Consider the following 144,179-nt stretch of genomic DNA (forward strand, 5'->3'; position numbering starts at 1 on the left):
CCAACCCAGAAAAGGCACATCTGGAAGATGCGCCTATTCTGGCACTTGGCCACTCTCTTCCCACTCCCGTGTAGCGGTGGGATATGGGGTAATGAAGGGTTAATGCCACCTTGCTATTGTAAGGTGACATTAAGCCAGATTAATAATGGAAAGGCGTCAATTATGACACCTATCCATTATTAATCCAATAGTACGAAATGGTTAATAAAACATACACACATTATTACAAAGTATTTTAATGAAATAAAGACACAGGTTGTTGGAATATTTTATTATACTGGTAATCCACCTGAAGACCCTCGTTCTGTAACAAAGGAAAAATAAAAAAACAACAATATCTCATACCTTCTGTCGCTCAGGACAAGTCCCACGAAGTAAATCCATCTGAAGGGGTTAAATCATTTTACAGCCAGGAGCTGTGCTAAAGCAGTGCTCCTGGCTGTAAAACCTGTTGTGAATTCCGTTCTCAGACTCCCTCCTGTGGTCATGAATGGTACTTTGGTTAGTTCTGCTCTTGGACTCCCTCTGGTGGCTTCGAGCGGAACTGCTGGTCACTGAGGTTGGCTTTATCAGCTGCCCTCGTTTATTGCTATGTTGGTTTCCCTATTTAACTCCACTCAGATCGTTACTTCATGCCAGATGTCAATGTTTCAGTATTGGTTCAGTTCTCTCTTGGACTTCTCTGAGGACCTGTCTACTCCAGCAGAAGCTAAGTCTTTGCTAGTTCATTTGTTGTTACTACTTCCTGAATATATTTCTTAGTACTGCTAAATTCTAGTCCAGCTTGCTATCATGACATTCCCTTGCTAGCTGGTAGCTCTGGGGGTGCAGAGTGGCACCTCCACACCGTGAGTCGGTGTGGGGAGTCTTTTTGCTACTCTGCGTGGCTTTTTGTAGATTTTTGTGCTGACCGCATAGTTCCCTTTTCTTTCCTCTGACTATTTAGTTAAGTCTGGCCTCCTTTGCTAAAACCTGTCTCATTCCTGTGTTTGTGACCTTCCTCTTAACTCACAGTCAATATATGTGGGGGGCTGCCTTTACCTTTGGGGAATTTCTCTGAGGCAAGGTAAGGCTTCTATTTCTATCTTTAGGGGTAGTTAGCTCTTAGGCTGTGAAGAGGCGTCTAGGGAGAGTTAGGTACGCTCCACGGCTATTTCTAGTGTGTGTGATAGGAGTAGGGTTTGCGGTCAGCAGAGTTCCCACTTTCCCAGAGCTAGTTCCGATTTTTGAGTTTACTCATCAGGTCATTCCGGGTGCTCCTAACCACCAGGTCCATAACAAAAACCCCCGGGAATGAATGGATTGCAGGGGAATGACCTGTACTTACCTTGAGTTGTGGTGAGGCGACCTCTGCTGGATGTCCTCATATGAACTCGAGCGTGGGAACTTTTCCAAGGCTCCAGTTCATGAGGACATCCAGCAGAGGGCGCCTCACCGCAACTCAAGGTAACTACAGGTCACCCTGCATTTCATTCATTACAATTACAATAGCAAGGTGACATTAACCCTTCATTACCCCATATCCCACCGCTACACGGGAATGGGAAGAGAGTGGCCAAGTGCCAGAATAGGCGCATCTTCCAGATGTGCCTTTTCTGGGGTGGCTGGGGGCAGATGTTTGTAGCCAGGGGGGCCAATAACCATGGACCCTCTCTAGGCTATTAATATCTGCCCTCAGTCACTGGCTTTACCACTCTGGCGGAGAAAATTGAGCGGGAGCCCACGCCAATTTTTTCCACCATTTAACCCTTTATTTTACAAGCTACAGCGCCCAAATTTTACACATACACACTACTAACATTAGTAGTGTGGAATATGCAAAAAAAAAAAAGGGATATGAGATGGTTTACTGTATGTAAACCATGTCTCATATCATGTCGGGTTTGGGAAGGAGAAATGAAAAGCCGGCAATTGAATTACCGGCTTTTCACATATCTTGCGCTGAATTAAATATAAATACAGTATATATATATATATATATATATATATATATATATATATATATATATATATATATATATATATATTATATATATATATATATATATTATATATATATATATATTATATATATATTATATATATATATATATATTATATATATATATATGTATGTGTGTGTGTCTCAATGACATATATATATATATATATATATATATATATATATATATATATATATATATATAAATATATATATACTGTATATATGTTTTTCCGAACATTTGAGCACATAAATCCATTAGATGTCGGTTTTGCAAGCCTGCGAGAAAATATCGCAGTACGGATGCCATACGGATTACATACGGAGGATGCCATGCGCAAAATAAGCTGACACACCCTGCCTACGGATGACATACGGATCACTATTTTTGGAACATTTCTGCGTATTACAGCCGTAAAATACGGACCATATTTTAATACGCTGAGTGTGATGCCGGCCTTAGTGGTAAAATTTCTTCAATATGACTTGCATTTATTTATGGAAAAAAATGAAATTTGGCAAAAATTTTGAAAATGTAGCAATTTTCAAACTTTTAATTTTGGTGCCCTTAAATCACAGAGATATGTCACACAAAATAGATAATAAGTAACATTTCCCACATGTCTACTTTACATCAGCACAATTTTGGAAAAAAAATTTTTTTGTTAGGAAGTTATAAGGGTTAAAAGTTGACCAACAATTTCTCATTTTTTCAACAAAATTTACAAAACCATTTTTTTAGGGACCATCTCACATTTGAAGTGAGTTTTGGGAAGGTGGGGGCAATATGACAGAAAATAACCAAAAGTGACACTATTCTAAAAACTGCACCCCTCAAGGTGCACAAAACCACATTCAATAAGTTTATTAACCCTTCAGGTGCTTCATGTGAACTAAAGCAATATGGAAGGAAAAAATGAACATTTTATTTTTTGCACAAAAAATTAACTTTAGACCCAAACTTTATTTTCACAATGGACCACAAAATCTATTGTGCAATTTCTCCTGAGTACGTAGCTACCCCGTAAGTGGGGGAAAGACACTGTTTGGGCACATGGCAGGGCTCAGAAGGGAGGGAGCACCGTTTGACTTTTTGAAAGCAAAATTGGCTGGAATCAATGGTGGCGCCATGTCGCATTTGGAGACCCTCTGATGTACCTAAACAGTGGAAACTATACTAACAATAACTCCAACCCTAACACAGCCCTAACCATAACCCCAACACCACAACCCTAGCTCTAACTCCAAACCTAACCCTAAGACCTCTTTCACACGTCCGTTTAATTCCAGTACTGGAAAAACCGGTACTGGAGATATCCGTGTTCGTGTGTGTAATACTTGCGGCACACGTGTGGCAACCGTGTGCCGCACCAGTACCACATGGACGGACACCGGGGAAGAAGCGCTACAGTAAGCGCTGTTTCCTGGTGGCGGGTGCTGAAGACAGCTCTCATCATTCTCCCCTGCTCTGCCAGCGATTGGCGTGAGCAGAAGAGAATGATGAGAGTTCTATTCAAATCAGAACAATGACAGCAGGTGGGGGCTTTTGGGAATATTACTCCCATCATCTGACACCTGCTGCCGCTAATAACAGTGACCGCAGGAGCAGATGATAGGGATATTCCTCACCCGCCGCCTGCATAAATAAATAAATGAAAATCCCGGCGTGGGTTCCCCCCTGTTTTCTATAATCATCCAGGCTAAACTCACAGCTGTCAGCTTCAGCAAGGTTGGTTATCAAGCATAGAGGGGTCCTAACATGTTTTTTTTTTTTTTTTTTAATCATTCACAAGCGGCGGGTGAGGAATACCCCGATCATCCGCTCCTGCTGTCACTGTTATTAGCCACAGCAGGTGTCGGATGATGGGAGTAAGGGCCCCTTTCCACTTGCGAGAGAAAAAACGGTCCGATTTCCGGACCGAAAAAACGGAGGCAAATCATGCGAGTGTCATGCGATTGTCATGCGAGTGTCATGCGATTTTTTTTTTTTATCGCAACATCCGTATGACATCCGTATTGCTGTCCGATTTTTACGCACCGGTGTCCTTTGAAAAGCTGGCAATTCAGCGCGGTGTACAGTAAAATCACACTGACAGGTTAGAATAGAGTAGATATATATACATAGAATAGGTATATGTACATATATATATGTCAGTGAGACATCTATATATGTATATCTATATTTAATGCAGCGCTAGATTGCATAAAAGCCGGTAATTCAATTGCCGGCTTTTTCTTTCTCCTTCCCAAACCCGACAGGATATGAGACATGGTTTACATACAGTAAACCATCTCATATCCCTTCTTTTATTACATATTCCTCTTCACTAATGTAAGAAGTGTCTGTGTGTCAAATTTGGGGCCTCTAGCTATTAAATTAAAGGGTAAAATCACGGAAAAAATTGGCGTGGGCTCCCGTGCGATTTTCTCCGCCAGAGTGGTAAAGCCAGTGACTGAGGGCAGATATTAATAGCCTAGAGAGGGTCCATGGTTATTGGCCCCCCCTGGCTACAAACATCTGCCCCCAGCCACCCCAGAAAAGGCACATCTGGAAGATGCGCCTATTCTGGCACTTGGCCTCTCTCTTCCCATTCCCGTGTAGCGGTGAGATATGGGGTAATGAAGGGTTAATGTCACCTTGCTATTGTAAGGTGACATTAAGCCAGATTAATAATGGAGAGGCGTCAATTATGACACCTATCCATTATTAATCCAATAGTACGAAATGGTTAATAAAACACACACACACACACACACGATTACAAAGTATTTTAATGAAATAAAGACACAGGTTGTTGTAATATTTTATTAGACTCTTAATCCACCTGAAGACCATCGTCCTGAAACAAAGTTAAAAAAACAAACAACAATATTCCATACCTTCTGTCGTTATGTCCCACGTTGTAAATCCATCTGAAGGGGTTAAATCATTTTACAGCCAGGAGCTGTGCTAATGCACTCGCTCGTGCCTGTAAAACCCTGGGTACTGAATGGAAAGCAGGGGATTGTCCTGTACTTATCTTGAGTCGCGGTGATGCGCCCTCTGCTGGATGTCCTCATGAACTGCAGCCTGGTAAAAGTTCCCACGCTCGAGTTCATATGAGGACATCCAGCAGAGGGCGCATCACCGCAACTCAAGGTAAGTACAGGACAATCCCCTGCTTTCCATTCAGTACCCGGGGTTTTACAGGCACGAGCGAGTGCATTAGCACAGCTCCTGGCTGTAAAATTATTTAACCCCTTCAGATGGTTTTTCATCGTGGGACGTTACAGATCTACGGAAGGTATGTATATTGTTGGTTTATTATTTTGAATTTGTTACAGAACGAGGGTCTTCAGGTGGATTGAGAGTGCAATAAAATATTACAACAACCTGTGTGTTTATTTCATTAAAATACTTTGCAATATTGTGTGTGTGTTTTTTTAACCATTTCATACAATTGGATTAATAATGGATAGGTGTCATAATTGACGCCTCTCCATTATTAATCTGGCTTAATGTCACCTTACAATAGCAAGGTGACATTAACCCTTCATTACCCCATATCCCACCGCTACACGGGAGTGGGAAGAGAGTGGCCAAGTGCCAGAATAGGCGCATCTTCCAGATGTGCCTTTTCTGGGGTGGCTGGGGGCAGATGTTTGTAGCCAGGGGGGGGCCAATAACCATGGACCCTCTATAGGCTATTAATATCTGCCCTCGGTCACTGGCTTTACCACTCTGGCGAAGAAAATCGCGCGGGAGCCCACGCCAATTTTTTCCGCGATTTAACCCTTTAATAGCTAGAGACCCCAAATTTGACACACAGACACTTCTTACATTAGTGAAGAGGAATATGTAATAAAAGAAGGGATATGAGATGGTTTACTGTATGTAAACCATGTCTCATACCCTGTCGGGTTTGTGAAAGAGAGCAAAAGCCGGCAATTGAATTAGCGGCTTTTATGCTATCTAGCGCTGCATTAAATATAAATATATATATATAGATGTCTCACTGACATATATATATATATATATATATATATGTATATATACCTATTCTATGTGTATATATCTACTCTATTCCAACCCGTCAGTGTGATTTTACTGTACACTGCGCTGAATTACCGGCTTTTCAAAGGACACCGGTGCGTAAAAATCGGACAGAACTCGCATGGTGCGAGTGCTGTGCGATTTTTTTTTTTTTTTCTCGCACCCATTGACTTGCATTGGCGAGTCTCGTCCGAGAATCACAGCAATACGCAGCATGCTGCGATTTTTTTCTCAGCCGACCCAGATTTTTCTCAGTCCGATTTCGGCTGAGAAAAAAATTGCGAATGAAAAGACACCTATTAAATAACATTGGTCCGAGTGCAATCCGATTTTTTATCGGATTGCACTCGTCCGTTTTCCTCGCAAGTGGAAAGGGGCCCTTATAGTCCCAAAAGCCCCCATCTGCTGTCATTGTTCTGACTTTAATATAACTCTCATTATTCTCCTCCGCTTGAGCCGATCACCGACAGAGCAGGGGAGAATGATGAGAGCCGTCTTCAGCATCCGGCGCTGGGGAACAGCTCTTACTGTAGCGATTCTTCCCCAGTGTCGATGCGTGTCACACGGATGACATCAATGTGTGTTCTCCATGTGCGGGGCGTTTTGCGGCCCATGCTGACAGTAAAAAACAGACATGTCATCATGTTTTGCCCATGGACACACGGTCCATGGAAACACACTGACATGTGCACAGACCCATTCACTTGAATAGGTCTACGTGTGTCAGTGTCTCCGGTACGTGTGAAAACTGTCACTACACGTACCGCAAACACAGATGTGTGACAGAGCCCAAATGGAAAAATGGAAAAAAATAAATTTTTCTATTTTTATTATTTTTAGCTAACTAAAATGAACCAATAGGAGAAATCTCCTATAATTGCTGGGTGTCGGCAGGCACATCTCGGTGGGCTCGCTGCACATGTGCCCGCCATTTTCTTCTGGGAAGAAGACGACGAGGGCTGGGAGATGGAGCTAGAGGGTTTGGGGATACCGGAGGTCCTGGGGAGGTACTCGTGGACCCATTTCTCTCTCCTCTGGTGTGCTAGATCAAATTAGAGGAGAGAGAAATGAATGGGAAATCAGACTGTGAATAACAGTGATCACGAGACTAGAGATGGTAAAAACCGACCCGAATCATGTTCTCAGGGGTCTCGGCTACCTGCACATACACTGAAAAAAAAAAACGCTGAAAGAAGTGACATGCTGCAGTTTGCAAAAACGCAGCTGTTTTCCAAATCAGTCAGGAAAATAAAACCAATGTGTGCGCATGATATTTGTGAACTCTCATAGCTTTTGCTGGTACTCTAAACCCAGCTTAAAATATGCATAAATAAAAGCAAAAAAAAAAAGGCCTGCTGCAAAAATGCAAAGTGTGAACATAGCCTGACAGCGGCACGGTCATGCTGCTGGCAGAACTGTGCACCCCCACAGCCCGCTAACCAGAAGCAGCTTTGCCTCTGTCGCATGGGAGAAGTGCCGGGGGATTGTAGCCGGTTGGATCCGGTGATCGGCCGGCTTCATGGCAGCGTGATTAGATTAAAGCATAGAGCCTACGAGTGGTATGTGCTCCTTGCCTAGGTAACTGGTAAATCTGAGACTGCGGGGCAGCTGGTGACTTGGGCGATGAGCTGTTCACTATGAAATGTAATAATCCCTCCATTCTTGAGCACAGAGATAATTTTTAAGGAGTAAATTGCAAAGCAGCTTCTTACAAGTCCTTTTTAAATTGTATTCATTAACTGTATTAGTTTTGAAGATCTTTTTGTTCTTAGGTTTGTCCCCTTCTCTTCCACCAGGTATGAATATACACCCTATAGCAGAGCATGCGATGATTAGTAATCTAGCAGCAGCCAAGGAGTCCACCATGTTTCTCTTGCATCACTCTGGTAATAATAGGCAGTATTGCAGCGGTGTAATAGAAGACTTGGTTTTTGTTCTTCCTAATACAGCAGGAAACTTTCTTCCATTGTTGTGCATAAGATGACCCAACGCTACTTGTCAGATCTAAAGGTGGAGAACACATTCCTGCTGAGTCATTCTGACAGCCAGAAAATGTCCCAGACATGAAAAGAGGAGAGCGTCCATAGCCGTGTATTCAGGCCCATTATGAAATAAGTAGGCAATTACCTGTACTGAGCTGACGAGGTGGAGCATGACGTGACGGGGACAATTTATCTTTCTTACCTAAATGCATGCTGACATCTGCCCTGATTAGCTTTATGGGGATTTTACAATATAGTACTCTATAGCATTGATGGAGCCTGTATGGCAGGACCTGGTGTGTACAGCTCCCTAGCATTGGGCGATGTATGGAGTCATTCTCACATGGAGCAATGATAGGAGGGAGAATCCAATGGGGTCCATACAGCGTACAAAGCTAACTACATAACCCATAACACCGATGGTCTATCCTGGTTAGCCCAACAAATCCCATAGATAACCGCTGCAATTTACATGGGCTGATTGGCCAACGAATGAGAAAACCCGAGTTTGTCTGTTGAGCCGCAGCGTCAAAAACGCAGCGTCCAGATGTTACAGCATAGTGGAGGGGATTTAATGAAATCCCGTCTCCACTGTGCATTAAAAATCGCATGCGTTTTTCCCGCAAAAACGCACATGCGTTGCGTTTTTTCAGAACGCAGCATGTTGCTACAATGAGCAAAACACACAGGAACACCGCAGGTGACCTGCCAGTGACCTCAGGTGCATTTTTGGTCAGGATTTTACCTGCATAAAATCCTGACCAAAGCCTGAAGCAAACCTGAACGTGGACATATACCCTTATAAGTGAGATGTGCTGCTAACAATATGCGCTCTCTTTTGTGAACAGAACTATCATATTTAAAGGGGTTGTCCGGGTATACAGTATTGATGACCTCTATGCAGGATAGGTCATCAATAGCAGATCGGTGGGAGTCCAACACCCCCACCGATCAACTATATTTTGTTCCGTCGGCAGTCAAATATAAACACATTGAAAAGAACTTCTGGGCATAACTCCATTCAAATTGTAGCTGCCGCTGCCGGATGCTGCAGCTCGGCTCCTACTCTGTTACAGAAAAGATGTGCTGCAGTAGCCGTCAGCATCAGCTACACTCTGCGTACAGCAAATTCAAGACCATGTTTACATCCAGCCAGCATCAAAGCAAAAAAAAATAGCCGATCAGTTTGGGCATTGGGTGTCAGACCTGCACCGATCCTGCAGCTGTATGCCTGGACAACCCCTTTAGGCCGGTTTCACACGTCAGTGGCTCCGGTACGTGAGGTGACAGTTTCCTCACGTACCGGAGCCACTGACACACGTAGACCCATTAAAATCAATGCATCTGTGCAGATGTCATTGATTTTTTGCGGACCGTGTCTCCGTGTGCCAAACACGGAGACATGTCAGTGTTCGTGGGAGCGCACGTATTACACGGACCCATTAAAGTCAATGGGTCCGTGTAAAACACGGACCACACACGGACGTTCTCCGTGTGCAGTCCGTGTGGCGTGCAGGAGACAGCGCTACAGTAAACGCTGTCCCCCCCCACATGGTGCTGAAGCCGCCATTCATATCTTCTCTGCAGCAGCGTTTGCTGCATAGAAGATATGAATAATAGTGTTTAAAAGAAAGATCTGTGTGTCCGCCGCCCTCCCACCCCCTGTGCGCCCCCCCGCTGTTCTGAAAATACTCACCCGCCTCCCTCGCAGTGTTCTGGTCTGGCCGCCCCTTCTACTGTATGTGGTCACGTGGGGCCGCCGATTAGAGTCATGAATAGGTGGCTCCACCTCCCATAGGGATGGAGCCGCCTATTCATGACTGTAAATGAGCGGCCCCACGTGACCGCATACAGTGGAAGCCACGGCCAGACCAGGAAGCACCGACAGCCAACGAGGGAGGCGGGTGAGTATTTTCAGAACAGCGGGGGGGCGCACAGGGGGTGGGGGGGGCGGCGGACACATAGATCTTTCTTTTAAACACTATTATTCATATCTTCTATGCAGCAAACGCTGCTGCACAGAAGATATGAATCGCGGCTTCAGCACGATGCAGTGTACCACACGCTCCGTGTGGTACCCACTCGGCACACGGGCGGCACACGTGTGCCGCACGTATGGCCTACGTGAGCTCACGGGCACACGGACACGGATAACTCCGGTACCGATTTTTTCCGGTACCGGAATTATCTGGACGTGTGGGACAGCCCTGAATGACTGTTCTGTCCAACCAGTTTGAATGGTCTAGTAAATGAGCACAGATTAACTTTTATATAGACACTCCTTTATGGCCAGAAATCGTCCGATGTAATGGGCCTTTATTGACCGCCTGGAGTATTAATGACTTGGTTACACAGGACTATGGCTGGGAATATAGAAATGTCGCTAGTAATTAGTTGTCCAAGATCACAAAGTTTCCCAAAGAAAATGCCCCACATCTGATACATCAGTATGGCAAAAAATGGATCAGACAGAAGATCTGGTGTAGTATGAACAGTTCCCAATTGCTATAATAATCATCAGCTGCCCCTTATCAAGGCCATATATCAACTCAGCATTAGATTGGAGACAGGAGATGGCCTCTGTGAAAAAAAAAAATTGTAATGGGCTCACTTGGGGCCTCTTAAGGAAAACTGAGCACGTTCAGGTCAAACTTATGGGGGATCAAATAATATTCCAAATACATAGTACTTATGACTAACTTAAAAAAATCCATGCATCATATGGCAGAAGTCCTAAAAAAAGTGACATTTTTACAACAAAGATTTTTGCAGATATGCCTGAATAAACTTCTGCATAAAATAATTTGCAGTTACAGACATATAAAAGAACATAACCCTCCTGCATTAATACATTTGTCCCATAGGTGGCGATGCAGGGTCTTATTTTTCTTCAGTGCTGTGTTTTATGCTGCCCTGAAAACAAATGAGGAACCTATGAAAAAGGAAAGACCGCTCAACTAGAAGTGGAAATGGAAAGTGAAATTCAGTGCTGTGTGATTTCATAACTCTACTGAAATGAAGGGTAACGTTTGGTAATTCTTCTCTACTGCAGTAGGGAATTACATTTGGAACAACTCCCCAATATATTCCTTTTAGATTTTCTCAATGTTGTAACAGGCAGCTATTTTTCATATGGAAACAAACTTAAAGAAGGTTGTCCCATGAACATAGTACATTTGAATTAATGCGCCCCACATAATCCTCCATACAATATAATGCGCCCCACATAGTCTAATGCACCCTACATTGTCCTCCATACAGTATAATGTGTCCCACATAGTCCCTCATACAGTATAATGCACCCCACATTGTCCTCCATACAGTATAATGTTCCCCACATAGTCCCCATACAGTCTAATGCACCCCACATTGTCCTCCATACAGTATAATTTGCCCCACATAGTCCCTCATACAGTATAATGTGCCCCACATTGTCCGACATACAGTATAATGTGCTCCACATAGTCCCCCATACAGTATAATGCACCCCACATTGTCTTCCATACAGTATAATGCGCCCCACATTGTCCTCTATACAGTATAATGCATCAAACCTAGTCCTCCATACAGTATAATGGGGCACTGCATTGCCTTCCATACAGTATAATGGCCCTACATAGTGCTCCATAAAGTATAATGGCCCTACATAGTGCTCCACACAGTATAATGGCCCCACATAAAAAAATAATACCTCTGCCCGTTCCCCGCTGCTCTGGTCTCTTCATGGTGTCTTCAGATTCTCTGCACATATCGGTACAGCAGACAAGTTGTAATGATTTCATTGCACCCACTGTGCTGAGACATCAGACCCAGAGGGGGAATGATTGCTTTCAACTGTATTGGCACTAGATGCTGATATAGTTGAAAGTGTGATGGCGGAGGACCTGCCTGGCATTGCGGGGCACATATACTTGGGGGACCCAGCCGGCATCGTAGGTCAAATATACGCCCCCTGTGATGCACATTGGAGATTACAGAGTGAAAGGAGCCTATAGGTGGCCATACAGACTTCACTGTCTGAAAGCTTGTTTGGCTGACGACGGTCCCTCCAGATCCCCATACACGTGAATGTACTGTTCGACGGAGCATTCTTATGTTCTGCATGGAGAATGTAGAGTAAAGGTGCATGTACATTGCATAGTTATCAGGAAAACACTTGTTCATCAGGTGAAATTACCTTGAAGCTTGCTTAAAAAAATCCTTGTTCTCTGCAGCACATATAGTTATAGTTATGCTAGAAATAGGCCCGAGGCTATTGCATCGGGAGTGCAGTGAAATGAACATCTGTGTATCCTTAGTGGTGCTAACGGGAGCAGTGGACATATCACAGCATCATTGGCAGAGCGGTGCCGCGCGGCTTTGGTGGGGGATTTAAATCCTGCGCCACTCATTGGCTCAGCCGCAGGCAGTTCAGCCAATAAGCGGTGCCGCGCGGCTTTGGCGGGGGATTCAAATCCCGTGCGGCACCGCTCAGCCGGCGGGGTGGGGGATTTGAATCCTGCACTGCTCATTGGCTCAGCCGGCGACAGCTCGGCCAATGAGCGGTGCTGCGTGGCTTTGAGCGGCACGGGATTCAAATCCCCCGCCAAAGGCGTGCGGCACTGCTCATTGGTTGAGCGCCGTGGGATTCAAATCCCCGGCCCCGCCGGCTGAGCCAATGAGCAGCGCGGGATTCAAATCCCCTGCCCCGCTGGCTGAGCTAATGAGGTTGCCGTCACACTAGGAATGTTTGGTCAGTATTTTACCTCAGTATTCATCAAACACTCATTGTGTGCACAGCGTCTCAGGCCACGTTCACACATTCAGTATTTGGTCAGTATTTTACCTCAGTATTTGTAAGCCAAAACCAGTAGTGGGTGATAAAAGCAGAAGTGGTGACGTGTTTCTATTACACTTTTCCTCTGATTGTTCCACTCCTGGTTTTGGCTTACAAATACTGAGGTAAAATACTGACCAAATACTGCTAGTTTTGGTTTGAGGCACCAATTTTGCAGGATCCTGCATTCTCAAAAATCGACGCATTGTGACGGATCTGAAAAGACGGAAGTGTGAAAGTAGCCTAAAATGAATACAAATATGTTTATGAATAAAATACCTGAGTATGGAGTCAGTGTTGGGCCAAAATGATTAGGCTTAATACTGGGGTAGGGCAGCACGGATCTAATGATCGGTTCCCTTTAGCTCCTTCCGGACATGGCTATTTTCTGTTTCTGCGTTTTTGTTTTTTTCCTCTTCTTCCAAGAGCCATAACATTTTGAATCACACAATTAATTTTATCAGGTGATGTACTGGAAAGAAGGAAAAAAAATTCAAGCACAATTTCACAATAGTTTTTTTTCCCCTATTTCCCATGTTCACTATATGGAAGAAATGACCTGGCAATATGATTCTCCCCAGGTCAGTACAGAGATCCTACATATGCATATTTTTTATGTCAATGAAAAATAATAATTCAGAAATTTGTAAAATATAAATAAAAAATAAATTTTGCATGTGTTGCCATTTATCATTTTTTGACATCTTTTAACCCCTTCATGACCCCAGCTTTTTTTGGTTTTGCGTTTTCGTTTTTCGCTCCCCTCCTTCCCAGAGCCATAACTTTTTTATTTTTCCGTCAATGTGGCCATGTGAGGGCTTATTTTTTGTGGGACAAGTTTTACTTTTGAATGACATCATTGGTTTTTGCAGGTCGTGTCTAGAAAACAGGAAAAAAAATCCAAGTGCAGTGAAATTGCAAAAAAAGTGTAATCCCACACTTGTTTTTTGTTTGGCTTTTTTGCTAGGTTCACTAAATGCTAAAACTGACCTGCCATTATGATTCTCCACGTCATTACGAGATCATAGACAACAAACATGTCTAGGTTCTGTTTTATCTAAGTGGTAAAAAAGAATTCCGAACGTTGCTAAAAAAAAAAGAAAAAAAAAGGCGCCATTTTCCGATATCCGTAGCGTGTCCATTTTTCGTGATCTGGGGTTGGGTGAGGGCTTATTTTTTGCGCACCGAGCTGGCATTTTTAATGATACCATTTTGGTGCAGATACATTCTTTTGATCGCCCATTATTGCATTTTAATGCAATGTTGTGGCGACCAAAAAATGTAATTCTGGAGTTTCTAATTTTTTTCTCGCTACGCCATTTAGTAATCAGGTTAATACTTTTTTTATTGATAGATCAGGCGATTCTGAACGCGGCGATACCAAATATGTGTAGGTTTCATTTTTTATTGTTTTATTTTGAATGGGGTGAAAGGGGGGTGATTTAAACTTTTATATTTTTTTATTTTTTTCATATTTTTTAAAACATTTTTTTTTTCACTTTTGGCATGCTTCAGTAGCCTGCATGGGAAACTAGAAGCTGGCACTACACGATCGGCTCTGCTACATAGGAGCGAAGCTCAGATCGCTCCTATGTAGTAGAATTACTGCACTGCTATGAGCGCCGACCACTGAGTGGCGCTCATAGCAATCCCGCATCAACAACCATAGAGGTCTCAAGGAGACCTCTGGTTGTTATGCCGACGCATCGCTGACCCCCGATCACGTGACGAGTGTCGGCGATGCGCTCATTTCCGGCCCGATGGCCGGAAGCGCTTCCTAAATGCCGCTGTCAGCATTTGATAGCGGCATTTAACTAGTTAATAGCAGCGAGTGGATCTATTGCGGGCACATGTCAGCTGTACAAAACAGCTGACATGTCCCGGCTTTGATACTGGCTCACCGCTGAAACCAACATCAAAGCAGGAGATCTGACCTCGGACGCACTATCCTGTCCGAGGTCAGAAAGGGGTTAATGTTTTGAAAATGTGGTCAATGGGGCTGTGTGGTGGCTTATGTTTTGCGCTTTTGAATAACATTTTTATTGATGCCATTTTAGGTATTTTCAATGTTTTCATTGGCTCTTATTGCATTTTTGCAGTATTGCAGCTGCCGAAAAACTGTAATTCTGGCGCCCTGTAAATACTGTTGTCAGAGATTGACAGCAGCAGTTAATAACATTTTCGCATTTTTTCTCAATGTTGTTTTAAGCCTCCTGACATGACTGTGTTACATTTGGAGTGGATTCCACAAGGATACAACCACAGCAAGCTGTTAGTATTAGGCTCTGTGCACACATTGCGCTTTTGCTGCTCGGATTTGTCACAATCCTGATGACGGTAAAAGCCTCATGCGCACGTTGCTGCTTCCGCCGTGACTTGCAGTTTGGTGTAAATCTTCGGCATGTCAATTCTTTCAGCGTTTTTCACGTATTGACTCCAAGGATGTCAGTAAAAATCGTTATGGAAAAAACGCAGGTCTGAAAATCATTGCGGATTTGTTGCTTTTTTGTAGCACTTTTGCTTACGTTTTTAGATCACAGTAAATGCTATGGAGATGGAGATAGATAATGGCCTATTTGGCCTCAGTGTCAGTATGAGAGTCCAGTGCCCTGTGGGAGTCCCTGGGCACATTCACATGGTAACTATTGTCTTGCATTGTTTACAGCTGTATATCATGCTTATGTATGGTTATTTGATTTTGCACCTTTGTCTGCCCATCTGTTGGCACTAAGTTCTTTCTTCCTTTGTGAGACTCCCATGCTCTCACACCTTGGAGCATTATTTGCACACACCCCATTTACTTTCTTTTGTTGTTATATACATGGTATATCTTATCTGTGTGCATCACACTACCATCTATTATTTAAATGTTAATTATATTCTGTGTGTGTATACCTGTCCATCTTATAGTTACATCCAATGTGGTGGTTTGATTCTCCCGGTATATATGGATGGTATTTGGTTTTAAGTTTTAGTAATCACTGACAACAATGTTTTTATATTGTGCTCTGAGTCTGTTTCTTTGCATCCTACACTTTCCCATATTTTCTCTTTATAACTGTATAAGACCCCAGGTAACCTGCTGTTACAGTGGTATTGCCTTCCTCACGGGGAGGGTGATGCCATGCTTGGAAGTGAGGAAGGATCCCTTTAACAGGTAACCAGTACATGCAACACTGTTCTGACTCCAGGCCAGAAGGAGGAGTTCGAGACCCAGATTCAGGGGAACTTCCCTATATATTCTGGCCTGGGGAGGAGTTAGTCAGCCTGTGAGAGCAGAGTCGGTGAGAGGTGATTGTGAGAGTAGACAGAAGAGAGAGAAAGCAGACTGAGAGAATCTGAGAGAGGAAAGCTGGATCTGCAGCTCATAGAAGGAGAGAGAAACCGAGCTGTCTGTAGGAGACTGAAAGGGGAAGAGAAGCACAGGAGAAGTAAAGAGCTGGAGCCTGGAGGGAACCTGCGACTGAGCTTCCTCCACGCTGAAGCGCAAGAAACCAATAGCCTTACCCTAGTCTTACCCTATATATTACAGAGCTGATCCCGGGTTTATTGACAGTGGTGCCCTCCATTCCTTGTCTTACCCCATATATTACAGAGCTGATCCTGGGTTTATTGACAATGGTGCCCTTCGTTCTTTGTCTTACCCCATATATTACAGAGCTGATCCTGGGTTTATTGACAGTGGTGCCCTTCGTTCTTTGTCTTACCCTATATATTACAGAGCTGATCCCGGTTTTATTGACAGTGGTGCCCTCCGTTCACTTTGTCTTACGCTATATATTACAGAGCTGATCCTGGGTTTATTCACAGTGGTGCCCTCCGTTCTCTTTGTCTTACCCTATATATTACAGAGCTGATCCTGGGTTTATTCACAGTGGTGCCCTCCGTTCTGTTTTACCCTATATATTACAGAGCTGATCCTGGGTTCATTGACAGTGGTGCCCTCCGTTCTCTTTGTCTTACCCTATATATTAGAGCTGATCCCGGGTTTATTCACAGTGGTGCCCTCCGTTCTGTTTTACCCTATATATTACAGAGCTGATCCTGGGTTTATTGACAGTGGTGCCCTCCGTTCTGTTTTACCCTATATATTACAGAGCTGATCCCGGGTTTATTGACAGTGGTACCCTCCGTTCTGTTTTACCCTATATATTACAGAGCTGATCCCAGGTTTATTGACAGTGGTGCCCTCCGTTCTTTGTCTTACCCTATATATTGCAGAGCTAATCCTGGGATTATTAACAGTGGTGCCCTCCGTTCTCTTTGTCTTACCCTATATATTACAGAGCTGATCCTGGGTTTATTCACAGTGGTGCCCTCCGTTCTGTTTTACCCTATATATTACAGAGCTGATCCTGGGTTTATTGACAGTGGTGCCCTCCATTCTTTGTCTTACCCTATATATTACAGAGCTGATCCCGGGTTTATTTACAGTGGTGCCCTCCGTTCTGTTTTACCCTATATATTACAGAGCTGATCCTGGGTTTATTGACAGTGGTGCCCTCCGTTCTGTTTTACCCTATATATTACAGAGCTGATCCCGGGTTTATTGACAGTGGTACCCTCCGTTCTGTTTTACCCTATATATTACAGAGCTGATCCCAGGTTTATTGACAGTGGTACCCTCCGTTCTTTGTCTTACCCTATATATTACAGAGCTAATCCTGGGATTATTAACAGTGGTGCCCTCCGTTCTCTTTGTCTTACCCCATATATTACAGAGCTGATCCTGGGTTTATTGACAGTGGTGCCCTCCATCCCTTATCTTACCCTATATATTACAGAGCTGATCCTGGGTTCATTCACAGTGGTGCCCTCCGTTCTTTGTGTCTTACCCCATATATTACAGAGCTGATCCTGGGTTTATTGACAGTGGTGCCCTCCGTTCTCTTTGTCTTACCCTATATATTACAGAGCTGATCCTGGGTTTATTCACAGTGGTGCCCTCCGTTCTGTTTTACCCTATATATTACAGAGCTGATCCTGGGTTTATTGACAGTGGTGCCCTCCGTTCTGTTTTACCCTATATATTACAGAGCTGATCCCGGGTTTATTGACAGTGGTGCCCTCCGTTCTGTTTTACCCTATATATTACAGAGCTGATCCCGGGTTTATTGACAGTGGTACCCTCCGTTCTGTTTTACCCTTTATATTACAGAGCTGATCCTGGGTTTATTGACAGTGGTGCCATCCGTTCTTTGTCTTACCCTATATATTATAGAGCTGATCCTGGGATTATTAACAGTGGTGCCCTCCGTTCTCCTTGTCTTACCCTATATATTACAGAGCTGATCCTGGGTTCATTCACAGTGGTGCCCTCCGTTCTTTGTGTCTTACCCCATATATTACAGAGCTGATCCCGGGTTTATTGACAGTGGTGCCCTCCGTTCTCTTTGTCTTACCCTATATATTACAGAGCTGATCCTGGGTTTATTGACAGTGGTGCCCTCCTTTCTTTGTGTCTTACCCCATATATTACAGAGCTGATCCTGGGTTTATTGACAGTCGTGCCCTCCGTTCTCTTTGTCTTACCCTATATATTACAGAGCTGATCCTGGGTTTATTCACAGTGGTGCTCTCCGTTCTCTTTGTCTTACCCTATATATTACAGAGCTGATCCCGGGTTTATTCACAGTGGTGCCCTCCGTTCTCTTTTTCTTACCCTATATATTACAGAGCTGATCCTGGGTTTATTGACAGTGGTGCCCTCCGTTCTTTGTGTCTTACCCCATATATTACAGAGCTGATCCCGGGTTTATTCACAGTGGTGCCCTCCATTCTGTTTTACCCTATATATTACAGAGCTGATCCCGGGTTTATTCACAGTGGTGCCCTCCGTTCTGTTTTACCCTATATATTACAGAGCTGATCCCGGGTTTATTCACAGTGGTGCCCTCCGTTCTGTTTTACCCTATATATTACAGAGCTGATCCCGGGTTTATTCACAGTGGTGCCCTCCGTTCTTTGTCTTACCCTATATATTACAGAGCTGATCCTGGGTTTATTCACAGTGGTGCCCTCTGTTCACTTTGTCTTACCCCATATATTACAGAGCTGATCCCAGGTTTATTGACAATGGTGCCCTCCGTTCTTTGTCTTACCCTATATTATTATAGAGCTGATCCTGGGATTATTGACAGTGGTGCCCTCCGTTCTTTGTCTTACCCTATATATTACAGAGCTGATCCCGGGTTTATTCACAGTGGTGCCCTCCGTTCTGTTTTACCCTATATATTACAGAGCTGATCCCGGGTTTATTCACAGTGGTGCCCTCCGTTCTGTTTTACCCTATATATTACAGAGCTGATCCCGGGTTTATTCACAGTGGTGCCCTCCGTTCTGTTTTACCCTATATATTACAGAGCTGATCCCGGGTTTATTCACAGTGGTGCCCTCCGTTCTTTGTCTTACCCTATATATTACAGAGCTGATCCTGGGTTTATTCACAGTGGTGCCCTCTGTTCACTTTGTCTTACCCCATATATTACAGAGCTGATCCCAGGTTTATTGACAATGGTGCCCTCCGTTCTTTGTCTTACCCTATATTATTATAGAGCTGATCCTGGGATTATTGACAGTGGTGCCCTCCGTTCTTTGTCTTACCCTATATATTACAGAGCTGATCCTGGGTTCATTCACAGTGGTGCCCTCCGTTCTTTGTGTCTTACCCCATATATTACAGAGCTTATCCTGGGTTTATTGACAGTGGTGCCCTCCGTTCTCTTTGTCTTACCCTATATATTACAGAGCTGATCCTGGGTTTATTGACAGTGGTGCCCTCCTTTCTTTGTGTCTTACCCCATATATTACAGAGCTGATCCTGGGTTTATTGACAGTCGTGCCCTCCGTTCTCTTTGTCTTACCCTATATATTACAGAGCTGATCCTGGGTTTATTCACAGTGGTGCTCTCCGTTCTCTTTGTCTTACCCTATATATTACAGAGCTGATCCCGGGTTTATTCACAGTGGTGCCCTCCGTTCTCTTTGTCTTACCCTATATATTACAGAGCTGATCCTGGGTTTATTGACAGTGGTGCCCTCCGTTCTTTGTGTCTTACCCCATATATTACAGAGCTGATCCCGGGTTTATTCACAGTGGTGCCCTCCGTTCTGTTTTACCCTATATATTACAGAGCTGATCCCGGGTTTATTCACAGTGGTGCCCTCCGTTCTGTTTTACCCTATATATTACAGAGCTGATCCCGGGTTTATTCACAGTGGTGCCCTCCGTTCTGTTTTACCCTATATATTACAGAGCTGATCCCGGGTTTATTCACAGTGGTGCCCTCCGTTCTGTTTTACCCTATATATTACAGAGCTGATCCCGGGTTTATTCACAGTGGTGCCCTCCGTTCTGTTTTACCCTATATATTACAGAGCTGATCCCGGGTTTATTCACAGTGGTGCCCTCCGTTCTTTGTCTTACCCTATATATTACAGAGCTGATCCTGGGTTTATTCACAGTGGTGCCCTCTGTTCACTTTGTCTTACCCCATATATTACAGAGCTGATCCCAGGTTTATTGACAATGGTGCCCTCCGTTCTTTGTCTTACCCTATATTATTATAGAGCTGATCCTGGGATTATTGACAGTGGTGCCCTCCGTTCTTTGTCTTACCCTATATATTACAGAGCTGATCCCGGGTTTATTGACAGTGGTGCCCTCTGTTCACTTTGTCTTACCCCATATATTACAGAGCTGATCCCAGGTTTATTGACAGTGGTGCCCTCAGTTCTTTGTCTTACCCTATATTATTATAGAGCTGATCCTGGGATTATTGACAGTGGTGCCCTCCGTTCTTTGTCTTACCCCATATATTACAGAGCTGATCCCGGGTTTATTGACAGTGGTGCCCTCCATTCTGTTTTACCCTATATATTACAGAGCTGATCCCGGGTTTATTGACAGTGGTGCCCTCCGTTCTGTTTTACCCTATATATTACAGAGCTGATCCTGGGATTATTGACAGTGGTGCCCTCCGTTCTCTTTGTCTTACCCTATATTATTATAGAGCTGATCCCGGGTTTATTGACAGTGGTGCCCTCCGTTCTGTTTTACCTTATATATTACAGAGCTGATCCTGGGATTATTGACAGTGGTGCCCTCCGTTCTGTGTCTTACCCCATATATTACAGAGCTGACCCTGGGTTTATTGACAGTGGTGCCCTCCGTTCTTTGTCTTACCCTATATATTACAGAGCTGATCCCGGGTTTATTGACAGTGGTGCCCTCCATTCTGTTTTACCCTATATATTACAGAGCTGATCCCGGGTTTATTGACAGTGGTGCCCTCCGTTCTGTCTTACCCCATATATTACAGAGCTGATCCCGGGTTTATTGACAGTGGTGCCCTCTGTTCTTTGTCTTACCCTATATATTACAGAGCCGCAGACTTGGCTAGAGGCAGCTTTACCTGGAGGTATCTATTTGATGAGCAGCTGTCTAGCGGCACTTAGAGACTGTTCTCCACCTGTACAGTCCCTGATGAAAGGACATGCCAGAGGTTTGCTCCACTTCTTGCTACTATTCCTTCTCATTCCTTTTTTCTTGATGTTACATATTAGTTGTGTTATCATGTGTTTTTGCTGTGCGCTTGACATGAGTAGATAAAGCCTTGTGTCCTGCAGCTGATAGTGCAGCCTGATGATGAGCCTGGGGAGGAGGCTAAAGAGCAGGTAGTGGGGTGAACCCTGTTCCCCTCATTGGGGCTCATCCCCCTGATAACATGAGGGTGAACTTTACCCAGGGTGACTTGTATGAGTCCCTCTCATTGTCGGGCTGCAGAGGAGGAAGGCAGAGTAAGGAGGAGGCCCAGAAGGACAGCTCCTCCCAGCCTGGTGCCTGCTGCTAGCCTGTCAGTGCCTCCAGTCAGCCTGCCCCTCAATGGTTAACCAGGGGCGGGGAGTGAGGAGGCGAAAGGTTGGTCCAGGGACTTTGCTACGTGTCTCCCTCTCCTTTTATACCTCCTTGCTCCGCTCCTGGAGCCACTGTCCTCCTGAGGCTCAGCTCCTGGCTCCTTCCTCTCCAGAAGTCTCACCAGCCCAGCTCCTGCCATCATGTCCAAACCGGTAGGAAACTTTGCCAGCTGTAGTTGTGGATGCACAGCTCGTCCTGACTCCTGAGCTGCCCGCATGATCCAGCGCTGGGTCTTGTGATCAGGAGTCAGGACTCCTTCTCTGGTACACTGGGGCTGTGTCACTCACTCCCCTGCTCCGGAGTACTGTGTCTTCAAATCTGAAAGTAGGCTGCTAAGTAGTGATTGACAGATTGGGTCTTCTAAGATGTTCTGCAGCAGCAGTTGATTTTTTTAAAGAGCTTTTCTGCTGTAAATAGTTTGATCCTGTCTTCCTTCAGTGTTAGGTCAGTTTTTGCTTAGTGATCATTTTTAGGAAAGCTGGGTGACCACCATATATATGAGCTGCATCACTTGTCCCATTTATCACCTAATTCAAATGATTTGCCATTCATTCAGGCTTCTCGGAAAGCTGGGTGAGCATCTCTGCTGGATCTTACATGTCCGGCCATAAAAACATATATAGTGCTAAAATACAAGGGACGATTATGTTTACTGTAGATCATTTAACACAGAAAGAAAAGTTTGAAGGGTGCTGAGAGGGCAACATGGAAAACTCGAAAATTAGGGTAATTAATTATTTGCAAATATTTCATGGACTCTCATTATTGTAGTCTTCTGTAAGTGTGGGGTCAGACGGTTGTATTTTAAGGTCTGTATACTCACTGCAATGCCTGGACTGACATATATACTCACTGCAATGCCTGGACTGACCTACATACTCACTGGAATACCCGGACTGACCTATATACTCACTGCAATGCCCGGACTGACCCATATACTCACTGCAATGCCCGGACTGACCTATATACTCACTGCGATGCCCGGACTGACGTATATACTCACTGCAATGCCTGGACTGACCTATATACTCACTGCGATGCCCGGACTGACGTATATACTCACTGCAATGCCTGGACTGACCTATATACTTACTGCGATGCCTGGACTGACCTATATACTCACTGTAATGCCCGGACTGACCTATATACTCACTGCAATGCCCGGACTGACCTATATGATCACTGCAATGCCCGGACTGACCTATATACTCACTGCAAAGCCCGGACTGACCCATATACTCACTGCAATGCCCGGACTGACCTATATACTCACTGCGATGCCCGGACTGACGTATATACTCACTGCAATGCCTGGACTGATCTATATACTCACTGCGATGCCCAGACTGACGTATATACTCACTGCAATGCCTGGACTGACCTATATACTTACTGCGATGCCTGGACTGACCTATATACTCACTGTAATGCCCGGACTGACCTATATACTCACTGCAATGCCCGGACTGACCTATATGATCACTGCAATGCCCGGACTGACCTATATACTCACTGCAATGCCCGGACTGACCTATATACTCACTGCAATGCCCGGACTGACCTATATACTCGCTTCAATGCCCGGACTGACCTATATGATCACTGCAATGCCCGGACTGACCTATATACTCACTGCAATGCCTGGACTGACCTATATACTCACTGCAATGCCCGGACTGACCTATATAATCACTGCAATGCCTGGACTGACCTATATACTCACTGCAATGCCCGGACTGACCTATATAATCACTGCAATGCCTGGACTGACGTACAGTTATATGAAAAAGTTTGTGCGCCCCTATTAATCTTAAGCTTAATGTTTTAGAAAAATTGTTTTTTTGCAACAGCTATTTCAGTTTCATATATCTAATAACTGTTGGACACAGTAATGTTTCTGCCTTGAAATTAGGTTTTTTGTACTAACAGAAAATGTGCAATCTTCATTCAAACAAAACTTGACAGGTGCATAAGTATGGGCACCTCACCAGAAAAGTGACATTAATATTTAGTAGATCCTCCTTTTGCAAAAATAACAGCCTCTAGTTGCTTCCTGTAGCTTTTAATGAGTTCCTGGATCCTGGATCAAGGTATTTTTGACCATTCCTCTTTACAAAAGAATTCCAGTTCAGTTAAGTTTGATGGTCGCCGAGCATGGACAGCCCTCTTCAAATGATCCCACAGATGTTCAATGATATTCAGGTCTGGGGACTGGGATGGCCATTCCAGAACAGTGTAATTGTTCCTCTGCATGAATGCCTGAGTAGATTTGGAGCTGTGTTTTGGATCATTGTCTTGCTGAAAGATCCATCCCCTGCGTAACTTCAACTTTGTCACTGATTCATGAACATTATTGTCAAGAATCTGCTGATACTGAGAGGAATCCATGCGTCCCTCAACTTTAACAAGATTCCCGGTGCCGGCATTGGCCACACAGCCCCAAAGCATGATGGAACCTCCACCAAATTTTACTGTGGGTAGCAAGTGTTTTTCTTGGAATGCTGTGTTTTTTTGCCGCCATGCATAACGCCTTTTTGTATGACCAAACAACTCAATCTTGGTTTCATCAGTCCACAGGACCTTCTTCCAAAAAGAAATTGGCTTCTCCATATGTGCTTTTGCATACTTCAGCCGACTCTGTGGCGTGCTTGCAGAAACGGCTTCTTTCGCATCACTCTCCCATACAGCTTCTCCTTGTGCAAAGTGCGTTGTATAGTTGACCGATGCATAGTGACACCATCTGCAGCAAGTTGATGCTGCAGCTCTCTGGAGGTGGTCTGAGGATTGTCCTTGACTGATCTCACCATTCTTCTTCTCTGCCTTTCTGATATTTTTCTTGGCCTGCCACTTCTGGCCTTAACAAGAACTGTACCTGTGTTCTTCCATTTCCTTACTATGTTCCTCACAGTGGAAATTGACAGGTTAAATCTCTGAGACAGCTTTTTGTATCCTTCCCCTGAACAATTATGTTGAATAATCTTTGTTTTCAGATCATTTGACAGTTGTTTTGAGGAGCCCATGATGCCACTCTTCAGAGGAGATTCAAACAGGAGAACAACTTGCAAGTGGCCACTTTAAGTAGCTTTTTTCATGATTGCATACACCTGGCTATGAAGTTCAAAGCTCAATGAGGTTACAAAACCAAAAAAAGTGGTAGTAAGTCAGTAAAAAGTAGGTAGGAGTAGTTAAAACAAGAAAATGATAAGGATGCCCATACTTATGCACCTGTCAAATTTTGTTTGAATGCAGATTGCACATTTTCTGTTAGTACAATAAACCTCATTTCAAGGCAGAAACATTACTGTGTCCAACAGTTATTAGATATATGAAGCTGAAATAGCTGTTGCAAAAAAAACAATTTTTATAAAACGTTAAGCTTAAGATTAATAGGAGTGCCCAAACTTTTTCATATAACTGTATATACTCACTGCAATGCCCGGACTGACATATATATGCTCACTGTAATGCCCGGACTGACCTATATACTCACTGCAATGCCCGGACTGACCTATATAATCACTGCAATGCCTGGACTGACCTATATACTCACTACAATGCCCGGACTGACCTTTATACTCACTGCAATGCCCGGACTGACCTATATGATCACTGCAATGCCCGGGGTGACCTATATACTCACTGCAATGCCCGGACTGACCTATATACTCACTGCAATGCCCAGACTGACCTATATAATCACTGCAATGCCTGGACTGACGTATATACTCACTGCAATGCCCGGACTGACCTATATACTCATTGCAATGCCCGGACTGACCTATATACTCACTCCAATGCCCGGACTGACCTATATACTCACTGCAATGCCCGGACTGACCTATATACTCACTGCAATGCCCGGACTGACCTATATTCTCACTGCAATGCCCGGACTCACCTATATACTCACTGCAATGCCCGGACTGACCTATATACTCACTTCAATGCCCGGACTGACATATATATACTCACTGTAATGCCCGGACTGACATATATATACTCACTGTAATGCCCGGACTGACCTATATACTCACTGAAATGCCTGAAATGATCATGAACTTCCAAACCTGAACTTAGAGCCTCATATACACATAAAAGGATGTACGTTCAGGTCGGGCGTCCCACATCAGGTCCTACATTGGAAACTGTATGTGTGAATTTGGCCTCAGGCCCCTTTCTGATTTGCTCCTACAAGTTCCATCTGTGTTTTTTTTTTTGCTTGGATTGAACACATGCTCATTTGGATGCACAGACCCCCTACGGATCTGTGTATTGGAAAATCGGATGTGTTAATCCGGCCTTGGGCTTGTTTCTCACGTCTGATATTTTTATTCCTCTTCTATTTGTGGTTTTCATATCAAGAAGACCTATCCGTCATAGTCTGTAGGGCTGTTCGCACGTCATTTTCGCACGTCTCCATTTTTTTGTGTTGGTGTTTTTTTTAAGACATTCAATCCGCCCCCCAAAAAATGGAGACGTCCATTTTTCATCCTAGTCGATAACCAACGCAGTCTTTCCCAGTTTCAAGCTCTGCTCCAATAATCTTCTCACACATGGTATTGAAATACCGACTCGCCAGATCACAGAGTGTTGTGTGTGAATCGGAAGTAAACCAGGGAAGCCGGCGGTAAGTATTTTCGTGGCACTACACTACAACCATAGTGAGACATGTTTAGTAGATCACATAGACTGTTATATGTGAAATTGAAGACGCTTTTACAATGTGCGTCTATGGAGTGTAAGAACGAGGCTCCATAGCTTTATATTGTGATGAAAGCGACTTCTGGTTCATACATAAACCCCTGTGTGATCCATAGAGTCAAAATTTGAGTGACATAAGTGAGAAGAGGATTTGAGCTGCGCTGTAAACCAGAGAAGACGGCGATCGGTAAGTATTTTCATTGCGCCACACTAAACACGTATTTAGACAAGTTTTAGCAAGTAAGAATTTTCTTGGGACTGATTCTTGATAAAACACTTATTTCTCAATGCTTGCCATTTCTTCATTTTCTTGATTTCTTTGGTGATTTCCAGTTACAGTTGACTTTCATAGTCCATAAATTCTGTAGATCATTTCTATAATATAGGGCTAGATGAGGATGTTGGTATGTAGCACTAGTTGTCGATGGAACGCCTTAACCCTTTAAAATGCACATAGTGGTCAAGTGCATGGACAGTGTAGTGCAAACAACTATGACACTTGTTACAAGATGGGCCTTCAAAAACCATAATGATGAAAATGTATAAAAATTACAATTTATCACCTACACTCAGGATAGATCTTGCGTTATGGGTCATTGGGATCCACAGCAATCACAGGAATAAGGTCCCTATTCTTTAGTTTGAATCCCAGACGTAGCTGAGTACGGAACATGGTTATCTTCATCAGTCATATAGTCAATGTGTAATAGTCACCTGACATATCATGTTCGTGAAGACTGGTGACTCAGCTTCGGTTTACGTTACTGTATTCCTTTCACGTTACCCGAATGTAGACATGCATGTGTAGGGAGACATATTAAGGAATTCCATTACATTTACTTATCTTTCTGATTATCCGACTTGCTTCCTCAAAAAGTAGGGTAATGCCATGATAAGATCTCATGAAGGTTGACATTCCAAGCCAAATCTGTCAGCTAAATGCTGAATTTAATCTATTACGGTATACGATATTTAATTATTTTTAGTGCACCATTGATTCAATGTGCTGTATATGAGGAGGGGTTACATACAAAATTCAAATCTCAATTACAATGAACAAACGAAGAATGACAGACTGGTGCAGAAGGGAGAGGGCCCTACGCTTGTGGGCTTAGTCTACAGGGTACTGGGGAACGAGACAGTAGGATGGGGGTTGCAGCAGCTCCGATGGTGGTCAGGTGGCAGGTGGTCATTGCAGGCTGTAAACTGCCCATACACTTAAGAACCAAATTAATGTGTGGACATTTTATTGGGCATTCACTTCTCACACATTCATGGGAGACAGTTCACGGTAATTCTCTCCTCTGGCCACACTAGGATGAGACTCTGGACACAGATACGTCAGCTACTCTGCTACCCTCTCGCCATATCTCCAATACAAATGTATAGGAGTTACATACTTTTGTGGCCAAAGCAGGGAGATATAAATGTCTTACATGGACATAAACAAAGAACAGTAGACAAAGAATATATCATCTGTAGACACATGAGATCTGCCAGTGGAAGGTGTGATAAGAGAAAAATTCCATTGACAAGTTTGTAAGTCTTGTAGGAGCTTCACATTCTGTTTGGCAGAACCTAGAGATGAGTGGTGTTACCTGGTCACTGCTTCCCCACATCAATGGAGCAGCTCCCATGTGTGACCACGGCTCCATTCAAGTGGGGAACTCGGAACTGCTGTTTTTCAATAATGGTGGACCCCAAGCAATTTGCAATGTATCATCTATTGGTTACAATCCCATCAAAATGACCAAACCACTCATTATTTGTTGTTGGTTTAAGACATTCTTCTGGTTATACATTTTTTGATAGCTGCGCATTTGTCCAACAGCTATTCCACCCGACATCAGCCACATGTGCATGTGTTTTCCATAGGCTGAGAACATAGTACCAGGCTTGTTGAAAACAGGAATTTTGAGCTGGGACATCCCTATACACATTATTTAATGGATTTGGTTGACATTCACCTTCTAATGTGTATGGCCACCTATAGTGTGCAGACACATCATCTGTACATGGCCAGCAGTGTCCTAGTAGACAGTAGTTCAGCTTATGACTGGCCCATTGTTTGTCTTATTTGTTCTTTTTACTCATTTACATTGAATCAATGGGGAATAGGAATGATAACATTTCTCTGCCTGCAGGGATGTAATGTGGGCTTACACATTTGGACTGCACACGTCAGGATTTCTTGCAGAAATTTTCTGAAGAAAACCGGAAATTTTCTGCAAGAAATCCGCCTTTTTTTTGCGTTTTTTTCCCGTTTTATTCGCGGTTTTTTTAGCATTTTGCAAGCGAAATTAGCTTGCAGAATGCTAAAGTTTTCCAAGCGATCTTTTACATCGCTTGGAAAACTGACTGACAGGTTGGTCACACTTGTCAAACATACTGTTTGACAAGTGTGACCAACTTTTTACTATAGATGCAGCTTATGCAGCATCAATAGTAAAAAGATATCATGTTAAAAATAATAAAAAAAATAAAAAAATGGTTATACTCACCTGCAGACAGCCGATCTCAGCGGTGTCCGTTCCTATAGATGGTGTGTGTGTGCAGGACCTTCGATGACGTCGCGGTCACATGAGCGGTCACGCGACCAATCACAAGACCGCTCACATTAGACCGCTGACATTAGTCGGAATGGTTCGGCAACACTTTAGGCCATGAGCCCAGTTTGGGAATCACCTCACAATTACTTTAATTAATAGAAATCTGGAGACAAGTTGTAATCACTGAACTCCTACATGGTCTACTGAATGCTGCTATATGTGGATCTTTATACATCCGTCATCGGCTCTCAGGCAGTGAAATACCCCGTTGTGGACATACTAATGTCAGCACGACGCTATGTAAATGAGTGCATTCAGCCTAGGTGGGTCTCTCAGAGAAGCTGGAAAGTAATTGACACCGTTTCATACAAAGACTCTTTGTCACATCATATTTGGCACTGAGGAAAGGCAGCAGCCAAGTACACAGAAAGAAATTAAAAGCAAGCATTTTCAGTGGAGGATTAGGGGGTACAAAGTAGAAGTCTTTGATCAGGGTAATTATATTTGTAAAATTACTAAAAATACAGGGTTACATAGGCACATAAGCCAGGATGCATGAGGCACTCACTGGGTTCAATATTTTTACAATTTACATCTACAAATCTTGACATCTTTAAAAAAATTGTACAACTTGTGAATATATAGGTTTATGTATTTATCATTGTGGTTAAAGGGAATCTGTCACCCCTGGGACGTTTTGGTGACCTATTAATATGGGCATACAGGTAATAGAAATGTGACACTGGTCTTACCTGTAGGCCTCATATTAATGGTCTTGTTGCTAAGAAATGTTATATTCTGTCTGTATGCTGATGTTTCTTCCAGGCTCTGGGCCGTGCGGTGCCTGGAAGCAATCCCTGCCTCCTGTCTTCATTGTAATATTACCCCTCCCATCAGCGTCAGTTACGGCCCCGGAATCCCGCGCCTGCGCCCTGCACTCTCTCAGGAATACATACCTTATCCTCCCTTCTATGGGCACTGCATTCAGGGATCTTCTGCGCAGGCGATGGAGACTTCCGCTCTCCACACTCCCTCCATACATAGTCATCGCTATGTACACATGGTGCCTAGTGATGATGGGCAGGGAGGCAGTGGGAAGAGCATATTATCGGTGCGCACACCGGAGGTCACAGTGACTCGCCTGCGCAGAAGATCCCTGAATGCCGCACCACACAAGGGAGGATGAGGTATGTATTTCTGAGGGGGAGTGCAGGGCGCAGGTGTGGGACTCCGGAGCCATAACTGTTGTGGATGGGAGGGGGGTAGTATTACAATGAAGACAGGAGGCAGAGATCTCTGGGGTGTGCGGTGCCTGGAAGAAATCATTACAGAATATAACATTTCTCAGCATCAAGACCATTATTATGAGGCATACAGAAAGGACATGGATTACTGGACCTACTTCTGTGGTCTGATAAGACCAAGATAAACTTATTTGGCAACAATGGTGTCTAGTGTGTGGTGGCAGCCAGGTGAGGAGTACAAAGACTACAGTCAAGCATGGTGGAGGGAGTGTCATGGTTTGGGGCTGCATGAGTGCTGCCGGCTGCGGGGAGCTACAGTTCATTGAGATAGCCATGAATGCCGACATATACTATGACATACTGAAGCAGGGCATGATCCCCTCCCTTTTGGAAACTGGGCCGCAGGGCAGTATTCCAACATGATAACAACCCCACACTCAAAGACCACCACTGCCTTGCTAAAGAAATGTCTCCAGACGTAAACCCTATTGAGCATCTATGGGGCATTCTCAAATGGATGGTGAAGGAACACAAGGTTTCTTACATCCACCAGCTCCATGATATCGTCATGGAGGAGTGGAAGAAGATTCCAGTAGCAGCTGGTGAAGCTCTAGTGAACTCCATGTTCAAGAGAATTAAGGTAGTACCTGAAAATAATGGTGGCCACACAAAATATTGACATGTGTGGCACAATTTGGCCATTTTCACTAGGGATGTACTCACTTTTGTTGCCAGTGGTTTAGACATTATTGACTGCATTGAGTTATTTAGAGGGCACAACAAATGTCCACTGTAATACAAGCTAAAACCAAAAAAGGATGATCAAAAGCGAATGTCGCTTAATATGTATCACACTATGCAAGCATGCTTTTCTATTCCCCTTTTCATGCTATGTATTTTAAAGTTTTGTTTCATAATAAAGTTTGTATTATATATTTTTTTTATAAATGTGGCCTTTTGATCATCCTTTTTTGGCTTTGATTCTGTGAGACAGTTGATATTAGTCAGTCGCACGGGGCCCAAGAGGTAAAGGGGTCGACTACCACCTCCAAAGCAGCAATCAGCTTCGATCCCAGCATTTAAATAAATGGGTGTACTATGAAGCACTTTTGGACTGAAAAGGGGCCCATTTATTGTTCTTCCACAAAGCACATCTTCAGTCTGTGTCCAGCCCTGCACTTGGTGCACCTTTCAGTTCAGTACTCGCTGGAATCAGGGTCTCTGCCCCTACATCATGCTGCTCTCAGATTACATAGAAAACCTGCTGATATATTCCCTTTTATTTAAACCTCTATCAGCTGGAGGAAATGTCTTTCCCACTGCTCCCTGCCAGGAGATTGAATTGATAGAAATGCACCACCGATTGCAAGGGACGCTGCCAAATTTCTACAAACAATACATATTGTGGTTTTACCCAATGACCGCACTGCCTCATACTAAACAAATGCTGAGAACTACTTGAGTATTGCCAAGACAAGAGGTGTATTTGCCAACCTACTTTGCTTGTTTTCCATGTTCCTGTTGTATTTGCTTAGCTGCTGTGAATCGGGTCATTGCCAAACATCTTTGATTTCCTAGAATGAAGAGTTTTGGCTTTCACTTGGGAAGAATATAGAAGCCATCACCAGTAAAGGTCCAGGCAAACCCTGACACTGATAAGGGGCATTTTTGCTCCATGGTGCTGTCATTGGGAGTAGTAATGTGGAGGTTAGACCAGGAGGTAGTGGTGGGAAATGTGATCGTGTGGGCAGACAAAAGGGCCCAACACAACCCTTAAAGGGACTCGGTCACCTGAATTTGGAGGGAACAATTTTCAGCCATAGGGGCGGGGTTTTCGGGTGTTTTATTCACCCTTTCCTTACCCGCTGGCTGCATGCTGGCTGCAATATTGGATTGAAGTTCATTCTCTGTCCTCCATAGTACACGCCTGCGTAAGGCAAGATTGCCTTGTGCAGGCGTGTACTATGGAGGACAGAAAATGAACTTCAATACAATATTGCAGTCAGCGGGTAAGGAAAGGGTGAATCAAACACCCGAACACCCCGCCCCTATGGCTGAAAATTGTTCCCTCCAAATTCAGGTGACAGAGTCCCTTTAACGACAAGTCAAAGAGCCAGAGAGCAGCAATCCGGGGCTGAGGTCGAAGTTACAGCAATTGGGAACATAAGGAAAGGCTCCTGGACCTCAAACCCCCAACAAAATTTCTTCTAAAAGTGTTTGGACTGGTGAGATGTGGGGATGACCCCAAGGGACTCTTACAGTTAGGGTCTTAGAGACCAGAAGATCCTACAGTCCTATCTGGTGGGAAGTCACGTAAGAGTTGGGTTTATGGCTCCGGTAGTGGACTGTACAGTACATAGAGCGGTAATGTCTGTGCCGTACTACGGAGCTGCTCCTACCAATGCTCCTTCAAAAATGTTCTCTAGGGAGACTAACAACTTTTTATTTTTTTAATGAATAATTACAGTTACGAAATCTAGTTTCCTAATTTTTTTCCCAAGATTTTAGTTTATCTGCAGAACAGATGTACATAACGCCATTTCCTACAGACTTGTCTGTACACATGGATTTGGTTTCCAAATTATTGACATTTTGGAGCGGATATTGAGGCACGTGCTTCACAAATTGCTTTATTTCAGTGCTGCAGTCAATCTGTCCATAATAGGAAGCAGCTTTATTATGAGGTTGTTGGTTTTTTTTTACTTTGGACTAAAGGAAACCCCATGAAATCAAAGTCTTATCTTGTAGGTGTGAAACGTTTCTGATAGTATCACGTAATGCCTTTATCAAGATAGAACATAATGATGAAACGCGAATTATAAATCAATTACTGGGGAAATAAAAAATAACATAATATCAATGTGAAACTATTGTACGATAATTCAGGACGGCTGCACTTCAGAGAATTGTTCTGATTGGGTTCATTTGTCGCAATTACCAATTTATAGGATTTCCCAAATATGAACATGTCATTTAGAATAAAGGTAGTTGAGGCTTCTGTAAGTTCATCTACTGATTGGCCAACACCATACTGTATATATTTTACTAAAATCAACATGCTAACAGCCAAGAAATGTTTCTCTACTGTGAATTTAAAGGGAACCTGTCACCCCCAAAATCGAAGGTGAGCTAAGCCCACCGACATCAGGGGCTTATCTACAGCATTCTGTAATGCTGTAGATAAGCCCCGATGTATCCTGAAAGATGAGAAAAAGAGGTTATATTATACTGACCTGGGGGGGCGGTCCGATGGGCGTCGTAGTCCGGTCCGGGCCTCCTATCTTCATAGGATGACGTCCTCTTCTTGTCTTCACGCTGCGGCTTCTGCGCAGGCATACTTTATCTGCCCTGTTGAGGGCAGAGCAAAGTACTGCAGTGCGCAGGAAAGGTCAGAGAGGCCCGGCGCCTGCGCACTGCAGTACTTTGCTGTCAACAGGGCAGATAAAATACGCCGGAGCCGCAGCGTGAAGACAAGAAGAGGACGTCATCGTAAGAAGATGGGAGGCCCCGGACCGGACTGCGATGCGGACAGTATACATCGGGGGCTTATCTACAGCATTCCAGAATGCTGTAGATAAGCCCCCTGATGCCGGTGGGCTTAGCTCACCTTCGATTTTGGGGGTGACAGGTTCCCTTTAAAGGAAAGCCTGCTAGCCAAGTCCATATTCGCGAGTGCACATCCAACAATGCTGACCACTGCAAGAAGCATTTTATGATATCGTTCATGAGTTGTCACTAGGATGTAGTGAAATAAAGGACTAACGCCTGTGCGTTATGGTGAACTCGGTCACAATTTTTTTTTTAAGCTACAATAATTAGCTTCCCGTAAGCATTCATTCATTCAGCAAAATCTGACAGCTCTGCAGCTTACAGGGCTCCAAAACTGTCATTTCAACTTAACTGTAATGTTTGCACAGTCCTAGGATAGTATGGGGTTAAACCTATAGTTATAGTTATTCTCTTACCACAATAAGGCTGCATTCACACAATGAGCTTTTGATGCTGCAGAATTTCTGCACCTATTATTTAAATTATGCTACTTATGGTTTCTCATTGTTTTTTAACGTGCACTTATCACATTTTTTACTCAACGTTTTTGTCTCTTGTTCATATGTCACGCTTTAAATAAAGCTGCTTGGTTTTTGATACTTCCTGTTATTATTACGTTTTATTTATTTTTTATTATTATTATTATTATTCTTGAGTACTCTCAACATAAATTGACATTCTGCACATTTGAAACACGTGCTGCAGGTCAGGTTACACTGAGTAAAAAAAAAGCACACTGGCCATGAGATTTCTATGAATCCCATCCACTTTACTGGAACTGTAAGGCCATGTTCACACTTTGCGGTTTTTACCGCGATTTTGCCGCTGCGGGTCCGCTGCAGTTTCCATTGCGTTTACATTTACATGTAAACCTATGGAAACCGCAAACCACTGTGCACATGCTGCGGGAAAAACCACGCAGAAACGCAGCGGTTTACATTCCGCAGCATGTCACATCTTTGTGCAGAATCGCTGCGATTCTGCACCCATAGAAATGCATTGATCCGCTTACTTCCCGCATGGGGCTGTGCCCACGTTGCGGGAAGTAAGCGGATAATGTGCGGGTGGTACCCGGGGTGGAGGAGAGGAGACTCTCCTCCAGGCCCTGGGAACCATATTTGTGTGTAAAAAAAAAAGAATTAAAATAAAAAATCATGTTATACTCGCCTCTCAGCGCTGCACGTGGCCGGCCGGTCAGAGTTGCTGTGCGAACAGGACCTGCGGTGACGTCGCGGTCACATGACCGTGACGTCGCGGTCACATGACCGTGACGTCACGAAGGGTCCTTCTCGCACATCATCTTTGGAACCGGACCGCCGGGTGCAGCACCGAGGAGATCGGGACGTCAGAGGGTGAGTATATAAACTTTTTATTTTATTTTAACATTACTATTGATGCTGCATATTGCTGCATATGCAGCATCAATAGTATACCCGCAGCGGAAACCGCGGAACAAACCGCGATAAATCTGCAGGGATAACCGCAGCGGTTTTGCCCTGCAGATTTATCAAATCCGCTGCGGGAGAACCCACAGAGGTCACCCGCAAAGTGTGCACATAGCCTAAAATGTTGCTTTTTAAACACATCAAAAATACACAGCAGCAAAATGCACCAAAAGCTCATTGAGGGAACATAACCTAACAGTCAGGTAACACCTCTGTTGACTTAATTAGTTCAAAAGTCCATTTGGGTGACTTAAAGGGAATCTGTCAGCAGGTTTCTGCTGTGTAATTTGAAGGCAGCATGAGGTGGCTGTTAAAGCACAGATTTCAGGGTATGTGCACACATCAGGGTTTCTTGCAGAAATTTCCTGAAGAAAACCGGAAATTTTCTGCAAGAAATACGCATTTTTTTTTTTTTGCGTTTTTTTCCCGTTTTTTTTAGCATTTTGCAAGCGAAATTAGCTGACTGACAGGTTGGTCACAGTTGTCAAACATAGTGTTTGACAAGTGTGACCAACTTTTTACTATAGATGCTGCTTATGCAGCATCAATAGTAAAAGATAGAATGTTTAAAAGTAATAAAAAAAAAAATGGTTATACTCACCTGCAGACAGCCGATCTCCTCAGCGGCGTCCGTTCCTATAGATGATGTGTGTGTGCAGGACCTTCGATGACGTCGCGGTCACATGACCGGTCTCGCGACCAATCACAAGACCGCGACGTCATCGCAGGTCCTTCACCACACACCAGCTATAGGAACCGAAGCGGCAGCATGCACCGCTGAGAGGCGGGAACACTCCGGGGGCCATCGAAGGTGAGTATATCACTATTTTTTATTTTAATTCTTTTCTTTTTTTTTTACCAATTATATGGTGCCCAGTCCGTGGAGGAGAGTCTCCTCTCCTCCACCCTGGGTACCAACCGCACATAATCTGCTTACTTCCCTCATGGTGTGCACAGCCCCGTGCGGGAAGTAAGCAGATCAATGCACTCCTAGGTGTGCGGAACCCCGCAATTCCGCAAATTTAATGAACATGTTGCTTTTTTTTCCGCGATGCGATTTTTTCGTGGAAAAAAATGCAACATTTGCACAAAAAATGCGGAATACACTGTAAATAATGGGAGGCATATGTTAGCGTTTTTTTCGCGTTTTTATCACGTTTTTATAGCGAAAAAACGTGAAAAAAACGCGAAAAATACTGAACGTGTGCACATGGCCTCAGTGATGCCTCTCTTATCAAATTGGGAAGTTTTGTTTGCTTGCAATGATTGTTATAGCACCAGGAGCTTATTATTGCTGGACGCAGCAGCATCTGCATGCTAGTCTGACTCCGCCCCTTCCTGTGACAGGCAGCTCACAGTCTATGGACATTGTACATACAGAACCTGGTGTGGGTGGGGTTAGCTTTCTCAGCTCTGCTTCATTGTTAAATCTAAAAACTCTGATTGTGTCAGAATGAGTGCACCTATTAAACTAAGTGATACATCCTTGGATTCAGCTTCTCTTTTCCTTCATTATGCTGCTCTTAGATGAGATAGCAAAAACCTGCTGACAGATTCCCTTTAAGTTGTGCAGGTGATAGTCTGAGGTATAATTATTATACTGAATAAATTATCATCATAATCAGGTGGCTGCAAGGTTTAGAAAATCTTGAAGTATCAAGCCCTCAGGCACAACTGACACATTCAGTAGTTTCCCACACAGTTTATTTCCAAGCCAATGTATTTGCATTGGGCTGTAATATTACTATTATCCTGGATAGACGAGAGGCTCTTTTTGCCTCTATTGATGGAATGTAAACTTTTAGACACAATCATTGAGTAGGTTTAGAAGTGTTCCAGCGTCCGTGCTAAAAGTAAATCATTCGCGCATGGTCTAGGAATTAATTAATAATCATGGTTCTATTGTCAATATAAGATTTCACCTCTTCTAATTGTGTTCATATAAATTTAGAAATAAAATCCAGGACATTGTGAACTTCCACTACTCTGTGTGCTCTAGGTTTTGTATTTGTTTGCGATACATTTTCTTTGTTTCCTAGATAGATGAGTGCATATACTGTGTAATGAGCTGGTACTTTGTATTATTTGGTTAGATTAAAGGGAATTGTTAACTCAGACAACCCATGTTACCAGGGGAAGGTCACAGTATGTAGACTTTTACTCTGAGTTTCATAGTTAAGGATCATTTGCTTTGTACTTGTTATATGTCACTTCTAGTACCTTATTGTAAACCTCTGACAAACTGAGATAATCTAGGTTGAATTGTCCTCTCAGTCCTCCCTTTAAATAAGTAATGCCCCAAGTGTCCCTTAAGACAAATAGTATCCCCTAGTGACTCCTTAAAAAGTAATGCCACCTCCAAAAATACTAATTATACCTTTTGTGTAACCGCCACAAAAAGGAAAAATGTATACTCCTAATCTGATCTACTAAGGTGTACTACTGCAGAGTGGGCCGCACAGACATCACAATGCAGTGACACACTTGTTTCATCTATGCCTGAATGCTGACTTCTTGAAGGTCACAGGTCTAAAGCGACCTACTGAATGGAGATCAATGGATCCAACCATATCCGTTACCTCAATGTCGATACAATTCAAAGTTGCACTCTTCCAGACAGTAGGGGCACCTGACCAGAACTTCAGAACATTTGCACTTCCATGTATTTTTGGCCAATTTATTTGTAAAATTTCCATAGTAAAAAAAAGAGAAAGTGTTACTTACTTTTTTAATTTTGTACCCCTAAGATTTTGCACTTAAGGCAACCACTCATGGATCCCACCCCATGGTCAGGGCCGTCATCATCACCTTGCATGCCAGGGCCCTAAGCAGGTGGGGGGGGGACACCGGCGCACTATGGGGACCCTGTGACAGCGCTGGTGAGTGAGCCCTCCACTTGCTTGGGGTCCGATACTTGCAATACTTTCCTATCCAATTATTCTGTATGGAGAACTATGTGGTGCACATAATACTGTATGGAGCAATATATGGAACTCGTTGTTCTGTGTGGAGCACTATATGGGGCTCATTATTCTGTATGGAGCAATATATGGGGCTCATTATTCTGTATGGAGCAATATATGGGGCTCATTATTCTGTGTGGAGCACTATATGGGGCATATTAGTCTGTATGAAGCAATATATGGGGTCATTATTCAGTATGGAGCAGTATATGGGGCTCATTATTCTGTATGGAGCATAATATGGGGCACATTAGTCTGTGTGGAGCAATATATGGGGCTCATTATTCTGTATGGAGCAACATATGGGGTACATTAGTCTGTGTGAATGACTATGTGGTGCCCATGATACTGTATGGAGGGCTATAATGTCCGGTTTCTGAGCTATTGTAGAATGTGCAATAGATATCACTCATGTAATGTAAGAAGTAAGTGAAGTCTTTGGCATTGCACTACATCTATATTTCTCTGCTGTATCTGTGCATCATGTATTGTGGTATGTGTTAAAGGGGCCCACTGAGACTCTTTCACCCAGGGCCCACAAAAACCTAGAGCCTACCCTGCCCACAGTCATCATGTAAGAAATTTTGAAAGCAGAAAAGTCTTATTTGAGGACATTTCCTTAGTCCACACTTTCTAAGGCAGCCCTCCAGTAGAGGTAGAGCGCTGCTGCCACCAGTAATGTGAGCGGTTGACCCAATAACTTAATGCTAAGGAATTACTGTTTCAATAATTTACTAATTCTTTTGGGTGGTAGAGTCCCTTACATATTACATTAAAGTTGTTCCAACACTCATATTTTGATGAGACCGGCAACCATCTTAAGTTTATGGGGCCTCATATTTGAAAGGAGGACAGTTCAAATTGGGACACCCAATAACTTTAGTTTGCAGAGGTGGTAATCTGCTGGTTTGGCCCCTCCCCTCACTGAAAACACAAGAACCGTTGTCTGAGCCATATGTTTGTGTATGGCGCAGTTGGGAGAGAAATCCCGGCTATGGGCACTTTCTTGAGTTTTAATGAGAAAATTCTGTCTATAAGATCTCAAAAATAAATAGCCATTAATTTCTGGATGTTCTTAGGATTTCCGTGACCTGTACAGCAGAAGAGCAATAGCTTTTAGGTCAGGGATGTTTTATGGGGAGTCCAAAAGTGACCCTACACGTTAAGGTTATGGATAGAATTAGATATAAATGGGTAACCCCACACTATAAAAACCCTGTGGCATGGGAGCTGCTAGAAAATGTTGTGACGATAGTCTACACACAGCCTGGTTTGTTTCCATGGACATAGAGCCATTGAATTTCTTGCTAAAAGGCAAATGTCCAGCGTCTCTTTTGGGTTGTGTATCAGGGAGGCACTTCATAAAGCAATGCTCAGGTTTACTGTGAAGGCTTCACATTGCTCTTACATAAAGGACCTTTGAGTTTTAACTCTAGAGGGCTTCTGCAGAAACCAGGCTTGGAGCCGAGCCAGGCCATGGGCGCATGAATAGGACTTTGTTGTGTGGATTTTGCTATCGTTCTGTCCACCTCCTCTGAAAACTAGACTTAATTTTAATTAATAGGTGGTGGAAATGGATAGATTAAGATAAAAAATGTCCGTGCAGATCTTACACTTTCTATATGATCATATCCTTGTGATAGAACAGATTAATAAAATCTACTAAAGTATTCTATTTAATAAAAAAATGTATACGAATAGTAAGAAGCGAGTATTGAAAAAGCCTCGTACATGCAGATGGAGAGGGATCGGGTGTGAGAATATTTTGTTATGCTTACTTGCTGACGGCAAATATTTGTTTCATGGTTCTGGATCAACTGAACTTCAGGTAAATGTTTATTAGGTGCAGGTAAAATGACAAATGTTGTAGCTGTAAAGGCCGTCTTGTCGCTAAGGGTTGAATATAGAGGTGGAGCTTTCCCCTATACGCCAAATCTTTTTTAAATTCTCATTGAGTATGTACAGGACAGGTACTTTTACAATTTGGGTGGGTTTTTTTTACCATAAAATAGTGAACTAAATACCACAACTGGAATGGTTCTCACTGAGAAAAAATGTGTACAATTTTTTTTTGTAAAGTTTTAGTACAGTAGAATGGAATAATCATTATGTCTATGGCCAGCTTACTTGCCACTCAAGGTTCAAGAGTACACATTGAGTTTAAAGTCTTGGAAGTGTTCATGATCCCAAAGTTTAATGTACGGTACTTCAAATGAAGCAGGGATCTGAGTTTGCCTTCACTCGGCCACAGCTGGAGTGTGTGTGCTGACAACATAGCAGCATTGCTGTCATCGACTGCTTAGGCTATGTTCACATAGTGTTTTATCATACTTCAGTGGCTCCATCGGGGCTTATGTCGAAAGCCAGCAGAACGGGATGTGGGGGGATGAGCTGACCGGCCATCGAATATATAGACGAGTATGGGGCCGTGCTCTGTCAGACATCATTTTCAGCCACATACGCCTATCTGAGGTGAGCAGCAAGATGTAGTCAACTGTGTCCCAGTGCCGGCCTCAACTAGGCGTATATAGCTGAAAATTATGCTGCTCATCCCCAACCTCCAGAACCCACTGTCTGATTTCCTTGCATGGCGGGGGCCTTAAAGCAGCACTCCCATAAAGTTTTTTTTTTCCTATAAATCTATGCATATTTGTAGAGTATGTGTTAAGATACTCACCTACTGCTGCCATATCCGGAATTCAGCGTTGTTCCAGTCCTTTTCTGAGTGACGTTGCCGCTCTTCACACTCTCCAGCTCATGCTGCGCTCTGGTGACCCGGAAGTGGCTTTTACTGCATAAGACTAAGGTGTGTCAGAAGAAGGCACTATAGGCTTACGTAGTCAAAGAGACTTCCAGTCATGTATAGGGCATAGAGCGAGTCAGGTAGTCTGAAGATCTGAAGAAGCAGTGACGTCACTCAAAAGAGGACCAGAATAATCGGATAAAGGAGATGGCAGCGATAGGTGAGTATATTGAGGCCATGTGCACACGTTCAGTATTTTTCGCGTTTTTTTTGCGTTTTTTCGCTATAAAAACGTGATAAAAACGCGAAGAAAACGCTAACGTATGCCTCCCATTATTTTCAGTGTATTCCGCATTTTTTGTGCAAATGTAGCCTTTTTTTCCGCGAAAAAATCGCATCGCGGAAAAAAAAGCAACATGTTCATTAAAATGCGGAATTGCAGGGGATTCCGCACACCTAGGAGTGCATTGATCTGCTTACTTCCCGCACGGGGCTGTGCACACCATGCGGGAAGTAAGCAGATTATGTGCGGTTGGTACCCAGGGTGGAGGAGAGGAGACTCTCCTCCACGGACTGGGCACCATATAATTGGTCAAAAAAAAAGAATTCAAATAAAAAATAGTCCTATACTCACCTTCGTTGTCTTCCCGCCTCTCCGCTGCATGCTGCCGCTTCGGTTTCTATAGCTGGTGTGCGGTGAAGGACCTGCGATGACGTCACGGTCTTGTGATTGGTCGAGACCGGTCATGTGACCGCTCACGTGACCGCAACGTCATGGAAGGTCCTGAACCACACCGGCATCTATAGGAACGGACGCCTGCAGGTGAGTATAACCATTTTTTTTTTTTTTTTATTATTTTTAAACATTCTATCTTTTACTATAGATGCTGCATAGGCAGCATCTATAGTAAAAAGATGGTCACACTTGTCAAACGCTGTTTGACAAGTGTGACCAACCTGTCAGTCAGTTTTCCAAGGGATGCTACAGATCGCTTGGAAAACTTTAGCATTCTGCAAGCTAATTACGCTTGCAGAATGCTAAAAAAACGCGAAAAAAACGGAAAAAAACGCAAAAAAAAAAATATGCGGATTTCATGCAGAAAATTTCCGGTTTTCTTCAGGAAATTTCTGCAAGAAATCCGGACGTGTGCACTCTCACATTAAACTACATACACAAATGCACAGATTTAATAAAAAAAAACTTAATGGGAGGGCTTTTAAATTCTCTGTCACACACAGAGCGTTTGTTTTATTTGTATATGAATTAAAATGCTAAATACTCGCGAATTCAGCAGCAGACATAATATATGAACCTGTTGATGGACTTGGATTTCAAAGAACTGCTTGCGCTGATGAAGGGAAAGCACCTCGAAACATGTGTCTGCAAATGGAGTTTCTGGTTTGCCTCGTTATCCTAGGTAATGTGGCAAGGCTCATTAAGGGGTCGATATTGACTTTTAGGAATATTACTTTCAATAATTGGCACTAGAGCTCTCCAGTTCTCTCTTTTTTTTTTTTTTTTTTTTAAAAAAAGGCTATTTGTATATCTAATTTCCCAGTGGAGCATTGCATGGCCTATAAGTCTCCTTACTCCATCTTGGCACTCTCCACAATGAGAACCATTATACATTAAGCCCAATGAAAAAAGAGAAATACTACCGAGACGGAGGCCAGACATTGTCCACAGGGTCAGTGGGCTCCATTCAAGTGAATGACTCTGTGGAGGTTCCTGTCGAAATACAGCATTACGAGGATTCCGAGAGGAATCCCAATGTAGAGCTCGGCGTAGAGCACTGTATAAGTGTGAACTTAGCCTTACCGGTACATATATATAGTGGATGTACTGTATGTAAAGACATCACTGTAAAGATTTGACACCTTTCTGACAGATCATGTTTTTGTACTTATATCTGTAAAATAGCAACAACAAAGGGTTATTTTTCCTAAAATAGGGCAAGCCATAATTATGTGATGGATCACGCTGATTAGGGTCACATTGAGATTTTTGATAATTTTGCATTATTATGCTAATACGGTAATTAATTTACCAATTTACTCAACTTTGTATGTAGATTGTATTTATGTAATATGAAAAGATGTGTAATTAAGTACCGTAGTTGGATGTCATTATACTTTTGGCGTGGCTTGAAAAAGTAATTACTGTGTTTTTTATTTTTCTGGGTGCCATATGTTCTGTAGGTCACGCTAGAACTTGACTTTATAGGTGCAAAGGGTGGAATTCATAGATAACTGTTTGACTTCTACACCTGGTAATAAGGTAGTGCGTGTCATATGATGGCAGAAAGTATGCAGTAAGATATCTTGTGTCTACAAACCATCCTCCTATCCTTTTATATTTTATTAACGTGGTTTTACAATTCATTGAAATATGTACGTAAGATATATCCGCCCTTCAAAATTGTTCCCACACGTAAAAGGAACCTCCGAGCCCACCCACATTGTCATGGCATTAAAATTACATACATGTGTTGTGTAAGGGAAACAAGATCCAGTTTGTACACCAAATGTTCAGAATCATGTTCTTGGGTCGTAAGTAAGATGGTAAAGTGGCACAGAGCCGACAATGTACAACATGTACAAATTGCCTAACCTCCCCCCCTTAGCTCCCATAGGTGTAGATCTTGCTCTTAGGTTCCTTTTGGGGTATGTACATACGAAATACGAAGTCTTTAAAGGGGTCTCTGCTCTAAAGCTACAAGTCTGCATTTATTCTAAGTGACTGCAGACTTGTGAATCCTCACATAGTGTGTACTGCGTGCTGTGAGGATTCTCCAGTGCAAGCATCAGGAGCGGCGGTCCTGTGACCCCAATGCGATATGCATAATCCTGGCCACAATCCGACTAGATGGGTGCGGCCTCGCTCTATGCAATGTATTGAGCGAGGCCGGTTACAGAATTTGGCCGGGAGTATGCATATCTCACAATTGTGGACGCATATATGCCTACTCTCGACGCCGACAGTGTTGAATCCTCAGACGCCCTCGGTGCGCGCAATGTGAGGTTTCATAAGTCTGCAGTCACATATTGTGGCTGCAGACTTGTAGCTTTAGACCGGACAACCCCATTAGGGCATTGGGATACCTGCCAATGCTTTCCTAGGCAAAGCTGCTTCAGGAAAAAGTCGGCTTCACTGATGGTTTGGCTGCTGTCAACGCCTTGTCCCTGCGCTTTCAGATATAAACTTTTGGGGAACTTCCAAACAAATCTGCCTGAAGAAGGAACGTTAGTTGCTCCTTTTAACTGCCTTACGGTTTTAAATGAATAAAGAAATATAAAAAGACTGAACGCGTGCACAGCAATGTCGTTTTTACATGGCTGTGCACTATGTTCATTTTTTGCGGCAGTTTTGCAGTGCTTTTTCAGGTGGGTTTCGAAGTGGAATCCTCCTGAAAAACACGTTGTATGTACAAATATGCACATCAGTGTGTTATCTATTCCTATCCCATGAGACACATGGGTTATGTTCAGTGACTACAATGTAAAGTGTCTGTAAACTTGTCTGAATCACATTTCCTTAGTCACAAAATTCTCCAGACATGAAATAGTGTTCTGCAACCAGCAGTATAAAGAGTAAATGTTTATTTCCTCCAGAGGACGAGCGGGGGAAAAAACTCATTCTGGGCTGATATATGAGTAATATTGAGACAAGCCCTCCTTGTACTGCCCACAGTATATGGTTTAGGCCAGTTTTGCCACATCCCCAATTTACTGACATTTGGAGCACGCAGGTGTCTGATAGTCCCGATCCCAGCGACCAGTCAGGAAGCAAGTAACCCACTACAGCGCCACCATAGGTGTTGCCATTTGAAATCATTTGGCTGCTCTTGTAATATATAGATGTGCTAGACCCTCTAAAAGTAAAAACTCTTTATAGCTGCTCTTTGCTCCAGCTAATTGATCTTCTCGAATTTAAAGCTCCTCTGTATTACATCACAATTTGAAAATAGGTTTTCTAAGCCAGGCAACCCCTTTAAGATGTGTTTGCCATCCATAACAATAATAGTATATATATATTTTTTGCAAACAAAAAACGTGATGGCATAAATTGAATAAATCTGTGTTTTACTAAGAATCCAGAAGCCTACAGATGCAAATGATCACCTTATATTAAATAGAATTTAGCTTTTTCTGATACATAACTTTATGCTATTGGGCTCTACCTCGACGTTCCACCCCAAATCATTGAACTGCCTCTGTAAATGTAGTTATCTGTAACAGTTTTAAACAACGTTTCTATAGAATGGAAAAGTATAAGGATTCCGAATCTGGAAAGTCTCTGACCATCACCAAGGTGGTTTACAAATGTTACTGTTCTCCATTTACCTATTTGCCCTGTTCAACACATTTTCATGAATTCTTTGTAAATGTGTTCAAATGAGGTTACTTACATTTCTATGACCACGAGGGAACAGAATATTACTATCGTTAAATCTTTAGCTCTAATACTAAAAATAGGAGATGAAATTAATGAAATACACTTCATGGTTACAAGGTGAAATTTGCAGAAACCTTCCACACGTTTATTGGGCATTTTTATGACAAACTATCATCACATGGGTCAAATTTATTGCAATTTGAGGTTGGGCGCTTTTTCTTGGCCTGTTGTTTGTAGTGTGGCTCTCTTGATTGTCCGGCAGTTGTCTCCTAACATTGCCTGGCTCCATTTTCCTTCACACCTTTTCTCAATGGCAGCAATGTCCTGATGGACACTCACCGTGTTCATCCCTGATGCCTCCACACTTCTCTGGGAAGAAGTCAAGATAGGAATGGAAAAAGTGACTCTTTAGAGACATGTGTACCTTGAGGTAGCACATGAGCATCTCATCCACCAGCTCTTTGTAATTGGACACACGTTTGTTTCCCCAAAATCTTGAACAAACACTCGACAGCCTGAAGAACATCATCGAAAGAATGTCCTTGTAAGGCTCCCTAATCTGTAGGCCAACAAAGATACCCTCTTTCACCTTTCAACGGTCAACCTATTGTGAAAAAAAGTCTTCACTTCCATACATTTACTGCATTATAATTCTCCACTGGTAAAATAAAAACTAGAGATAATTATCAATGTTATGTCATTTTCCTTTTTAGCAGCATCAGATCTGTACGAATTGGCCACTTTTGTTGAATTTACGGTTTTGTTGTTGAACAGTATCATTATTTCGGGGATGTGATATATCGGCATTAAGTGATAATTTACTTCAGTTTTAGGGGTGATAGATACATATAATCTACTTTAGTTTTCACGAGGGTTCACATAACATTTGATTGTGCTTTGTAAGCGAAGAACAGTGTAGAGAAAAAGGGAATAGCACATAAAGCTCATGTCTAATGTTTCCCGGTTTGTCTAGGGATAATGAGGGTGTTACCAGGAGTAAAGCCAGTATCTGATAACATTTGGAAATGATTACATTCTAGTTTTCACAGATGGCCTATGTCCATGTAAACACTTCTTATGTAACCCCTGGACTCCTGAAAATAACCAGCATTTTTCACTAGAACAAAATTAAAAAAAAAATTTGTTTTCCGCACAGCCCCCTACTACACTTTGTGCGATCTGCAGACTTTATCCTGTTGTTTTGAAAATTTGCCAGCCGGATAGCTAACCCTGACCAACCTTACCCAATAGGTAAACCTTGCATTTTGGCAATGTGTGTTTTTGTTTTGTTTTTTTTTGTAATGTTATATCACAAAACCTGTAATAGCAAGTTGCGCTATGTCATTGTTTTTTAGTACTTATTTCTTTTGAGAATGTAAAACGATTGTCTTTTGAACATTTTCAAAGAAATAGGTAGATTCTAGTGACGAGTGAACGTGCTGGGATAAGGTGTTATCTGAGCATGCTCAGTTGCTAACCATGTGTCTTCAGCATGCTCAAATAATATGTTTGAGTCCCCGCGGCTGCATGTCTCGTGGCTGTTCGACAGTTGCAACACATGCGGGGATTGTCTATTTGTTAGGCATTTCCTTCATTTGTTGCAGCGGTCTAGCAGCCAGGAGACAAGCAGCTGCAAGGACTCAAGCATATATTTTTTTTGTGCAGATTATATGTGTGATTTATCTACAGTACATGTTTAATAAATTGTTTTATCCACCAAAAAATGACGCACGACCAGCTTTCTACCATTTCTCATTGCTTTCAGCTGTTCACACTTTGCATTTTTGCAGCGTTTTTTGCTATTTTTTAATGCAGATTTTAAGCTGCGTTTTACAGTACCACAGCAGTCTATGGCAGCATGTCACTTCTTTCATGTTTTTTTTTTTTTTTTTTCATTATATTTGCAGCGTTTTTTCACCCATAGGAAACAATGGGTAAGTGAAAAAAGACGCAGGTATCAGTTTTTTTCTGCAAAAACCTAAGGAAGTTAAATCAGGCTTTCTTTTTGGGGCCACTAAACTTTATCAACATGCACAAGAGACAACAAAAATGCAGCAAAAAACTAAGCAACACCTGCTTTTTGTAATCAGTTTCTTTACTGCAGGTTTTGCTTGCAGAAACAAAAAAAAATGCAGCAAAAACGCAGCATGTGAACATAGCCTTAGGGTGAAAAAAATGCTGAAAGAATTGACATTTCTTAGCTTTTGCTGGCAATGTAAAGTGCAGCTTTTTTTTTCTGCATAAAAAAAATGCAGTAAAAAAATTTCTGCGTTTGAACATGGCCTAATCTTAAGTTGCTGCTGCAGTGTTAGTCCAGATTCCAAGGAACCTTGGGCAAGAAGACTGCGGAAACCAGTAAAAATGACAATTTGTGAACCTACCTATTTATCTTTCTGTGTAATTCTGGATTCATCTACTGTGAGTAAAGAACCTTTTACTTGTGCCGATGGTTGGGCGAATGAATGCTCAAACATTTATCCCTGACCATTGTCCCAGGAGAACATGCCAGCCAATAAAACAAGGGATGTGCTGCTGACACCTGTAAGGCTATGAGCACAAGTTGCTGAATCGCGTGCGGATTTTTCCACACGGTTTTTGCAAAATCCGCAGGTAAAACGCACTGTGGATTTACCGCGGATTTCCTGTGGTTTTTGTGCGGATTCCACCTGCGGTTTTACACCTGCGGATTCCTATTGAGGAGCAGGTGTAAACCGCTGCGGAATCCGCACAAAGAATTGACATGCTGCGGAAAATACAACGCAGCTTTTCCGCGTGGCATGTGCAGTGCGGATTTTGTTTTCCGTAGGTTTACATAGTACTGTGCACCGCATGGAAAACTGCTGCGAATCCGCAGCGGCCAATCCGCTGCGTATCTGCAGCAAAATCCGCAACGTGTACACATAGCCTAAGTTTACAAATGTCGCACTAGTGATCACGTGATCATGTTCAGTGCTGATGGTTTCCCCGACTGGCTATGTAACTTGTTAGCGCTCAATTTGGGCAATCTGTCTCTGTAAGGACCCTAACTCAAGAGGGCAACAGAAATTTGTCTATCTCTGATATTTAATATTAAATTGAACCTGACAGCTGATATGATCTCAGTCAGGTATGTTTGACTCCGAGACGCTGCGGTATTTCAGAGAGATATACCATACTTTAGAAGCCACCTGAGCGGGACCTGTAAATCTAGACCATCGTACAGGGAAGGAGCCACCATGGTCTTAGCTGTGTCCTGGGACTTGTTGGATAGGCGTGTCTCCGGTGGCTTTTCCTCGAGGGCTTTTAAAGTATGTTTTTCTCAAAAGACTGCAGCGTTTCAGAGTCAAACATACCTGGCTGAGATCGTACCGCCAGTGTCTGATACATGCTTCCCATGGAAAGGACATCATGGATCAGCTGTCATGTTCACTTTTAAATAGATTTTCAATCAATAAATTATTTTAGGCCATAGCATTCCAAAGGTTTTAGATGGTGCAAACTGCTGAGTCCAGTGATTGGCTGCAGCGGTCACTGTTATGATCCTTAGTGGCTGAGGATCACGAATAGACCAGCAAGTGAATAAACTAAGGACAAGCTCTAGGGAGATGGTAACTGGACTGATTGCAAATCTGAACCTATGCAACACAACTAGAGGTAGCCGGTGAACGTGCCTAAAAATTTCCTAGACGTCTCGAGCCAGCCTGAGGAACTAGCTACCCCTAAAGAGAAAGAGAGACCTCGCTTGCCTCCAGAGAAATAATCCCCAAAGATATAGAAGCCCCCAACAAATATTAACGGTGAAGTAAGAAGAAGGCACATACGTAGGGATGAAATCAGATTCAGCAAAAGAGGCCCACTAGTACTAGAAAGCAGAAAATAGAGCAGGGGTCTATGCGATCAATAAAAAACCCTTACAAAATATCCATCCTGAGATTTCAAGAACCCACGCACCAACTAATGGTGTGTGGGGAGAAACTCAGTCCACTAGAGCATCCAGCAAGCGAGGGAATCACATTTTAGCAAGCTGGACAAGAAAACATGATAAACACTGCTGATCAAAAAATGAGCAAACAAAACTTAGCTTGTCCTGGATGGACTGGGAGCAAGGTAGTCAGAAGGAATCTGAGTAGCACTGATAACATCGACAGCCGGCAACAAGTGGAAGTAAAACAGAGCTAAATAGGAACCTCCCAGAGGATAACGAACCAGCTGATAGCCAGAGACCAGCAGGATAACAAACAAAGCCACCAGGGGGAGCCCAAAGCAAAAGTCACACCATACCACCAGTGACCACAAGAGGGAGCCTGAAAACAGAGTTCACAACAGGTCACATTCACTGTAGTTATGATGTCACTGCTGTAGTGTGTAAGCAATCACTGGGAGAAGTAGTGGAGAGCCCGTTCGGAGCAATTAGTAAATCTCTGATTGTTGTTTTTAACCTTTGGAAACCTACAGGTTAAACAATTTTTAAGTTTTTTGTGGAAACATTTTTAATCTCTCCTCACACGAACATAAAAATCTATGAAAGAATCCTTCATAATTTGATGAATCCATTACAATCTGTCATAATCTCGTTATGATAAGACCATCCTCTCTAGTGCAGTTCTACCTGCCATAAACAATGGACACACAATTGGAAATAATGAACACTAGTGTGAGAGTCTCGGCACTTTCTAAAATACAAACTAATTAAAATCAAACCCATAATATGATACTTGATATAACCTTATGCAAAAGAATATATTGTGACCTAGAACTCTTATACCCTAAAAACTTGGGTGTGAATGAAGTTCTTATACAGGCCACCTCACTACATCCTTAATTACAGTTTATTAAGGAAGTTATTTTTTCTACCTCTTCCTTTCCTCCTATGTGGACCCTTGCACTGAAGCAGACTATCCACTTTAGCCGCCCACCTATTCCCTCATTTGGGGAACACTATGTAAGTGTTCCCCAACAGTGACTATGTAAGTGTTCCCCAACAGTGACTATGTAAATGTTCCCCAACAGTGACTATGTAAATGTTCCCCAACAGTGACTATGTAAATGTTCCCCAACAGTGACTATGTAAATGTTCCCCAACAGTGACTATGTAAGTGTTCCCCAACAGTGACTATGTAAATGTTCCCCAACAGTGACTATGTAAGTGTTTCCCAACAGTGACTATGTAAGTGTTCCCCAACAGTGACTATGTAAATGTTCCCCAACAGTGACTATGTAAGTGTTCCCCAACAGTGACTATGTAAGTGTTCCCCAACAGTGACTATGTAAGTGTTCCCCAACAGCGTCTATGTAAGTGTTCCCCAACAGCGACTATGTAAGTGTTCCCCAACAGCGACAGCGTCTATGTAAGTGTTCCCCAACAGCAACTATGTAAGTGTTCCCCAACAGCGACTATGTAAGTGTTCCCCAACAGCGACTATGTAAGTGTTCCCCAACAGCGACTATGTAAGTGTTCCCCAATAGTGACCATGTAAGCGTTCCCCAACAGCGTTTATGTAAGTGTTCCCCAACAGTGACTATGTACGTGTTCCCCAACAGTGTCTATGTAAGTGTTCCCCAACAGTGACTATGTAAATGTTCCCCAACAGTGACTATGTAAGTGTTCCCCAACAGTGACTATGTAAGTGTTCCCCAACAGCGTCTATGTAAGTGTTCCCCAACAGTGACTATGTACGTGTTCCCCAACAGTGTCTATGTAAGTGTTCCCCAACAGCGACTATGTAAGTGTTCCCCAACAGCGACTATGTAAGTGTTCCCAACAGTGACTATGTAAGTGTTCCCCAACAGCGTCTATGTAAGTGTTCCCCAACAGCATCTATGTAAGTGTTCCCCAACAGCGTCTATGTAAGTGTTCCCCAACAGTGTCTATGTAAGTGTTCCCCAACAGACAGGTTTATTTACTTAGTTTTCTGTGACTACAATGTATTCAAGGAAATATGCAGGCCCCCATACACATTCGATAAATGTTAGCCCCCTATTTCTGCACAGAACAAAAGGATCAGCCGCTGAAATTCAAGACTTTGTCCTTCTTCCCCCAAGAATATCAGTTGGGGGAGAGAAGGGAGGCTCCCACAAAAATAAATGGTCAACGGATCCGGACAAAATCTTTGGGATACACGGGCCGTATAAATCGAACTCTGGCTGCATTTTTCCAGCTGTGTATCTTTTACTCTGAAATGTTGTGATGTTTCAGAGAAAACATACTTTGATAAGTTGGCCAGGAACTATGTGGCTCTGATGACTAGTCCTCGGCTGGTCCCTGATGGCTTTTCCCTGACTGTGCCACGTGACTGACGTGTATGCATAGGAAGGGACGTGTCAGACAAGGGGATCGGGACGGGGAGATGCTGTTGGGACTGGCCTCGGACTTGTTGTTCGAGAGGCAGCTGAGACATAGTCCCTGGCAAGCTTCTTAACGTACAGAATGTTCGTTTGGAAACACTGCAGCTTTTCAGAGTAAAGTAGGCAATAATGAGGCTAGAATCTGTTTTGAGGAACATAAATTAGATGATTGGTTGTCATCAACTTCCAATTCTTAGAATGGTCATCAATATCAGATTGGTAGGAAATTTGGGTCCTGGGTATCTTAAAGAAGCACTCCTCTTCCCATCAAAGTTTTTAACCTCTTAATATATTGCAGTCATCATATTATATAGCACTGTGTACCGTACTTACAATTGCTCATTTTACCTTTCTGCCCAATTCTTCTCTCTTCCATTTGGTCTATGACATCACGCAATTAAAGGGAACCTGTCACCCCCAAAATCGAAGATGAGCTAAGCCCACCAGCATCAGGGGCTTATCTACAGCATTCTGTAAAGCTGTAGATAAGCCCCCGATGTATCCTGAAAGATGAGAAAAAGAGGTTAGATTATACTCACCTGGGGGGCGGTCCGATCCGATGGGCGTCGCGGTCCATTCCGGGGCCTCCTATCTTCATAGGATGACGTCCCCTTCTTGTCTTCATGCTGTGGCTCCGGCGCAGGCGTACTTTGTCTGCCCTTTTGAGGGCAGAGCAAAGTACTGCAGTGCGCAGGCACCGGGAAAGGTCAGAGAGGCCCAGCGCCTGCGCACTGCAGTACTTTGCTCTGCCCTCAACAGGGCAGACAAAGTACGCCTTCACCAGAGCCGCAGCATGAAGACAAGAAGAGGACATCATAGTAAGAAGATTGGAGGCCCCGGACCGCGACGCCCATCGGATCGGACCGCCCCCCCAGGTGAGTATAATCTAACCTCATTTTCTCATCTTTAAGGATACATCAGGAGCTTATTTACAGCATTACAGAATGCTGTAGATAAGCCCCTGATGCTGGTGGGCTTAGCTCTACTTCCACTTTGGGGGTGACAGGTTCCCTTTAATAACTGACTAGCTGAATCCTTCTAAGCTCTATGTAGAACAGGAGGTCAATTTTCTCTATATGAGTCATCACTGCACAAGTTCCTGGCAGGGAGGGGGGGAGCTGGGTCAGGAGATGAAGAGGGGAATGATAAATGGAGAGAAAAGAGAAGAAATATCTGGGTAGAAAGAAAACATGAGCAATTCTAAGTACACAGTGTTATAGAATATGGTGACTGCAATATATTAAGAGGATAAAACGTTTGATGGGAGGAGTGCTTCTTTAATGATAGGTCATGAATACCAGCTATTTGCGGCTATCGGTTACATAGCCTAAGATAGTTCATCAGCAACATATTGATAATGGCCTGTAGGTAATAGGATCTAAGCTGCAGTACCCGAGAGCAGCCGCTACACTGTGCAGAGTAGAACATCACAGCTGCATACTCCGCTCACTTCTGGACCCTGTGGGACCTGGAAGCAGCTGATATCGATGAGCTATCCTTAAAGGGGTTGTCTGGTCCAAATCGATAAGTCTGCAGTCACTCTGTGACTGCGGATCTATGAATCCCGCCAGCGCACGCACTGTGCAATGTCCTGCGCAACCCTTTCAGATTGTACACGCACGTCCTGCACTTTTATTTTTAACAAGCACCTGGAATATCTCAATAGTAGAAAAAATATTACAAAAGAGATCATCCCAGGTGACAGATTAAAATGTAACATGATGACGATCACAGATATTTGCTCACTGCTTAGGAAAAAAACCATTTCCAGGGACAGATCTATAAAGCCTTGGATGCCCATAGAGGGCAAGGGCAGCGGCCTTTGTATAAATGCACGCGCTTTCACCTTGCAACTTTGGACTGTCCAGCAGGCTTGTAAGCATACAGATACAAAGATAAACTTTTAATTCAGGCCTTTTGCCTCTAATTTAAGCCTCATTAAAGCCCAGGTTCACATTAGCATTTGAGTCCGCAGTGTGGTGCTGTGGACTTCGCTCCGCCTACTTCTGCATGCGTCCAGCGTACCTATCTTTAACATTGTATACGCAGGGACATGCGTTGTATGCAGTTGTTTTGAAGTGCCCTCCAACCGCAACATGTTGCATTTTCTTGCGTTCGGCGGGCACGTCAAAACGACGCACACGGACGCATCCGCATACAACGCATGTCCCTGCGTACACAATGTTAAAGGTAGGTACGCAGGATGTATGCGGAAGTAGGTGGAGCGAAGTCCGCAGCACCACGCTGCAGATTCAAACGCTAATGTGAACCAAGCCTTAGATATGTTTTTTTGTCACAAGAAATCTGATCAATTTTCATCAATTTTTGAATCTGATTTTCTTTTGCGTTTGGTCAGTGTCAGTTTTTCCCATCAGTGTTTCGTCAGTGTTTTTCTCATATGCAAAAATTGGAAAGCTTCTATCCATTAGAATGGGAATCAATGGACATCACAGAGATGCCATCCGCATACGGTTTGTCATTTTCACAGGCCCATGGACGTGAATGGCTGATTTTCATCAATGACTCGGATCAAAAAAACACGTCACCATGATTTTTATTTTTTAGCCAACACACTATAAACTGCCCCATAGACTATATAGGTATGTGCGCTTTCTGGAGAGAACATATACATGTAAATGAATCCTTATACTGTACATAGCTAAATATATGATTCACAATGGGGGTGATTCATCAAAGCTTTTTCTCTGGATTTCTGGTGAAAAAAAATATTTGAAAAACTTAAAAAATTTTTGGGCGCAACACTGGTTTGCATAGAAATATGCGACTTCTGGTGTTTTCACTTCATTGTAACCCCGGCTCTGACAAAGTGGGCAGAGCCGGGGCTGGATGGAGGCTTAACGGGGCATGGAAACTCTTGGCTCCAAAATACCCCTCATCATGACTGGCGAGAGAATTGCCATTCTTTATGAATCACCCCCAATATGTAAAAGAAAATGGGACAGTTAGGTTTAGGTTACAAGAGGAGAAAGCGAGGGTAGTTCTTTCTTTTCCTGATTCCTTTATAGGGGCTGGCATTACTATTTGATCATTGTGAGGTTCAGCCAAAAGGAATGGGATCTTCTGCTAAAAAAAAAAAAAAAAAAGTAACACACCTTTTGGATTTTTTTTATTTTCTTTAGTTCCTTATGTCAGGACCCAGGCACCTATTGCTCACTTGCGTGCGCTCACGGTTTGAGCGCTTCTGAATCCTGAGCTGCACACTTCTCAGCCATTTTTTTAGCGAGTGGTGGGGTCTCAGGATGTGGCCCTCCATCGTTCCTCAAGGGATTAAAGAGTGTTGCAGTCGTTCTGTACCCCTACAGCATCCATGTTGTCGGCAACTCACCCCCTGATTACATGGGGCGATGTGCTGCTGGCGATAGGATCATTTATGCAGTCCAAATATCATTATCAGCCGATGAACAAGTGTATCTCCTATGTAAATATGCTGATCAACAGCCCAATTGTATGAGCTGGGAGAATGTTTATTGGCTCCTATTAATGTGTACCATTGCCCCTTGTGATGTAGAGAAGGTTACAAGGATAGGGGTAAATAAGGATGTTTGGGGAAGTAAACATTAATCTAGATAAAAAATGCGGATTGTCTCTATACACCTGAGGCCACGCACCATTCATCTTATCTTACTATCAGCCATGTGCATCGTCTTTTCAGCTAAAGACCCATTTTATACACGTTGAAAAATATATATATTTTTTTTATACTCATTTAAACAGGACTGGAGTGTAATATGTGATTTTATTTTCTTGCAATAACTTTTGCGAAGTGTTAATTCCAGTTATACCTGTATTACTGAGCACTTCTTGTTTAGAACGTTGCTGCACAGATGTGCAAACCTCGTTTCTTCCAAATTCTTAACCCAAGGGTCAGTATTTTACCTCAGTATTTGTAAGCCAAAACCAGGAGTGGGTGATAAATCCAGAAGTGGTGACGTGTTTCAATTCTACTTTTCCTCTGATTGTTCCACTCCTGGTTTTGGCTTAGAACGTGAATGTGGCCTAAGTGTCCCACTCCTCTAGATTCTTGTTGGCCACCAATGATATGATAATAATGCTAATAGGCATGTGGAATTTAACCATTCATTTCCCCTCCATGAAAACCAATATTTCCAGGGCCTGATAATTTGCACCCTACATCAGTGATTCCCAACCACATTACTGGGGGAGTGGTGCATAGAGAAATGTTCCCACTCCTAGAGACCCCCAACAACATTCCTGTAGGGTTGGGTAAAGCTTTTTGTAATTCTTGTCTGGTGTTATACTTTTGGTTCAAAGTGCAAGGTATATTCTAAGGTATAACTTAACCCCTTCCAACTCCATGGATCCTGCTCCATACACGGCATGTGCAGTCGGTGTTATACAGCTGGCATCTGCTTCTGATTGAAGCAACTATCACTAGCTTCGATTACGGCTAATTAAACATTTCATTGCTGTTATCGATCTCTGACAGCGGCTTTAAAGGGGCCCAATTATTTGGCGCAATTATTCCAGCGCCCATAACCACCACCATGACAATATTGTGAGGAGCCATTGGGTTGCCATGTAAGCAGTGGAGCTGCTGAACTTCCCATTCACCGCCATCTTAGTGCCTCTATGAAATCCTACCTGTGGCTGGGCTTCAAAGGAGATAACTAATTTTCCTACCTATTGCAATACTGTAAGATTGCAATATACAGAACAAGCAATCGGAGGTTCAGGTCCCCTGGAGTGACTAAAAAATAAAGCAAAATGTTGAATAATATTAAAAAAAAATATAAAAGTTTACATCCCCGCTCCCTTTTTCCCAGTTCAGAAATACATGTAAAAAACCCAACATATTTGGTATTGTCATGTTCGATTTATCAAAATATAAAATTATTTAAATCATAAGTTAAACACTGAAAAGAAAAACTAGAAGTTCCAGAACTCTTTTCTTTTTAGACATCATGCCTCCCCCAAATAGATGAAAAAAGGGCAATCAAACATGTTATGCGCCCCAAAATGGTACCAATGAAACTACACATGGAAAAAAAAAACAGAAAAAGAGGTTATATGCCAACACATTTTTTTTTACAAAGCTCTGATTATTTTAACCACTAAAATAAATAAAACCTTATAAGTTTGGTATCACTACAATTTTACTGACTTGAAGAATCATATTTTCTGTTCATTTTTACCTCACAATGAAAACCATAAAAACAAAACCCAAAAAACAAGGGTTGACTTTTTTTTTCTATTTCACCCCACTTGGATGGTGTAACCAGCACCGCAGTCAGCTATGATTTATTGGAATCGGCTATTGTTTTTCTGAAGGGTCTTTCTCCTTGGTAGGACACCATACTTTATATGTCAAAGATTTGCAGTACATCAGCAAGAACATGCCGCCATTCTTCTCAGAGAATATACATCGTTCTTCTCTTTCGGAGTATTGTTTATTTGTAGCCAAGGTTATGGTTGTATCACTGAAATGATGAAAGAGGACACCTAAAACACATGACAAAGGTTACCCTAGTACGTGATTGAGAGCTCTCCCACGTAGAGGTCTGTGACTTTTAAGACCATGTCTACAAGGACATTGACTCTTGAATTTATAGACTAAGCTATCATCCAGCCATCGTTATATAGAGATATGTTATGAGGACTATATTGATGGTGAAGTTCATTGAACTTCTGGCCTTTCTGTTGTAAATTGAGGTGACTTGAAGAGCTTCTATTTTTCTTCCTTTTGTCTTTGGTTTGTGGAAAACCAAAGTCCAGTGTCAGGACATGTCAATAACCTTTAGGTCATGAGACTCATGAGTAGCTGGATCTTTCATTGAAACTTTCTATGTCATTTTATAGGGGTGAAGTGAGTGCAAAAGCAAACACCATAACAAAATTCCACCCTAGTTAAATCATTTCCATAAATAGTCAAGACACGCGAGGACTTTTCACTGGATCTTTTAACTTAAACTATTTAAACAGACTATCTCCTCCAATAGGTGCTGTTCCTCTGATTCTGGAACAGTTTTTATTTTTCTTCGGTGCTCCTTCTTTCCAATTTTATGCCCTGCAGTTATGATGCAAATTTTCCCTTCAACCGAGTTTATACCACAGAACCTCTCTGATGCTCTGTAGGCATCTGATTTTTTCTCCTCTGGCACTGGCCAGTCATAAGACGGCTGTGCTCATAGTGAAGTGTCACCTTTATTGACGGAGAGGGTGGTAATAACTTTGAAATGGAAAGGTACAGAAGAAAATAAAAACTGTTTCAAAGTCAACAGATGAGCACCAATTAGAGGGTATACTTCTTTAAATTAAAATAAAAAATCCTCTATTCCACCCTAGTAAATCCTTTGCATAAATAGCCCATAAAAGGAGCTGTTGTGGGTAGCACCCTTTACCTAAAAAAAAAAGATAGAGAATGGCTGATCTAGGGACATGTTAGGTCTGTGTTGCACGTTAATATAATTGAATGCTTGGTCCTTGGTTTGTAGTTCGAGGTGACTGGAGAAGCTCTAATCTTTCTTTTTTTTTTCACTAATTTGTTAAAAAGCAAGCATCGGGGTCAGCAGATGTTAGTAACCTTTGAATCATGAGTATGTGGGTCTTTAATTGAAGCTTTCTATGCCTTTTTATAGGGGTGAACTCTGTGCAAGTGAGAAGCAAACAACCTAAAGCAATTCCACCCTAGTAAATCCTCTCCATAAATAGTCAACACACTAAGCTGATGTTGGTAGCACACTGTCCGTAAAACAGACAGAAAGTGACTGGGCTGAGGATAAACTTTTTATGATGTATTTGGACTGCAGCTAATAATTATAAGCACAATGAGAAAGTTTACATTTTATCTTTGAACCTATAGTGAATTGTGGAACCAGCAATTCCTTCATATAGTATTGCTGCAAATGTTCCATTGAGAAATCCCATAGTAAGTTTACAAGGCGGCAGGTAATTTAAATCTCCTGACATTGTCTTCAGCACGTGGGCAGAACTCAGGCTCTTTATGACAGCTTTACCTCTGCGATGAAGCAGAAAATGGACTGTTGTAAAACTTTCAGTATGCTTTTGATGAACTGCTGGGGAAGCTCCTGGGAATTAGAAGCTATGGATATGGTATTTGAACTATCTTGATCATAAAGTTCATTGACCTCATGGCCTTTGTGTTGTGGTTTGAGGTGACTTCGAGATCTGTAATCTTTCTTCCTTTGTCACTAGTGTATTGAAAAGTAAAGTCCAGGGTCAGGACATGTCAATAACCTTTAGGTCGTGAGTAGTGGAGATTTCCATTGAAACTCTTACATAAACCTTCATTTTATATGGGTGATGTGGGTGCACCTCTATTAAGTGACCAAGGAAAAATACAATATACAACAGGGGAGCAAAACATTTTTGGTCCCAGGGCCACATTGCCATACTGAACCAATACCAAGGGATGCAATTTTTTTTAAAGGGGTAATTACACGAATACATTACCAGAATCACTATCAATACATTAATTCATCACTTGAACCAAATTTTGAGTATTTCAAAAGGATTTGGAGAGTTTCTGCTCAGTTTAAGTTAGTGTGTTTACACTGATTTTTTTTTTTTGGAACAGAAACTAATTTTTGGGGGCAGAAACTCCCCAAATCCTCCTTATAATCTAAAATACAGTGGGGGAAAAAAGTATTTAGTCAGAGACCAATTGTGCAAGTTCTCCCACTTAAAAAGATGAGAGACGCCTGTAATTGACATCACAGGTAGACCACGACTATGAGAGTCAAAATGAGAAAACAAATTCAGAAAATCACCTTGTCTAATTTGGCTAGATTTATTTTGCAGATAATGGTGGAAAATAAGTATTTGGTCATTAACAAAAGTTCATCTCAATATTTTGTTATATATCCTTTGTTGGCAATGACAGAGGTCAAACGTTTTCTGTAAGTCTTCACAAGGTTGGGACACACTGTTGGTGGTATGTTGGCCCATTTCTCCATGCAGATCTCCTCTAGAGCAGTGATGTTTTGGGCCTGTCACTAGGCAACACGGACTTTCAACTCCCTCCAAAGGTTTTCTATGGGGTTGAGATTTGGAGACTGGCTGGGCCACTCCAGGACCTTCATATGCTTCTTACGATGCCACTTCTTTGTTGCCCTGGTGGTGTGCTTGGGATCATTATCATGCTGAAAGACCCATCTATGTTTCATCTCCAATGCCCTTGCTGATGGAAGGAGGTTTGCACTCAAAATGTCACGGTACATGGCCCCATTCATTCTTTCATATACACGGATCAATCTTCCTGGTCCCTTTGCAGAGAAACAGCCCAAAAGCATGATGTTGCCACCCCCATGCTTCACAGTATGTTTGGTGTTTTTTGAATGCAACTCAGCATTCTGTCTCCTCCAAACACGATAAGTTTTGTTTCTACCAAATAGTTCTACTTTGGTTTCATCAGATCATATGACATTCTCCCAATGCTGTCCTGGATAATCCAAATGCCCTCTAGCAAACTTCAGATGGGCCCGGACATGTACTGGCTGAAGCATGGGGACACATCTGGCACTGCAGGATCTGAGTCCGTGGCAGAGTAGTGTGTTACTGATGGTAGCCTTTGTTACAGTGGTCCCAGCTCTATGCAGGTCATTCACTAGGTCCCCCAGGGATTTTTGCTCACTATTCTTGTGATCATTTTGACCTCATGGGGTGAGATCTTGCATGGAACCCCAGATCGAGGGACATTATCAGTGGTCTTCCATTTTCTTTTTATTGCTCCCACAGTTGATTTCATCACACCAAGCTGCTTACCTATTGCAGATTCAGTCTTCCCAGCCTGGTGCAGGGCTACAATTTTGTTTAAAGTGTCCTTCGACAGATCTTTGGTCTTCACCATAGTGGAGTTTGGAGTGTGACTGTTTGACAGGTGTCTTTTATACTGATAACAAGTTCAAACAGGTGCCATTACTACAGGTAATGAGTGGCGGACAAAGGAGTCTCTTAAAGAAGAAGTTACAGGTCTGTGAGCGCCAGAAATCTTGCATGTTTTTAGGTGACCAAATACTTATTTTCCACAATGTTTTGCAAAATAAATCTTGCCAAATCAGACAAGATGATTTTCAGGATTTCTTCTCTCATTTTGACTCTCATAGTTGTGGTCTACCTATGATGTCAATTACAGGCCTCTCTCATCTTTTTAAGTGGAAGAACTTGCACAATTGGTCTGTGACTAAATACATTTTTTCCCCACTGTATCTACATTTTGCCATTTTAAAAATTTTAACATAGCCATGAAACATGTTATAAATTGCTACATGTGTACAAGATCAGAACCACTGTCAGCACGAGTGCAACACCAAAACCACCATCAAGCATGAATGCAGCACCAGAACTGCCATTAGTACATGAATGCAGCATCAGAACCACCGTCAGTACCTGAATGAAGCTTCAGAACACCATCAGAACATGACTGCAGCACCATAAACGCCATCAGTGCATGAATTCAGTACCAGAACCACCATCAATACATGAATGCAGCAAAATAAACACCATCAGTACATGAATTCAGAGCAAGAACTACTGTCAATACATGAATGCCGCAAAAGAAACACCGTCAGTACATTAATTCAGCAAAAGAAGCTCCTTCTGTACATGAATGCAGTGCCAAGCTTAGTACAGTGATAAACTGTAAATATCAGGTCAGCTCCAAATATATTTGCATTGCATGAACCTTCAATTCTCAGTATGTCTTTAACAATGGTAAGGAGATACTGGGAGTTGTTAGCAGCCATCATTAAACTGTGGACCATACAGGAAACACCGTAATGATGAGACGTAGTCATTATAACAAAAATATTTTTATCCAGGTACCTTATAAGAGACATCTTCTCTGCTTTGAGTGATTCCCATTCCCTTTGTATCCATGTAGCACAGACACCATGATGTGATTTCATGCCCAGAGCTTCTCTCTCCAGACTTGCCTCTTCTCCATCTTCAGCAGCACATCCCGACATAGTGCCCTTAAAAATAAAAGCATCATTATACTGCTCCATAAATAAAAATATCTCCCATGCTACACCCCTGAATAAATAATTGCACCTCACTGTGCTTCCTGCGCAAAATATTCCCCCCACACACTGCCCCATTCCAAAATATCCCACTCATAGTTCCCCTCTCTACTCCCCACACACTGACACTCTATAAAATACCCCCCTACACAGCCCTTCTCCAAAATATCCCCCCACTCTGTCTTCTGTATAACATCTCCCCCACATTATCCCTCTTCAAAATATTTTGTCACACTGCCTCTCCATATAGTATCTCCCCCACATAACCTCCTCACAACCCCTCTCCATATTGTCCCCACACAAGCTTGCTCTTTCCATATCTCCTCCAAAATGCCCCTTTCCAAGTACCCCAACCCTTGTAATACTATGCCTCCTTTCACATTCCCCCCTAATTGCCCCATAATGTCCCAAATTGCCAAATTATGTGATCTTGTAACACATCCCTTCCGTTCCCTAGGCGCTATCATCTAAAATAACATGTTTCGTTTTTGGCTCCTCCATGGGTCGCTTCCCCGTGTCCGACGTCTCTGCTGCCTGTGCGGCATCGGCAGCAGTGTGATGACATTAGCAGAGCGCTGACCTCATCACTCCACTGCACGTCATGGCGAGGGCAGACTGCTGTTCTTCTACCTCAGTCCCAGCACCACGCTGTTCATCATTAATTTGCATTGTGTTCCACAAACATCATATTGTAAGGGATCACATGGCTTTGATTGATTTATCTTGGCATTCTGGAGGACCCTAATGGTGATTGCACAATTTCACTTTCTATAACCTCACCAAGGGTCTTTTAGTCAACAATAGTGTGTCAAACAGTCCATGCACTTGAGGGACAAAATTGTTAAAAAGAAAAAAAAAAACTTTCGGAGATTATGTTGCAGAAATTTGTTAGGGTATTTCACTCTATCCATTACAAAGGGTGATATCCGCTGTCAGAATCATCGGAAAGAATTGCCATGCTGTGGATTTAAAGTCAGTATCCACAATGACTTGCTACTTCTGTATAATGCAGAGAATCTTCCCACATAATGGGAATGGAAACTTCATAACGTATCCTCCTTATATTTAATATGGGACTTTTTTAGGTTCATGTCACTTTAGATATAGGTATATCCTTCTACTGTATATGCAGAAACAAAAACTCTCTGAAAACAGAGGTCAGCAGCATGCAGGCTGTTTATTGCAACCTCAAATATGGAGCAGATAACTGGGTGTTGTAAAACTTCCAGTATCCTGATGAGGAACTGATTGGGAATCTACCGGGAACATGAAATCACGATGACTCTTTGCTTTATTACACTAATGCTAAAATGTGATAGAATGGTTTATGGGTATGCGAAATAGGCAGATTCTCCCATGATGGAGCAACGTCTTCATTGTCCATGACATTCCTTCCTGAATACTCCCATGTCCTACCAGGATTGCTACGTATCCAACTGGTTTATTCCCATTTACAAACATAATTTCTTACATTTTTAAACAGGTTTATCAGGTTGCTTCCATTACTTTTAGATTATTATTAAGAACTCCAGCCTGTCCTCACCTCTGCGGCCCGGCTAATCCACCTCTCTCCTCGCTACTCCCCTGCTTCTCCCCTCTGCAAATCCCTCCACTGGCTCCCAATTCCCCAACGAATCCAGGCAAACTACTAACACTGATCTACAAAGCCATCCACAATCTGTCCCCTCCCTATATCTCTGAACTAATCTCCCATTATCTTCCCTCACACTTATTCGTTCCTCACACAACCGCCTCCAAGATTTCTCCCGAATATCCCCCATCCTCTGGAATTCCATGCCTCAACACGTCCGATTATCCACCACCCTCGGATCTTTCAGACGGAACCTGAAAACCCATCTCTTCAAGAAAGCCTACAGCCTGCAATAACCATTCTGCCGCCTCGCCATCGCCAGAGCCGCCGCCTCGCCCCCTACCTTTTGCCTCTTCCCCACTATCCCATAGAATGTAAGTCCGCAAGGACAGGGTCCTCTCCCCTCTGTCCCAGTCTGTCACTGTAAACTTGTTTACTGTAAATGATATCTATAACTCTGTATGTAACCCCTTTCTCATGTACAGCACCATGGAATTAATTGGGCTATATAAATAATAACTCCATACACATTAGGCTACTTTCACACATCCGTCGGTACGGGGCCGTCGCAAACCGTCGGCCCGACGGACGTTGTGCACAATTGTGCACAACATGGGCAGCGGATGTAGTTTTACGACGCATCCGCTGCCCATTGTGAGTTCTGGGGAGGAGGGGGCGGAGTTCCGGCTGCGCATGCGCGGTCGGAAATGGCGGAGCCGACGGACAAAAAAACGTTGCATTGAACTTTTTTTGTCACAATGGACCGCAAAAACACAACGCATCCGTCGCACGATGGATGCGACGTGTGTCCATCTGTCGCAATGCATCATTAGTTAAAGTCAATGGCAAAAAAACGCATCCTGCGGGCACATTTGCAGGATCCCTTTTTTTTTGCCATAACGACGAATTGCGACGGAGGAAAAAAGATGGAAGTGTGAAAGTAGCCTTAGACAAATGTCAGCTGAATCTACCAATCTTGGCAAGCTCAGTTCACAGTCTAATTTGCCTCCCAACTTTCCCCCGGTAAGGGGAGATATGGATGTGGCATGCCCAATTTCAGGCTGTTGATCTTTTGGTTCTCGGCAAGCTAAGCTGTCACCAGAAGAGTCTGGCAGCCCCTGTCTCGTAGATAACACAAGGAGCACTCTCCTGTATGGAGAAGTCTGGAGGGATAGCTGTTAGCCAAATAATAGGTAAAATCATTGTGTGACTGACAGCTATCTATTGTGTATGGGACCCTGTAGAACTCTTAAGGTACCTTCACACTAAGCGACGCTGCAGCGATACAGACAACGATGCCGATCGCTGCAGCGTCGCTGTTTAGTCGTTGTGTGGTCGCTGCAGAGCTGTCACACAGACCGCTCTCCAGCGACCAACGATGCCGAAGTCCCCTGGAAACCACATACTCACATTCCGGTGCCCGGCATCCGCTTCCCTGCACTCCTCCTGCATCCTGTGTCAGCGCCGAACATCTCCGGCATCTCCCACAGAGCAGAGCGGTGACGTCACCGCTCTGCTTTACGGCCGGCACTTACACAGGATGCAGGAGGAGTGCAGGGAAGTGGACGCCAGGCACCGGAATGTGAGTATGTGGTTTTTTTTTTACTTTTACAATGGTAACCAGGGTAAACATCGGGTTACTAAGCGCGGCCCTGCGCTTAGTAACCCGATGTGTACCCTGGTTACCAGTGAAGACATCGCTGGATCGGTGTCACACACACCGATCCAGCGATGTCAGCGGGTGATCCAGCGACGAAATAAAGTTCTGGACTTTCAGCAATGACCAGCGATCTCACAGCGGGATCCTGATCGCTGCTGCCTGTCAAACACAACGATATCGCTATCCAGGACGCTGCAACGTCACGGATCGCTAGCGATATCGTTTAGTGTGAAGGTACCTTTAGGCTACTTTCACACATCAGGTTTTTTGCATCAGGCACAATCCGTCGAATTTAAAAAAGAAAGGATCCGGTTTTTTTTCCACCGGATCAGTTTTTTTCTCATAGAGCTGTACTAGCGCCGGATTGCGCCTGATGTCCCAACGTTTCATCCATTTTTTGCCGGATCCAACGTTTTATCTTTCCGGCGGAAAACCGCACAACTGATCTGGCCAAAAATGTATGAAACGCAGGTAGAAATGGCCGAATCCAGGGACCAGATCCAGTTTTTAACAGAAATAATGCATTTCCCATTCTGGAATCTCTCTCTCTCTTGAAGTCACTGTATTCCCGGGTGAAAAACAAAAACGGATCCGTCGCATCAGTTTGTCACTATTTGCGACGGATACATTTTTTATCAAATTTGCCGGATTGTGCCTGAAACAAAAAACCTGATGTGTGAAAGTAGGCTTAGAGTAATGTCACTGATCTTTTAGTGTGGGAGATAAAGAAAATGTATGGTTTGTCGGGAGCATTGTCTTACGAATTAATCTGTTATCTCCTGCCCTTGGTCTTGATGAAGATCTCTTCCTACAACATTCATACACTCTTTATTAACTATCACTCGCTGGGTTCAATGAACTTTGTAGTTTGAGATTCGATATCTAAGAGGGTAAAAAAATTCACTTGTAAACCATATGTAAAGTATTTTGTCATTATGCTAGAGTTCATTGATCTATAAACTGTAAATGTCTAGAATTCTGGTAGTCTATTGTAAATTATGATAGTAATGGTAGAGTAGATATGTCGTACTATTGATTTATGGCATTGAATGAATATGTGTTAGGTAAGTTCCCATGTCATAAGCAAGCTCTACAGGCTGCATCTCTTTTGCTTAGCATATTATTAAGTCTATTTGGCATTCCCAGGAATATGATATTTGCCGCCTGCATATTTTAAGCCTACTTACCATTTTCCCTTACCTTGCGCTTATAGCAAGTCTGATTATTTGAATGTTAGGGAAGGCGGCGGTATGGCTGAAGCTGGCAAATTACATCTTCATATTGTTTGTTGGATGTTACGCGATTATATCTTTTATCACATTAATCATGAAAGCACCCAAGTAATTATATAAAATTCTTATTAGAAAGAAATGAGTAAATCTGAAAAGTCTTGTGCCGGCCCTGCCAACATTCTACCTAATAGAACCTGTTTACGTCTTCTGGAGTATATGACTTGGGTGGTTGACTTCATAAAATGGCTTCGCACACAGAATATTTGAGGGGAAAAATATTTTTTTATAGTGTTTATTGCCATTTTTTGAATATTTAAATACACTGCAAACCATTTTTTTTTTTTTTGTTGTTGTTGTCTATTTTCACTTTTGAGATATATATATATATATTTTTTAAATCAAACTTGGCACCCAAAACTTGGTTGTAAGGAATGCTTGAACTTCAAGATCCTTTTTCCAAATCTTAAAAAAATCATTAATGAAGTCTCTGATGTGTTTGTTGTAGTAGTAATCCAGACATCATTAGTAGAACATATAATATACATGATCCAATCAGGTTAGTGATGTCTTATAAACTGTGACCTAGTGATCTAATCTTACAGGGCCTTAAAGTCCCTTTACACCGGCAGAATCTGCTTGTGAGGAGCTCTGATCCCAGATGTAGCTGGTTGACCTACGCTCATTACACCTCCATTTACATGAGGCAATCAGTATAGTTAGGGGAAGAATGGTTCTTATCATGACCATTTGTCCTCATACAGTTTGCCTATTCTCGGCAGCACATCCACTGTTTACATCTAGAGATGTGCTGTCTACAATCGATGATTCTTAGGTTTGCATAAAAGATATAATCATCCATTACAAGAGCGATTGCTACTTGGGCAGAAGAGTCTTCGCATAGCTTTTTTATTTTAGGGTGCTCATTTAGTGATTGAGCGATCGTTAGAAAGCTTGTTTGCTGATTATCAGCTTGAGTAACATAACAGTCGATCACCTTGCATATAGCCATTCGTTGGATGTTTAATGGTCGCCGTTGGCAAGTGTAAATGAACCCTTACTGCCACTTTGCCAAACATCTGTGTCAAATGGGTGATCAATCACAATTTTGTGTTATCAATGTTAATTATGGTTCCATTATATAGTGACTGTACTAAAATAAGTATTTACTGGGTGGAGATCATTACATATGTAATTGACATTAATTATTTATTCATAGGCTCAATATCAGAAGTCCACAAATGTTGTCTACCAGTCCCACCATGTGAGTAGGAACAAGAGAGGTCAAGTTGTTGGCACCAGAGGAGGCTTCCGCGGCTGCACTGTTTGGTTAACAGGTATGATCTGCCCACTTTTACATGTAAGTGTTAAGTATAGTAACTAGTGATGAGCGAGTGTACTCGTTACTCGAGATTTCCCGAGCATGCTCGGGTGACCGAGTATTTATGACTGCTCGGAGATTTAGTTTTCATCACGGCAGCTGAATGATTTACAGCTACTAGCCTGCTTGATTACATGTGAGGATTCCCTAGCAACCAGGCAACCCCCACATGTACTCAGCCTGGCTAGTAGCTGTAAATCATTCAGATACCAGGATGAAAACTAAATCTCCAAGCAGTCATAAACACTTGGAGGTCACCCGAGTGTGCTCGGGAAAACCCGAGCAACGAGTACACTCGCTCATCACTAACAGTATGACTAAAAAGAAAGTTGTGGGTATTGATGAAAAAAACTTATCATTTTTAAGTGTCAGATATGACACAACAAGTATATTTTATATGTGGTGAAAATGATCACTAAATCTATGACTATAACACAAACTCTTATTTTTCGAAATAATTTTTACTGTAGTTACAGGTAATTAAATCCCCTGATTTTCCCTTTATCAACGAAACCCTAATTTGGAAACTAGTAAAATTGGATTTTGTGACTCTGATGACTTGAAATTTTGTGAGTCCATAAGTTTAAATATAATTCTTAGGAGGCCCATAACATTAGGTGTTTGTTGGCTGACCGATGGTTTGGCTAAAGGTTCAGTCAACAGCTGACTCCTCCATCATAGGAGTGCTCTGCTCAGTTGATTGCTCCTGTGTTGCCTATGAGAGCTGCTGCCAAGCATCTCTGAAAAAGCTGTCTGAAATCAATATACTGGTTCTTATTTCCCTATCACATGAATGTGGTGAGAACCAAGATTCAGGTTGAGCTGAGGTTACTCTAATGTGAATGGGTGACTTTATGTTCTTACATGTTATAAATGTGATCTATATAACCTTCATGGTTTGATCAATCTCAGGTTTGTCTGGAGCTGGAAAGACAACTTTGGGATTTGCCCTGGAAGAATACTTGGTGTCCCATGCTATTCCCTGTTACTCTCTCGATGGTGACAATATCCGTCATGGTCTGAACAAAAATCTTGGCTTCTCCTCTGAGGATCGGGAAGAAAACATTCGCCGAATTGCAGAAGTTGCAAAACTGTTTGCCGATGCCGGTTTGGTGTGCATTACTAGCTTCATTTCTCCTTATACCAAGGTAACAACCAATAGTGAGTCTATAATTGACCTAACCATGGGCCTTAAGTCCTTTGAAATATATGGATATAGTATTTTAAGGCTGGCCATAGACTAGTCTGTATTCACCTTTTAATTGCCCCCATTTTACTTATAGAGTACAGTACCTTTACCTATCCTCACATGTCTATCTTGGTAAATACTTTTACATTCTGGAGCCTACAACTCTTATTGTACCATTCTTGTTCCTTTTCCTGGAAATATATGAAAAGAGTGACAATAATACTTTTCACCTTGTTGGATATCTCCCAATGCTGTCTAAAACAGTGTCACATTGGGTAGGGACATGCCTCGTTGACCAGAAGAATGGTGATGTCCATTCATATATTTTTAGGAAGAACAACAGAAGAAACGCACAATGCAGAAACGATCTTCTGGCATTTTTCTTTTTTGCAGTAGGAAAGTATTTAGTAAACTAGGCTTATCAGATGAGCTGTTTAAGCCTCCGTATTAGGGAACATACAGTAGACATTTTTATAGTGAGGATTCCATATTGTTTCAATAGGATCGTGAAGAAGCTCGTAAAATACATGACAATTCTGGATTGCCATTTTTCGAGATCTTTGTGGATGCTCCATTAGCTATCTGTGAAAGCAGAGATGTGAAGGGCTTGTACAAGAAGGCCAGAGCTGGAGAAATCAAAGGTATACTTGAGGAACATGGACAATTTGTAGTAACAGTTTTGAATGTCTCCATGTACGTAGGAGTACACTGAATTCTTTGGGACTGCTCATTACTGAGATGCATGGTGTCACCATTTTTTTGCAGGATTTACCGGAATTGACTCTGGATATGAGAAACCAGATGCCCCAGAACTGGTGCTGAAGACCAATCTCCACAGTGTAAATGAATGCATCCAGCAGATTGTGGAGTTGCTGCAGGAGCGGGTGAGGAAACTATAATATTGTGTAGCTGTATAATTGGCGGGGGTCTATATACTACAGGGGCAGACTCACAGTTCTTATTGGATTTATGGAAAGGAGGATAGCCCCTATTCTCCCAGTGGGTGGTTTTGCTCAGCAGCCATCCCTGTATCAGTGTCCATACAGGTAAAGCTCTTACTTATTGAGCAGTACGCTCCACTGGGATCCTACATTTTTCTCAAAATGATAAATCAGCCAGCTACTCTTGTTCTGAATCTATTTTATAAAAAATAGTGTATATGAAGATGTATCCTTCCTTACTTTCTTCTTGACTTACCATATCTCAAGAAGAGTGAAGCGAAATGAGCATCTTGGAAAAAAAAAGTGATTTTTCAATACTGTGTTGGGAGCTTTTATGCTTTATGTACCTATGTTTGACCATCCAACAGTCATCATGTGAATTCCCACCTTTCGAGGATTTTGCTAGCCATAATATATTGAGTTTGTATAGTGAGAAGTTGGAGTTCTCAAAGCAATTTGCAGGAGAGTAAAAAGTGGGAACACCTATATCTGGGCTACAGCAATTATTATAACACAACTTGTGAATGCTGTAAATGGTGCATTCCTTTACCACTTTTGATGTCCTTGTGTGAACTCAGCCTTAAAGCACAGCTAAAAAGCATTATGTTCTGGATGGCACACCGAAATCTGACAATTCTTAAGACTTTATACAGACAGTCTTTGTGCTAGCTGTGACTCTAATCAATATGTGACGCTAGTCGCTACTTACAGACTTACCGTGAGGCAGGATAGTCAAAAGGTCGGGGTTAGTACCAAGAGGGCTCTTAAAAGTGTAGTCAGGTAACAGTCCGAGGTCAGAGAATCAGGAAGGTAGCGGATCAAGGCAAGTCAAACAGATGGTCAAAAAGGTAAATCCAAGGTCCGCAACGGAGATCAAAATACAACTCAGAGCAAACACACATCACTAGAGCAAAGCTACAACTGGCAAACCTGGAGGAGATGCCACAGACCCATCCATATAGAACGGCTGAGTTGTCATTCCCAATGCTCACACCTCTGCCTCAAATTGGGCAGTAGAGCTGTCACTCACAAATCTGACAGCTCAGCAAGCCCTCCATCCCATATAGCAGCAGAGCTGTCATTCACAGCTTCCCTAGTAGAGATGAGCGAACATTGTTGGCTCCCTCCTTATTCAGCAAGCTATAACGCTTACCGAAGAAGCTGCATTAGGAACCCGGCTAGGCTGTCCATGCATGTGTTGTGACTGTCACACAGCCGCGACACATGCAGCTGCGGTGCCAGACAGCTGATCATCGGGAGCGCTCCAGTTACCTGGGTTCCCAATGCAGCTTCTTTGGAAAGCGCTATAGCTTGCCGAATAAGGAGGGAGACAACGTTGTTCGCTCATCTCTTGTCCCTAGGACTCCATGAGTGGTGGTATAATAACATTAGTTACTTGGTTTAACAGGTACTAGGGACACTTCAGTATTCACTCATGTACAGGGATATGGTCCTCACCAAAAAAGTCCCTGGGTTGCGTCCATGGAGTAGCTGCTGGCTGAGGAAGTGAGTTTACAGTAGAATAGTTTTATAGTTGGGTACAAACTAGAGGCTCTAAGACAAGGACAAAATCAGCAAGCAGGGGTGTCAGGAAAATGCTGGAGTCCGTGCAAGGAGAATGGAATTGAATACAGAATTTTCTGGCAAGTGGAGGGTTAAATTAGCCTGAGTTCAGCAATCTAGGCTCTGATAGAACGGCTCAAGAATACAAGCCGGTCAGGTATCAGATCAGGAAGATAATATTCTTCACCAGTTTCAGTGCGAAAGCTATGACTAGCAAAAACTTAGCACTTGACTCGTCATTTGCAAAAAAAATTTTGTCTTGTGGAATTATCTGATTCATCAAAATGGGTGCACGAGGTTCATGAATTTTGCGCACAATAGAAAACAAAAGCCCTTTATTTCCATCGTTAACCTATTTTTCAAATTTTTAGTGCAAAAAGGCGCATGTTCAGTTAAAATGTGGAAACAAATTGTGGCAAAGATTTAGGCGTACATAAAATCACTCTTGGTTGGGCTGGATAAATTTATGGCAATTTTTACGACTTAAAAAAAAAATAAAAATAGAAATCTTGAATCAAGCAAAACATCTTGCCCACAGGGGCAAACTAATAAAAATCTACAGATGAACACATAGAAAAGTGACTTTACAAATAGATGCAAATAAAAAGATGTATATGGTGGAACAAAAAAAAAAGGCACAAAGCGCTAAAAACAGGCGCAAATGCAATACTGAATCGTGCCCAAAGTGGCCGGGGAAGATTTTAATCTGTTGTGCTCAGTAATTGGTCTGTGTCATTGTCCGGACAATAAGAACTGATATTTATTTTACTAGCTTATGTAACGCCATCACATTCCACAACGCTTAACAGACATCATCATTGCTGTCCACACTGGGGCTCACAATATAAATTCCCTATCAGTATGTCTTTGAAGTGTGGTAGTAAAGAGGAGAACCCGGAGGAAACCCCCGCAAACACTGAGAAAACATACAAACTCCTTGCAGATTTGTCAGGATTTGAACCCAGGACCCCAGTGCAGCAAAGCAATAATGCTAACCACTCAGCCACCATACAGTGCTAACCACGGAGCCACCATACAGTGCTAACCACTGAGCCACCATGCTGCCAATCTATTTGTGTAATTGCCTTGTAATGTTTTCATTTCCTGTTCTGTCCAGATGTCACCGTATCCTAGAATTCCAAGTGGAGGAAGTTCACCGACATATTGGAACACCCAAGTGATGGGTGTCTCAATATGGAAACTGCTGCTGGTACCAACCTATTGCGCGGTACCACCAGGGGAACACCATTGCACCACACACACACTCTATACGCCATACGCACCACACACACTCATACTCACGCACACTTACACATTCACACACACTCACGCAGCCTCTTGTGCGGTACCACCAACGGAACACTGTCACGAACACGCCGCCGCCGGGATCAGCCTAATGATTCACTGACCGCCGCCATCTTTGTACAGGAGGAGCGTATGCTTTATGTGACAGCCACTATCTGTCTGCACAAAGATGGCGGCGGTCTGATTTACTGCGCCTGCACGAATTACGTGCAGGTGCAGTGAATAAATGATTCCGGCGGCAGATGCGCGATGTGTCTACAGGCAGAGGAAGCCGGTCACATTAAAGGGGTTTTCCCACGAACGAAAGTTAATTTTAAAAAAATGACTGTGTCTGACCGTGTATGGAGCATACCACATCTCCTGGGCAGGGGAGGAAGCAAAAGACAATACTGACATTACAGCAGGGGATCACAGTGGATTCATTTTGTGAGGTAAAATATTTCACTGACTGTTTTTAAAAAATATTTTACCTCACAAAATGTCTCCTCTGCGATCTCCTGCTGTAATGTCAGTATTGTCTTTTGCTTCCTCCCCTGCCCAGGAGATGTGGTATGTTCTGTACATGGTCAGACACAGACAATTTTTAAAATGAACTTTTGTTCCTGAGAAAACCCCTTTAAAAAGCAAATATCAACGCCAACATGGCCTCCTAAAAAGTACACCAATGACAATGACTGGAAAGCAGCAAAGGCTCAACATCAAAGACAACAAAGGGAAAATGAGACTTTTGAAGAGCAACAGCATTGCTGGGACAAAAACATTGCATATAAGCACAGGCGTCAAGCACATGAGTCCCTTGATGCCAAAGTCATAAGATTATCACAGGATGCCATTAGGCAACAACAGCGCCGTATGCCTGCCCCCATCATGACATTACAGCCCTCCCGATGCGGCAGCATCGGGCCTTCATCTAGTAGATACATAATTAAAAATCTAATAATCTATACAAATGTTTTTGCAATGTCCCTGATACCAGATAATCTAGTGCCAGAATATATGAAATTAGAACGGCATTTTTGACAGCTATTATACAAGTTGGGGCAGATCGTGATCTGTATCTGCTGATCCTGAAGTGGCGGTAATGTTATGTACACGGAGATTTTTTATATCACAATAGAAAAAGCAATAGATATAGATGAAGACCCTGAATTATTATTATTATTATTATTACTATTATTGTGATCATCTCATAGTCAAGAAACATTTCCATTGTTTCATCCATTGACTTTAAAACTACATGGATCTTTGTTTGGACAAAAAAACCCATACATTTAATATTTTCCATGTACAGATCTGATAATCACCTAGATGTTATACATGTTGTGTTACTTGACTGTGATAGTATCTAGGAATTTTTGGTATTTGATCAGGTATCAAATTTCTTTTCTCCAGGAAATTGTCCCATCTGGAGCTACAAAGGATGTCCATGAATTGTTTGTACCTGAGAACAAGTTGAATCAGGCTCGGGAGGAAGCTGAAAACCTGTCCGCCATTGAGATCACCAAGGTAATAAAACTTCCGTCTACGGTGACCATGATCGATTATTATTTAAAGGCACCGTGTGCTGAATCAGCAGTGATCATGAGGGAGACGCACCAAAACGTCTACATCACATGCACAAATATATTGGGACACTCATCTCCAATCACTGGATTCAGGGTTTTCCTTCAGTCCCATTGCCTCAGGTGTGTATTGTCCAGCCCCTCGCAGTCTGCCATTACTAACTTTTGTTTAGAAATGGGTCACTGTAAAGATCTCACTGATACCAGCATGGTCCTGGAGTAGGAGCCACCGGTATAACAAGTCAATTTCTGAAATGTCTTCCCTAATAAACATTCCCCCATGACTTGTGATATTATTGAAAACTTGAAGTGTTCAAAGGAACTACAGGAACTGTATGAAGTAGCAGACAATGTAAAGTTACAGAGCGGGACCCTCAAATGCTGAGGAGCACAGGCCCTAATTCATCAAGACGGATGATGCTCTCTCCGGACGTGAGGAGACGTGTAGGGAGTCAGATGTTTCTCTTTCATTAAGAGGCATATAAGGAATATGACTTCTGGTGTAATGAACGCCACAGCTATGACGACCTTTTGTGTGCCTCACCCCGGCTCCGGCAGTTTTGATGGAGCTGGTGAAACTGTGGTGAAAATGTCAAAAATCGAAAAAAAATTGTACAACACAGAGTCTCAACTTTCTAAATCTATTCACGCCAGAATTTAACTGCTTGGATGAATCTGGGTCGTAGTGCATAGAAGTCACCAACGCTTGTCTGGCTCCATAACTGAAGAGTGAAAACATCCTTTGGTATTAACATCATACTGTGCTTTGGGAGCTTAAATGCATAGGTTTCCAGCAGCTACATGCAAGCCTTAGGCAACGTTCAGTATTTGGTCAGTATTTTATATCAGTATTTATAAGCCAAAACCAGGAGTGGGTGATAAATACAGAAGTGGTTCCTCTGATTGTTCCTCTCTTGATATCGTCTTACAAATACTGACGTAAAATACTGACCAAATACTGAACATGTGAATGTGGCCTTACATCACCAAGCACAATGCCAAGAGTTGAATGGAATGGTGTAAAGCACACTGCTACTCAAATCACACTTTTCTATCAGGCAGTGTGATGGACGAGTCCGAGTTTGGCAAATACCTGAACATTACCTGTCCTGTCCAATTGCATTGTGCCCTTTTCTGTTGCATGACTGTGCCCCACTGCACAAACCAAGATCCATAAAGACATGGTTGAGAGAGTTTGGCATGGTACACAGAGCCCGGACCTCAACCCCAGATTATGAGACTGGTCCTTTCGTATGAGCACACAAATGTTCTCCCTGATGAATGGACAAAAAAACCCTTCCCTGAAAGGTGCATGCTGTTATAGCTGCAATGAAGGGACTGACTCCACATTAATGATTTAAAATGGGATTAATACGGTATGTAGGTGTAATGTGTAGATAGATGTCCCAGTACTTGTCTCCATGTATCCTATATCCACGTGTTAAACATAGTGTATGGGGTCCCAGAGCTGGACCTATGTGATATTAAGTAGTGATCACAGGCCAGGAATTTGTCTAGATTTTATATTCCTACATTATAATAGGAACCCAATAATAACCAGTAATACAATCACTGTCTCCTCACCCCGAAAATATTGTTACTAGACACCAATAAGTAACACTCAAAAGCTCAGAGATGAAACGAAGGCTGAAGTTTTCGTGTTCTTCTAAGTGGAGGACCTATAAAGAAAATGGTGCATTATACTGATATTTTGTAATGATAGATTAGGGAAAACATGATAGTAAGTAACCTGGCAGCAGGTTTACTGGTTCTCTAGTGATAATCTACTGATGACTAAACAGTGATTTTTATATAAACTACACTATGCAAACCAGCAAGTGACACATCGCTGGAATCAGGGTCTCCGTCCCTACATAATGCTACTCTCAAATTAGGTGGCAAAAACCTGTTGTCAGATTTCCTTTAACTTTTAATATTTAACAAAAAGTTCCATGGTGTAAATGTGATTTCATGTGTCTTTACAGCTGGATCTCCAGTGGGTCCAGATCCTGAGTGAAGGTTGGGCCACCCCACTCAAGGGCTTCATGCGGGAGAGGCAGTATCTACAAGTTCTTCATTTTGACACCCTTATAGATGGTATGGATTACTTTATATTACTTTTGTTAGGCCCTCATGTTAGAAATGTCTTGTTCTAAAAAAAGGTTTTTGAAGGTTAGATTGCTGCCGGAGATGTACAGTTATAGGAACACAATGACCCATGTATTATGTCTGGCTCAGAGCCTGCGGACTGTGCATGTAGCCCTGCGTCATGCCCCATCCCCTCGGGCCCTGTACTAGACATGACACAGGTATCAGATCTGTCTGGAATGCTTATGTCCGGAGGATCCGTCTCCTCTCCTGACTTGTCTGCTTTACTATATAATTCCCCGTGACGGTACAATTGTTTTGGATCTTTTTTTTTTCCCCATTTAACCTTGTGGTGGCCACGTTCCTCTGCTGTGCCTTTTGGACATAAATTGTGTATGTCCCGTATCTTTACACAGCTGTTACTGATTGGACGGTGTCAGTGTATGCCGAGATACATTACACCAAGTGCTCCATTAATATATGCATTTCCAGGAGGAATAACAGAGGGAAGCTGCCCCATGTTATCTGGGAGATGCATAACAATTTCCTATAGATCCACCATTGTTGGCCGTCACATACAAGAAACAGATCGCAGTAAACTTAAAGGGATTTTCCCGTAAAGTACACTTCTCGCCCAGCCGCAGATGATACAGTTATGACTGCTGGTAGTATGACTGCTGAGACCACCACTTATCTTGAGCATGGGGGTCACCAAGTCCCGTTTGTTAGTGTGCTGGTACTGCACATGCCTGATGACGGCTCCATGCACTTCTATGGAGCAGACGGTGATAGCACAGCTGCCATTTTTTGTGGCGGTGCCCTCCGTTCTCAGGATGGGTGGGGGTCCTAGCAGGAGGGTGATATCATTCAGAAAGCCTCTTCTGTCTGGTTATAATTAGTTGGCTTACTAAAAGGGGTTGTCCGGCCATACAGTATTGATGACCTATCTGCAGGATATGACAACTTATCAGTAATAGATCAGTGGGGATCGGACACGCAGCGGCCCCCCGATCAGCTGAGGTTTGTTCCAGCACCAGATGGATGCTAACGCTTTGAATGGAGCCAAAAAAGCAGCCATCTAGATGGGAGATCAGGTACCGGTCTTCCCCTGATCTCCTATGGGTGACCATCCTGTAGATAGTCCATCAATACCATATTCCTCGACAGCTCCTTTAAGGTCCCCATGTTTTTTCAGCTTGTCGCTATCTCTCCCCATACATCAAATCACACAGCTCGGCCTACATGTGTCGGTAATCTGGCTCCTCTGGCGGTGGCTTATGAACCTCAGGATCAGTCACTGGAGTTCCCACATTCCGGGTCCTTTTCCTCCCCAGGATCATCTGTTGGGGACAGTCGGGAGACCTCCATACCCATTAGAATGCCATCTGTTTCTGACGATCTCTACAGGTTTGGCCGGCTCTAGTCTCACATGCATGGTGGCCACTAGTCATGATCCGCATGATTCAGGGAGATGAATATTGGGCAGAAAGAATTGAATCCCAGATGTTGTGCCACTTCCATGGATCACAGGTTTCTTGTGCTTGAGCCTTTCTACTTAGGGATACCATGAATGGTTGTGTTGTGATTTATCAAACTGCGCTTCTCTTTAGATGCGAGGCATAACTCAGACATAACATTCGCAAAGTCTCTTGGTGAGTTATTTTGTGTGAAGAGCATTAGTTCCGAATCATCAAATTACTGAGATTTATCTTCAATTTTCGCTACAATAATTTAATGCTGCCGGTAAGTAAATGGCAGCCAATGGTTGTACTGGTTTGCACTTATGGGAAAGTCAATATTTGAATTCCAATGAATTAATTCTATGTACGGAAATGTTCTATAAGTGCAACCCACCTAATCCTAAAGGAATGGAATACCATACTATACACCGACGAATCAATCTTCTCAGAACGCAGGGGATAAGAATGCCCCAGTGTCAGTGTGTGGCTGGTACAAAAACATCATGAGATTAGGTTTCTATATTGTACTAGAACTGAAATCGTTGTGACCTTTTTGGAAGAAATGTACCATCCATAAACTGATTTCATAAGAATGACGTATCAAGAATAATTGCCTATTATTATATGAATGGTATCATTGTCTACTTTTTGATTAACATTGGCTGTTTTGTTATCAAAATCAGTATTTTTCTAGTCTGTGGTATGTAGAAGAAAATCCCTTTAGCAAGGAAACTTGTCAACAAGCCGGCCGCTTTCACACTGTGTGCCACAGCGGGCATATAAGGTTTCTGTTTAATGGCGTCCATTACCCACAGGCTCGCATCTTAAGAAACTGTATATGCTCCGACATGGAATAGTGCAGTAATAAAATTGTCTATAAAAGATATAAACACTTTTTAGGCCTCAGTCTGAACTATGACTCAAATTAACATATGTAGTATAAACTTTCCTTTACATACAGCAGAGAAACCCTGCAGCCACAAGGCTGAAAAAGCCTACATTTTATAATATGTTTTTGGGCTGGTTTAAAGGGAATCTGTCATTCTATTCCCCCATCCCAAATGTGTGTAGTTTATAAGAATGAAAGTGATCCAGACCTTTTATTAAGCGGATCCACCTTTCCGTTACAGAAAAATCCACTTAAGAAGCCAATGAGTCTGGAAGTGCTCTGGGCGGGGCGGCTATATTCTTAGCCTCACTCTGCCCTCCACTGGGTGATTGACAGTTAGCACTGCTAGCACTGCTGTGGCCTCCAAGCTCTATTGTCAGCCTCATTTCATCCTCTAAGTGATCGACAGGCTGCAGCACTGCTGTCCATCACCTAGTGGAGGGCGGAGTTAGGCTAAGAATGGAGAGTGAAGCCAAGGAAGTGGAAGTGCTCTGGGCGGGTTAGCTATATTCTTAGCCTAACTCCGCCCTCCTCTGGGTGATTGACAGCACTGCTAGCACAGCTGCGGCCTCCAAGCTCCATTCTCAGCCTCATTCCGTCCTCTAAGTGATCGACAGGCTGCAGCACTGCTGTCCATCACCTAGTGGAGGGCGGAGTTAGGCTAAGAATGGAGAGTGAAGCCAAGGAAGTGGAAGTGCTCCAGAGCACTTCCATTATCATTTACTTATCACTTCTAACGTGGATTCACTTGTGTTCTTATACCGTATACAAATGTAAGCGCTATAGGAGGGGTAGAAAGAGCTACAGATTGCTTTCTAAGTACTAGAGACGCACACTACTCTCAGTTCTATCATCAGAAGCTAGCCTGCTTGTTGATGGTTTCCATGTAACAGTCCTTGTTTTTTCTTTACACTGAGTAAGTAGCCAATGTTAATCAAGGGTGTGACTTGTAAATGTCTAATTACCCTGCTCCACCCTTCAATGAATATGTGTCACTGCTGACAATACTTGTCAGTGGGACATTTACAGTGTGTGGTGAGGAGGGGGCGGCGGGACCCCCGGGATTATCCATAAGGTAACCTCACACTGTAAATGCTGCCTGCTGATTAGCGCTGCACTGCATGTAATCTAAATGGTAAGACTGCTAATTAGGAGTACTGCGCTTTAATGTCTCTGTGCTTATGTGCTTATGACAATGTCTATTTTATTTCCAGCATTCTGGCAGGTGAACTCGTAGTAAAACAATTCAGCTCCTTCCTAATCACCGGTCCCGATAAATATGCGCTGATCAGCAGACAATAAGCCGAACGCGCGTTCACTGGCTGATCGTATCATTTACGTTGTCCTATGAATTATCATTGTCGGCAGCACATTTCCTTATGTAATCGGCGGATGTGCTGCCGAGAACAGACACCAGGCATGCTGTGTGGGGACAGAACGATGGTCCCGATACAGTTTTGTGAACAAGGCCGTAGATGAACAACGATTGAATTATATTTCTGCCCGTTGAATTAGACCCTTTGAAACGTGCATGCAATAGTCCTTGAGGGTTACCTCTCTCCCGGCCGGCACTGTACCAGCATTGTCGGTGCTGTGTCTCTTGGCGGTCACATAGGTTCATAGTTTTTAAGGTTGAAGGTAGACATAAGTCCAAGAATTTCAACCTATAACCTAACATGCAAAAATAATCCTTGAGGCGGACGCTGATTGCCCCACATTAGGGGAAAAATTCCCGACTTCACATACAGCAAACAGACTAGTTTCCTGGATCACCGTCCCTGCTATGTTTTGCTTCATAAGCACTGCAGACAATCGCTTATGATGGAATTGTGAACGGCTGCAGCCCCTGAAAGACTGCAATACTCGTATGACATAAAAATGTCACATGAGTGCTAGGAGACACAGCGCCAACAATGCTGGTAAGATGCCAGCCAGTGAGAACACTATGTGCTTTTTTTTATTTTTTGGGGACTTTAGCATAAAAAGGTTGTTTTTTACTGGACATCCCCCTTATAAAGGGAGCCTGTCAGGAAGATCATCTGGCACAACGCGATTATATTACAGGTCTCCCGATCCTCCTGAGCAGCGTTTTGCTCTGAATGGCCGACGCCGATGTTAGGTTTTGAGAGAAGTTTCTGCTGAGCGGCTCTTTATCTGGCGTCCTCCCACCAGGCTCAGCATGACTGACTGTGGTTTTACAGAATTATATTGAGGTTTTAAGACGAAATGCTGTAAAACAAATATCAAACCTTCAGCATGCCCCATATGTCTTTGAATTCTTTAGGATTTTTGCTGCAGACTTTGCAGTTTATGTAGTAAGATCCCTGTGACGCTGAGTCACTTCTCACGGAAAAGCCATGACTAAGGGTAGTCTAAGAGTTCGTGGTCAAGAGCTAGGAGGGTACGTCATAAACCGAGAGAAGAGAGAAAGGCGTAGTGAGGTCACAGTCCGGGGGCGGAAATCCAAGGTCAGAGTGCGTCAAGGCGAAAGGGATAATACAAACAGGTAGTCAATAGGCAAATCCATGGTCCAGCAACACAAGATCAGAATATCTGAATTCAGAGCACAAAGCACAGAGAAAACACCACACTACGACTGTCAGCTCTCTGGGAGTGACAGCTTAGTAACATAGCTAGGTAATTATTAAGAACAGGGAACACGAAGTAAGCTCAGCACCTCCCAGTCTCAGATTGGACAATAATAAACAATAATAATAATAATATGAATGTGGGCTGTCCTAAAGAGACGTCTTTAATTAATAAAACAAGCAGCCACCACTAGGGGGAGCTCACCACTCACTATACCGGCAGGGGCATATTTAATACTAAATTAATGGATGCACAATGCAAATACTAATCATGAGCCTGTGTTTGTAGGCGGTGTGATCAACCTGAGCATTCCCATCGTGCTGCCAGTCTCTTTAGAGGATAAGGAAAAACTCAGCGACACCAATGCAATTGCTCTTTCTTATGAGGGGAAAAGAGTGGCCATTTTGCGTAACCCTGAGTTTTATGAGCACAGAAAAGAAGAACGATGCGCTCGAGTTTGGGGCACTACCTGTGCTCAGCATCCCCATGTCAAGGTAAGCTGTGCGTTATGAAGTCATGGTTGTACATAGGCACTGGGTGGCGGTATTATTTATGGTTGTCTGCCACATATTGTTCTGTTGAACTAGAATTATTAACCCCAAAAGTGAAATCACCTCTTTGGTGGACGGACAAATAAGGAAATTCTCCATTGTGGACTAAACTTGCTTTATGGCCCCAGCATTCCCGTTAGCTAGGAATGTAGAGGCTGATGGCATGTGCAGTAGTGGCACAGTTATTTGGGAATGTATGGCGGCATTACAAGTATTTCTTGTTGAGAAATTTGTCGGGATTACTTCTGATTTTCTTTCACTTGCCTTAATTTAGCTCTGATGGCATATGACTCAATTATAAAACAATGCCCTGGTCCTATACTTTGTATAAATAAGTACACCTGCTGCTACACACTATGACCCATCCAGACGGGTCCTGCAATTGTCTTCATGTGCTAGAAGCCGATACTGATAAAAGGAGGTTATTTTACGCTTGCCTTTCTTGGTTTTGTGATTTTACCCTCTGCAGTTAGCACTATATACAGGGGGGCAACAAAAAATCCAGAACCATTTTGTGTTGTAAGAGACAATACTGACTATCATGATCATATCACGGTGCACAGACCTGCAGGAAGATGTACATGACTGCAGCACACATGTTCACACGTCATCAACAAATATGGGACCTCAATCCGTGTACCCATAGCCTTGCACCAAAATGCTGATTCCTGAATCATGACGTGGTTGTTGGTTCGGCTCCTGTGAATTATGGGTTTTCCAGTACCTATTGTTCTGCAAATTAACAAGTACGTTAGATGAGTCCATGTGACATGATGAATTGTGCAATGACCCAAAAGGCCATCTACGATCATATCCAGAAGACAATACACCACACACTTCAGCTTTTTCCCTCATTTTAAGGGGTTGTCCACCTTCAGCGAGTTTTTTTTAATTAAATGCATCTATTTGGGTCTAAGATTCATTTTTGTAATTAGGTTTTTATTAAATATTTCATTTATACAGGCTCTTTTTTTCCCTGTAAATTCAATTTTAGTGCAGACTGCCATAGTGGGCTCACTGACAGATTCCCAGTTGACTTACTCTGAAGCCAGCAATAGCTAGCGCAACACAATGGCTTTAGAAGGAAACAGTGCGAAATGCTTAATGAAACGTCATGCATTTAAGTAAAAAAAAAGGACAATGTAAGACCATTGTGATGCCCCCAACACCCTGGAAACCAGTTTAGACTGGTTTAGATTAACGTCTGAGTCAAAATGATTATCTCATCTCATGGGAAAAAAACAGCCCTGGGCGTGAGGGTGCTGAGACCCCAACCAAGTCCTGAAACAGAGGCTTAGGTGGTGGAGGCAGAGCAGGACCGCTTTGGCCGTGTTCAGAACTGACCCTCAGATTGGCAGGATTGGTGTTGTATCGACAGAAAGTATACACGTCTGTGTCTCTACAGCCAAATCATTTCTCCTACGTTGCACTGAGGAGGAGCAGCACCCCGAAACATGTGTCTGTAAGTTGAGATTCTGGGTTGGCTTTTATCCTAGGCCATGTGGAAAGGCTCTTCAAAGAGTTACTAGTGATTTTTGGATTGCTACTGACACTACATATCACAGGCTTCCTCACAGTACGTGAGAATCAATATAATCTGAATTTAGTTTTCACAAAAGCTTGTCTTCCCTTTCAGATGATCCTGGAAAGTGGAGATTGGCTGGTTGGTGGAGATCTGGAGGTTCTGGAAAGAATCCGATGGGCCGATGGCTTAGATCAGTATCGGCTCACACCCCTGGAGCTGAAACAAAAGGCTAAAGAAATGAATGCCGGTAAGTCGCTGCTCTGCTGTGGGCTACCAGGTTCCTCCATAATATACTGCTAATAACCAAACTGTTCAAGTTGTCTAATGGGCAGATCATAGACTGACCTATGTCACCAGAGAAAACAATGTTGATTACTAGAGGCAAGGTCATAATTATACAGCTATAACGTTATGGGGGCTGCTGTAATTTAAAAGAAAGGCTTCTTTCCATCTTTAGTAGGTATTACTGATACTCTGGATTGGTGATATCTTACTGATTTATGTGAGTCCGACTGCTGGGATCCCCCACCGACCACACCACAGTGTTCTGTGTACACAGTATAGTAACAGAAAGCTGCTAATCGGTGCTGGGGGTGTGGCTGGACTAAGAGGCATGAGGCAGCTACTCCTGCAGTGATAATCTCCTGCTGATAAAACACTGATCCTTCTAAGCTTAATGTAGAAACAGGAGGTCAATTTTCCCTGTATGAGTCATCACTGCAAAAGTAAACAGCAGGGAGGGAGCAGCTGGGTCAGGAGATGAAGTGGGGGTGATAAATGCAGGGAAAAAAAGACTTCCTGTTTTCTATATAGCGAAGAGACAGAAAAAGAATTATCTGGGTGGAAAGGCAGAATGGGCAATTGTAAGTATACAGTGCTGTATAAAATGATGGCTGCAATATATTAAGAGGATAAACACTTTACTTTATAGAAGCACTCTTCCTTCTTCCATCAGAGTGCCTGAAGACCAGCTGTGTTCTGCGCTCAGTTATCTCTAGCAGTCCCATGTAAAATTAATTGAACAGAGGAGAGCATGATGGATTACTACTTCAGGGCTCCTTAGAGCATGTGCAGACAATCAGTAAACGCTGCGGGTTGGACACTGTGTATTTCTGCAGCATCAAACCCGCAGCATCCAGATATTACAGCTTAGTGGATGGGATTTCAGGAAATCCCATGCCCACTATGCGTCCACAGACGCCCATGGATCACCCGTGGAGACAGACATGTGGCACGTCTTTACAGACCGCAGTATGTCAATTTTTCTTGTGGAGACGCGAGTCTCCACGAGAGAAATGTCACCCGTACACTGTATTGTAGGCAGTGAATCCGCACGGTTCAGTGACCACATGTGGATTCACCTGCGTTCAATAGACAGCAGCGTTGCGGCCAAAGTGCTGCCATTCGCAGATCATGTGCACACAGCCTTAGGATCAGTGGAGATCCCAGCGGGCAGACCCCAGTGATGGGCAAGTTTACCCCTAATGTATGGATAGTAGATAACTTCTAACTTACAACAACCCCTTTAATGACATGTTTATGATCCATGTAAGATGCAGAACTCTAATGAATGAATGAGCCTCTATTTGTTTTGCGCTGTGCAGAGGAGGAAGGAGATATCTAGCACTGTACACTCTGTCCTCAAGAAACCTCACGGACTTGACCTCCCTATTGTACTGTTTGCTGTGTGATAAAGCAATCTGGTACTGTGCTGCAAAGCTTTCTGGGCCAGCATGCCCTCATAAGACTCTTCTTAAGATATCGGGCATACACATCAACAGCCTGGACTAGGCAAATCGTTAACACGTCAACTCCTTACTCCATGTTGAGACTCCCACTGATTGCTGAGATAAGTGAGCAGAGGCGCTCCGCTGTGTGCTGTCCACCAATGCTGAGATAAATGAGCAGAGGCGCTCCGCTGAGTGCTGCCAGCCACCAATGCTGAGATAAGTGAGCAGAGGCGCTTCACTGAGTGCTGCCAGCCACCGATGCTGAGATAAATGAGCAGAGGCGCTCCGCTGAGTGCTGCCAGCCACCGATGCTGAGATAAGTGAGCAGAGGCGCTTCACTGAGTGCTGCCGTCCACTAATGCTGAAATAAGTGAGCAGAGGCGCTTCACTGAGTGCTGCCGTCCACTAATGCTGAAATAAGTGAGCAGAGGTGCTTCACTGAGTGCTGCCGTCCACTAATGCTGAAATAAGTGAGCAGAGGCGCTTCACTGAGTGCTGCCAGCCACCGATGCTGAGATAAATGAGCAGAGGCGCTTCACTGAGTGCTGCCGTCCACTAATGCTGAAATAAGTGAGCAGAGGCGCTTCACTGAGTGCTGCCGTCCACTAATGCTGAAATAAGTGAGCAGAGGCGCTTCACTAAGTGCTGCCAGCTACCGATGCTGAGATAAGTGAGCAGAGGCGCTCCGCTGAGTGCTGCCGTCCACCGATGCTGAAATAGTGAGCAATGGCGCTCTGCTGAGTGCTGCTGTCCACAGATGCTGAGATAAATGAGCAGAGGCGCTCCGCTGAGTGCTGCCAGCCACCGATGCTGAGATAAGTGAGCAGAGGCGCTTCACTGAGTGCTGCCGTCCACTAATGCTGAAATAAGTGAGCAGAGGCGCTTCACTGAGTGCTGCCGTCCACTAATGCTGAAATAAGTGAGCAGAGGTGCTTCACTGAGTGCTGCCGTCCACTAATGCTGAAATAAGTGAGCAGAGGTGCTTCACTGAGTGCTGCCAGCCACCGATGCTGAGATAAATGAGCAGAGGCGCTTCACTGAGTGCTGCCGTCCACTAATGCTGAAATAAGTGAGCAGAGGCGCTTCACTGAGTGCTGCCGTCCACTAATGCTGAAATAAGTGAGCAGAGGCGCTTCACTGAGTGCTGCCAGCTACCGATGCTGAGATAAGTGAGCAGAGGCGCTCCGCTGAGTGCTGCCGTCCACCGATGCTGAAATAGTGAGCAATGGCGCTCTGCTGAGTGCTGCTGTCCACAGATGCTGAGATAAATGAGCAGAGGCGCTCCGCTGAGTTCTGCCGTCCACCGATGCTGAAATAGTGAGCAATGGCGCTCCGCTGAGTTCTGCAGTCCACAGATGCCGAAATAGTGAGCAATGGCGCTCCGCTGAGTTCTGCAGTCCACAGATGCTGAGATAAATGAGCAGAGGCGCTCCGCTGAGTTCTGCCGTCCACCGATGCTGAAATAGTGAGCAATGGCACTCCGCTGAGTTCTGCAGTCCACAGATGCCAAAATAGTGAGCAATGGAGCTCCACTGAGTGCTGACGTCCACTGATGCTGAAATAAGTGAGCAATGGCGCTCCGCTGAGTTCTGCAGTCCACAGATGCCGAAATAGTGAGCAATGGCACTCCGCTGAGTTCTGCAGTCCACAGATGCCGAAATAGTGAGCAATAGAGCTCCACTGTGTGCTGACGTCCACTGATGCTGAAATAAGTGAGCAGAAGTGCTCCGCTGAGTGCTGCTGTCCACCGATGCTGAAATATGTGAGCACTGGCGCTCCACTGAGTGCTTCCGACCGCTGATGCTGAGATAAATGAGCAGAAGCCCTCCGCTGAGTGCTGCCGTCCACCGATGCTGAAATATGTGAGCACTGGCGCTCCACTGAGTGCTTCCGACCGCTGATGCTGAGATAAATGAGCAGAAGCCCTCCGCTGAGTGCTACAGTCCACCACTGATGCCGAAAATGAGCTCAGGGACAGCCTTTGGAGCCTGTCGTTAGTGGCGGAGGAGGGCAGCAAGCGCGTCTTCATTTTAGTAATTGTTAGTGGTCTTAGGACCTGGACCCTACCAATCAAAACATGTCATTATTGTATTAAATTCTCTATATTTCTCTTCTTTTCTCCTAGATGCTGTATTTGCTTTCCAACTCCGCAATCCGGTCCATAATGGACATGCTTTGCTTATGCAGGACACTCGGCGCCACCTTCTGGATAGAGGATATAAGTGCCCAGTGCTACTCTTACACCCACTCGGAGGGTGGACCAAAGATGATGATGTGCCTTTGGACTGGCGCATGAAGCAACATGCAGCTGTACTGGAAGAAGGCATCTTGGACCCAAAATCCACCATTGTTGCTATCTTCCCTTCACCAATGTTGTACGCAGGACCCACAGAGGTGAGCAGATAAAAAAATTGCAATAATATCAAAAGTTAATGCTAAAGGGGGTCTCCTGCTTTAGGCAGCCTCTTTCTTATACACTGTAGTTAGGGGATGCGGAAATATACCATATGTGCCCCATTTGGAGCTGACTTTGGAGGCAATCACTGGGTGCTCTTCCATCTGGTTGATCACAGTTAGATGACATAGTTTAGGTGGACTTCTTCACCTGGTGACCTCAGCCATACATCTACTTCATGAATAACATTCAGGACAGAAACTTCCTACATAATGTGTTCCTCCATACATATATAAGCAAGTTTGTCCTTGTCTCTGAGTGGATACTGACATTTTTCCTGCCGCCTACCTTCTTGACATTGTTTACGTCACATGAGCGCTGCAGCCTGTCAGCGGCTACTGATGGGCTGCAGCTTTCACAGTTCTGACGGATGGAAAGAATGGCTCGATGTAAAGAGCTTACTGAATTTGAGCCGTGGATATCATCGATCTTATGTCTTAAATAATCCACAATCAACTGTGTGCTTTTATTAAAAAGTGCATTGTCCGCTATGAAAACGGCAGACGACGTAAAGTTACAGAGCAGAGTTGCCGAGTGCTGAGGTGCGCAGTGTATAAAGGTCACCAGCACTTCGCTGACCCAATAACTGGAATTAACATTGGCACAATAATGGTGCACCAGGAACTTCATGGCATGGGGTTCCATGGCTGAGCAGCTGCATAAAAGCCTTACCGCCACCACTGGACTCTGGAGCCGCAGACTCTAGGTTTGGTGAATGCCAGGAGAACGTTACAACCCTGATTGCATTGTGCAGGTGGTAACGTTTGGTCGAGGAGGGACAATGTTAAGGGGTTGCTTTTCACCGGCTGGCATAGGCCCCTTTGATCCAGAGAAGAGTCATTTTAATTCTTCAGCATACAAGACATTTTGGACATTTTCAACTTTATGGGAACGATTTGGGTAGGGCTCTTTTGTGTTTCCCATGACTGTACCCAGATGCAAAAAGTAAAGTCCATAAAGACTTGGTTAGGTGAGTTTGGTGTGAAGAACATGACCGGCCGCACAAAGCCCCGACCTCAACCCCATCAAACATATTTTGGATGAACTAAGATGGAGATTGTGAACCCAGTTCTCTCTTCCAACATAAGAGTTTGCCCTCACAAATGTTGTTCTGGATGAATGGGCAAAAATGTAAGCTGGTGTAACTGCAAAGTGGGGACCACAGTTTATAGTGTATCATGAACACCTAGGACTCCTTCCTCATAGCTCAACACAGACTGAGCTGTAAGTTTGGCCAATCGACCCCATAATCATACGGAAAGTGGTCAGTGCCTGTCACTGCCTCATGTTGCCTTCTAAGAGAGCAGTGTGAAGTAGCTGACCGTGACCGGTTCCTTTTTGTCTGCCCATAGGATTTATTAGTTCTGTTCCAGAATAAATCAGGGCACTGACAGTTATGAAAGAAGCCAAGAATGTTTAATCTGTTTAGATAAAAGAAATGCAATTCATGGCAAACAGTCACTTTTAAGGTCCTGACTTCAGTAAGTGAACATGCCAAAATTCATCTGGCTGCACATATCTGGATCCCGCCCTATTGGCGCTGTTAGGGCAAGACTTTGGGATATTTCCAGTGAGGTTTTTTCAGGTAGCTGCACATTGAAATCCATGACGAATTCTGTACTGTAATAGTATACAGGCTCAGTTTTGGTTCCAAACCTATTCCCACAATATTTGTCTGCAAACATATAACAAGTGTAATGTAAATAACTCTGTAGTTTTCCACTCAAGAATCTATAGAACAAATATGTATGCTGCATATATGCGTAAAGTGGATTGTAAAAAGTCATACATGTACCATGTTCTCTCTTACACAGGTTCAGTGGCACTGCAGGTGTCGCATGATCGCTGGATCCAACTTCTATATTGTCGGGAGGGATCCAGCTGGCATGCCACATCCGGAGACCAAAGCGGATCTTTATGAGCCCACACATGGTGGAAAAGTGCTGAGTATGGCACCAGGGCTGACGTCGGTGGAAATTATCCCATTCAGAGTGGCAGCCTACAACACAAAGAACAAAGCCATGGAGTTCTATGACAGAGAAAGGTAAGTGATGCCCAATTAACAGCCAAAGGGTCACACATGGCCTTCCAGTAAAATCCTAAATTGCAGCCCAACACATTCAGATGTAGCCACGTTAGAGGGATGAGACTTGATGTACTAGTTTTTGGGGTCCTGCAGTATGCTGCCTAACACCTACTGCAAGCTCTGGGGGTCCCACTCTGAAGAACGCTTTCTACTAGCAATAGGAGAGTTGTGCAGGATTGTCTAGGCTTATCTAAAAAGACATTTCACCAATTTTTTTATGTTGATCTGGATGTACAATGTTTAGTGGCTTAAGAGCAGAATAAAACCTTTTTTATTACTATTATTTTACCTCTCCATTGTGGAGATATTGACAATCATAATATTTGGAACCTAATGAGTTCACTTTTTTTTTTAAGTCCAAGTGGGTGTTATCAGATAGTTTTCACTTTGGGCGTGTACTTCTCCCCCCTGTATGAGTTGTCCAATCATAAGCAGACAGGAACACAGAAGAAAAAGAACACGCCCCCACAATAATTTAGGTTTCTCATTGTGAGATGTAAGGATACAGTTCTGATCTCCTGGTCTATCCTCCTGTATGATTAGAAGGTGTCAGGAGATTAGAGCACAGATGACAGGCACCTACCAGACACGTTCTGCTTCCACTGCAGATACAAGATGCTGTGGGCACAACAGACATAAGTGTGGCTCCTCTCCGGACAGGCGGTCTGGGAAACAAGGCAGTACAGAGAAGTAAAATTAAAAAAAAAAAAAAAAGTGTTTTATTCCGCACTGCAGCTACTATTACATTGTGTGTCCAGTTAAACATGAAATACATTGGTGAAAGGTCCTCTTTAATTCAATTTTTCAAAGGTTAGTTCCTAGTGTAATAAGGAAGCGAATAATATCAACTAATCCTGGGTCACCTCAGGTAGGACCCCCTTAATATAAAGGGGTGTTGCTGAATTCCTGTGATATTAATATTTGCGCTTACATGGTTTCTGTTTTCAATTTTAGACACAATGAATTTGACTTCATCTCTGGAACCCGCATGAGAAAACTGGCCCGTGAAGCACAAAACCCCCCCGATGGTTTCATGGCCCTCAAAGCTTGGAAAGTCTTAACAGATTATTACTGCTCCCTGGATAAGAATTGTTGATATGAAGCACCTGCAGAGGAATTATTATTATTATTTTTAATAATTAAAATTAAATCTATTTACATGATTATTTCTAAACTATTTTAAAGCTTTTAGTAAAATTATAAGTATTCTGTTTCGTAATTCGGAATAATTCGCAAGATAAACAATATATTGCACTTATTTGGTTTCCAATAGATCTATTCTCCATGGGTTAAGACCTCTGTTCTGTTCCTTGTAACCCGGGTCGTCTGGAAGTTAGCATACCTCCGTGTAGATAAGAAAATATACAGGTGCTGCCAGTTACAGTAAGAAGGGCAGCTGTGAAGTACAAACTGCTGATGGGTGACATATTGAGCAGATGAAGAGAAAATTAGTAAGTACAACAGCTCTGAAGTACAAACCGCTGGTCCAACAAGGGAAATACTGAGCAGATGAAAAGAATTTAAACAAGAGCAGTCCTGAAGTATAAAGTGCTGGTGCAAAAAGAGAAATACTGAGCAGATGAAGAGGATATAAGCAATCCATATTCTCTTCATCTGCTCAATATTTCACTTGTTGGACCAGCAGTTTGTACTTCAGAGCTGCTCTTACTCATAGTTTCTTCATCTGCTTAATATTTAACTTTTTGAACCAGCAATTTGTACTTCAGAGCTGCTCTTCTTATTCATATTCTCTTCATCTGCTCAGTATTTCACTTGTTGGACCAGCAGTTTGTACTACCGAGCTGCTCTTCTTACTCATATTCTCTTCATCTGCTCGGTCTTTCACTTCTTGGACCAGCAGACTGTACTTCAGAGCTGCTCTTCTTATTCATATTCTCTTCATCTGCTCAGTATTTCACTTGTTGGACCAGCAGTTTGTACTTCAGAGCTGCTCTTCTTACTCATATTATCTTAATCTGCTTAGTATTTCACTTGTTGGACCAGCAGTTTGTACTTCAGGAGCTGCTCTTCTTATTCATATTCTCTTCATCTGCTCAGTATTTCACTTGTTGGGCCAGCAGTTTGTACTTCAGAGCTGCTCTTCTTACTGATATTATCTTCATCTGCTTAGTATTTCACTTGTTGGATCAGCAGTTTGTACTTCAGAGCTGCTCATCTTACTGATATTATCTTCATCTGCTCAGTATTTCACTTGTTGGACCAGCAGTTTGTACTTCAGAGCTGCTCTTCTTACTCATATTCTCTTCATCTGCTTAATATTTCACTTGTTGGGCCAGCAGTTTGTACTTCAGAGCTGCTCTTCTTACTCATATTCTCTTAATCTGCTTAGTATTTCACTTGTTGGACCAGCAGTTTGTACTTCAGGAGCTGCTCTTCTTATTCATATTCTCTTCATCTGCTCAGTATTTCACTTGTTGGGCCAGCAGTTTGTACTTCAGAGCTGCTCTTCTTACTGATATTATCTTCATCTGCTTAGTATTTCACTTGTTGGATCAGCAGTTTGTACTTCAGAGCTGCTCATCTTACTGATATTATCTTCATCTGCTCAGTATTTCACTTGTTGGACCAGCAGTTTGTACTTCAGAGCTGCTCTTCTTACTCATATTCTCTTCATCTGCTTAATATTTCACTTGTTGGACCAGCAGTTTGTACTACCGAGCTGCTCTTCTTACTCATATTCTCTTCATCTGCTCGGTCTTTCACTTCTTGGACCAGCAGACTGTACTTCAGAGCTGCTCTTCTTATTCATATTCTCTTCATCTGCTTAGTATTTCACTTGTTGGACCAGCAGTTTGTACTTCAGAGCTGCTCTCTTACTGAAGCTTGAAAAATTAACTTGTCATCAATTTTGGTGGCTTTAGAGGCATGCCATGAGCCCCTACAAACACCAACTGCCCCCCCACTATTTCCTTGTGCATGTTTATGCATTTGTGAACAAGAAGGCAGTAATACACTTTTCGTGAAATGCCCACATGTATCTGGCAAACCAAATGTCGTACATACAGTAAAACATGCCGGTATGATTGGAAACACATCTATGTCCGTTATTAGGAAATTGGACAGATACGTGTGAAAAAAATAAAAATAACTTCTGAGATATTAAACAGTTTATAAGGAACAGAAAAAAAAAATAGGGCAACAAGTTGCTTTAATTTCAGGGTATTAGTTATTAATGCTGTGTTTACTACCTGCCAACAGGCAACTTTTGGGATATATCAGACAGCCCTTTAAAATGACAGGAAGATGTAAATCTAATCAATCCCAAGATAATGTTTACTATTTGTACAGAATCGTGAAATATTTCTCCTTGTATGAAATCGTCTGCCAAGATCGCACTATTCCAATGAAAATCAGTATTTTTATAAATTGTTTCCAGATATTATGTACTCCTCTTTTTTAGTTGCTATGTTCATGTGTACACATTGTATTAAAGGACCAAATGTTTATTATTGGATTCCTATGCTAGGAATGAGCGGCCACGTGCCACGGGGGATGACGTGTAGCAGTAACTGAAATGTCCTGGATCTCTGTGCTGGAATATATAGGACAGGACCTTGTGGTCACCCGAATAATGTCCAGAACCCATAGAGGTCATCGTAGCTCTGATCTGCAGTAATTTTGAAGGATCTTTCTGCTTGTCCTGTATGATATTTTAATTATGTTGTGATTTGGGCTGTTTTTCTAAAGCCTATATTTATTAGTAGGTGACATATGTGCCTTTCAAAATGAAACGTTGTGCCTTCCAATCTCTCTCACAATGTCATGAATATTGATTATGTTATATAGCAAATACATTTTTATATATTTACTTTCTCTTGTCGTGTCATTTTTTTAAACAATTTTTTTCTTGCTAAGTACAGCACTCTGCTTTTTCCAACAGTCCCATAAACAATGAATGAAGCAGTGATGCAGGTCGAGCCTGTGCTCCATTCAGATGGGGCATTTTATAGCCCCATTCTTGAAATTGCTGAGAATCCCAGAAGATCAGCTGGTTATCACCTATTCTATGTATCGACGATAAGATATAATATATATACACTGCTCAAAAAAATAAAGGGAACACTAAAATCCCACATCCTAGATATCACTGAATGAAATATTCCAGTTGTAAATCTTCATTCATTACATAGTGGAATGTGTTGAGAACAATAAAACCTAAAAATGATCAACGTAAATCACAACTAATATCCCACGGAGGTCTGGAGTTGGAATGATGCTCAAAATCAAAGTGGACAACTCCTGGACAGTCTGTGGTGCAACGTGACGTTGGTGGATGGAGCGAGATATGATGTCCCAAATGTGTTCAGTCGGATACAGGTCTGGGGAACGGGCGGGCCAGTCCATAGCTTCAATGCCTTAATCTTGCAGGAACTGCTGACACACTGCTAACACACTCCAGCCACATGAGGTCTGGCATTGTCCTGCATTAGGAGGAACCCAGGGCCAACCGCACCAGCATATGGTCTCACAAGGGGTCTGAGGATCTCATCTTGGTACCTAATGGCAGTCAGGCTACCTCTGGCGAGCACATGGAGGGCTGTGCGGCCCTCCAAAGAAATGCCACCCCACACCATTAGTGACCCACTGCCAAACCGATCATGCTGAAGGATGTTGCAGGCAGCAGATCGGTCTCCACGGCATCTCCAGACTCACGTCTGTCACATGTGCTCAGTGTGAACCTGCTTTCATCTGTGAAGAGCACAGGGCACCAGTGGCGAATTTGCCAAACCTGGTGTTCTGTGGCAAATGCCAAGCGTCCTGCACGGTGTTGAACTGTGAGCACAACCCCATCTGTGGACGTCGGACACTCAGACCATCCTCATGGAGTCAGTTTCTAACCGTTTGTGCAGACACATGCACATTTGTGGCCTGCTGGAGGTCATTTTGCAGGGCTCTGGCAGTGCTCCTCCTGTTCCTCCTAGCACAAAGACTAAGGTAGCGGTCCTGCTGCTGGGTTGTTGCCCTCCTACGGCCCCCTCCACGTCTCCTGGTCTACTGGCCTGTCTCCTGGTAGTGCCTCCAGACTCTGGACACTACGCTGACAAACACAGCAAACCTTCTTGCCACAGCTGGCATTGATGTGCCATCCTGGATGAGCTGCACTACCTGAGCCACTTGTGTGGGTTGTAGAGTCCATCTCATGCTACCACGAGTGTGAAAGCACAACCAACATTCAAAAGGGATCAAAACATAAGCCAGAAAGCATTGGCACTGAGATGTGGTCTGTGGTCCCCACCTGCAGAACCACTCCTTTATTGAGGGTGTCTTGATAATTTCCATCTGTTGTCTATTCCATTTGCACAACAGCATGTGAAATGGATTGTCAAAAAGTGTTGCTTCCTAAGTGGACAGTTTGATTTCACAGAAGTTTGATTTACTTGGAGTTATATTCTGTTCAAGTGTTCCCTTTATTTTTTTGATTGGCAAATTCGCCACTGGCGCCCTGTGCTCTTCACAGATGAAAGCATGTTCACACTGCGCACATGTGACAGATGTGACAGAGTCTGAAGACACCGTGGAGAGCGATCTGCTGCCTGCAACATCCTTCAGCATGACTGGTTTGACAGTGGGTCAGTAATGGTGTGGGGTGGCATTTCTTTGAAGGGCCGCACAGCCCTCCATGTGCTCGCCAGAGGTAGCCTGACTGCCATTAGGTACCGAGATGAGATCCTCAGACTCCTTGTGAGACCATATGCTGGTGCCGTTGACCCTGGGTTCCTCATAATGCAGGACAATGACAGACCTCATGTGGCTGAAGTGTATCAGCAGTTCCTGCAAGATGAAGGCATTGAAGCTATGGACTGGCCCGCCCGTTCCCCAGACCTGAATCCAATTGAACACATCTGGGACATCATGTCTCGCACCATCCACCAATGTCACGTTGCACCACAGACTGTCCAGGAGTTGGCGGATACTTTAGTCCAGGTCTGGGAGGAAATCCCTCTGGAGACCATCCCCCGGCTCATCAGGAGCATGCCCATGCGTTGTAGGGAGGTCATACAGGCACGTGGAGGCCATTCACACTACTGAGCATCATTTCCTTGTTTGAGGCATTTCCACTGAAGTTGGATCATCCTGTAACTTCATTTTCCACTTTGATTTTGAGCATCATTCCAACTCCAGACCTCCGTGGGATATTAGTTGTGATTTACGTTGATAATTTTTAGGTTTTATTGTTCTCAACACATTCCGCTATGTAATGAATAAAGATTTACAACTGGAATATTTCATTCAGTGATATCTAGGATGTGGGATTTCAGTGTCCCCTTTATTTTTTTGAGCAATATAGTAAATACTTGGATGCCTTATAATATAACCATATGGCTCATATTTTCCTATAACTCTGTATTGCTCTGTTCTAGTGATGAGTGAGTATACTCATTACCCGAGATTTCCCGAGCATCCTCTGGTGATCTCCAAATATTTGGATGTGCTCGCAGATTTAGTTTTTGTCGCCACAGCTGCATGATTTACAGCTGCTAGCCTGCCTGAATACATGTGGGGGTTGCCTGTTTGTTAGTAAATCCCCACATGCTTTCAGGCTGTCTAGCAGACACAAATCATGCAGTGTGGCGACAAAAACTAAATCTCCAAGCACATCCAAATACTCGGAGATCACCAGAGCATGTTTGGGAAATCTCGAGTAACGTTTATACTCGCTCATCACTGCTCTGTTCCTGTTATTCTTACTAAATAATTGTGATTAGATTGACTATTGGGTGTAACCATTTTGAGGGACACCTGCATAGCCTCACACCCAGGTGTCAATTTATTCATAAATGACTAAGCAGAATAAAAAAAGGTGATTTACTAAAACAGACATGTTGAGTGGGCTAATAGGTTCTTTTTCTTTGAGCAATGGGCACAAGGAGTTTTCTGAGATGTTAGTGGAATTCAGAAAACCTATTTTCCAGACACAGGATTGCCACCTTGCTGATGTACCCCAGCCCATCCAATATTAATATTAGGAGTCCGGGCTGACAATAATTGCTGGTGTTTACATTCTTGTAAATTCTCCGAATTATTATAGATAGTTCCCCAATCATTCTGTGCCTTGCTGCCTCCATTACAGCACAGTTCTCTTAACACCAAGATATAGGGGGAGTGCAGGGACTCTTCCATCACATCCTTCGTCTCAGGGGTCATGGCAAGAGATAATCGAAGTCAGTAGCATTGACGAACAATACCACATGGAGTGAAAATAAAAAAATACCAGTGCCTGCAGTGTCAGGTCCCAGCCAAAGGGCCTCAGTATCAGATACGGATGAAGAAAACTTTCAACTCTTGTTCCAGGAAAAATCAGCTCTGAAAAGTTTTAGCCATCAAAAAACATCACCACTAAAAATGAGCAAACCTGAACTGTTGTCCTGAACTACGACCACAGACTTCTCCCGGAAGTCTGTTTTATTGTTCGGAGTTCCGGCAGAACTGAGAGAGAATCCCCCTACCCCTTACTTCGTCCATTTTACAGCACCAAAGTTCAGGTCCTCTGACTTCTATGGAGTGCGGGCTCAGCTTCAGGTAGAGTTCTGTTTCACGAACCGAACTTTGGCAAAAGTTCAACCCAAACATCCATGGGTTCACTCATCCTTAATCACAATGTTTAAACACAGGTATTGGGTCTTTGTCAAGCAATTAACGTAGCACAAGCAGTGGTATATAAAGGGAACGCAGTCTGCGACCATACAATTACGCATACAAATTATGGGACATCAGTTGTGACATCAAAACATCCCATCACACGTAAACACTATTATGGCAAAGATGACATGGATAGTATCTAATCAACTCCATCCCCATATTAATTCACTGGACTAATATAGGAAGTAAAGCCACTTCAAAACCCCATAATAAATAAAAGCAATCTATACTCCCCCCTTCCACAGCAGCATCGTACCTCCGATGGAGAGATTGGTCACCGAGGTCGTACAGTGGCATTTAAAAGTTTGGGCACCCCTGGTCAAAATTACTGTTCTTGTGAACAGTTAAGCAAGTCGGAGACGAAATGATCTAAAAAAAAAAAAGGCATAAAGTTAAAGATGTCACATTTCGTTTGTGTATTAGGCAAAATATATATATATATATATATATATATATATATATATATATATATATATATATATATATATATATATATATAAAAATGCGGGGCCAAAGGCCCAGTCAGCTCACCAACAGACCACAGTAGCACGTGAACCCGTCCTGACCCAGACGTAGCAACAGCTGAAGACATAAGAAATGTGAAGATTGTTCATATATAGCCATGATGAAGATCTTTTAGATCGAAACGCGTAGCTATTAGCAGGTTTTTGTCGCTGTTCACATTCCCTTTTGTGCAGGGATGACTTAAGGATATGGATCAATGAAGGATTTTTAATCGGAAAGGAGCTGGAACAATCTTCACATTTAAAATATATATATGTATTTTCGTCTTTTACATTTTAGAAATTACGAAAAGGAAGGCTATAAGAAGATAGAAAAGGGTTTAAGTTGCCCTTTCCTCAGTTTGAAATGTAATTAAGAAATGGCAGTTAACAGGAACAGTGGAGGTCAAGATAAGGTCTGGAAAACCAAGCAAAATTTCAGTGAGAGCTGCTTGTAGGATTGCTAGAGAGGCAAATAAGAACCCCCGCTTGATTACAAAAGACCTTCAGAAAGTTTTAGCAAACTCAAGTTGTGATACATTGTTCTACCGTTCAGAGACAACTGCACAAATATCGCTTTCATGAAAGAGTCATCAGAAGAAAAATTCTCCTGCATCCTCACCTTAAAGATGAAAATAAGCAGTGACACTAGGACCCAAAATAAAGTCATGCGAGCAATCCCTTACTATGTTGCATGACGCATGACAAAAGTTCTAAACTATCCCTGGAAGTGACAATAGCACAAGTAGCGTGTGTAAGCAACTTCATGAAATACAGTGGGGAAAATAAGTATTTGATACACTGCCGATTTTGCAAGTTTTCCCACCTACAAATAGAGGACTGTAATTTTATCATAGGTACACTTCAACTGTGAGACACAGAATCTAATTAAAAAAAAAATCCAGAAATTCAGATTGTATGATTTTTGCATATTTCATGCAATAAAATGCAAATTATTTATTTGATACAATAAAAAAACAGAACTTAAGATTTGTTACAGAAAGCTTTGTGTGCAATTACAAAGGTAAGACATTTCCTGTACTTCTTGACCAAGTTTGCACACAGTGCAGCAGGGATTTTGGCCCCCTCCTCCATACAGATGTCCAGATCTTTCCGGTTTTGGGGCTTTTACAGGGATATACGAGTTTCATCTTCCTCCAAAGATTTTCTATTGGGTTCAGGGCTGGAGACTGGCTAGGCCACTCCAGGACCTTAAAATGCTTCTTACAGAGCCACGCCTTAGTTGCCCTGGCTGTGTGTTTCGGGTCATTGACATGCTGGAAGATCCAGCCCCGACCCATCTTTAATGCACTTACTAAGGGAAGGCAGATGTAGACTAAATCTCGCGATCCATGACCCCCATCCATCTTCCCTTTAATACAGTGCAGTAGTCCTGTCCCCTTTGCAGAAAAGCACCCTCAAAGTATGATGTTTCCCCCACCATGCTTCACGGTTGGGACGGTGTTCTTGGGGTTGTACTCATCCTTCTTCTTCCTCCAAATATAGAGTGGAATTGATACCAAAATATTTTATTTTGGACTCATCTGACCACATGACCTTCTCCCATGCCGCCTCTGGATCATCCAGATGGTCAATGGCAAACTTCTAATGGGCCTGGACATGATCTGGCATGAGCAGGGGGACCTTGCGTGCCCTGTGGGATTTGAATCCATGATGGTGTAGTGTGTTACTAACTACTAACGGTAACGTTTGAGGCTGTGGTCCCAGCTCTCTTCAGGTAATTGACAAGTTCCTCCCGTGTAATTCTGGGATGATTCTCTACCTTTCTCAGAATCATTCTTACCACACGAGGCATGGAGCCCCAGACGAAGGAAGATTGACAGTCATCTTATGTTTCTCCAATTTTATAATAATTGTGCCAACAGTTGTTGCCTTCTCACTAAGGCCTCTTTCACACTTCCGTCTTTTAGCTCCCATCGATTTTTGAAAAAACAGGATCCTGCAAATTTTTCTGCAGGATCCTGTTTTTTCCCATAGACTTGTATTAGCGACGGATTGTGACGGATGGCCACCCATTTCATCCGTCGTGCACTGGCTCCGTCGGAAAATAGCTGTCTGTCGGGCAGAGAAAATGTTCAGAGGAATGTTTTTTCTGCACGTCAGAAAATCGCTCATCGACGCCTCCTGCGCTGCCAGTCGTTGGCTATAATGGAAGCCTATGGGCACAGGATCCGTCGCTGACCGTAAAAAACAGGAATCCAGTGACGTATCCCGTTTTTCTATTCTGAGCATGCCTGGAAAGATTTTCTCGTCAGGGGAATATCTCTCTCCATTCAAATTCAGGCACCGCCTAATTCAACGCATCCATCAAAAAACTGGATGCGTTACATCAGTTTTCCACTATTTTTACGACATCCGTCAATACGTCACAGTGACGCATTCTGACGGCCGCCATCCAACGGAAGTGTGAAAGAAGCCTAAGCTGCTTGCTTATTATCCTGTAACCCATCCCAGCCTTGTGCAGGTCTACAATTTTGTCCCTGGTGTCCTTCGACAGCTCTTTGGTCTCTGCCATGGTGGAAAGTTTGGAGTGTAATTGATTGTGTGGACAGGTGTCTTTTATACAGGTAATGAGTTCAAACAGGTGCAACTAATACAGGTAATGAGCGCAGAGTAGGAGGAATTCTTAAAGAAAAACTAACAGGTCTGTGAGAGCCAGAAATCTTGCTGGTTGGTAGGAGATCAAATACTTATTTCATTCAATAAAATGCAATTTAAATATGTAAAATCATACAATGTGATTTTCTGGATTTTATTTTTAGATTCTGTCTCTCACAGTTGAAGTGTGCCTACAATAAAAAATTACAGACCTCTCCATTCTTTGTAGATGGGAAAACTTGCAAAATCGTCAGTGTGTCAAATACTTATTTTCTCCACTTGTGCACAAGCCTCAAATCACCTGCCAAGTGTTAAAGGGGTTATCTTATTTTGTTCAATAGGCAACATTACAAAGAGCTTGTAAAAACAAGCAACTTTACAATTTACTTGCTATTAACAATCCTCTCCATTCTGCAGAGCTTTAACTCTATAGTCTATAGTTCATTGCGTATGTTACGTTGCCATTTCTGAGGTGCGCTCCTGAAAAAAAAAAAAAAAAGATGAGAAAACCCTTGGAGTGGTGTTAAAGATGCTGCCACCGGGTTTTTGAGGAGGGAAAATGTGTCCTGACTCACATCTCAAAGTCTGGTAATCAGTAAGATGAATTTGGCTTTGGTGGATTACTAGAAAATGCCACCTGCTGTAATGCCCAGTGCCTACTGTAAAATCAGTGGCGGAGCTGGAAGGATTGTAATTCAGGATAAGGCTCCTTATTTCCAAGGAATGGTAATTTTGTGGGAAGAGTTTAGAGGGGGGATTCTTTGCTGACTGAGTGCATCAAGACATAGTTGACATTTTTGGTGTGGAGGAACGCCGAGTGTCTGAACAGGACTCTGACCCATTGAAGGCCTTTGAGATGATCTGGAAGTCGACTGTGAGAAGAACCTTTTCGTCCAACATCACTGTCTGGTCCCAGAAATTCCCAAACACGCCAAAATTATAGCTACATAAAAGGGGTCAACCTCCATAATATTTACAGCATGCAACTGTCAACTTATACATAAAATGTTTGGAGGAAAAACTGCAACCGCACAATACAAAGTTATGGAAAAAATGCTCTAGAATTATTAGAATTATGGAAATACTCCACAAGTATCCATTAAAACAGACCATGTTGTCATTAGAGGTGACCGCTCCTTTTTAGGGCTTTTAGGTTCGGTTGGTAACCATGTTTTATAAAACACAAAAGGTTACATTGTGGAAACAAACTATATAGAAACATTTTGCTATTTTAGGTTTTGTTCATATGCCGCATTTTTGGCAAAGAAAAAAAAAAGCAGCATTTTATAGATCCAGCAGAGTGAATGAGATTTCCGAAATCACGTCAAGCACACGCTGCTTATATTTTCCTAGAAAAATATTTCGAATTGAGAGTCCTCAGTGGTTGATACCATATTTTCAGTAAGCCATTAAAAAGGTAACAAATTGCAAACTTTCGAGACTACTCCGGCCTCTTCATCAGACATAGCATAACACAATCTGAAGGATCACATATTTATGCACAACAGCACAGAAAGAAATAATGCAATAGATAGTTCTGCTTCACGTCACCTATCATTATAGGAGAGTTGTGGCCATAAATATTGGAACAGTTCATAGATAAGGAGTGTGAATGTTTCATTGTCCTCTGATTGGGGTCTGGTTACCTTTTAATACAAGTAATCATGTCCATGGTGGTGTGATCTGGGATACAAAAATGTTTTGCCACATGTAGATCTATTTTTTTTCTCTTATTGTGTGGCAGTGTGAATTAATTCTTTTTCTAAGCTTTTGCCCTGTCTCCCCTACATACAGACCCCCAACTACTTGTATTAAAAGGCAACTTCAAATCTCAGAGAGACAGGAGAGTCTAGGAGTATAAACCCATGACAACCTTTGCCACTCTCAGTGCAGGAATGAATGTGTCGTATGGATTTATGTCTTTTTACATCAATTAAAGAATATGCTCCTCAGACCTTGTTGGGGGCATCACGACACAGAACCAGACCCCAATCAGAGGACAATAAAACATTCACACTCCTTGTCTATGAACTGTTCAAATATTTATGGCCACAACTCTCCCATAATGATAGTTCTGCTTCACATCACTTGTCTTATCTATTGCATTATTTCTTTCTGTGATGTGTTGTGCGTAAATATGTGATTCTTCAGATTTTGTGTGATTCTTTGCCTGATGAAGAGACCTGTAGTCTCGAAAGCTTGCAATTTGTTATCTTTTCAGTTCAAGCAATGAGGACTCTCAATTCTAAATATTTTTCTATCTACTAGCTAACACGGTACAAAGATATATATCTTTCCTGTATATTTTCCTAGAATTTTGAAAGCATTTTTTTTTCTAAATCTGCAGAATGTGAACTCTGCGGTTTTCACCCATTCAATTGAATGGGGAAAAACAAGCAAAAAAGCATCAAAAACACATGGAAAAATGCATGTACAAAGCTTCAAATAATGTGCACATATCCTTATAATGAGGTGGCACCTTAGGCACATTGGTACAGGAGATAACCCGAACAAACACCTTTATAACACGCTTTACTGACCTTATAGCAATTAGGGCAATGGTCAGTCATTACCTAGACTGCTGCCCAGCCGACGTCATTGTATATCGCCATCCTAAATCTGAAAGCCGAGTAATAAAATCCTATTTATTGATAGACTCTTATCATACCTGGATCTTTATCACATTTCCATCCGCGCAGTCTCACTTTATGGCTTCTGAAGTGGCATAACTAGATTTTGTAATCTCACCCACGATCCAATACCATGGACTTCTTTGACCTCTTCCAGTTATGCCATACTGCAGACATGCTCACTGGAGTCATCGCAGAAGACATTAATATACAGTAAAATAAATAGTTTATCATCTGATCAGCACAAGACAAAAAAGATTTATTTACTGACCAGAAATGTGATAATGACATTTCTGTTAATTGACTGGCAAGGTAAATCTGCACCTCCTCACCTTCCAGGACCCCACCTTGCTGAGGCGCATAGACCGTAGGGCACCGATGCACATAGTGGTGTGTGCCCGACATTGTAGCCAGGGAGATAAAATAGCAAGGATCTGCACGGTAGCTGGATTATCAGAGTTACTTTATTTTTATGGCATATGGAGGAGAACTGAAGCTGTACAACAGTCGAAGTAGATTGCCCAGATCTCAACCTTTTCTGACCCAAAGGTCACATTGTCAGATGTATTACTCACAAGGGCCAGAATTAAACCTACGGGGTAACAATCGGAGACATTCAAGACACGTACAGAGTTAAGAAGCCCCCAAAACTATCAGCCATTTTCAGCCTATCCAGTGGACATGGTATAAACGACTAATGGCTACAAGCCTAGGTTCTTCAGCTCAGTGCTCCATACCATCAGGTTTCTTACCCACAGCCAACGCGAATCTGTCAACAGTCGTATATTTGTCAGGATTGTCATACAATTTTTCAGAAGGAACCACAGCACGTTCTGCCATACCCTAGTCATTGCATCCTCCTAGATTCAGCGCCTGAAAAGTCCGCTCAGTATTTCACTTTGTAAGGTGTCTGTACAAGAATTGTTTTTGTCACATTTTTTGCAAAGATATCCATAGTTGTAAAAGGACTGCTACATTTTGTTGAAAAAAAAACACAAAAAAAACAACGATGTTGGCTTGGCCAAGAGTCAGACCGTTAACTACCTAACATTTATTGTTATATCCCATGACCACGCCTATTTTCACCTATGCTGATAAGTTTTGTTGGAAAAGGTGGCAACCCCAAGGCCGACACAAATACAGATTACAGTGTCAGCCCCAATCGCTCAGTATTAGTATTTGTCTATCCTTACTCCAGATCATGTCTGTCAGCATAGAATATTGGAAACAAGTATAGGCGCTCAGTGCACCCTCAATGTGGCCAAACATTTAGGTGCACCTTCCCAGATACTTGTCTTTCCTCTATATCCACCTCCCTCTTATTTACAGCTCTTGCGTTATACAGTTAGAAAAAGGCAAAGATAGAGGGAAAATATAATTGGGAAGATGCACGTAAATGTTTGGCCACACCAAGGGTGCACCAAGGTTTGAACAGTCATGCTGTGGTTAGAGACTCCCAATAATTGGTTTTTAGATTACCATTGTAAATTGAACATTTTGTAAACTGAGGCCATAACAATTTCAATAATTAATGGATCTAAAATTTCTAATAAAAAAGGCTAAAAAATAATGATGACTTACAGCTTTAGTTTTCTGCATCAGACAACTTGTTACTATTGAGACACGGACATTGTGACCAGCGGACTCGTTATTGGCCACTGTGGACTGTGTAGTTATTGGTAGTTGGAGGTCTTACGAGTTTATACAGGAGATGTCACAACGTCAAAAGTCGCCAGTTTTTGCTTATTTTATTTCCATTGCTCTGTTGAGTATTCGGTTGTTTTTTGTAAACAGATCCGCCACCCAGTTTGACAGACATGGCCCTTTCTATTTAGTGCAAGTTTTTTATGGTATTTACCAAGGGGCGTGGCTTAGGCTGGTTTCACATTTGCGTTTTTTGCCGCTGCGTTTTTTTGTATGCGTTTTGCCGCGTTTGACGACGCATGCGTCTTTTCTATGCTTGCGTTTTTTTGCAGAAATGCAACATGTAGTAATTTCTAGAGGCGTTTTTTTGCCGCAAAAAAACTTATTGCTGTCTATGTAAACGCATGCGTTTTTAAGCACATGCGTTTGGTTGCGTTTTAAACGCGTTTCAATAGAAAAATAACAAGAATACACACTGATAAGCCACCCCCCACCATCAAGGTGATAAAGGGATCCAAACCCTAACCCTACCCCTAAAGCCGGTAATTCAATTGCCGGCTTTTCATTTCTCCTGCCTAAACCCGACATGATATGAGACATGGTTTACATACAGTAAACCATGTCATATCCCCCTTTTACCCTTCGCCACGACAGCACCCCACATGAGAGAGAGGGATCCGCCCCATAGGAACAGGAAACCTACAGAATAAAAGGAGGCGGTCCCCTCTCCTCCTCAGTTTAGGTTTCCTGTTCCTACAGGGACCCGGCTTACCTACAGATGAAGAGGATCCCTGGGCCATGCACCCGCCTGCGTCGGTATCTGAGGGAACGGCAGGGGCTGCGGTTCCAGAAGCAGCGGCGGGGGAGCCCCTGCTTGCAGCCTCCCCCCTCGTCTGGCCAAGCATCCACGGTCCGGGTCTGGTCACCGTGGGTCCGCCCGGCACCGTGAGGACGCGCGCGCTGCTGCGGCCGGCTTAATATCCCTAGCCGCCGCATGGTGAGTGAGAGCGGCGCATCTAACCCGGAAGTCGCTGGAGCACTTCCGGGTTGGTCTGGGGAGGCAGGAGAATGGGCGGCAAATTTAAAAATGCAGCGCTAGCGTCGGGCCGGTGTGTGTAAGATGGCTTCACCGGCCGACGATGCGCACTTGCCCGCAGTGCAACAGCGTTCTCCTAGCAAGGAGAGAAGCGCTAGGAGCAGCACAAAGAGTGGTGGTCGACCTCCAGAGAAGAGATCTACCACCAAACGAAATCCGCCTCCAGAACCGGTACCTGTCAGCTTCACTGGGTGAGTTTTTGAAAGAGTCTCTTCCTATATGCTGATATATGTTCCTCCTATATCTTTACTCTAGACTAAGAAAAGGACACACAAGTCCAAGCACAAGGAATGTGCTTTATGTACGCAGCCCCTCCTGGATGATTATGTTAAAAAACTGTGTTCGGAGTGTATCATGCAAACCTTACGGCAGGAAAACATAATGACTCCATCAGATGTCAGAGCTATAATCCGGGAAGAAATGCAGGGGTTGGCGCAGACAAGTACCGTCAGCTTAGTAGGTCCAAATCTCCAGTCAGTTCACAGTCAGAGGATGTATGTATATCCTCAGGCGAAGCGGAATCCCAGCCGAGCTCATCCGAGACTGAAGGGGGACTTTGTCTTCCCAACAGCAGTGTGGACAATTTAATAAAATCTGTCAGAAGCAAGATGGGGTGCTCAGATGAGAAAGAAAGTAAATCGGCTCAGGACATCATGTTCGCGGGGTTAGGACAGAGGAAACGTAGGTCCTTCCCCGTCATAAAAACTATTAAAGAAATAGTAAAAAAAGAGTGGGATAAGCAAAATAGAGGTTTTCTACCATCATCCTCTAAAAGACGCTATCCCTTCAGCGACGAGGAGCTAAATACCTGGTCAAAGGTGCCGAAGGTTGATGCCGCTGTAGCCTCCACAACCAAACAGTCGGTCTTACCGGTGGAGGATTCAGGAGTCCTGACAGACCCGCTGGACCGTAAAGCAGAAGCTTTACTAAAAAGGTCGTGGGAAGCCAACACGGGGGCGTTCAGGCCCGCCATATCTAGTACCTGCACTGCGAGGTCACTACTAGTGTGGATGGAGCAACTGGAACAACAGATTAGAGGTAGAACTTCGAGAGAGTCAATCCTGCCGAAATTCCCTCTAATCAAAGAAGCAGTAGCATTCCTGGCTGATGCCTCTGTGGATTCGCTACGCCTAGCAGCCAGGTCAGCCGGCCTAGTGAACACAGCCCGGCGAGCACTCTGGCTAAAGAACTGGAAAGGGGACGCACAGGCCAAAGCAAAACTTTGTGCGATCCCCTGCCAGGGTGAGTTCCTTTTCGGAAAAGCGCTGGATGAACTCCTGAGTAAAGCAGGAGAAAGGAAAAAAGGCTTCCCTAACCAGTATCTTCCATCCTACAGGAGAGCCTTCAGAAGACGTCCCTTTACCAGGAACAAGCCGCTCGAACAAAGGGAGCGATGGGAGTCGAAGGACCCGAAGCAAAAAGGTGCCTTTTTTTAGCGGGTCCCATAACCCGAAACGCAAATACCGCTAACCAGGAGGTGGGCGGCAGATTATAATTCTTCCTCCCCAGATGGGAACAAATAACATCCAGCCAGTGGATTCTGGACATTGTACAATACGGCCTAAAATTGGAATTTGACCGAATCCCTTGGGATTCCTTTATAGTAACATCTCCAAAAGGTCAAGACCAACAAAGGGCTCTGGAATCAGAGATCCTATCTCTTCTGTCTAAAAAAGTCCTGATAGAAGTTCCCCAGGATCAAGAAGGGAAGGGGTTCTATTCCCCTTTATTCTTGATCAATAAGCCTGATGGTTCATTTAGAACCATCATAAATCTCAAGAGATTAAACGCCTTCCTGCGTAATCATACCTTCAAAATGGAATCCATTAGTTCAACCATAAAACTCTTGTTTCCTAGGTGTGTCATGGCCGGAATAGACTTAAAGGATGCCTATTATCATCTTCCCATACATGCCGAACATCAAAAGTATCTAAGGGTAGCAGTCACCCTGGAAGGACAGGTTCGTCACTTTCAGTATGTTGCAATGCCATTTGGGCTTTCTATGGCTCCCCGCATCTTCACTAAGGTGATATTAGAAGTGATGGCTCATCTACGTCAACTAGATACCTTGATAATACCCTACCTAGATGACTTTCTAGTGGTGGGAAACTCTATGCTTCAGTGTAAAACTCGTCTATCTCATACGATCTCGTCCCTACAGGAGTTAGGTTGGATCGTCAACTTCGAAAAATCCCGGCTGAATCCAGAAACCGTCCAGACATTTCTAGGAATCCAGCTAGACTCCGTAAGTCAGAGATGCTTCCTCCCCCAGGCAAAGAAACTGACTATACAATCAAGGGTATCAGACGCAATACGCAACCCCTACATGACACTAAGGAAGGGCATGTCTTTACTGGGGTCATTATCATCATGTATCCCTGCTGTACCATGGGCACAATTTCATACTCGTCAATTACAGTATGAGGTATTGTCGGCTCAGGGTAAAGACGGACATCTAGAAAGCAAAATAACTCTTTCCAAAGATGTCTTAGAATCACTATCCTGGTGGCTAGACATGGACCACCTCTCAGAGGGTGTGCCATGGATAATAGACCCGTCTAAAATAATTACCACTGACGCCAGCCCTATTGGGTGGGGAGCACATATGAAAGACAGTCTGGCCCAAGATACTTGGGACCAGGCAGAATTGTCATGTTCCTCCAATTGGAAGGAGTTAAAAGCGGTAGAATATGCCTTAAATCACTTTCTTCCGCAGATTCAAGGAGCAAATGTAAGAATTTACTCGGACAATTCCACCACAGTGGCATATGTGAACCGTCAGGGTGGTACAAGGTCAGGAAGTCTAATGACCATAGCTGCAGACATCTTCCAGCTGGCAGAGACTCATCTAACATCCCTAACAGCCCTGCACATCAGAGGTGTAGAGAACATCAGGGCAGACTACCTCAGCCGAAACGAGTTATGTCAAGGGGAATGGACCTTAAACAGATCCATATTCAGTATGATAACAGAATCATGGGGGATACCACAAATCGACCTATTTGCCACAAGAGACAACCGGCAAGTAAGAAGGTTCGCTTCACTGAACGCCATGGATCACCCAGATATGTTGGACTCTCTCCACCATCCTTGGAGGTTCCAGCTGGCATACGCCTTTCCTCCGATGTCTCTGATTCCACTAGTGATCAGAAAAATCAGGAGGGAACAAGCAAGAGTGATCCTCATTGCACCATTCTGGCCGAAAAGACCATGGTTCTCTTGTCTCCAGACCATGTGCCTATGCGATCCATGGATTCTCCCATCAGACAAGAAGCTGCTGTCCCAAGGCCCCTTTTTCCACCCGCAAGTGAAAGGTCTTCACTTGACGGCGTGGAATTTGAGAGGCAACTACTAAGATCAAGAGGGTTCTCAGCAGAACTAGTAAACACCCTCTTATTGAGCAGGAAAAGATCTACCACCCTGATATATAGTAGGGTATGGAATAAATTCTTAGACTTTTACACGGTACCGTTCACTAAGCAAGTTCCAGTCACACCTATTCTAGAGTTCTTGCAAAAAGGCCGAGAGTTGGGGTTATCTGTAAATACCTTAAGAGTTCAGGTCTCGGCATTAGGAGCCCTATATGGATGCAATATAGCAGCTAATAGGTGGATCTCCAGATTCATAAAATCTTGTGAATGTAGTAAACCGGTCCATATTCCCCGTCTACCTCCGTGGGATTTAAATCTAGTGCTAGAGGCCTTAACCAGCTCCCCATTTGAGCCACTAGATTCAATACCTTTAAAAGTCCTGACATATAAAGTAGCCCTATTGGTAGCCCTAACCTCAGCTAGACGGGTTAGCGACATCCAGGCCCTATCAGTAGACCCACCCTTCTTACTGATATTCCATGATCGGATAGTCCTAAAACCAGACCCCTCATACCTCCCTAAGGTAGCGTCCACCTACCACAGGTCCCAAGAGATATTTCTCCCTTCCTTTTTTCACCTGTAACTCCAGAACAGCATAAATTCCACACCTTAGATGTCAGAAGAGCCATCCTGACTTATATAGAAAGGTCTCAGACATGGAGGGAGAGTAGGGCTCTGTTTATCTCCTTTCAGGGCCACAAGAAAGGACATGGGGTCACGAGAGCTACCATATCTCGATGGATCAGAGATGCTATCTGCTTGGCCTATACATCAAAAGGCGAGATTCCTCCAGCGGGTATTAAAGCGCACTCAACACGAGCCATGGCTTCCTCCTGGGCGGAACAAGCAGATGTACCGATCCATTTAATATGTAAGGCCGCAACTTGGTCTACACCTTCTACCTTTTACAACCATTATAGACTTGATCTATCTACATCTTCTGATCTGACCTTTGGTAGAGCTGTTCTTAATACAGTAATCCCACCCAAATAATGAATCTCTGAAAATCTCTCATGTGGGGTGCTGTCGTGGCGAAGGGTAAAAAGCCGGATTACTCACCGGTAATGCTCTTTTAATGAGTCCACGACAGCACCCATTTACTACCCTCCCTAAGTTATGCACAGCTCTTCCTTTTAAATTCACAAATAATGGTTGTATAGAGTTTAAGATATTTATGTTGCTGAATAAGAATACTAAAGCTTTTGCGGTTCCCTTTTTGTACTCTGTAAACTAAACTGAGGAGGAGAGGGGACCGCCTCCTTTTATTCTGTAGGTTTCCTGTTCCTATGGGGCGGATCCCTCTCTCTCATGTGGGGTGCTGTCGTGGACTCATTAAAAGAGCATTACCGGTGAGTAATCCGGCTTTTTTTTTGCATATTCCACACTACTAATGTTAGTAGTGTGTATGTGCAAAATTTCAGCACTGTAGCTATTAAATTTAAGGGTTAAATCGCGGAAAAAATTGGAGTGGGCTCCCGCGCAATTTTCTCCGCCAGAGTGGTAAAGCCAGTGACTGAGGGCAGATATTAATAGCCTAGAGAGGGTCCATGGTTATTGGCCCCCCCTGGCTAAAAACATCTGCCCCCAGCCACCCCAGAAAAGGCACATCTGGAAGATGCGCCTATTCTGGCACATGGCCTCTCTCTTCCCACTCCCGTGTAGCGGTGGGATGTGGGGTAATGAAGGGTTAATGTCACCTTGCTATTGTAAGGTGACATTAAGCCAGATTAATAATGGAGAGGCGTCAATTATGACACCTATCCATTATTAATCCAATTGTATGAAATGGTTAATAAAACATACACAATATTGCAAAGTATTTTAATGAAATAAACACACAGGTTGTTGTAATATTTTATTATACTGGTAATCCACCTGAAGACCCTCGTTCTGTAACAAAGGAAAAACGCCGTGTTTTTTTTACCGCATGAGAAAACGCATGCGTCTAAAAAACGCAGCGTTTGCACGCGTTTACATGCGTTTTTTTCACCACCTGCGTTTGTGTTTTAAACGCTGCGTTTTTAAACGCAAATGTGAAACTAGCCTTACAGAGTAATTATGCAAAACAGCCAAAAGCCACACCCCTTTGTAAAGACCATAATTAGCACTAAATAAATCATTGGAATAATATGGCGGATTTTAAAAAAGAAAGAAAAAACAAACAGACCCCAAAAGGGAATTTTCAGGGCAGCAGCGGGAAAAAAAATGAAGAGCAAAAACTGGCCACTCTTGATCTGGTGAAGGGTCCTTTTTCTCATCAGGGTTCTCAATTTCCAAAGTACTCCTGAGGTCAACTAAAATATTCTTACGTCAACCATAGCTGGAAGTAATACCTCAGTATAATGTAGTAATGGACAGACGCCTGGTGTCCCACGTAGACCTGCAGTGTGGTGGTCCGGCCGTTGCTGCAATATTAAACCTGAACGTGGACTCGTCTCTATGTGAAGGTTTGGGGCGGCCTCGTAGCTGCCTTTATCAGAGCACGACGGGCCCCATCATGGATTGCTCGGGGATACTCTATGGCTGAAGATGCTCCAGCACAGGTTACGCTGATGTGGAACACTGCCATCTGGTGGAAATTTTTGCCCACACTTCTCCATTAAGGCTAAAGTTATGTACTTACAATTGTTGTAGGTCATCTTTTGCTAACTTTATAATCCAATGATAATACGTGGAAAACTAGGCCTTAAAGAGGCTTCGTCAAGGCTAGATAGACATTCCTGGCTGTCCACAATATAACTTATGGAAACAGATAGTGGATAATTGGTCTTTTTAGGACCCATGCTTGCAGTATCTGTACTGTTCTTGTCAGCAGGGTCCCCATACATATAAGCATCATCCCTAGAAATGTCCTCGCATCTCCACAGGAAGCAAACCTAACATGTATTCGGAGATCACTATGCAGCGAAACAGCATATTTATATCGCAGTGCTAGAAAGGGTTAATCCTACAAAGTCAAACACTGCAACAGGAACACAAAACAGACTGGCACTGAGCAAACAAAGTAGAAGGCCTGTCCGGCCACCTAAACGTCTCTAAAAGGAGTATGGTAATATTCATTTTACTGATCCGCGGCAACTCCAGCTCCAATGCCTTTTCTGATCTTCTTATTCCGTTCGGCTGGACATATGACCGCTGCAGGCAGTGACTGGCAGCAGCAGTTACAAGTCTATTCAGACAGATCATGCAGCGCAGAAAACAGCTCGGCTCCAGAAAACTGGCGGCATGGAAGCAGCAAGGGATCAGACTCAGATATTTTACACAAAACTGAGCATTTTCTGCAAAAAAAAAAAATGTAACCAACTGGTCTAATTCTTAAATAAGTTGATGTTGGATATCTTTACAGAAGAGTAAGGTGAAGATCTGGTGTAGAGCTGCTTACACCAATAAGTACTGCATGATCTGAACCCAAGTCACTTTGTAGCAGAACCTCTCCTGTGACCAGAACGATCCCATACAATGGTTGCCCATGGAACAAGTGGTCTTCAGTCATGTGGTGGAAGCCACAGAGGCCATAATAATGGAGGGCGGGGGTCCGTCTTGACGGCAGGCTGTGGTGGGGTCGGGGGGGTTGTTCACATTCACTGAATCATTTGTTAAGGAAGAAAATAATTTCAAGAAACAGATCAGTCACAATCCAATCAATATAAGTTTTAATGTACAAGCAGCAGTGATACATTCAACGTGGAAGTTTAAAAAAAACCAAAACAGTTAAATTCTTTATTTAGCTAGGACAAATAATTGTCACATAATGAACATGTCACACGAACAATGCATGCCTTCCATGAAAACATTGCTTAGGATTTAATTCAACGGGTCAATTCTTGGCCTTTGGGTCCCTTGAAATAAACACTCATGGTGTCATGTTCAGAGGTTGGAGAGTGACTAGAGAGACTGGGGAACTTAGTGTTTTTAATTTTATTCCTTAGTCACACGACCATGTAGATGGTTTTGTGTCTGAAAAAAAATAATGGATCAGTGAAAAGTGGGTAGCACATGGATAGCTTCTGTGCGCCATCCTTTTATTTCCCCCACTCACACTGAGCTCAATGAGTGTCTGGTCCTAGAGAACCAGAAAGGGACAAGCCGCCAAATTTTCTCAATTTGGGTACAAGGACAACAAAAAAAATGGATATATAAATCGCCTCATTGAATTGTATGCATCTATGAACAGTCGGCTTTTGAAACGGAGTACACATAGAAAAATACTTGTTGTGAATAAGCCCCAGATGACAAGTATATTTACAAGGCTTTTAAAAAGGCCATAAGAAAAATGAAAAGGTGAAACTTTTCCATGCTCATATTTACAAACATCACTGGCCTGGAATCCCTGAAAAAAAGCAAGCAGATATGGGAAAACAGCTAGTAAGTTGCTTTTAAATAAATCAATATCCATTTTGTGTTTATACATTTAGTTAAACACTGCCTACTATTATCCAGCACAGAAAACGTTCTCTATTGGGGGCAGATCTGTAATTCTTAGAAACATATTCAACACACAACTGGATATTTTCAGTAAGAATCTCAGCAAAACTGAATCTGGAACCTTCACTCAATATTAAAATTGCAACACAAAGAAGGAAGATTTGTGGAATTCTGGAAATCCCAAGATCAAGAGACATGAAAATGATATGCAAATCAAGAAAGAAATACACAAACTTACGCGCCTTGGCTGCGATCACTGAAGTTACAAATGCTTGTCTGAGAAATGTTCTGTCACGCTGAATGCACTTGGGCAAATCATCAAGATCTGCAGCTGGCAGCCCCCTTTGTCGACCAATGATGTCTGAGATGCGCAACAACTCTGAAGATGCGGCAGGCCATGGTAGCACGCTTAGGCCACGCACAGTAACATCAGACCAGCAGCTTGGTGCCAGTGTTGAAAAATGGCTCCTTGGACACTTTCAAGTTCTCATGAAGGAGTTCTTATGACGTTGCCCTTGTGATCTCCACACTCTAGGTATCTAGGTATCATTGCATCCAAGATAAAAGCAGGACTCATTGGTGAACAGGATAGATCTCCAGTTCAGCCTCCATTTTTGCCTTGCTCTGCACCATGATAGTCTTTGAGAGCGCAACAAAAAAATTTCAGCTCACCCTTGATGGAAAGCAGGTAGGTTTCTGGTGTGGAGAAGCATGGAGCCTCGTCTCTGCCAGATGTGGGTATTGCTTGTGAAGGAAGTGAATCCAGCCTCAATCCATAAAATAAAAATAAGGGGTGCAAGGAGATGAATTTAGAAAAACTACTCTAAAGACAGAGTTGAAGAACACAGTGGTTGCTCGAAACTAGATTTTTTGGATTGAAGCTGGACTCACTTCCTTCACAAGCTCATACTTGTATGTGCACACGTTGCGGATTGGTGTGCGGATCTTTCCACACGGTTTTTGCAAAATCCGCAAGTAAACCTCACTGCGGATTACGTGCAGATTTGCTGTGGTTTTTGTGTGGATTCCACCTGCGGATTCCTATTATGGAGCAGGTGTAAACCGTTGCAGAATCCACACAAAGAATTCACATGCTGTGGAAAAAACAACGCTGCGATTCCACGCATTTTTTTCAGCAGCATGTGCACTGCAGATTTTGTTTTCCATACATTTACATGGTACTGTACACATAGAAAACAGCTGCAGATCCGCAACGTGTGCACATAGCCTAATCCTAGCAGCAGTTGGAGATTACATTACGGTAGCATGGCCGAGCGGTCTAAGGCGCTGCAGTAAGGCTCCAGTCTCTTCAGAGGCATGGCTTCATATCCCACTGCTGTAAGTATTACGAGGTCTTGATAATGAATAAATCGAGATGTCTAGAAAATTTTGATTCAATTTTTTAAACATTTGCATATCAGTTACTTGTCTATTGATCCCGCCACTTCCAAAATTCCACAACTCTTCCTGCAATTTCAATGTTGAAAAGTGAATTAACACGGAAATTAAAAGAAATAAAAAGCTAGTCAAGGGCATTCACATTAAGGGTTGTCAGTGAGCCATGTAAATACGTCTTAAAAATAATTGAAAATTCTTAAAATTTAGGCTGACATTTATGCAATGTTGACAGAAGACTTCTCACATTAAGGCTATGTGCACACGTTGCGGATTTTGATGCGTTTCTGGACGCGCGGAATTGCATTAGATCCACAGTGTAGTACAGTAACAATGATAGTCAATGGGAATTTGAGAATTGCTGTGCACATGCTGCAGAAAAATCCGCAGGAATTTGCTGCATTTTTTTCCGCAGCATGTCAATTCTTTGTGCGGAAACGCAGCGCTTCTGCACCCATTGACTATACATTAAGTAAGGCAAATCTGCACAACAAAAAAAAATTACAATACGCAACAAATCCGCAAGCAATCCACATCAATTCCGCATTAAATCCGCAAGCATTTTGGTATGCGTTTTCTGCCAAGAGATGCAGATTCTGTGCGGAAAATTCGGCAGGCCAATCCGCAACGTGTGCACATACCCCTAAAGCCGAACACTCATTCTCCTGGACGATGCTTCAATCTCGCCAATTCCAGATCGAGAGTTGAAAGTTCTACTGCTAAGAAAAACTCCAAAGTAAAAGTTATATTGGGTCTGTCCTTCAAAAGACGCAATAACCCGATGAACAAGTGTCCGAGGTCTATTCCGTCACCTGTGCACACGCTGATAGCACGTGAAAAAAAATGGATGGACTTCGACCACAGTATAAACTACACTGGTACATGTGAACACCACAAACGCACTACAACATGAATACAGCAGACTTGGCAGTGTTGGTGAATATTAGTAATCTCTCTACTACTGGTGAAATGTATTTCCCTCTCGCCTGCCTACAGCATATCTACTTAGATGGTTGCTCTCGTCTATTCCTAGATATCCATCTTTTTCTGCAAAGCTTTTAGAAAAAATAAAAAATAAAGTTAATTTCGTTTAGAACTTTCTAAAGTAATGGAAAAATAAAGGCACTAATCAGCAAATTAGAAAAAACAAACAAAACCTTTTTGAAGCGAAGAGTTTAAGGAAAGGAGATGGCCAATAACTCTGCTGTATGCGTCCATGGGCCACCGCCGGTGGCCAGAGCTTCACACTGTTTGGCCGTACCCTTAGACCATAAATTGTTTTGATGGGGAGAGAGAAAAAAATATTCGCATTTTTTTTTTATTCACCCTTTAGGACTTAAAAATAGGACAGAATAGGAAGGTAATATAGAACAATTATAGAATGTGATTTTATTTTTATTAACTTTGTTGCTTTATACAAAGCAACTAACTATTGTTTTGATATTATTCAAAAACGTTGATAAGGAGCCTGTCTAGAACTTGGACCCAAATACGTGGATAAATCATGACGTTTGGAAAGAGCTACAAAAACAAGGGGATCCCTCAGTATTCCTAGGCCTAGTATAAATACATGTAGACACCTTTAACAGATGGAAGATGTGCTGGTGGCTTATGCCTTTTACACAAGAACAAACCATGACTGATCGGCCACTAAGTATCCAGTAACCGGCAAATAATCCAGGGAAAATCCACTATATTCAGTAGTCCCTTTACACAAGTTTTACAGATCGTTCACACATAAGGACACAGACCCTTTAATACATGACAGTCAGTATCAGCAACTCACATCACGCTAGAGAGGTTTCTCAAGGCTCTTTACTTGGAGAATAGTTACTAAAGGTCCAAAAGTGGAGGCTGAAGGTCAGAAAATCTGCTCATCAATAAGGTCCATGCTGTATCCTTGCCGTCCACAGGATGTCTCTACCTACATCAGCCAGGTAAGATGTGGCGACATAGACTCAGTCCAAACTAACGTGCATTAAAACCCCTTGGGTTGTTGCAGTTTTGGATTTCTTCATCTTGTCAATAGCCCTCATTAAATCTTGCTGCTGAATTGGTCGGATCTCCTCACAGGGGCTAAAAGGAAAAAGAAAAATATTTCCAGGTAATTATTTTGGACATTAATAAACGTGTGAATTTATACACTGGAATGAAACAATGTGGCTGAATAGGCTGAAAAGGACGCTTAGTCCAATAGTCTTATAATAAGTATGCCCACGTGGCAAGGGGCCGGAGGGCACAGGCAGGGGGCCGGAGGGCACAGGCAGGGGGCCGGAGGGCACAGGCAGGGGGCCGGAGGGCACAGGCAGGGGGCCGGAGGGCACAGGCAGAGGACCAGTTTATGGCCTCTGTCATGGCTTACACCCTAAAGCAATGTTCACAAGCTGTGTTTTTGCTTTTATTATGCAACAGCTGGGTTTTAAAGTATCAGCAAAGTCTGAGATTTCAGAAATTTCATGCACAGTTTTTTTCCCTGGACTGAATTGGAAAACTGCTGCGTTTTTTCCCCCCATAGAAAGCAATGAGTATGTGCAAAATACTCAGGTTTTGCTTAAGGCCCAGTCACACTTAGCGACGCTAAAGCGATCCCGACAACGATACGACCTGTCAGGGATCGTTGCTGCGTCGCTATGTGGTCGCTAGTGAGATGTCAAACACAGCGATGTGTGCTACCCAGCGGGACCTCAACGATCAAAAAAAGGTCCAGGCCATTCCGACACGACCAGCGATCTCACAGCAGGGGCCTGATCGCTGCTACGTGTCACACATAGCGAGATCGCTACTGAGGTCGCTGTTGCGTCACAAAACTTGTGACTTAGCAGCGATCTCGCTAGCGACCTCGCTTAGTGTGACGGGGGCTTTAGTAAAAAAAAAAGCAGGTACAGCAAGATGTGAAACCTATTTACTTTAATGATTTTCCCAAATTTAAACCATAATGTCTGTCTCCTCTCCTGAGATAGCAATTATTTAAGTTTAATTAAATTAGTGATATATGTAAAAGTAAACATTGGCCGACCAAGGTGTGAAACTGTACAATACCTGATCAACTCCATGGCTGACCAAAGGGTGAAAGTAATCAGTGTACTACAAACTCTGCCAATGTCTTAGGTAAACTATTGCCAACCAATTCATCCCCCCGCTGTTATATTTGTAATTGTACAGTATATTTTTTTCATGGACTCATGAACTTTATCTTCAGAATAGACACTTTTTTCAAACACTCTTACTAACAAATTTGATCAAATTGCCTTTTTTCCCAAAGGTGGTTTTATGGTTTCACACATGTCTTGTATTGGTGACCTGTGTTCACAATTCTAGGGTGAAAGCAAAGCTGAACTTTGGGATCTTGAAAAACACTGCAAAATATATTTATTTTTTTATATAAGCAGCTTCTTTACTTCCAAGAGTGCAGGTTTTGCCTGCAGCAAAAATGCAACATGTGGACTTGGCTTAAACATGACAGAGATGCAGCCTGCATTTACAGTGGAAAATACAAAAAGGGGCACATATCGCAGCAATGTTTTAGACTGGCATATCCTTTTGCTGATGAATATGTAAGCAGAGCACCACATGCAGACCCCCACAGGCCGCCCCGGAGCACGAGCATATCATTAACTCAAAACTGAAAATACAGATTACACAACAACCACAAGACGGATTTCATCAACCCAGGTATCATTATAATCAGTGTAATGGCGCCGACCTGACACATTGGTTATTGTGCACAATCCTGCTGACAGGTTCCCATACAGCTTCCATTTCTGCCCTGTAGTGATCAGATAGATCAGTGTTGGGCAGGGAGAGAGAGAACACAGAAGTAATACAGTTCTCTCAGTGATCAGGAAGGACGCCATATGACCGTTCTGCTTTATCACTGAGGACGCCGACTGTGGACTAGACTAGGCACACACTAGTTAGCACCACTAGTCCATAAAACACGCTTTTGGCATGGGACCAGACAAAACATTGCACTGCTATATTGCTGCCTATCACGTCAAAACACTTCTACTTAGGTTCGATGTTCAATGCAATTCAATGGCCAGAACATACATATCAGGCCTCCTTCACACGTCTGCACAAAACACGTACAAGAACAACTGATACCGGCGTCCTTCCCCCCCCCATCAGTGTTTTTGCAGTATGGTTAAAGGAAGAATTGAATTACAAACCTTCCCCTATACTTTGCAATGTTAAACACGTCCAGCACACGTACCATCCAAGGATGCCATGCATGTGCTATACGTGTTTTTCATAGACCCATAGACTTGTGTTGCCTCTTTCATCCGTGTTGCCAAAAAAACATGGACATGTGCATAGCAGCATAGGTTATAATGGGTACGTGTCCGATCCATGAAAAACACACGTACATGCGAAGGAGGCCTTACACAGGAGGCCAGCACTAGCACGGGTCAGGCTCCTGTATAGAACAGGCTCACCTTTCTTCAGTGTTGGAGAGGACACTATCCCGGACACACAGCAAAGCCGCATCTCTGCACATTTCCTTCAGGTCACTCCCAGAGAATCCATCTGTACAGCTAGAAATCTGCACCAAATCTACATGAAGGTCCACCTACAGGAGAAGAGGGACAGACATTGTTAGTGTAACCAGAACCCTTACACACAATATCATCTACGTCTACATTACTTTGTTATCATTACTTTGTTATAGACAATATCCCAGGATTGTCATTTTAATAGACACGCTACCTGCATTGTACCAGGTCACACCTGAAGAGTGAACTTAATTGTCCACGTTACTGTAACATGTCAGTGGTGACCGGCAGAATACATCAGTCACTGAGTGGTATCAGCCAGGACGTCACTTACAATGATGACATAATATCAGTATGACAATGACAATCATGTGGTCCAATGTCAAGTCTCAAACTTCTCTCCTGATCATGTTATCTAGCTAGAAAATTTTGCTAAAAAAAAATATGCTAAAAACCCCCCCAAAAACGTATTAGTCACCCAGCTCTCCATGCAGCACCGCTCCACCTTCTTTGGTCCAGTCTTTAGTGGGCCATGTTCAGTGCCGGACAGCGCTTGGCACCTGCTGTGCATCTAGGAGCTGCGACATCGCGACAATCAGAAGGGGGCCAGGCGCCAGAAGATGCTGAAGCTGACCCACTGATGACTGGACCAGAAAGGGCTCTACAGTGGGACAGGGGAGAGCAGGGTGGGTTTATGTTTAAGTTCTGGGGTTTCAAATGAGACCTCAAATCATAAAAAATGCACATTCGACTCATAGCAAATAAATTCAACGCAAAGTGAATTTCCTGGAGAAATTCTAAAGAATTTGCAGATTCAAATTGTAGAAGATTCATTCATCTCTACAACACAATTACTAATTTTTAAGGAAAAAAAGACCTTTAACACAAGGTGTGGCCACTTATGATAACCCTTTCCAGGATGACTAGCTGATCAGTGGTGAGCGCATCATTAAAGTGACTAAAGCATTACAGGTCTTCCCGCTATTATCTCAAATGTCAAATCCGTTTCCTTTTCTTGGAACGGGAAAGAGCTGGAAACCTCAGTTAATAGGTTACTTACATTCTCATTCCTCAGTATAAGGTTCAGGATGGCCTCTCGCTGTCTCATAGACTGTAAAGAAAGGGAAATGATTAGTGATGAGCAAATATACTTGTTGCTCGGGTTTTCCAGAGCACGCTCGGGTGACCTCCGAGTATTTATGACTGCTCGGAGATTTAGTTTTCATCCTGGTATCTGAATGACTTACAGCTATTAGCCAGGCTGAGTACATGTGGGGGTTGCCTGATTGCTAGGGAATCCCCACATGTAATCAAGCTGGCTAGTAGCTATAAATCATTCAGCTGCCGTGATGAAAACGAAATCTCCGAGCAGTCATAAATACTCGGAGGTCACCCGAGCGTGTTCGGGAAAACCCGAGCAATGAGTACACTCGCTCATCACTAGAAATGATAGCAATGTTAACAAGAGCGCTGTCACTTCACTATGTGAACATGAGGTCTTATATAAACATGAAAAGTTGCTTAAACTATAAGAAAAAGGAATTCCTTCTAAAGTTAATTGTAGGATATAATATTCACTCTTACTAACAAGGCAGCAAAGGCGACTGCTCAGAGCATACTGTATATTTCATATTTCACTCCTTGTGGAGTGCGTCAGCGACTGCCTTCTGGACATCTGGCAAGTCGGCAGTCTTCCTCATGATTGTGGAGCCTACTGATATAGACTAAGAGACCTTTTTAAAAAGGTTAGGAAGCCCTTACAGATAATGACTTTTGGGTTTTCGCTGGCTATAAGCTATAATCATCAACATTAACAAAAACACATGAAAGATCACTGCTTGTAATGACTATATATGAGTTTCACTTTTTGTATTGAAGAACTGAAATTAACTTTTTGATATTCAATTTTAGTTTTTTCTTAAGTGTAATGTCCATCCATGAGAGATATTGATATTCCCATTTCTGCCTTTCACAGCGGATAAGAGAACAACCACAATGGTACCAGGCCGCTAGAGGTGGGCTTACAAAAACCGCTGCAGAAATAAAAAGGAGTTATGGAAAAGTATCTCACAGCAGCCTGTGTATTCACCTCTGGCCCATGCACCCTACAATCAGATATTCCCATCTCAGTAATTAGAGGCAGAGGATGGCAATAACGCATAACTGGACAATTTATGAATGGAGGGTCAGCAACCCAAGAGATAGGAGACAAGTGCAAGTCAAGTTCCCATGCATGACAGCATCAATATAGGTCCGATCACCCCACTGATTTAGGCGTTAACCTTCATGAGCGATTTGAGACTTCCTCTATAGGATTTTATATTAGATACCGGCTGATTGATGTGAAACCTTGTCGGCATTCTCCTCATGATCGCAGTGTCCAGGTCCTGGGGACGGTTCGTGGCTCCCATTACAACCACCTATGTCAGAACGGAGCAAACATCATCAAAGTAATAATGACAACATGACATTGTTTTAACATTTAATAACTGGCATGAATAGTGAACAACATACATTTAGACTAGCATAGAACAAAATGATTAACAAGACCCTGGAGCAGTAGCCACATCGGTGGTCCATGACCGATGGATTAAACCAGCCATCAGGAGTGGGGAAAGATGCGGGCTCAGTGTCTGAGCCCGCATCAAAGAAGGGGACAGGTCATGAACGGGTTAAATAATTTCTTATAGTTATTGCATCCACCATGATATTCATCCTTGGGTGTCCGATTACCTAGGAGCTTACCTGACAGCTATAGTCCGTGTCCAGCCCATCCCAGAGACTCATGAACTGAGCCTTCATCATTGCCGTTGCCTCGTGATCATTGCTTGATCGACTCCGAAGAAAAGAATCTTCATTGCAAAAAAAGAAAAGTAAAGAAACAAAAGCCGGTGAACGCTAAATATTACTGTGGGATCTGAATTTTATGTTTGTTAATGACTTTAGAAATATATATCTTACTAGTTAACATCTATAGACTAAACCCGTCACCCAGACTCACTGTCTAATGTAGTTCTGATGCTACACTGGGCTTCTTGCTTTTTTTGTGTGTTTATTGATGGAGCCGATGGAGGGCTTAATTTTTGTGTGTTGAGCCATAATCTTTAATTAGTATCATTATTGGGTAAGTATACGGTCTTGATGGACTTTTTATTCCATTTTTTAGGGAGATGAGAAAAAAAAAACACTAATTAAGTGTTTAGAAAGGAAAAAAAAATCAGAGTTTATTGTCTGGGCTTGTCACCATTTAAAAAACTTCAGGCTCAGCTACCTTTAAAAAAAGCCTGAGCTTTACTTGCCCTCCCCAATGTCCAGCACGGTGTCTAAGCACATGCCCCGGTCTCTGTTTAGCTGCCATCTCCGATGGAAAAAGTCCAGACATGGAGGCGACAGAAGCCTTCAGGAGGCCCCTGCTGCCAAAGTATCCCATCCCACTCCAGCAATTGGAGATAGCTTTTCTATAAGAAAGGATACATAGGGAATGCATGAAACACACCATACTGAATTTTTATGGGATGCTTAGGTGCCTTACTAAAACAAGAGAGGTCCAGCAATGAAGTTGTATTTTCATGGGCACCAACTATCATAAAACAACAAATGGAAGCATTATCCCCTCCTGTCACCCCCATGGACAAGGCCCAGGCTCACCTCCAGTAGTTATGGCGGCTGTTTGGATATCATGTAATAGGGAATTTCACCGCACATTATTGTTTACAAATGCAATTTCTTTATTACCATGTGAAGGTAAAACCGACAAATGATCAGATCAGACTTTTCTATTTGCAGAATTTTAGGGATAGAATCCTTCACCTTAGAAAAGTCGGATCGTTTGTCTATTTTACCTTCACATGGTAATAAAGAAATTGCATTTGTAAATAGTGTGCAGTGAAACGCCTTAGTACATGTTCCAAGGTCTAACACCTCCTACCTTCATCTGCGTGCAGGACAATATCCCTCACCTGCTTGGATGTCACACGACCACTGAAGACTAATAGGCTGCAGCGATTAGTGAGTAGAACGGCGCATAATCATTGCCAGTCAAGTCCAGTGGGGTGACAGGAGGAGAGTATGCCTCCATTACGTAATTTATTATGACCCCCCCACCCCAAAAAAAATAAAATAAATTAAATCTCCATATCGAGTATATTATTTGTATTTATCTCCTTGTAAATTCATTATTTCTTATTAGGATGGTGTCTCTTTGGGACACAGTCATATCCTTGGCCTCATACTACATTATTATTGTCCTCTTGGACTCCATCTTAGTTACATTTATACGGCCATGTCTTAGCAGGATTAGTGGCATTTATTCATGTAGTTTTAATCATATTACCTATTGGCTATATTTGGCACTTAAGTGAACATGGTGAGACTTGCCATTATTGGCTATTTATTGTGCATTCAGTTTCATACTTAATCAGTGATAACCTCATTACATCGTTACCCTTTGTATTTGGTATCTTGCATGATTAACCCTTAACATTGGAAATCTCCCCTGCTTCTATATGATGTATTACCTGGGACCATTTTTACATTGGACATCTAATGTATACCGGTGGGTATTTATACATGTATGATATATAGAGACAGACAGAATATATATATATATATATATATATATATATATATATATATATATATATATATATATATATATATATATATATATATATATATATATATACACTCACTGGCCACTTTATTAGGTACACCTGTCCAACTTCTTGTTAACACTTAATTTCTAATCAGCCAATCACATGGCGGCAACTCAGTGCATTTAGGCATGTAGACATGGTCAAGACAATCTCCTGCAGTTCAAACCGAGCATCAGTATGGGGAAGAAAGGTGATTTGAGTGCCTTTGAACGTGGCATGGTTGTTGGTGCCAGAAGGGCTGGTCTGAGTATTTCAGAAACTGCTGATCTACTGGGATTTTCACGCACAACCATCTCTAGGGTTTACAGAGAATGGTCCGAAAAAGAAAAAAAATCCAGTGAGCGGCAGTTCTGTGGGCGGAAATGCCTTGTTGATGCCAGAGATCAGAGGAGAATGGGCAGACTGGTTCGAGCTGATAGAAAGGCAACAGTGACTCAAATCGCCACCCGTTACAACCAAGGTAGGCCTAAGAGCATCTCTGAACGCACAGTGCGTCGAACTTTGAGGCAGATGGGCTACAGCAGCAGAAGACCACACCGGGTACCACTCCTTTCAGCTAAGAACAGGAAACTGAGGCTACAATTTGTACAAGCTCATCGAAATTGGACAGTAGAAGATTGGAAAAACGTTGCTTGGTCTGATGAGTCTCGATTTCTGCTGCGACATTCGGATGGTAGGGTCAGAATTTGGCGTAAACAACATGAAAGCATGGATCCATCCTGCCTTGTATGGAGCATCTTTGGGATGTGCAGCCGACAAATCTGCGGCAACTGTGTGATGCCATCATGTCAATATGGACCAAAATCTCTTGAGGAATGCTTCCAGCACCTTGTTGAATCTATGCCACGAAGAATTGAGGCAGTTCTGAAGGCAAAAGGGGGTCCAACCCGTTACTAGCATGGTGTACCTAATAAAGTGGCCGGTGAGTGTATATATATAGATAGATAGATAGATAGATAGATAGATAGATAGATAGATAGATAGATAGATAGATAGATAGATAGATAGATAGATATATCTCAATAGATGTGTGTAATATAATTTTTCTGTATCTAACTTTACAAAAAATTAATTAAACGCCAGACCTCTAGCATAATGAGGATGAGGTTTAAAAAAAATAATGCACAGGATCATTGGAGGCCTGCACTAGCTTTCTCTGTCGTACCTATTTCATCAATGAATATGATGGATGGCTGTAGCTTCACAGCCAGGGAGAACACGGCGGCAGCCAGCTTCTGGGACTCCCCATACCACTTGTCAGTGAGAGTCGATGGCTGCAGGTTGATGAAGCGACATCCGGCTTCCTTAGCTGTTGCTTTAGCGATGAGCGTCTTACCACATCCTGGTGGTCCGTAAAGCAGCACACCTATAGAAGAAGTGACGGACACGACATTAATAAAAGCCATATAGTATAACGCAGCAGACATCTATAACCACATGCTTGATGGACAGGAATGTAAAACCTGCTATTCGCGGTCACAATATTGGACATAAAAAAAATCATCCTACTAATTAGCCAAAGAAAATTGCATAAGATTTAGTAATCTGTGGTTAATTTTCTGATAAACAATAGTCGTCTGTCCTGCCAGCATTTGTTTTCCTCCACAGGATATGGCTCTTCTGTTCTCCATTTGGCAGAGGATCAGATGGATTTGAGTCTGACTTTTAGGCAATCCATTCCAAGAATTAAAACTTCTGAGTAGAGAGCAGCCCCTACTTAAAGAGGATGAGACTTATCCTGTTCAAGAGAATTAAATGGTTTTGATTTTATTTTATTTTTTTTAGATTTTTTGGGGGGGACTAAGGAAGCTCATTTATTCAAAGTCTCCCGCACCGCAGTCAGCTCCTGCAATCTGAAAGTGAACCTAGTAATTCTTTGGAGGAATCTACAGTCAGAGAATGCCATCTTACACTACAGACACACTGCTTAGGAGTTGTGGAGATCTTATGTAGAGTAATCACTGCAGTGTAGAATATTAGGCCTGCGGATTGTCAGACTGGGCACGAGAATATTCTACGCCCAGAGAGTTGTACTCGGCAATCTCTGGCAAGTCTATAGAGAATGAATGCAGCTGATGCTCGCAAGCATGGCGACCAATCCATTCCAATGGTGTGTCAAACCGCTACCAATACGCAAGTTATCACCAATCCTGTAAAAATTAGTTAAATTTTAAAAAGGGCTTAGTCCTAAAACCAATGCCTGAGTCATCAAAGCTTTTACACCAGAATTCTGGGGTAAAAAGTTTAGAAAAGTTGCAAAATTTTGGCACACTTTGAGGCTGCAACTTTGGGAGTTCTCAAGCCATTTTCGAACATCTCCAACAAAGTGGGTGGCGCTGGGGAAGACGAGGCAACCCCTGCTTGAGATATTCATGATGAGCGGTGGCATTAGATAGGTCACAAACCTTACTCCAGTAAGGACTAGAATAAGATTTTTGGAAAGGCGAACATGGAGGTGCATGCCACTTTTTAGACACTGGCAACCCACGTCACGGGTCCTCACACTTGCCAGTCTTACTCTAACAGCAAAAACTACAAAAGGAGGAAAAAAATAGAGGAAAAAAAACTCCACTATTCTAGAGAAAAAAAACAAAAAACAAAACAAAACAAAACAAAAAAAAAAAAAACAGGCAAAGGTGCTTACCATGGGTTGCCAGCTTAAGTATTGTGGCCATAATATTAACTAATACCTTACATATTTTGATATGTTCTTGTGCACTTTATTTATTTTTACTTTTTGAGGTGCAGTTGGGCCCTGATGGCTCTGTAAGTTGTGGCCTCTGTTCACACAGGACGCATTACCGTTAGCACTGGGCAGCCCGCCACAGGGTGTTACCAATAGGCTATGATCCAGGTGCTGTGCATACTCAGTGCGAACACTGCTGCAGATTATTTGTTTGCACTGTTGAGCCAAGCGGCCAATCCCTGATTGTAGGCTAGCTGTCTCATTGGTATTACCGCACCTGTGTAGTCGCCATCTTTACTTGGGCCCACTGCATCATGAGAGTGCATTAGATTTGAGGCCTAGACAGGTAAGCATTAGTGATGAGCGAATATACTCGTTACTCGAGCACGCTCGGGGGTCCTCCGAGTATTTTTTAGTGCTCGGAGGTTTAGTTTTTGTTGCCGCAACTGAATGATTTACATCTGTTAGCCAGCATAAGTACATGTGGGGGTTGCCTGGTTGCTAGGGAACCCCCACATGTACTTTTGCTGGCTAACAGATGTAAATCATTCAGCTGCGGCAATAAAAACTAAATCTCCGAGCACTAAAAAAAACTCGGAGGACCCCCGAAAATGCTCGAGAAATCTCGAGTAACGAGTATATTCGCTCATCACTAGTAAGCATCTTTGCCTGTTTTCTCTAGAATGGGGAGGTTTTTCTCCTCCTTTTGTGGTTTTTACATTATATAATAATAGGGACTCTTACATGTTACACCCATTGTACTAGCTCTATATTTGTTATGATCTTCTGAATTTTGCAGCCCATTCTTTGAACGTTCCCTAGGTGACATTTGAGTTTTCCTTCTTGCTGTACACCTCTCGTTTTCATGATTCTTTTGATTAATAAAATTTACTTTTTACATTCATGAAGTCAGCAGTCCATCTATTTCTAGTTTGATAATAATTATGGCCGACCTGAGGGTCTATTTCCAAGTCCCAGGCTGCCTTTGTAACTCATTGGCAACCAGCAATCTCACGACAGATGTCCACGGACTGACAAAGAGCCCCATCGTCTGCAACTAACATCTTAGATGCCGCAGTCGCTATTGACATTGAAGGGGTTAATCAGTCGGCATTGGATGTAAGCTGTATAATACAGCCGGCACGTGTTATTGATGCAGCAGGAAACTCTCTGGCCGTTAGAAAGCCGTAATTGGAAACGAATTGAGCAGACCTAAGTGGGATGAGGTTATGTAAAGGGTGAATATGTATCCAAAACCACACACCGCAATACAGTTCACGACTGGTACCTTTGGGAGGTTGAAGAAGTCTTGAATTCTCAAATAAATGCTTCTTCCTTATTGGGAGAATTACTGTGTCTTTCAGGTCTGTTATCACTTCGTCAAGGCCAGCAATGTCACTCCATGTCACCTGATTGGAGAAATTATCTACAAGTGAGTGAAAACGGTGTGTGTGCAGGGCTGTGGAGTCGAAGTCGTAGAGTCGGAGCCCATTTTGTTGGAGTCGGAGTCATGGAAATTGAGGAGTCGGAGGTTTGGCTTACCGACTCCTTAGCCCTGCGGGTGTGTGTCTGGTTCACCCTCCCTGGGTCCAGCATTGAGTCTCTGCTGTTGCTTCGGATGTCTGCAGCCAATAAATGAGCTCAGTAGCTATACCTGAATACATGGCACAAACTGCTGAGCTCATTGATTAGCTGCATGGGTGGAAACTCCAAGCTGGCAAGTTAAGAACAGTTTAAAGAAAAAAATAATGCGGCCAGAGACATAGGTTTTCTGAAAGTAAAAAACTCCTCTAAATATGCATAGAAAATTTAAAACCACTATATATTTATAATGATTGTTTCTTTTATGACAAGAATTAAAAAGCTGTAATATGTTCTCATCCATGCATAGAGCACAACCTGAACACGTCTTATGTGTATTCATATTTTATGTTTACGTATATTTTGTGGATTTCCTTCTAAGTGAAAGCCCAGGGGGGAAAAAAAAAAACAAAAAAAAAAACACATTCTTGCATGTAGTGCAAATCCAAAGCAATCTTGCATTTCAGATACTATTTTCTTAGAAATGTCCCGAGTCAAATAAACATCTATATTAACAAGAACTAAAACACTGCTGGTGTATCTCTTACCTGCATACTAAGAGGATCGACAAGATGGGCTGCAATGCTCATCTCATATTCTGTTAGCTTCACATTCTTCACGCCGATCTGTCTCATCAACTTCTCAGCCTGAACCACAAAAACATAAGAAAGTAGTAATGATTCCAATAAAACCTTCTAATAAAAAAAATAACAACAGCGTGTCACACAGTAGATGGAAGATGCATTTATTTGGGTTTTATAAGATTCCATATGGATAATCATTTATTCCATTGCGCTAGTCCAACTTTTATGATATCGGGGTTGCTTCGGTACAAACGATGGGTCTAAGGCCACATTCACACGTTCAGTATGTTACATCAGTATTTGTAAGCCAAAATCAGGAGTGGGACAATCAGAGGAAAAGTATAATAGAAACACGTCACCACTTATGGATTTTTCACCCTCTCCGGGTTCTGGCTTAAAGCTCACCAAATACTGAATGTGCGAACGTGGCCTCACAACTATGATCTGAAGAATGACCAGAATAGGGTGCAGTGGATCTAGAAAGGACTAGTGAAGCCAATAGAGCAAATACTATATATCACAAGTAGTGATGAGGGAACTTGCTTGGATAAGGTGTTATCTGAGCATGCTCGGGTACTAACCGAGTGACTTCGGCATGCTCGATTAATATGTTCAAGTGCCTGCTGCTGCATGTCTTGCGGCTGTTCGACAGCTGCAGCACATACAGGGATTGCCCAGAGACACTCTGCTAGAACCCGAGCATGGTTGGATGCCACCTTATCTGAGCACGCTCGCTCATCATTAATAAGCATTGTGCAAAGAGACGCAAACGTGCATCTGCAACGTGATATATCCATACGACATGCAAGAAACGGCTGAGGACTGGGAGTCCATCTGCTACAACAATCTGGAGAACGGTGGTCCCATGCTTACCACTTCCACTAGGAATCCAGGCACAACTGGGATTAGAAGGTCGGCATTTTTGTTGTGAATTTTGGATGCAGCCTCCTTAGGAGTCAATGGAGAATGATTAACCCTTACCTGCTTCTGGGCTTCCATTTTCTGCTTCCTGGTTGGATCGATAGCATCTACCATCCATTTAATGGTAAAATAGGTGACAGCACCAAATATTGTCAACCTGAAGATGAGACCAACAACTTCATTTCTGCTTAGAGGGCGAGAAAAGGCTTCTGGATGGACCATTTTCTGAAACAGAAGCAGCGTTTAATTATTTAACTCTGTAAAAAAATACAAAAAGTAAAAGGTGTTATCTTGATCTTTTTTCTTCCACGGGGCTAACCGCTTATCACAATGCAGATGTCATGCTGATTGACAGCCGTCTCCCCGATGCCTAACAATGCAGGCCCGCGGAGTCAGCGCGATTTACATTACATGAAAGAACGCTGCAAGTGATCCTGATTTCCAGAGTCTTAGGGTACCGTCACACAGTGCCATTTTAATCGCTACGACGGCACGATCCGTGACGTCGCAGCGTCGTATGATTATCGCTCCAGCGTCGTAGACTGCGGTCACACTTTGCAATCACGGCGCTGGAGCAATGCCGAAGTCCCCGGGTAACCAGGGTAAACATCGGGTTACTAAGCGCAGGGCCGCGCTTAGTAACCCGATGTTTACTGTGGTTACCAGCGTAAAAGTAAAAAAAAACAAACCGTACATACTCACCATCTGATGTCCGTCCGGTCCCTTGCCGTCTGCTTCCCGCTGTGACTGAGTGCCGCCGTAAAGTGAAAGCAGATCACAGCGGCGACGTCACCGCTGTGATCTGCTCTCACTTTCCGGCCGGCAGACAGTCAGAGCGGAAAGCAGACGGCAAGGGACCTGACGGACATCAGATGGTGAGTATGTACGGTTTTTTTTTTTTTTTTACTTTTACGCTGGTAACCACGGTAAACATCGGGTTACTAAGCGCGGCCCTGCGCTTAGTAACCCGATGTTTACCCTGGTTACCAGCGAACGCATCGCTGGATCGCTGTCACACACAATGATCCAGCGATGACAGCGGGAGATCCAGCGACGAAAGAAAGTTTCAAACGATCTGCTACGACGTACGATTCTCAGCTGGGTGCCTGATCGCAGTAGCGTGTCAGACACTGCGAGATCGTAACGATATCGCTAGAACGTCACGAATCGTGCCGTCGTAGCGATAAAAATGCCACTGTGTGACGGTACCCTTACGCTCGGTCTGTGTAGAGTTGAGCGAATATGTTTGGAATTGGTCGCCAACTCTGAATTTGCCATATTCGTGCCAAATTTATGTTTGAGGATCGATTCAGAAAACATTCGGTCATTACTACTCCCATTGACGTTTGGTGAATATTGTAAATACAATATTTGCCGCCGATTGTAATCGGATCCGAATTTTGAAAACTTTACTGAACTCTAGTCCCCATAAGACGTCCCAGGATCCTGGTCATGTAATGCATGTATATCACAGTAACTCCACGCCGGCGCTGTTATACCGGGGGGAACCAGCTGTTATTCAACATGAGGTCATCAGCGACACCTCGTCCACAGAGCGGAGAAGAAGCAATTTGCTGGACAGCGACAGCCTTCATTTTAAAGTGGCATCGTCAGGTCTCTTACACGTGACGCTATATGTGGGGAAACACAGATAGAGGACCGGCGTTTGGCTTCCGGCCACCTCCACGCTGACAGCTCTCCCTGTGTGCAGACGTAGCCGTCAATCAGCTCTGCGGGCAGGGAACCATGACCTATAGACCTTGACCTCAATCACACCGCCACCGAGCGACCTGCACCATAAATCAGAACCATACTGTACAATTAATTGGAGACCAGTGTGGTTCTGGGAGAGGTGCGCATCACAGGCCAAGCCCACGTATAGGATAGCATTCACCCGGAAAATGATCGTGTGTCATTGATGGGGCTTAGTATGAGTACACTGATTCCACTGTATAGACTTTTGCTTAAGAGGCCGTCCACACAGGACTGATACTCTGCGCAGGTTTCCTGTCCGGCCCCCAATGCCCTCCTACCCAGCATCATCCACGTATTCATGAGGAAATTCCCTGCCTAACCAGCCATGTATAGTATAGAGGTGTAGTAACTTTTGGGTCACACTGAGGACACCACGACTGCAGGTATTATATGGCTGCTATTATAATTGGACCATCTTATGGAATCATTATATGGATATAGGCTATAGGGTGGAGTGCAATGATCATTGTTATCGTTAGTATGTGAAAGTTTCTTTAGGATCAGCACATATGCACTTTCATTTCTTTGATATCAGCCTTTGATACCCATGGACTGGCTGGACAGAAATATGGCTGTGAGCCATTTATAATATCTGTATATGGTTACATGGTCTTCAGTTTTTGTGATCCTATATTCTCTCTCTCTGTTAAACCTCTGTATATATGGTGATAAACCATTGGCAATGTACTCTTTTCACTATATGTGTTTAAAAGAAAGTGTTTTTGTAATGTAAAGAATTTCTATGTAGACTAATAAATAAAAATTGTTATATTGGGAACCGTTCCTTTAGTTGTTTCTCTATATGTATAATGTTTGTCTGTAGAAATGAGGTATAAAAAAAAGCATTTATATAGTCCCCGTTTGTAAGGTACCGTATATACTCGAGTATAAGCCGACCCGAGTATAAGCCGACCCCCCTAATTTTGCCACAAAAAACTGGGAAAACTTATTGACTCGAGTATAAGCCTAGGGTGGAAAATGCAGCAGGTACCGGTGAATTTCAAAAATAAAAATAGATGCTCCATACCGTTCATTATGGCCCCATAGCTGTGCCATATAGTGCTCTGCACCATTATTGCCCCATAGCTGTGCCATACAGTGCTCTGCACCATTATTGCCCCATAGCTGTGCCATACAGTGCTCTGCACCGTCCTTTATTGCCCCATAGCTGTGCCATATAGTGCTCTGCACCGTCCATTATTGCCCCATAGCTGTGCCATATAGTGCTCTGCACCGTCCATTATTGCCCCATAGCTGTGCCATACAGTGCTCTGCACCATTATTGCCCCATAGCTGTGCCATACAGTGCTCTGCACCATTATTGCCCCATAGCTGTGCCATACAGTGCTCTGCACCATTATTGCCCCATAGCTGTGCCATACAGTGCTCTGCACCATTATTGCCCCATAGCTGTGCCATACAGTGCTCTGCACCATTATTGCCCCATAGCTGTGCCATATAGTGCTCTGCACCATTATTGCCCCATAGCTGTGCCATATAGTGCTCTGCACCATTATTGCCCCATAGCTGTGCCATATAGTGCTCTGCACCGTTCATTATTGCCCCATAGCTGTGCCATATAGTGCTCTGCACCATTATTGCCCCATAGCTGTGCCATATAGTGCTCTGCACCATTATTGCCCCATAGCTGTGCCATATAGTGCTCTGCACCGTCCATTATTGCCCCATAGCTGTGCTGCTGCTGCTGCAATAAAAATAATAAAACGACATACTCACCTGTCTTGCTTGCAGCTCCTCGGTGCCATCTTCCCGGCGTCTCTCTGCACTGACTGATCAGGCAGAGGGTGGCGCGCACACTATATGCGTCATCGCGCCCTCTGACCTGCACAGTCAGTGCGGAGAGAGAGACGCCGGGAAGATGGAGACAGCGCCCGGCGTGTGGAACGCGGACAGGTGAATATGTAATACTTACCTGCTCCCGGCGTCCCGCTCCTTCCCCCGGACAGCTGGTCTTCGGTGCCGCAGCTCTTCCCCTGTTCAGCGGTCACCGGCACCGCTGATTAGAGAAATGAATTATGCGGCTCCGCCCCTATGGGAGGTGGAGCCGCCTATTCATTTCTCTAATGAGCGGTCCCACGTGACCGCTGAACAGGGGAAGAGCACCCGGAGACCGTGGGACGGGCAGGGGGAGCGATAGGATCGCCGGGACTAGGTAAGTATGCCTCGGCGCCCTCTCCCCCTCACCCGCCAACCGTGACTCGAGTATAAGCCGAGGGGGCACTTTCAGCCCAAAAATTTGGGCTGAAAATCTCGGCTTATACTCGAGTATATACGGTAATTAGGGCTCTGACTAGTAGATGGGGGTTAGTTGTCCCGGACGAGTCACCCCTCTTCCCATGTTATCTCGCCCCTGTGGGGGGTGATCATTTGCAGGAGCGGTTGTCCTCGCCAGCTCATGCACGTCTCACGCACCGTGTATTTTAGCGGCGTCACTAGTCGGGTGTACGCTTCCCAGGTTCTGAGGCGCACTGAGAATGATCGGACATGTGCACACGCTGGTGTCCAGTACTCCGGCTTCAAAGGCACGTATTAAATTAGATTTTTCTGCATTTTTCTGATTTTTTGTTTTACTCAATCCTGATATTGTTAATATTTATACATGGTTTTGATTATTATTTAGACAATTCTATATCTCTATATATAGGAAAATCAAAATGTAGTTCCAAGAGATGTCCTCATTGCAGGGAGAAAAGTATGTTTGGAGAGTTGTACTTATCTACCACTTGTTTCAAGGATATATAGAACGAGCCTGAGACCTTGGAATTACATAGGACTTGTGTCAGATGACAGCGTCCTATCTTCTGTATGACGGCTAACATGCCGAGGTCATCACACAGATTTTAACCAATAAGAAATAGACATACCGATATACACTGCTCAAAAAACAAACAACACTTAAACAGCACATTGTAACTCCAATTACATTTCTGTGAAATCAACCGGCACAGTTACGAAGCAACACTGACTGTGAATCAATTCCTCCTGCTGTTGTGCAAATGGACCAGACAAAAGGTAGAAATAAGAGGCAATTAGCACCACAACCCCTGTAATGGAGTGATTGTGCAGGGGGTGACCACAGACCATTCTCTGTTCTCATCTTTTTGGCTGTTTCGGTCACTTTTGCATTTAGTCATTGCTGTCACCCCAGAGCCAGTGTCTACAACCCAAAGACGCCCCCTGAAGGTGATCTCGCACCGAAACGTGCGTTGGGGAGAGAGCACGGTGACGCCTGTCTCTGTTACAATATGGGTAAATATCTTTGTTAGGCTGCCTATACTTTGTATGGTCTTTTGTTGTTTGGCATTTGGGGGATTATTTTATATGCTGCTATGGGCTGGTTGGAGTCTTTGGACCATGACTAATTATCTGGCTGCTACAGGTGTCAGGCAACCACTAGGAGTTGCTGACTTTAATATCTTCTATTGGCTGTAGCCTGTCCAGCATTATAACACCCACCACCTCTCTGTGGCGCCCCATACATATGAAATGCTAAACACAAGATCCACTTATGTGTTTATAAGCTATATCTGTACTATGACCCATATGTGCTGACAAGGTGCATCGTTCCTCATTATTCTTGGAATGTCATATCACTTACCCTATGGTGTTACATTATTTACTATATTGCTCATAGCTTTGTGCACATTGTGTGCACAATATTGATTTTAATGTTTGTATATGTCATTTAATAAAGTTTCTCATAATTTTTGTAACTATTGGCATTTTGACTCTATTTTTCTCCGGTTTTGCAACCCAAAGAAGTGGCTCAGGTAGTGCAGCTCATCCAGGATGGCACATCAATGCAAGCTGTGGCAAGAATGTTTGCTGTGTCTGTCAGCGTAGTGTCCAAAGCATTGAGTAGATACCAGGAGACAGGCCAGCACACCAGGAGACGTGGAGGGGGCCGTAGGAGGGCAACAAACCAGCAGCAGGACCGCAACCTCCTCATTTGTGTAAGGAGGAACAGGAGGAGCACTGCCAGAGCCCTGCAAAATGACCTTCAGCAGGCCACAAATGTGCATGTGTCTGCTCATACTGTCAGAAACAGACCCCATGAGGATGGTCTGAGTGCCCGATGTCCACAACTGGCTGTTGTGCTTACAGACCAACACAATTGGCATTTGCTAGAGAACAATGGCAGATTCCCTACTGGCGCCCTGTGCGCTGAACGGATGAGAGCAGGTTCATACTGAGCACATGTGACAGAGCCTGGAGATGCCATGGAGAGCGATCTAATGCCTGCAACATCATTCAGCATAACCAGTGTGGCAGTGGGTCAGTAATGGTGTGGGGTGGCATTTCTTTGGAGGGCCGCACAGCCCTCCATGTGCTCGCCAGAGGTAACCTGACTGCCATTAGGTACCGAGATGAGATCCTCAGACCCCTTGTGAGACCATATGCTGGTGCGGTTTGCCCTGGGTTCCTCCTAATGCAGGACAATGCCAGACCTCATGTGGCTGGAGTATGTCAGCAGTTCCTGCAAGATGAAGGCATTGAAGCTATGGACTGGCCCGCCCGTTCCCCAGATCTGAATCCGATTGAACACATCTGGGACATCATGTCTCGCACCATACAACAAGAGACTGTCCAGGAGTTGGCGGATGCTTTAGTTCAGGTTTGGGAGGAGATCCCTCAGGAGACCATCTGCCGCCTCATCAGGAGCATGCCCAGGCATTGTAGTGAGGTCATACAGGCACTTGGTAGCCACACACACTACTGAGCATCATTTCTTGTCTTTAGGCTTTTCCACTGAAGCTCGATCAGCCTGTAACTTCATTTCCCACTTTGATTTTGAGCATCATTCATAATCCAGACCTCCGTGGGATATTCATTTTGATTGACATTGGTCATTTTTATGTTTTATTGTTCTCAACACATTCAACTGTGTAATCAAAGATTTGCATCTGGTACACTGCATTCAGGGATCTGTAGCGGTGGGATCTTAGCGTTCCCCTATATTCTATATATGACCGGCGCCTCGTCCGCTTGCTGGAGGGTAAGAATAAGCCACTACCATGAGTCCGATAATTCTGTGCCCGGGAGATACTTTATCTAACATTCCTAAGAAATGTTTTTCAGAATTTGGTTGGGATTTTGTAGGTTGTACGGCCGCCTATATACAGAACGAGGCGCTGACAGCATCACACAGAAGCAGGGCTCAGCCTTAGGGCAATGCAGAGAGGGGTCACCTCTGACAGCAGACCCTCCAGCACATGAGGATCAGGCATACCGACACCCGACATGTCCGACCTCAGGCAGAGGACTAGTGCTGGACATGTGTGGGCAGCACCGGCCATTCTGTAAGGTCCATGTAGCCGTGAAGCCTCCAGTGTCTGCACCATGTCAGTGTGAGGAAGCCTGCACCTTATGACGAGGCATGGCCGCCCCATACAACGCTATGCCTGTGTGCCCGGCATCCTGTGACCTTCCCAGCACACTGCCCTCTGTGCCGCCTCTCCGGCTGGAACACCGCCCACTCCCCACACTGGGAGCCGGTAATAACGGGAGCCATGACCGGAGGATAGGACTCCCGCCCGCCGGACACAAGCGCCACTCACCGGCTCGCTGACACTGCCGCTCCAGGAAGTGAAACCCAAGAGCAGCGGCTTCACATGGCAGCGTCTGGCGTGCAGCGGCTCGTGACGTCACCGGAAGGGGCGGGGCATCATCACTGCTGACCCGAAACCAGGAAGCAGCGCCGAGCAGTGTGCTGTGCTGAGAGCCGAGTGTCAGGAGACCCCAGAGAGGGCTGAGCGTGGGGGGAGCAGGAGACCCTAGAGAGGGCGGAGCGTGGGGGGAGCAGGAGACCCCAGAGAGGGCTGAGCGTGGGGGGAGCAGGAGACCCTAGAGAGGGCGGAGCGTGGGGGGAGCAGGAGACCCCAGAGAGGGCGGAGCGTGGGGGGAGCAGGAGACCCCAGAGAGGGCGGAGCGTGGGGGGAGCAGGAGACCCCAGAGAGGGCTGAGTGTGGGGGGAGCAGGAGACCCGAGAGAGGACGGAGAGTGGGGGGGAGCAGGAGACCCCAGAGAGGGCTGAGCGTGGGGGGAGCAGGAGACCCTAGAGAGGGCGGAGCGTGGGGGGAGCAGGAGACCCCAGAGAGGGCGGAGTGTGGGGGGAGCAGGAGACCCCAGAGAGGGGGGAGCAAGAGACCCTAGAGGGCGGAGCGTGGGGGGAGCAGGAGACCCCAGAGAGGGCGGAGCAGGAGACCCCAGAGAGGGCGGAGCAGGAGACCCCAGAGAGGGCGGAGCAGGAGACCCCAGAGAGGGCTGAGCGTGGGGGGAACAGGAGACCCCAGAGAGGGCGGAGCCTGGGGGGAGCAGGAGACCCCAGAGAGGGCTGAGTGTGGGGGGAGCAGGAGACCCGAGAGAGGACGGAGAGTGGGGGGGAGCAGGAGACCCCAGAGAGGGCTGAGCGTGGGGGGAGCAGGAGACCCCAGAGAGGGCGGAGCAGGAGACCCCAGAGAGGGCTGAGCGTGGGGGGAGCAGGAGACCCCAGAGAGGGCGGAGCGTGGGGGGAGCAAGAGACCCCAGAGAGGGCGGAGAGTGGGGGGAGCAGGAGACCCCAGAGAGGACGGAGAGTGGGGGGGAGCAGGAGACCCCAGAGAGGGCGGAGCAGGAGACCCCAGAGAGGGCTGAGCGTGGGGGGAGCAGGAGACCCCAGAGAGGGCGGAGCGTGGGGGGAGCAAGAGACCCTAGAGAGGGCGGAGCGTGGGGGAGCAGAAGACCCCAGAGAGGGCGGAGCAGGAGACCCCAGAGAGGGCTGAGCGTGGGGGGAACAGGAGACCCCAGAGAGGGCGGAGCCTGGGGGGAGCAGGAGACCCCAGAGAGGGCTGAGTGTGGGGGGAGCAGGAGACCCGAGAGAGGACGGAGAGTGGGGGGGAGCAGGAGACCCCAGAGAGGGCTGAGCGTGGGGGGAGCAGGAGACCCTAGAGAGGGCGGAGCGTGGGGGGAGCAGGAGACCCCAGAGAGGGCGGAGTGTGGGGGGAGCAGGAGACCCCAGAGAGGGGGGAGCAAGAGACCCTAGAGGGCGGAGCGTGGGGGGAGCAGGAGACCCCAGAGAGGGCGGAGCAGGAGACCCCAGAGAGGGCGGAGCAGGAGACCCCAGAGAGGGCTGAGCGTGGGGGGAACAGGAGACCCCAGAGAGGGCGGAGCCTGGGGGGAGCAGGAGACCCCAGAGAGGGCTGAGTGTGGGGGGAGCAGGAGACCCGAGAGAGGACGGAGAGTGGGGGGGAGCAGGAGACCCCAGAGAGGGCTGAGCGTGGGGGGAGCAGGAGACCCCAGAGAGGGCGGAGCAGGAGACCCCAGAGAGGGCTGAGCGTGGGGGGAGCAGGAGACCCCAGAGAGGGCGGAGCGTGGGGGGAGCAAGAGACCCCAGAGAGGGCGGAGAGTGGGGGGAGCAGGAGACCCCAGAGAGGACGGAGAGTGGGGGGGAGCAGGAGACCCCAGAGAGGGCGGAGCAGGAGACCCCAGAGAGGGCTGAGCGTGGGGGGAGCAGGAGACCCCAGAGAGGGCGGAGCGTGGGGGGAGCAAGAGACCCTAGAGAGGGCGGAGCGTGGGGGAGCAGAAGACCCCAGAGAGGGCGGAGCAGGAGACCCCAGAGAGGGCGGAGCGTGGGGGGAGCAGGAGACCCCAGAGAGGGTGGAGCGTGGGGGGAGCAGGAGACCCCAGAGAGGGCTGAGCGTGGGGGGAGCAAGAGACCCCAGAGAGGGCAGAGTGTGGGGGGAGCAAGAGACCCTAGAGAGGGCGGAGCGTGGGGGGAGCAGGAGACCCCAGAGAGGGCTGAGCGTGGGGGGAGCAAGAGACCCCAGAGAGGGCTGAGCGTGGCGGGAGCAGGAGACCCCAGAGAGGGCTGAGCGTGGGGGGAGCAGGAGACCCCAGAGAGGGCTGAGCGTGGGGAGAGCAGGAGACCCCAGAGATGGCGGAGCGTGGGGGGAGCAGGAGACCCCAGAGAGGGCGGAGCAGGAGACCCCAGAGAGGGCGGAGCGTGGGGGGAGCAGGAGAACCCAGAGAGCATACCTCCCAACTTTTGAAGATGGGAAAGAGGGACAAAGTTTGCGGCGCGCAACGCGGCAAATTTTAGGCCACGCCTCTGACCACACCCATTCATAATTAGTCACACCGATATCCACGTCCCAACCACACCCATTTAGCACTGCTGATCACACTGTTTCATCTACTATATAATTGTCTAAGGGTCACTTCCGTCTGTCCTCCTGTCTGTAACGGTTATTCGTTCGCTGATTGGTCTCGCCAGCTGCCTGTCATGGCTGCCGCGACCAATCAGCGATGCGCACAGTCCGGAAAAAAATGGCCGCTCCTTACTCCCTGCACTCACTGCCCGGCTCCCCCATACTCCCCTCCGGTCACCGCTCACTCAGGGTTAATCCCGGCTGTAACGGACCGCGTTATGCCGCGGGTAACGCACTCCGTTACCGCTGCTATTAACCCTGTGTGACCAAGTTTTTTTACTATTGACGCAGCCTATGCAGCGCTAATAGTAAAAACATCTAATGTTAAAAATAAAAAACGATTATATACTCACCTACGCCGCCTTTCCCGCTCCTCGCGATGCAACCGGCACGTTCCGGTGGCACAGATGGTCTGGCAGAAGGACCTGCCATGACAAGTCCTGCGCGGAAAGGACCTGCCGTGACGTCACGGTCATGTGACCGCTACACGGTCATGTGAACGCGACATCATGACAGGTCCTGCACGACAAGGACCTGCCGTGACGTCACGGTCATGTGGGGCGTGGGGGAGCAGGAGGCCCCAGAGAGGGCGGAGCGTGGGGGAGCTGAGCGTGGGGGGAGTAGGAGACCCCAGAGAGGGCTGAGCGTGGGGGGAGCAGGAGACCCCAGAGAGGGCGGAGCGTGGGGGGAGCAGGAGGCCTCAGAGAGGGCTGAGTGGGGGAGCAGGAGACCCCAGAGTGGGGGGAGCAGGAGACCCCAGAGAGGCCGGAGCGTGGGGGGAGCAGGAGGCCCCAGAGAGGGCGGAGCGTGGGGGAGCAGGAGGCCCCAGAGAGGGCTGAGTGGGGGAGCAGGAGACCAAAGAGAGGGATGAGTAGGGGAGCAGGAGACCCCAGAGAGGGCGAAGCGTGGGGGGAGCAGGAGACCCCAGAGAGGGCTGAGTGGGGGAGCAGTAGACCCCAGAGAGGGCGGAGCGTGGGGGGAGCAGGAGACCCCAGAGAGGGCGGAGCATGGAGGGAGCAGGAGGCCCCAGAGAAGGCGGAGCGTGGGGGGAGCAGGAGACCCCAGAGAGGGCGGAGCGTGAGGGAGCAGGAGACCCCAGAGAGGGCGGAGCATGGGGGGAGCAGGAGACCCCAGAGAGGGCGGAGCGTGGGGGGAGCAGGAGACCCCAGAGAGGGGTGAGTGTGGGGGAGCAGGAGACCCCAGAGAGGGCTGAGCGTGGGGAGAGCAGGAGACCCCAGAGAGGGCTGAGCGTGGGGAGAGCAGGAGACCCCAGAGAGGGCGGAGCGTGGGGGGAGCAGGAGACCCCAGAGAGGGCGGAGCGTGGGGGGAGCAGGAGAACCCAGAGAACATACCTCCCAACTTTTGAAGATGGGAAAGAGGGACAAAGTTTGCGGCGCGCAACGCGGCAAATTTTAGGCCACGCCTCTGACCACACCCATTCATAATTAGTCACACCGATATCCACGTCCCAACCACACCCATTTAGCACTGCTGATCACACTGTTTCATCTACTATATAATTGTCTAAGGGTCACTTCCGTCTGTCCTCCTGTCTGTAACGGTTATTCGTTCGCTGATTGGTCTCGCCAGCTGCCTGTCATGGCTGCCGCGACCAATCAGCGACGCGCACAGTCCGGAAAAAAATGGCCGCTCCTTACTCCCCGCACTCACTGCCCGGTTCCCGTATACTCCCCTCCGGTCACCGCTCACTCAGGGTTAATCCCGGCTGTAACGGACCGCGTTATGCCGCGGGTAACGCACTCCGTTACCGCTGCTATTAACCCTGTGTGACCAAGTTTTTTTACTATTGACGCAGCCTATGCAGCGCCAATAGTAAAAACATCTAATGTTAAAAATAAAAAACGATTATATACTCACCTACGCCGCCTTTCCCGCTCCTCGCGATGCAACCGGCACGTTCCGGTGGCACAGATGGTCTGGCAGAAGGACCTGCCATGACAAGTCCTGCGCGGAAAGGACCTGCCGTGACGTCACGGTCATGTGACCGCTACACGGTCATGTGAACGCGACATCATGACAGGTCCTGCACGACAAGGACCTGCCGTGACGTCACGGTCATGTGGGGCGTGGGGGAGCAGGAGGCCCCAGAGAGGGCGGAGCCAGGGGGGAGCAGGAGGTCCCAAGAGAGGGCTGAGCGTGGGGGGAGCAGGAGGCCCCAGAGAGGGCGGAGCGTGGGGGAGCAGGAGACCCCAGAGAGAGCTGAGCGTGGGGGGAGTAGGAGACCCCAGAGAGGGCTGAGCGTGGGGGGAGCAGGAGACCCCAGAGAGGGCGGAGCGTGGGGGGAGCAGGAGGCCTCAGAGAGGGCTGAGTGGGGGAGCAGGAGACCCCAGAGTGGGGGGAGCAGGAGACCCCAGAGAGGCCGGAGCGTGGGGGGAGCAGGAGGCCCCAGAGAGGGCGGAGCGTGGGGGAGCAGGAGGCCCCAGAGAGGGCTGAGTGGGGGAGCAGGAGACCAAAGAGAGGGATGAGTAGGGGAGCAGGAGACCCCAGAGAGGGCGAAGCGTGGGGGGAGCAGGAGACCCCAGAGAGGGCTGAGTGGGGGAGCAGTAGACCCCAGAGAGGGCGGAGCGTGGGGGGAGCAGGAGACCCCAGAGAGGGCGGAGCATGGAGGGAGCAGGAGGCCCCAGAGAAGGCGGAGCGTGGGGGGAGCAGGAGACCCCAGAGAGGGTGGAGCGTGAGGGAGCAGGAGACCCCAGAGAGGGCGGAGCATGGGGGGAGCAGGAGACCCCAGAGAGGGCGGAGCGTGGGGGGAGCAGGAGACCCCAGAGAGGGGTGAGTGTGGGGGAGCAGGAGACCCCAGAGCGAGCTGAGCATGGGGGGAGCAGGAGTCCCCAGAGAGATCGGAGCCTGGGGGGAGTAGGAGACCCCAGACAGGGCTGAGCGTGGGGGGGAGCAGGAGACCCCCGGGGAGGGCGGAGCCTGGGGGAGCAGGAGACCCCAGAGAGGGCAGAGCCTGGGGGGAGCAGGAGACCCCAGAGAGGGAAGAGCCTGGGGGGAGCAGGAGACCCCAGAGAGGGCTGAGCGTGGGGGGAGCAGGAGACCCCAGAGAGAGCTGAGTGTGGGGGGAGCAGGAGACTCCAGAGAGTGCTGAGCGTGGGGGGAGCAGGAGACCCCAGAGAGGGCGGAACGTGGGGGGAACAGGAGACCCCAGAGAGGGTGGAGCGGGGGGGAGCAGGAGACCCCAGAGAGGGGGGGAGCAGGAGACACCAGAGAGGGCGGAGCCTGGGGGGAGCAGGAGACCCCAGAGATGGTCAGACAGGTTATAGAACTCCTATAATCTGTCTGACGTCACCACAACCATGAGAAAGTACTCACGCTCACGGAGCCGTCAGAAAGGTCCTGGAGTTCACAGCCAATTAACTCACTTCATCTGACGTCACTTATCTGACGTCCGCTCTAGCGCTGTTAAAAATGTTCCCACGCAGCTCGCGCTGACGTCAGACAGGTTATAGGAGTTTACAGTGAGACATTGAACAGTGGCAGCAGACGCCTGTCAGTGTTTTTGCTGTATGGTTGAATCATGCAACCATGCAGCCTGCCATCTAGATGTAGCAGAGCTAGACCCATCGTAGGACAAAGGACAATGAATCTTCTCACCGGACAGGTGAGGAATATTGTTGTTTGTTATTTTAATTCTCTTGCAGGGGACAATGGCGTCACTGGAATGGGTGATGCAGTAAGTATGTTTTAATTAAGATTTATTAAAGGAGTCCATATCATTCTTTTAATTAACCCCTTCACCCCGAAGCCTGTTTTCACCTAAGTGACAGGGCCAATTTTTACAATTCTGACCACTGTCACTTTATGAGGTCATAACTCTAAAACGCTTCAACGGATCCTGCTGATTCTGAGATTATTTTCTCGTGACATATTGTACTTCATGATAGTGGTAAAACTTCTTCGATATGACTTGCATTTATTTGTGAAAAAAACAAAAATTTGTCGAAAATTATGAAAATTTAGCAATTTTCAAACTTTTAGTTTTTATGCCCTTAAATTAGAGAGTTATATCTCATAATATAGTTAATAAACAACATTTCCCACATGTCTGCTTTACATCAGCACAATTTCGGAAACATAATTTTTTTTTGTTAGGGAGTTATAAGGGTTAAAAGTTGACCAGCGATTTCTCATTTTTGCAACAAAATTTGCAAAACCATTTTTTTTACGGACCACCTCACACTTGAAGTGACTTTGAGGGGTCTATATGACAGAAAATGCCCCAAAGTGACACCATTCTAAAAACTGCACCCCTCAAGGTGCTCAAAACCACATTCAAAAAGTTTATTAACCCTTCAGGTGCTTCACAGGAATTTTTGGAATGTTTAAAAAAAATTGAACATTTAACTTTTTTTTCACAAAATTTTTACTTCAGATCCAATTTGTTTTATTTTACCAAGGGTAACAGGAGAAATTGGACCAAAAAAGTTGTTGTACAATTTGTACTGAGTACGCCGATACCCCACATATTGGGGTAA

General features: G+C 44.1%; 2 protein-coding genes across 4 annotated transcripts; one reads left to right on the top strand and one right to left on the bottom strand.

Annotated features, from left to right (window-relative positions):
- Positions 1 to 21,723: 21,723 nt before the first annotated feature.
- Positions 21,724 to 93,285, top strand: PAPSS2 (3'-phosphoadenosine 5'-phosphosulfate synthase 2). Of its 2 annotated transcripts, XM_077258900.1 has the most exons (13): positions 21,724 to 21,881; positions 67,362 to 67,479; positions 68,436 to 68,671; positions 69,215 to 69,353; positions 69,478 to 69,596; positions 73,914 to 74,027; positions 76,069 to 76,180; positions 77,782 to 77,823; positions 81,398 to 81,603; positions 83,297 to 83,432; positions 87,041 to 87,309; positions 89,185 to 89,414; positions 90,411 to 93,285. In XM_077258900.1, the coding sequence occupies exons 1-13, from the start codon at positions 21,870 to 21,872 to the stop codon at positions 90,550 to 90,552; spliced, it is 1,875 nt and encodes a 624-aa protein (XP_077115015.1). In that variant the 5' UTR covers positions 21,724 to 21,869; the 3' UTR covers positions 90,553 to 93,285. The 2 variants fall into 2 exon arrangements, with proteins under 2 accessions (XP_077115015.1, XP_077115016.1); XM_077258901.1 differs by lacking the exon at positions 77,782 to 77,823.
- Positions 93,286 to 112,617: 19,332 nt separating this feature from the next.
- On the bottom strand, positions 112,618 to 137,238 carry ATAD1 (ATPase family AAA domain containing 1). 2 transcript variants are annotated; one of them, XM_077258902.1, is made up of 10 exons: positions 137,056 to 137,238; positions 129,782 to 129,946; positions 128,765 to 128,863; positions 127,924 to 128,044; positions 125,115 to 125,315; positions 122,040 to 122,146; positions 121,625 to 121,714; positions 120,355 to 120,405; positions 119,238 to 119,371; positions 112,618 to 116,877 (listed from the first exon to the last, which is right to left on the bottom strand). In XM_077258902.1, exons 2-10 carry the CDS (start codon positions 129,941 to 129,943, stop codon positions 116,760 to 116,762), a joined length of 1,083 nt encoding a protein of 360 aa, XP_077115017.1. In that variant the 5' UTR covers positions 129,944 to 129,946; positions 137,056 to 137,238; the 3' UTR covers positions 112,618 to 116,759. The 2 variants fall into 2 exon arrangements, with proteins under 2 accessions (XP_077115017.1, XP_077115018.1); XM_077258903.1 differs by lacking the exon at positions 137,056 to 137,238 and adding an exon at positions 136,862 to 137,001.
- Between the last annotated feature and the right edge of the window lie 6,941 nt (positions 137,239 to 144,179).

The sequence above is a fragment of the Ranitomeya variabilis genome, chromosome 4, assembly GCF_051348905.1.
Source record: "Ranitomeya variabilis isolate aRanVar5 chromosome 4, aRanVar5.hap1, whole genome shotgun sequence".
NCBI classification, from domain to species: domain Eukaryota; kingdom Metazoa; phylum Chordata; class Amphibia; order Anura; family Dendrobatidae; genus Ranitomeya; species Ranitomeya variabilis.

What these genes read in the sequence shown, in the direction of transcription:
- ATAD1 (XM_077258903.1), bottom strand. An exon ending in ACACGGACTATAGCTGTCAG is followed by an intron (nt 121,715 to 122,039) that starts GTAAGCTCCTAG and finishes GTTCTGACATAG; the next exon opens with GTGGTTGTAATGGGAGCCAC. An exon ending in GGTTTCACATCAATCAGCCG is followed by an intron (nt 120,406 to 121,624) that starts GTATCTAATATA and finishes CTTTCTTTACAG; the next exon opens with TCTATGAGACAGCGAGAGGC.
- PAPSS2 (XM_077258900.1), top strand. An exon ending in TGGAGTTGCTGCAGGAGCGG is followed by an intron (nt 69,597 to 73,913) that starts GTGAGGAAACTA and finishes TCTTTTCTCCAG; the next exon opens with GAAATTGTCCCATCTGGAGC. An exon ending in CCGCCATTGAGATCACCAAG is followed by an intron (nt 74,028 to 76,068) that starts GTAATAAAACTT and finishes GTGTCTTTACAG; the next exon opens with CTGGATCTCCAGTGGGTCCA.